The following is a 106,075-nucleotide window of genomic DNA, read 5'->3' on the forward strand; positions in this document are numbered from 1 at the left end:
CGATCAACCCCTAAACTTCAATGGTGCCGCTGAAATGCCTCGATAGCGAGGCATTCAACGACATTGAAAACCCACCCCAGGACACGCTGTGACTGCTCTGGAGAGCGGTCATAACCGCCACTGCGAGATTTTGCTACTCGCAGGATGGCGCATCCTTTCAAAAAATAATGGAGTTGAAAAGAGAGAACTCTGGCTTTATTTGCAGGTTGAATACAGGTACTGCATTCAACCATGCAAGTCAATGGAGCCTAGCTTTCTAATCACAATGTGATTAGTAAAATAAATGTAAAAAAAAATGTACGTTTACATATTTTTTTAAAAAATGGTAACGTAAAAATAATCACCCATCAGGGGAACCTTCCAGTTCCAAAAAATGTTTTAAAAAAATAAAAAATATATATATAAATATTTTTATGTGCAAGTCCTAAAATTAGCATTTTATTTTTTTACAGGGAAAGAGTTAAAATACTGGCATATTAAATTCCCATGGGGTGGCTACTTTTAAAAAAAAAAATGGATGATTTGATGGGGTAAATTGAATTGACCGGGTTCAAGAATGTCTCAATTAACACACAGGGAAGGATGACCACATGTCTAATTTTCCATTTGAAAAATGTGCACATCCCAAATATGGCCTTTTAGCCCCCAAACAACCTGACAAACCCATGCATGTGGGGTATCACAGTACTCACGAGATGTTGCTGAACACATATCAGGACCTGTAAATTTATACCCAAAGTACAAAGTGTGTGGGAAAAATACCACTGCAAACTTTGACAAAGGCTGGTGGTAGAATTAGTGCATGGAAAGAGTTAAAATAACAGCATCTGAAATACCCTGGGGTGTCTAGATTTCAAAAATATATGGTTTTATTGGGCACACTGAATTGGCCAGGCTCAAAGATGTACCAAATAAGGCATGTGCAGTGGATCACCAAATAAAGTTCAACATTGAAAAATGTGTGTGCCCCAAATATGTCCTTTTTGCCCCAAAACAGCCAGACAAACCCATGCATGGGTGGTATCACTGTACTCAGGAGATGTTACTGAACACATATAGGGGTGTTGTGTGACAGTGAAATATACCAGGACTTGTTCATACAATGCAATGTAAATGTAAAATGTGTGTGAAAAAAAACACAAAAAAAGACTACCACAAAGTTTGACAAAGACTGCTTGTAGAATTAGTGCAAGGAAACAGTTAAAATACTAGCATTTGAAATACCCTGGGGTGTCTAGTCTTTAAAAATATATGATTTGTTTAATTTTTTATGATTTTTTTTGAGCTCTGATACTGCCTTCTCCATTCTTTCCTTTTTCTGCAGGAATTTTATCCCAGAATATTTACACATTCTTTGATATACTTAATTACGCAGTATTTTTAGTTAGTCATCAATGCTGTATTAGTTAGATGTGTTTATTCGTGACTTAGTATTTTATTGTGATAAAACGAGGAGCAAAGTTTTATGCTGCTATGTGTATGCAGGTGATGTGTATAAACAGACAGATTTTGAAGCAGTTTGCACTTTAAATTAACCATTGCAACACCAGTATTCTGCTATAATTAACCTTTTGCATGTTATGCAGCACTTTATGAACATATGTAATTATTTGCGTCAAAAGATCTGTATGATATATTTGTGGCTATTTCATATGTGATTACCTCATTTAGAACATTGGTATTTTTTTATGTGTTTTTATGTGTTTTATCTATTAACTATATTTTTATGGTAATTGAGTGATTTTGTAAAGAAGGGGTTAATGGACTCAATCAAGTGATTGGTAGAGAAGAGGTTAATGGCTCTATAAATGGGAAGACTGGAGGTGGAGAGACTATGCACCTGAGGAAGCCGATTGGTGAAACGCGTTGTGCTGAATACGCCCATTGAGGAAGTGGACACAGAGGAATCCTGAGAGAACCAAGCTGTTCCTGCTATAACACAGCATTATTCCGGTCCTTCCCACGGGAGCGTTAAAGTGTTCTTATATGTAAGATACTATATTTTTTCATTTATATTAAAGCTACTACTTTTTTAACTCTTTCTCCTCCGGTCTTTTCTGGTACACCGGTACAAAGAAGAAACTCTATTCCCCAGAAGGGGCTCTATGGGCTTCTCAACAGAGGAACCTATTGAAGAATCCACTTTAATGAATTTAAGTATTATTTAATTTCCGCACATATTGTGGTGTCGTTTGTAAATTTTGCGCAGCACTTTATTTCTTTGTTTTGTGTATTATCCTTTACACACTTGTGGTCAGTGTGTTGGTTCTGCAGCACCAAGGTATTATACTTGTTTAAGTTGTGTCATTACACCAGATATCTGGCATTTTCATTTTAAGCGCTGAGTATCACTCTTTCCTTTTCATTTTAAAAATATATGGTTTGATGGGGTAAATTGCATTGGCCGGCTTCAAAGATACCTGAAATAGCACATGGGGGAATAATTACCAGATTTGGAAAGAATGGTTTTGAAATAGCAAAACGCTACTTGTACTTATTGCCCCATAACGTGCAGAAAAAAAAACATAAAAACATTGGGTAATAAACTCAGGACAAACAGTAGAATCTATTTAGCAGTTTTTCTCATTAGCTTTTAAGGATGCGTAAAAGATTTTTCAAGTAAAAGAAAAAGTCCTTTTTTTCTAAATTTTTCGCAGTATCTTGTACTTTTTTTATAGTAAATTATATGATACAATCAAAATAATGACATCTACGGATCGAGGCTGGGTGGAGGACTCCAAGGAGGGCAAGTTCATGTATTGGAAGTGCAAGGTCAATGGTGGCTTTTAGCGGAGACTCAACCAGCAGAGCCGGATCTGACGATGTTTTTGTTTTTGTCATAGCAAATCATAAGCACAAATGTATGATCAAACGTAACGAAAGATAACAAAAGAAACAGAAAATAAAACAAATGTCGAGTGATGTACCAGGATGCCGTGTCAATGGATGATCAGACTGGCATAGATTGGGAGGAGGTAGATGCACAATAGTAGTAAATCAGTATCATCGCAAGCCGATGGCTCAGTTGCCTTGTAAATGGGTGCTGGTCGTGTGCGTCAGGTCCGACAAAGAATAATATAAACAATGGTGTGGGGTGCAGAATCAGCAGTATTCAGGAAGGATCTGGTTATGTAGCCACTGAGATCAAGTTTTCAGGTATATGTGAGTGGTGCAAGAAAAGTCATGGGACATTTTCTCTAAGATTCTGTCTTTTTCAGAGAGCCGTTTTCCATTGTTTGGCTATGCACAGTTTAGTGGCCAAGAAAATGTGTATGAGGAGTTTTCGAGTTGGGTGGGGCACAGGGTCGGGAAACATGTGAAGTAAGGCTAATTCAGGTAGAAAATCAAATGGGCAATGAAAAATGCGACGAGTAAACACTTCCGTCCAGAGGGGCTTCAGCACTGGACAGCTCCACCACACGTGACGCATGGAACCTGTTTGACCACATCCCCTCCAGCAGAGCTTAGAGTGGTTGTCCCACATGTGTGAGAGACGGACCGGGGTAAGGTACCAGTGGCAGCTGAGCTTTTTTTGGAGTAGAACTAAGGTGCAAGAAAGGTGCACGTAAAGGTCGCCCAGCGTGCGGAAACCAGGTCTGATCCAGTGGGAGATCTGTAAATTAGGAATGAGTAATTCCAACGTCCGGAGGGGAGTGATTTGAGTAAGTCGGTTCAGGGAGGGGAATCGTTTGGCCACCCTGTCCCGTGTGTCTATGGTGTGTCTAGTCGTTGGGGGTAAGGGAGGTAAGGGCGGTCGTCTGTTCCGACGCACCCATAGAATTTGGTCTATCGTGTGCGGGGAGATAATGCCAATTTCCTGGGTCGCCCAGGTTGGAGGTTGAGTGTGAGATATGAACGGGAGTGTCTGCGAAAGGATGCAAGCTTCGTGGTAGGACTCAATATGAGGGAGTCCCAGGCCGCCATGTAGATGAGGGATGAAATGGGTGCGGTTAGCTATTCTAGATCTGCTTTTAACATAGGTGAAAGAAACAAAAAACCTCTGGATAGAGTGTAGGAGACTCGGGGGGGGGGGTTAACCGGAATCGTCCGGAGCACATAGAGTAATTTGGGAAGAGCTGTCATTTTCAAAGCTTTCACCCTACCTAGCCACGATAATTCGAAACTACGCCATCTGATAATGTCACGCCTAACAGTGCCCTAGACGTCCACTATGTTAAGATCTTTAGGAAATGTAAAGATTTGGGCAATTTGATGCCCAGATATTATAGATAGGAGGTCCTCCATTCAAATTGGCAGAAAGATGTGCCTTGCGACCGGGGTCCAGATGGAGACACATTGCCTGCGTTTTTGAGATATTTATCGCATGATATGTGACCTTGGAGTAGAGAGATAATTGGGAAAAAAGAGCAGGTAGGGAGCGCTCCGGGGAGGTAACTGAGGCCAGAATGTCGTCTGCGAATAGTTCCAGAACGCTAGTGTTGCCGTTGGGGAAAGGGAATCCCGATATTAGAGGGTCAGAACGGATGTTAGCGGCCAGCGGTTCGAGCACTAGTGTATACAGCAAAGGCGTGTACCATTGGTGATGGGGAACGGAGAGGACAGGAAACCCATCAACGAGATGCAGGCCGAGGGGGACGTGTAAAGTGCCATGATTGCCTGAATAAATGAGGGAGGAAAATTACATTTACGTAGTGTGTGTGTCAAAAAATTCCAGTGTAGCCTATCGAATACCTTTTCGGTGTCGAATGAGATGAATAGGCTAGGGCTGAACAGTTTTTTATATGCCTCCAGTTCCCACTCCTGTGTAATTAAAAAGTCTAAATCACCTCTCAGTCCTAGTGCATCTGGGAAGTCCCACTCCCTGAAATCCCGAATGTCCTCAATCCGTCACTCCACTGTACTGCCGAAGTCCGGATCCTCCTGAAGACTATCCCATAATAATCCCGGGCCACCGAAGTCGTAGCCCTCTGGAGTACATTCTTTTGCAGTTCCCCAATATGCTTGCTCTGCATGCCACTGCAGAGCCCGATACCGATTTTCCAGCTCTACCTCCTGTTGGACCAGCTTGACCAATTTGAATACCCATTGCTCCTGGGGTTGCTGTCCCAAGAATGACATCCGTAGTTCCCGCTGGTCTCTAATCCTTTGTTTGGAGCTTGGAAGACACTGACCCCGCAGTGACACTTCGAACCAGTTGCCTCAGTTTCTGGTATTGTTCTGTAGGCAGAGCAGTGGTGTAGCAGGAGAGGATGACCTGCAGTAGCCCCTGGCATTCTGATGTCACATCCATGTCTTTGTCCAGGTGACGGAAGTCTGCCATCCTGTCAGTCAATCCCGGTACAAAGGAAGTGTCCCTCAGACTAAGAAGCAATCCCGCCGCTTGCCACCAATGTCATGGAGGTGGATAGTCCAACCGACTACCTCCGCTGACTTGTGCTCCCTTAGCCTGGGACAAAACACTCTTTACCCGGTTTCCTAGTCACTAGCCGAGACTCAGTGTAGGGTAAAACCAAAAAGAAGACTGATTTATTTCTCACACACAGGGCTGGATATATCCAGCAAAACACACATTAACATAAAACAAGATGTTGGGATAAAAACCGCCCCCTTAATCTGCCTCCCAGAGACAACAGGGGCAGTAAAGGGATTAACAATACAATAGGGTCCCAACCTCCACTATCTATCACTGGCCCATGAATGATAGTTTCCGGTCCCAGTTTCCGGTCCCCCCCTCTAAATAACACAAGAGACAATTCTTTATTTCAAAAACTTTATTAATCGTCAACTATGTATTTTATTTTGTCCGCGGTGCGGACCACATATAACACAAAACCGCGACGCTCAACCTTTATTAAATGTTTTACATTATTTATACGTTTTATAACCATTTATTAGCCAAACATATTTTGACACAGTATATAAACATTTACCGTCAAAATAAAAGCAACAATGATAACCAATCATAACCAATGAAGTAAACTGCTGGTATGGGCGTATCCACCTGTATCCCTGCTGGAACTGCCGGCGTCCCCTAGCGCGGCAGTCACACGACCATACGATTCACAGGGGCAGATGCCCCTGGAGTGTCCTGCACTTACACCTCTGTGCACCACAAGTAACCATTCTTATATATGTTAACTCCTGCACCGTACCAGCCTTAAAAACCTGAACCCCCCGGCTAACGCAGAAAATAGGGGAGGGATGGGCAGGAAAATATTCTTTAAAATGATTGCCTCTATAGCACAAGCCCCCCTTATTATATATACCCCTCAGGGAGGGCAATTACCCCCTCCCCTCCGGTCTTGCACGTGCCTCAAAGCATTAACACATTAAGTGCCAAGATTTTGCCTAGTCATCCCTTAACCCTTACAACCAGGCATTCAACGGAGTACCTCGTCCGGCACTTCATTCATGGGACCCCTCCATCCCATTGTTTCCCTACGGGGCTGTTCTAATCAGTTTCAAGGTTTGGCCGGGGTAAATGTCTAGTGGTGGAACTGGGGGAGGGGGGGCTGACTTATATAATGGTGGTCACTCCCTGGTTGCAGATCCTGGCTGTCTGCCGGAGATAATCCCCTCAGCAAGTGATGGGATGATATACTGCTGGGGGTAGCCACAGAAGTATTTGCAAAGTCAAGGCCCATAGTCAATAGGGAGGAGGCTGGCTGTCAGGCCTCTCCAGTGGCCCCAGTGATGGAGGGTTCAGTCACAACCAATGTTCCCTCTAATTTTTCTTGGGTGATGTGCGCAGAAAATTTCTGTTGTGCAAAATTTTTCCCAGAGCCAAAATTTTGTTTGCACAATATGCTTCTACAGTCCATATAAAGTTGGTGGAGCTGAAAAAAAAATCACATTGCAAGAGGGCCTGCTTTATTCAATTATATGCGAGTGCAATTTATGCATATTAACAAGCATAAGGATATTTAGATTACTACACTATATTCTCTTTTTTCTCTTTAGCACATCAACCACTTTTTTGTTTATTCTGAAGGTGTAAGTAAGAGTTACATAGGTTCACATTGCAGCTGGTGAGAGAGTAGAGCGCTATGTTTTTTTTCCTTGAGTGGCTGAGTGACAAACAACAGAGGGTTGTAGTCAATGCAGTATATTCAGAGCAAGGTCTTGTAACACAGTGGGGTACCTCAGAGATCTGTACTTGGTGCATTTTATGCATATTAACAACCATACATCTTTTTTCTTTTTTTAGCTGTTTCAGATAAAGGAGTCTGATGCAGTAACAGGTTTACTAAAGTTACTACTTTTATGATTGGTTTTTTTTTCACAATAGCGCATCAACCATTTTTTTGTTGTTTATTCTGAAGGTGTAAGTAGGGGTTACATAGGTTCACATTGCAGCTGGTGAGAGAGTAGAGCGCTATGTCAGAGTGGCTGAGTGACAGACAACAGAGGGTTGTAGTCAATGGAGTATATTCAGAGCAAGGTCTTGTAACACAATGGGGTACCACAGAGATCTGTACTTGATACTTGGTCTCCTTAATATTTTTATTAGTGATGTTGCAGAAGGTAAGGTATGTCTTTTTGCTGATGACTAACAACAGGGTTGATGTTCCTGGAGGGAGAAGCCAAATGGCAAATGATTTAGGTAAACTGGAAAACGGTATTAGCAGTAGAGGGAACTACTTCTTACTTGGAGTATTGTGTACAGTACTGGAGAACGTACCTCCAGAACAATATAGATATGTTGGAGAAACTTCAGAGAAGGGCTACTAAAATGGTTCATGGATTAGAGGATACAACTTACCAGGAAAGGATCTGTAAGAAAGACATTTAAATATTTAAAGGGAGTCAGCATGATAAAGGAAGAAGGTTGGGCAGTCTGGATGTGCTGAATGGTTCTTATCTGCAATCACTTTCTATGTTTGTAGAATATGACATCACATGTTGGCGCTGGCAGAATCGTAAGACAACGAGACAGAGACGGTTTTATGTAGGGCCCTTAGAGGGCAAACCATCTCCTCAGTGCCAGCCTCCTTCCTACCGACTATGGGCCCTGGTACTAGAGTGCCACGTTACCCAAAGTACAAGAGACTCTAAAGACTGTGGAGCTTGGACAGATTTGGGGTTCCTGCATTTTGGGAGGGGGTTTTATGTGTGTTTTACTCTCCATTGGTTCAGGACTTACAGGCCAGAGACCTCTATGGTCAGTATATGTACCTGGATCTGATATCCAGCAGGTTTCAGCCAGACGTCAGGGAAGTGCCTGTGTTTACCATCTTCCCCAAAGACAACAAAAGACCCCCCTACTGGGCTGAGGTGGGCTGAGTGCAAATACTAAGCCATGTGCAAAGGAGGACTGATGGATAACTTTGTGTGGCTTGTTGTGTCTATTATATGTAAATTACCCCTTGTACTGTTTAAATAAACTAAATCCTGTTTTCACCTCAAGATGAGTTCTGTCTGATGCTTGGGGTGGGCTGCTTTGATCCTTTATTGTCCTTTTCAATGGTGCAAAAAACAGCAAACTATGTAAATTTAACTATTTTTACCAATATCAATCACCCATGTCAACTATACTAGAAAGATCACAGATGCTCAAATAGGTTGAATTAGCCCATGGTCAGTCAATGATGTGTTTAACAGCAACCGTTGTTAATGTACATTTACACACCATTTGTATCATACATATACTGTCATATTTGTGCCAAAACATCTTAACAGTACCTTGTTTGTGCCCAAACAGCGTAACAATGCCATATTTGTGGCAAAGCATATTTACAGTGCCATGTTTCCCCCCAGAAAGCTTAACAGTGCCATCTTGTGCATAAACAGCTTCCCAGTGCCCTCTTTGTCCTCAAAAAGCTTTGCAGTGCCAGCTTGTGCTCTAACAGTCTGTCTCTGCCATGTTTGTCCCCAAACAGCTTAACAGTGCCAACCTTGTTCATGCTCACACACTTATACATACACATTTATGATGACACACACATACATACATACATGCTCATACACAAAACATAGACACTCAAACATACATAGTCATACATAGTACATTATTTTCCCTCTCCCTCCATCACATCCCTTACCTCAACCACAGCTTTACCTTAGGCTTTGAGCAGCCCCTCGTTTAACCGCGGTACCAGGAAAGGATCTTAACATATATAGTTAAAGTGAGTCAGAAACTCAATGGTTAAAGCAAAGAGTGGAGCCAAAGGGCAGCACTGTCTCTTCCCATTTTTTATGCTGCAAAATTCAGAGCTTGGCCTCAGGCCAGTAAGCTAGACTTAAGTAGCTCTCACAGGCAAAAGGCATCTAGAACTTTCATTATAAATCTCCAATCACCCTGTTGAAGGCCTTTTCTGAATCAAGGGCGCCAAAAATGACAATGTCTAGGTTTGCAACAAAGCAAAATATCTTGCTAGTGTTATCACTTCCTGATTGATCTACATGTATCAGATCTGCCATAACCTCTTGTAGCCTATCTGCTAAAGTCTTAGAGAAGGTATACATATCAAGATCAATGAGCAAGATAGACCTGTAGTTGATAACATACTTGGGGTCTTTTCCTATTTTTGGGATGGGACATTTACCCTACTGTTTGTGGTCACTTAGCAGTTTCATGGAAAACAAGGACATTTCTAGCTGTACTAACATAATTGCAAAAGGGGTTTCTAGTGATCAATTAGCCTTTAAATCTAACTCCTTAGTGACAAGAGGGTCTGCTGTGCTGCGGGACAGGATGGCTAGAAGGTTGGAGGGGATTTTAAACTAGTTGGAGGGGGTGGACAGAAATCTAGAAAAGGTAGATAGCACAGAAAGGAGAGGGGCTTTAGATCAGAACAGGGGGTAGAGATGGGGTGAGGGGCAAGATCAGAACAGAGGAGGTATGTAATAATAATAAAATTAACATAAAATACAAGAGACTCATGATAATATTAAATGTATGCTTACTAATTCAAGGGGCCTAAATAACAAAATGGGAAAACTAGAGGCAATAGCAATATGACATAATGGGCAAAACGGAAACATGGTGGGATGGGACACATGACTGGGCAGTTAACTTAAATGGTTACACGTTATTTAGGAAGGATAGAAAAAGCAAGAAGGTTGGTGTAGTATGCTTGTATGTTAACAATGAGCTAAAGTCTAATATTAAGCAACTTGAATGTGACAAGGAAAATGTGGAAGCTTTATGGGTAGATATCAGCTTGGGGCAAAAAAGAAATCAACTACTGGTTGGGATATGATATAAACCACTTAATGTTAATACTGATGAGGAAGAACAGCTGTTAGAGCAAATTGAGAAAGCTGCACATCTGGGTAACACGTTAATTATTGGAGATTTTAATTACCCAGACATAAACTGGGATAGAGGGACTAGTAAGTTCTGCAAGGGGACTCAGGTTTTTGAACCTGTTAAATGACACCTTCATGTGACAACTGGTAAAAGCACGAACTAGAAATGATTCTTGTCTGGATCTTGTTATAACAAACAATGTTGATCTATTGTCAACATTCAAGTGGGGGAGCATATATGCTGTCTTTTGAAATATACTCAAAAAAGGAATTGCACATGGGGAATACTAAAACATATAATTCTAAAAAGGGGATATGAGAGTATTATATAAATATATTCAGGGCCAATACAAACCATTGTGTGGAAATCTATTCATAAACATTACTATGCATAGGACACGTGGTCACGGATTTAGACTAGAAGAAAGGAGTCCAAGGCAAAGGAAAGAGTTTTTTACAGTTAGGACAATAAGGATGTGGAATTCTCTGCCCAGAGAGGTAGTTTTATCAGAGTCTATACAGACATTTAAACAACAATGGGATGTATACTTGCAAAAACATAATATTTAGGGATACAATATTTAAATTATGGAGAAACAGCTTCTTGATCCAAGGAGAGATCTGACTGCCATTCTGGGGTCAAGAAGGATTTTTTGTGCAAAATTGGAAAGAGTCACGACTGGGTTTTTTGCCTTCTTTTGGATCAACAGCAAGAAATAAACAGATATGGGAAAGGCTGAACTTGATGGACTTTCTTTAGATACCGTCTAATTTATTATAAATAAAATGAATTAAAAAAACATTTTTCTGCTTTTATTTGAAATAGTGCTTACTCTACAACAGCTAAAGAAAAAAACTGCTTTATAGATTATAAAAATTGCCCTGAGTTTTGAAATATCTAATGTTTTTTTGTTTTTTTTTTATAGGGGACTAAGTGTAAGTAGTGTATTGCTATTTCAAAATGATTTTGAAAACTGTCAACCATCCCCCATGTCCTATTTGGGACATCTTTGAAGCTGGCCAATCTTATTTATACCATCAAACCATCTATTGAAAATGCTAGTAATTTAGCTCTTTCCATGCAATAATTTTACCACTAGCCATTGTCATGGTTTTCCTACTCCTGCAAAGGGCATATCTTAGATTCTGCCAAAGATGTTCTCCCTTCTGAAGTGTCTGAAGTCTCCAACTCTGTGTCCACATGAAACAAGAACATCAAGCACAGTGTATCCTGTCATTGTAATTCATGCATGAAATTCTCATTAGATAGTTTTAAAATTAAAGGTATTGATTTAGTTACACCTAGGTGGTAATAACGTAGAGAATCTATCCAAAAAAAAGAAACTGAATGGATTTCTAAATTAAAAATGTTTAAGAAAGGAGGTTTAAATACTGATTTAGATATTGTAGCTTTTATATGACACCTTTTAACCAATATTTAGGTGCATCTATAACTTTTTTTAAATACCCTTTATACATTTTTTAATAAATTATTTTATTCATTGTTATCTTTTTAAATGTATATTCATCTAAATGCCAATTTTTATTTGACTCTATTTTGTTTTTATAGCCTTTTTGTGTATTTGAAGACTTTTATTATATACACTTGTGTTGGGAATAGCTCCGCTTGGAAAGGGAGTATAGTCACCTCTTTATCTATTCCTTTTTTTCATGTCTGCCCTATGGTTTTTTTTTATATTTTTATATTCAATATTCTTTATATTTATTTATCATTTGGGAATAACTTGTTTACAGCATATATAGTTACTCCGTTTCTTGTCCCCAATCAGTATTCCATAAAGAGACATTTATGGGGAACAGTATACACACATAAAGGAACTTACGTCTATAATAGGCATCAGCACTTTATTGGACAGTCTTTTTATTTGTGGATTACATCACTGAAAACAAGTCAAGAACCAACACTATCATCCGGTCTCCTTTGGATCACCAGGAAGCCGTGGAGCTTGTTTGACTCACAGCACACTAACACGCATTCTGGTGTGTTCACAAGTTTGTCAGTGCACATTTTATTATTATCCTGCACTAAGGGAAAGATACTACACCATTTGGTTTCTGTTGTTTCTTGTTATCTTAGATTGACAAGAAACCCAGAGGAGCTTAAAAATGACAGATACATTGTGAGTGTGACATAATATACATTTGTGTTTTTTTATACTACAAATTGTTGTTTTGTTTTTATTTTTTATCTCTTTCTGGTCTTGCCGTGAGCCCCCTAAGTGGATATACAGTATCTCACAAAAGTGAGTACACCCCTCACATTTTTGTAAATATTTTATTATATCTTTTCATGTGACAACACTGAAGAAATTACGCTCTGCTACAATCTAAAGTAGTGAGTGTACAGCCTGTATAACAGTGTAAATTTGGTGTTCCCTTACAAATAACTCAACACACAGCCATTAATGTCTTACACTCTCTCATACTGGTCACTGGAAGTTCAACATGGCACCTCATGGCAAAGAACTCTCTGATGATCTGAAAAAAGAATTGTTGCTCTACATAAAGATGGCCTAGGCTATAAGAAGATTGCCAAGACCCTGAAACTGAGCTGCAGCAAGATCATACAGCGGTTTCAGGACAGGTTACACTCAGAACAGGCCTCGCCATGGCCGCCCAAAGAAGTTGGGTGCACGTGCTCAGTGTTATATCCAGAGGTTGTCTTTGGGAAATAGATGTATGAGTGGTGCCAGCATTGCTGCAGAGGTTGAAGGGGTGGGGAGTCAGCCTGTCAGTGCTCCGACCTTATGCAGCACTCTGCATCAAATTGGTCTGCATGGCTGTCATCCCAGAAGGAAGCCTCTTCTAAAGATGATGCACAAGAAAGCTTGCAAACAGTTTGCTGAAGACAAGCAGACTAAGGACATGGATTACTTGAACCATGTCCTGTGGTCCGATGAGACCAAGATAAACTTATTTGGTTCAGATGGTGTCAAGCGTGTGTGGCAGCAACCAGGTGAGGAGCACAAAGAAAAGTGTGTCTTGCCTACAGTCAAGCATGGTGGTGGGAGTGTCATGGTCTGGGCCTGCATGAGTGCTGCCGGCACTGGGGAGCTACAGTTCATTGAGGGAATCATGACATACTGAAGCAGCGTATGATCCCCTCCCTTCAGAGACTGGGCCACAGGGTAGAATTCCAACATGATAACGACCTCAAACACACCCCCAAGACGACTGCTGCCTTGCTAAAGAAGCTGATGGTAAAAGTGATGGACTGGCCAAGCATGTCTCCAGGCCTAAACCCTATTGAGCATCTCTGGGGCATCCTCAAATGGAAGGTGGTGGAGCACAACATCCACCAGCTCTGTGATGTCATCATGGAGGAGTGGAAGAGGACTCCAGTGGCAACCTGTGACGCTCTGGTGAACTCCATGCCCAAGAAGGTTAAGGCAGTACTGGAAAATAATGGTGGCCACACAAAATATTGACACTTTGGGCCCAATTTGGACATTTCCACTTAGGGGTGTACTCACTTTTGTTTGCCATGGCTGTGTGTTGAGTTCATTTTAAGGGAACAGCAAATTTATACTGTTATACAGGCTGTACACTCACTACTTTACATTGTAGCAGAGTGTCATTTCTTCAGTGTTGTCACATGAAAAGATATAATAATATATTTACAAAAACGTACTTTTGTGAGATACTGTATATCTCTCTGTGGAAGGCCAGGTTTAGAAGCGGATAAAAAAAGTCCTCGGACAAAGAAGAAGACAGAAGACAGAGCAAAAAGATACAAGAGAAAAAGAGGAGCCAGGGGCAAAAATTAGGGAGACATTCAGAGAGAGCGTGATATGAGAGTGTGAGATAATGTAAATGAGAGTATGAGAGAGTAAGAACATGAGAGAACATGATTAAGAATAGTGAGTGAGAGTGGAAAATAGGGCTGCAACTAACGATTATTTTAATGATCGATTAGTTGGCCATTTATTTTTTCGATTAATCAGATAAAAATTAATATGAAATTTTTTTATTTATTTAAAATAATTTAATGAACAAACTGGGTGTTGACATTAACATGTGTCATTGTATCAGTGAACAACTTCCTATTTTACTGACATAATAATAAAAGCTATATATATATATATATATATAGGTACAAGAATCCAAACATAATATTTCTCAAACTAGGTTTTCACCTGTAAACTATTTTTTCATATTTAATAAAAACTATGCATTTCTCGTTTTTATTTCCTTTTATTTTCTAACCTGCCCCAGTTATGCACATCTGCCCCCGGGCTTGCCACTCCCCCCCCAGATACGGCTTATACCCCCTGATATGCCACTCCGGCCCCTGAGATATGCCTTATACCCCTGTATATGCCACTGTGCCCCTGATATGCTTTATATCCCCTATATGCCACTGTGCCCCCAGATATGCCACACGCCTCCTATATATGCCACATGCCCTCTCCCCAGACTTGCCCAGACTCCCTGGTGTCTAGTGGGGGCAGCAGGTGAAGGTCTGCGTGATGCGTGTAGACAAACCTTGGCTGCTGCCGACACTTTTGCTGGAGCACCGGAAGGTCATGTCATGCTGGTACTCCATCATAGAAGCCCCAACGGAAGTAAAGGGCAGTAGCGAAGGTTGTCTGCATCGTGCAGACATCCACCAGCTGCCAGAGAGTAGGATCCAGGTCCCATGCAGCACTGCGGGGGATACTCCTCTCTGGCAGCCGGTGAATGTATGCACAATGCGCTCAGACAACCTCCGCTGCTGCTTGCCGGGACTTCCTCCGGGGCTTCTATGACTGAGCACCAGAGATCATGTTAGGCCGGTGCTCCGTCATAGAAGCCCCAGCGAAAGTGGAGGGCAGTAGCGGAGGTTGTCTGCATCGTGCAGATGTCCACCAGCTGCCAGAGAGGAGGATCCAAGTCCCTTGCAGCGCTGCAGGGGATCTGGATCTTAGTCTTGTATTTTTCAGAGCATTTTCTCTGAAAAAAACCTTGTCTTATAATTGAGCAAATACGGTACCTTTGTTTTGTGAGATGGAGGGCCAATGTTTAGGAAAGGAGCACACTAGGGCAACCTCATGTCCCGGATTCCCCAGGACAGTCCAGCAATGGGACTTCATGTCCTGCATCCCAGGCAGCTTCAATCTGGGACAGTGCATTGTCACGGATTGAGAGCTCTCAGTAGACATGGATCTGGGGGCGGCTTCTGAAAATGAAATATTTATCTGAAAGAGAATGGATCCAGCCAGCGCCACTCAATAACGTTTGTGGGCGGCGCCAGCGTGGCTCAATAATTTTCCTGGGTGTCGCAAGCCCCGCTCAATTCTGGATTATATATGTATATATTTATGATTGCTAACAGCAATCACACTCTTATCATGTCCAGGCAGCCAGTACAGGCTAGAACCCGAGCATGATAGAAGTGTGATTACAGGCTCCCTATACCATGCTATTCTTCCGCCCCCACTTACACATCTATGCTATCACACACACACACACTAATTCATTTACTCATTCGCAAACATTCATTCACTCATTCATATACTAATTCATTCACGGATACTCATTCATTCACTTAATCATGCATACTTGCTCATACATCCTCCCCCACCACCTTACCTGAACTGCAGATCTATCACTCGCAGACTTCTGCAGGGGCCCTGCTGCTTCTGTCTGTGTGAAAAACTTCTTTCTTTCAAAAATTTTTGAAACCACAGACACCCCAGGGTATTTAAAATGCTAGTATTTTAACTCTTTCTATGCACTAATTCTACCTCCAGTCTTTGTCAAACTTTGTGGTAGTCATTTTTTTGCGTTTTTTTTTCCACACACATTTACTTCATGTATGAATTATCAGGTCCTAGTATATGTCACTGTCATTAAACACTCCAATATGTGTTTAGCAACATCTCCCGAGTACAGTGATACCACCCGCGTAAATCGGGACAGTCGGGGGGCATGCCATGGCGTCCAATATGCACTTGCTGGGACACAGAAGGAGGGAGTGAAGGGTGAATGGAAGGAAATAATAAAGGAAATAAGAAATAAAAAAGGGGAAGAGAATTTAAGATGAATTGAGAAAGCCAGAAAAGAAGGGACTGAGGCCCAACCTAAGAGGGCCCAACCCCACCAGAACTCAGAAGAGGTGAACTGGATCCAGAGCAACCGGGTTGCCACATATTTCTCATATTATTCTGATGCATGTTTTACCAACTCCTCCATTGCCCTCGTCTCCTCCTGATTCATTGATTGTTGGTCCCATCTACATACTGGAACTCTGCATCTCCAGACAAGATTTCCTGGGATCTTTTCTATGAAACACCGCAACGGAGGCGGTTTATGGTGATACATTTTCTTTCAGGACTCAACAGCTTTGCTTCTCCGTTGGTGTGGATTTTAAAGGGACCATTTTCATTCATACATTTGTTCTGGTAACACATGCAATTACTCTTCACCCATTTGGATCTTACCTTATTACTCATTGTGACCTCATAAAAACGTTAGTGAGCTAATTTTGTGAGTTTATTTCATCTGTATGTTTTCTTCATTTGTTTTTTAGATATACATTTTTTATCAGTATTGTGGATATAATATTGTAAGTTTATAATTTATCACTGGATGTTTTCATGGTGTTTGTTGTGTCATCTGGAGTAGGTGAAGAGTAGAAGGAAAGGACCCAATGCATCACCCCCCCCCAAACCCAATGCGTGACAGAGTCGCTGCCATGATTGCCCTATCCACCCTATCAAAAGGCTTTTCGGCATCCCTAGAGAGCAAGAGGCAAGAGCGTTCTGAGGTTGCCAGGTGCATTAGATTGAGGGCTCTGATGGTGTTGGTGTTTGATCACCCTTGATAAAGCCTTTATCGGCGAAACATTGGGGATCACATTTCAGAAGCGTTGTTGTCCGCCCTCCAGTCTGTAAGCATGTAATAGAATTTCTCAGTAACTTTAGAGGGATAACTTTACAGCAACATAGTACTTTGCCCCCTTTAATCGGACCATTTCGTTACATTGACGTTTTATTAAACATAATAGGCAATAATTGGGGAAAAAAACCTACCCTGAGGTTTGTATTCGATTTTGAATCTAAATGTTTTTTGCCTTGGAGCAAATGACTATTCACTTTTGAACAAGAATATAAGACCTAGATAGCAAATACTTTTTTATGTGTCTGGTAATAACTACAGTCATTAGAAGCTACCTGTGCATGACGAAGCCTTGGTTGCAGCCCTGTCCTGCAGCATTTATTTGGGATGTTTCTGAATCTGACCCCTAAAAGCTGGAATATAAACCCCTTAATTACTGGGCTGTTTTTTTTCTTTTTGCACCCTTCATGACCAAGGCTGTTTTAACACATTTGCAGTGCTCCTGTTTAGTCGTAATTTTCGGCTCTCATTTAGTATACCCACACGAGTTATGTTTTTCTTTTTCAGAACACGAACGACTTTCTTTGGATACCAGTTATGATTTCATGTAAAAAAAAATAATGAAATATTAAGAAAAATGGAAAAAAAGGCACCTTTTCTCTCTTTTTGCTATTCTGAAAAATGTGTCCTTCCCAAATCTTTGCTCATTAGAGCTGCTGTGCTGTACAACCTAGTGTTCCCTGCTGTTGCTCTCTCTGGTATCCTGACCCTAGCTTTGGACCTCGGCTGTTTGCTGGTATCCTGATTTTGGCTCCTCTACTCGCTGACCCGTCTTCCGTAACCCTGACCTCGGCCTTCATTTTGACCACTCTCTATCTTGCATCCCGGACCCCTCACTAGTACATATCCTAACATCTTTGGGACATCTTTGAAGTCGGCCAATTCAATTTACCCCATCAAACCATATATTTTGAAAAAAATACCCCCCAAGGTATTTTAAATGCTGCTATTTTAACCCTGTGCGTACATTCTACCACCAGCCTTTACCAAAATGTGTGGTAGTAATTTTCTTTGTGTTTTTTTCACAGGAATTGTACCTCAGGTATGAATTCTGGTATATGTCAGCGTCAAACAAAACTCCCAGTACAGTGATACCACCCATGCATGGGTTTGTTGGGTTGTTTGGTAAGTAAAAGGTCACTTTTGGGAAGTGTGTATTTTTCAACTTTGACATCTGGTCCTTCTGCCAGATGACCTATCTGGAACATCTTTGAAGCTGTCTAATTAAATTTACCCCATCAAACCATATTTTTTTTTAAAAAAACTAGACACCCCAGTGTATTGTTAAAATTAGTGCATGGAAATAGTACTTTAGGTATGAATTTGCTGTCACTGACAAACACTCCAATATGTGTTCAGCAACATCTCCTGAATAACCCCTAAAGCTGGAATATCTTTATCACTATACCGCCCATGCATGAGTTTGGGAGACTGTAATGCCTCAACATCTAGGCATTACAGCAACACAGTTCTAAGCTTGTTTAATGCCATGACGTACCAGACACGTCTTCTGACCATTTTTCCTTGACGTGTCTGGCACTTCATTGGCTCTTAAGCGATTAAGCAAGGTTTTAACCATTCAAGCATAGTAAGTGTGCATATTAGATTAACATCAACAAATGTTTTAGTATATTATTAGATAGAGCATATATAGTAAGACATTACTGTTATTTCGTTCATAAATTGGAATCAAATATATACATCAAAGGTATATTAAAGCATTACTATGTCCATTTAGAAGGCCCTTTCATGTATTGTCTCCATCCAGAAAATGGAGAGTTTTCAATAACTTAAATAATGTGGAGTTTAAAGGTTTATTTCAAAAACTACATAACTCCCATCATTTAAAAATGTGAAAGAGGGACATTTTAAAAAAAATAAAAAAAAATCTCCCGGAACTCACCAATACAAGCAATTGCACTTTAAAATGTCCCACTTGCATCGCCACTTAAAACACGCTTCGTTCTTATCAGCACAGTCATGCATATTAAAAATAACCAACACATTAAATTGATTTCCCATGAGGCTCAGCCAGACACACTACTTCCATGATGTTGGCTGAGCATCATGGGAAGTGCAGCAACAGTAAAGCTGCAGATGCTAGCTGTGAACTAAAATTCCCATGATTCTCAGCCAGCCAGGTGTCCACCCTAATGCTGGCTGAGCATCATTGGAAGAGTAGTCCACAGCAAAAGAGATTTTTTTTTAAATTAATGTTTTTACTCCCCTGCCCATAAACACACATATACACATACACTGCCTTTACACACACATATACACTGCCCTTACACACACCTGCCCATAAACACACATATACACATACACTGCCCTTACACACACACATACATGTACACTGCCCTTACACACACACACATACACTGCCCTTACACACACATTCACGTACACTGCTCTTACACACACATATACACGTACACTGACCTTACACACACACACATATAAATATACACTGCCCTTACACATATACATGTAGACTGCCCTTACATGCACATATACATGTACACTGCCCTTGCACACACACATATACACTGCCCTTACACACACATATACATGTACACTGCCCTTACACGCACATTTACATGTACACTGCCCTCACATACACACACATATACATGTACACTGCCCTTACACACACACATATACACTGGGGGGCATGTAACTATTTGCTGTCTTGACAACTACAATAGCCAGATTATAAAACTGACTGTGTAACATAAATATGGACACATTGGTACGCTAAAAACTACCATTAGAAAGAAAAGGCCTCTGCTCTTTGCAGCCTCTCCTTTTTTCATGAAATGCTTTTCACAGAACACAACTAGTAGTTAACTCCCATAATGGCACAAATTGCTGAAGTCTCTTGCACAAATGTCAAACTTGACAAAGTATGTGTTTGGAAAACAATAAACTAAAACTAACATTACCATCTTGCAAACTACGTTATATTTGACTTCATTATGCCTTTGAAGAGCCATGACCTTTTAAGTAGTTTTTGAATACAGCAAGAAAGACAATGCTATTATTTCAAATTTAGTCTTAGTGTTGACAGGATCGTGACACATACTATTAGGGGTAACTATTCACTTATGATGTTATGGGCAGCAGGATAGGCAATTTTTAAGCAACACTTGAGAGCAAAATATTAACCGCACACAGTATTAGCAAAGGTAAAGCAAGTTAGAACGCTATATATAGGGTTGGCCTTAGGGGTGTGCGACCTGTGCGGCTGCACAGGTCGTCTCTGCAGCAGGGGCGCCGTGCAGCCGTCCCATCACCAACGCCGAGGCGGCAGGGAGAGGAGGAGGAGAGAAAGGGGCGCCGAGTGGTCGCACATGAAAAAAGTTTTTAGCAACCGCTCAGCCCCCTTTGTCTCCTCAGCGCCCTACCGCTGGCCCTGACTGCAGTGGTGGGAGCTTGAGGCCTCTGTCGTCATATTCAGACGCTCAGCAGTGAAGCTGTGTGCGCCGCGGCAGGACAGAGAGACAGGCCTCACATTCCCATCACAGGACTTCCCCAGGATAAGTGAGCTGCAGGGGGGGGTAGATAGTAAGGAGGGGGAGAGGGGGTGGATAGTAAGAAGGGGAGAGGGGGTTGATAGTAAGAAGGGGGAGAAGGGTAGATAGTAAGAAGGAGGATAGATAGTGAGAAGGGGGAGGAGATTGCGAAAAAGGTAGGTTGTAAGAATCTTGAAAGAAAGAGTGAGAATGAGTAAGAGAATTAATGAATTAATGTGTGGATGAATTGTGTGAATGCGTGAGGATGAATAAATTGGTATGTGGATGAATTTTGCGAAAGCGTGAGATAATTAGGGCTGCAACTAACGATTATTTTAATAATCGATTAGTTGGCTGATTATTTTTTTTGATTAATCGATTACATTTTTTACATTTAAAATAATGTAATTTATCGCAATGGCCTCTCTCTATTCACCTTCTTATTTTACTGACATAATAATAAAAGCTACAAGAACCCAAACACAGTGTTTCTCAAACTAGGTTTTAATACAAAGTTATTAGTAAATATTAATTCATGTTAACTATTTTTCATATTTAATAAAAACTATGAGAAAAAAGCCTTGTTTATATTTTATTTACCAAACTGCCCCCAGTTATGCACAGCTGACCCCCAGCTTGCCACTCTGCCCCCATATATGCCTTATACCTCCTATATACCAGAGATTCCACTGTGCCCCCTGATATGCCACTGTGCCCCCGATATGCCTTATACTACTTATATGCCAGTGATATGCAACTGAGCCCCCTGATATACCTTTTACCCCCAGATATGTCTTATGCCCCCCTGATATGCCTAATATCGATATGCCACTGTGCCCCCTGATATGCCTTATAACTTCCAATATGCCACTCGCCCCCATTTATGCCTTATACCTCCCTATATGCCATTGTGCACCCTGATATGCCACTCCGCCCCCCATAAATGCCCTGCACCACCCTGAAATTCATTATACTATTTTATTTTATTTACCAAACTGCCCCCAGTTATGCACATCTGACCCCCAGCTTGCCACTCTGCCTCCCCTAGATATGCCACTCTGAAATTCATTATACCCCCATCCACCACTCTACCTCCCCCTATACACCACTCTAACTCCCCCAGATATGCCATTCTGCCTTCCTGAAATTCATTACACCCCCATACACCACTCTGCTACCCTGAAATTCATTATACCCCCATACACCACTATAACTCACCCATACACCACTCTGCCTCCCCCCCTCCCATACACCACTCTTCCTTCTTCTCCCCCCATACACCACTCTGCCTCCTCCCCCCTCCCATACACCACTCTGCCTCCTCCCCCTCCCATACACCACTCTGCCTCCTGTCAGCAACGGAGGTTCACAAGACACCAGGGAGCCGGGTAGAGAGGCAGAGTGGTGTATGGGAGGGGGGGGCCAGAGTGGTGTATGGGAGGGTGGTTCCCATACACCCCTCTGACTCCTCCCCCTCCCATACACCACTCTGCCTCTCTCCCGACTCCCTGCTGTTTTGTGAACCTCCGTTGCTGACAGGCACTTTCACTGCAGCTTCATAGAAGCCCCAGCGAAAGTGAAGAGCAGTAACGGAGGCTGTCTGTGCGCATCGGGCAGACCCCCATCAGCTGACAGAGAGGATGATCCTCTGCAGGAGACCTCGATTCTCTGTCAGCCGGTGGGAGTCTGCACGATGTACACAGACAGCCTCGGTTACTCACCTTCACTTCTGCTGTGGCTTCCACATCATGTGATGCTGCCACTGCATCGTAGGATCGGAAGTGGAGGGGAGAGGCAGAAGTTGTCTGTGCGCATCGCACGGACACCCACCGGCTGACAGTGAGGGGAATCCAGGTCCCCTGCAGCGTTGCGTGGGATCTGGATTCTAGTGTTATAATCCGATCTCTGTTTGAGGTCGATTATATAAGGAGAGGAGTTTTTCAGAGCATTTGCTCTGGAAAAAACCTCTTTTTATAATCGATAAAAATCAATTCGACTAATCGATAATGAAAATCGTTGTCAACGATTTTCATTATCGATTATTATTGATTTTATCGATTAGTTGTTTCAGCCCTAGAGATAATAAATGAATTAATATCTCTATGAATTGTGTGAAAGCGTGAGATAATAAATGAATTAATGTCTCTATGAATTGTGTGAATAAGGAAGATAAGGATGATATTAACACATATTAATGAGTGGATAAATTGTGTGAATGAGAGAGAATAAATTAATGTGTCGATGAATTATTAAAGGCAAATCAAAAATAAAGTATATAAACCATTTTAAAACTTAACTTTAAATATTGAATACATTAAATATTAATGCTGTAATCAAATACTATCTTAGTATATGATGTTTATTTATATGCTGTTGGCCCAGCTGCAATTCCCTAAAAATAATAAACTCTGAAATTCTAGAGAGATATTGGATAGTTATTTCTCCATTCCATGTTTATTAATGTGTCTTCATAAATTCTAAATCAAGGATTATACCTAATTTTTGGGTAGTCCCTAATTAATAATAACCATTTTATTGATGCATTATAAACAATAATTGTGTACATCAGAAAAAAAGCTAATTGTTATTCATGAAGAATATTTTTGGACATGCCATTTCAGAAATTAATGTTTTGTTATATACAAATTCATACACATTTTATACAATACAATTTTCTATGAAAATGCCCATCTTTTGTATTATTGTTTTCTAATCAGATTGGCATTCTCTTGTAAACCAGCCATAGTGAAAGTTGAATTTTACACATTGAACCAGGATATTGTTCTTAGCAGCCTGGGGAAAATTAAACCATAGCTTTGCCTTTACATTTAATTACATTAATGAGTTCTTTCCAGCCTTCACATTTCACTTTAAAACAAAACAACAATGTGCAATGTGCATGGCCTCTAGTCTTAGTTGCTTTCATTTTAATGCTGAATCACTGCACTGGTAAAATAATTTTGTTAACTTAATGGGAGTGAAAGTCTACAACTGCATAGGTATCTTGGAAGGCAATAAATAATTCAAAAACAAAAGATGAGATAATACACTACCATCATCATGACTCAAGAAAGCCAATCTTTTCTTAGCTTTATTTCAACAATATCTGATGATAAAAAATATGCAATAAGGAAATATAAGGAAAGCACAAAACAAAAATCAACTACTTCATTTTCTAAGAAGGTAAAATCAAAATGTACTATCTCAAAAGTTAAACAGTGACCTCATTTTTGCTTCCTGTACGCAGATGCTGGCTTGGAAGATGGCCAGGGATAAACTGAAGTTGCTCGACTGTGTCTTGGCGTTTGGTGGCAAAGGCTTGTCGTCTATTTGCTGTATGGTTCCCCATATCCCAAGTGGTTTTAGGTGAGTTGGACGATGTGGGGTGGGAATTCATTTTGATCATGTGGTGACGATCCAGCATTGGAGTACTAGCACAGATATTGGTGTGTGACAAGGCCTTCTGGTGGCCAAGGCGCACTTCCTGGAATGGAGCTGGTCCACGACGATGAATCTTTTCAGGAGACAGCAAGTGCTCCTGCGAATGCAAGACATCGCGGGACAGAAGGTGTTCATGCGAGATGAGACGATCTCTAGGTATGGTATAATCATTGTGAACTGGATAGTGATTGTCTGAGAGGATATGTTCCTGGGACATGACTCGCCTTGGTGTCTGAGATTTTTCTAGGTAGCCATCTTGATCACAGTTCATTTTCATGACATGAAGTGGAAGGGTGCCACGTGTTAACTCTGCCAAGTGTTTTCTTTTAAGGTAAAAGTCATCCATGTCTTTTTCTGTTTCAATAAAAAGTTTAAATACAAAACAAGATAAAATTACTTTTATCCAAAACTAAAGCACTTTTTTTAACTATATGAACAATATAATACATTTATTAATTTCAACTGAATTTTTCATTATTGTGGTGATATGCACAGAGAAGTTGAAGGTTTTCATAAAAAACAACAGAGGCCGTTAAAAAACAGTTAAAGTTAAGTTAATAAAGTCAAGTTAATTTTGCCGGACATGTCCACGGCAAAATAAAAGTAACATTAATGAAAAAAAATCAAGCAGTTGTCCTTTTGACATTTTACACCTAAAACGTTATTTTCAAGTGTTCCTGATGGAGTGCACAAAACCAGTTTTCTCCCCAAAAAATCAGAAGGCGGATATCAGGAGGTTAAAAAGTATAAATATATCTTTAATCTTGAATAAAATCTGGTAGCGTACATTAAAAAGTGGTATAAAACTGTAACTTACGCTTGGTGTTGTGGTAGCTTTGCTACACTCATATTGCATATATTTACTTCTGAGCGTGCGGCTCTTCCCCTCCTGTTTTCGTCAGTACGCACGACGCGTTTCGCTCCAAAAGCTTCTTTGCTTTTTTTTTTTCCCCCCACAACTCTATTTTTTTGAGCGCTGTCACTAATTACCTTTATTTCACATTAGTTTTTGGTTGACTGGGGTTACCCTCAGTGGTTCAGCAGCACTTATTACGTTTGTTCAGCGCTTCACCTAAAGTCACTTATTTTTAAATATAAATCTAAGTTTAGGGAGGCAAAGTGCATTATTAGATTATAAGTACACATCGAGGAGAAAATAGCTAGGTTAACAAATAAGAGTGATACAACCTTTTTAGATCTATAAGTGAGAGAAGAAATTCAGGAATAATGAAACTCAAGACACAAGGGAATAGTATAAATAAGAATAAAGATCTAGCTGACTGCCTAAATAAATACTTCTGTTCTGTTTTTACAGAGGAAAATGAAGGTGAGGGACCCTTGTTAGCCAAGAAAAATAGGGTGACACAGCTGTGTTTACAGAGGAAGAAATTCTACTTGAACTGTCCAAAGTAAAAACAGACAAATCTAAAGGATCTGATGGGATACATTCAAAGTTATTAAAGCACTTCAACGTGTGCTCGCAAAACTGCTACCAGACTTATTTAACCAGTCACAGTAGTTCCAGAAGACTGGAAGTTGGCTACCGTAGTACCGCTGCACAACAAAGGTAGTAGGGAGGTCTCAGCCAACTATAGTACAGTAAGCCTTATGTTGGTAGTTGGTAAATGGTAACCATGCTAAATGGTTATCTGGAAGTAAATGGTTTGCAATATCAAAAACAACATTCATTTACTACAGGAAGATCCTGTCAAACTAAATTCATATATTGACTGGGTAACTAAGATAATATACCAGGGAGAGGCTGTTAATACCTCCTAACTAGATTTTAGTAAAGCATTTGACACTGTCCCTTATAAAAAGGCTTTGAGTTTGGATGCCAGAATAGTTCAATGGTTTAATGAGTCAGAAGGTTGTAGATAGTATAGTAGTATAGTATAGTATAGTATATAAGGTTTAAAAAAGACTTCAGTCCATCAAGTTCAACCTTTCACACATACCTACTGCTAAAGTTCTAAAGTTGATCCAAAAGAAGGCAAAAAAAGAGATCCCCTCTTAGATGTCTCTTTTCAAGTAAAAACAGGTTCAGTTTTTCTAGTGTTTCTTCATAACTAAAATTCTCCATTCCTTTTATTAACTTTGTAGCATGCCTCTGCAGTTTCTCCCGCTCTATAACAACCTTCTTAAAAACAGATGCCCAAAATTGCACTGCATATTCAAGGTAAATTTATATTTTAATACTCCTCTTTATGCCTTACTGCCTTTTGCTTTTCTAAAGTAAAGTGTCTTGGTAACAGTTACAGTGATTCCCCCATCTCCAGAAGGATATTGACACATTGGAGAGAGTTCAGAAGAGAGATACAAAAATGGTAAGTGGTTTGCAATACAGAAATTATCAGGAAAGGTTAAATTATATTAATATGTATAACTTGGAGTAAAGAAGAGACAACATTTCAATACAGTACAGGAGGTACGCTTATTTGAAAGAAGGAGCAATGTTAGAACAAGAGGTCATGGTCTAGAGGGTCAGGGGCTTAGATGCAACCTGACAATGATTACTAAGAGGTTACTAGATAAACTGACCAGTCTCCCAGCAGAAGTAGTGGAGGCTAATACAGTGAAGGAATTTAAACAGGCATGGGATAGACATAAAACTTTCCTCACTATAGGATCTGACCAAAGACTGATAGGGGTTAAACCCCTTAATCACAAGTTTTTTACTTGTAGTACACTTTTGGACAAAGGCTGTATTTTTCTTCTTCCTGATTTAGTGCACCCATACACATTATACATTGTTTCATTCAGGGCAAGCAGGGCTTTCTTTAGATATCTTTATTTTTATATCATCTAATTTACTATAAAAAATATATAAAATATGGTGATTTTGGTAGACTTTTATTTGAAACTCATCTACAATCTACTCATCTCATCTTTTTACTCATCTACAAAATATAATGAAAAAAACTGCTACATTACTATTTAGAAATAGTTTAGAAACACTCAAAGTTTTATGTTTGTTTTTTTTGTGTGCAAATTATAGGGCAATAAGTAAAAGTAGCATTTTCCTATTTCATTTTTTTTAAATGGTCATACTGCACCCATACTGCTGGCCACTTATACCCATCAAACCATATATGTTTGAGAACTAGTTATTTGCTAAATTCCATCCAATAACCTCGTTAGCCTCACTCGTCACGAATGCATTACATCGTGAGCATGTACGGGCTTTGTCCTGAAGGGGTTAAACATGGGCTGACTAAATGGGCCAGTTCTTATCTGCTGTCAAATTCTATGTTTCTATGTTTGCGTTATAACTTAATAATTCATGTGTTTCTGTGCAGCTCTTTTTAGTGTCTAATATGTTTTGGACGCTACTGGGTAGTGTGCATTATCTGGCAAATGTTAGATGGCAGCTGTTACGCAGAAACACCTACTGAAATTGCTTATTTTAAATATAAAACCAATAGTAATCCAAAATTCTGATAAAACAAAAATTAAAAAACAACCATGATTTCTAGGACATTCTTATAGTCTCCCAAATAATTGATTTGTTCATAGCAACCTAAGTTTTAGAAGTAAAGAATTGTATTTCATTTGCTATTTTTATACCTATATGGATAGAGGTTTGTTGCCTGTGTGCAAGCATTCTCCATGATGGTGTTAATTTAATTGTTAGATAAAAATACACAAATCTGCTAATTACCACAAGTTCTCATGTAACTGAATATTATCGTCAATTCATACTTTGCTTTTCATGATAGTTTACTTTATGGAATATTTAATAATATAAAGTCATGTAATGTACTGTCACCTCAACAGTAGTCACGCACAGCGAGGTAGGACACAAAGTACGGAGGTTCAAGCCGAGGTCGGGGTACCAGAGATCACGAAATAAGAATGACAAGCAGAGGTCAGGAATCCAGAAGTCAGAGGAAACGAATAACAAGCCGGGGTCAATAACAGAAAACACGAACCAGAACGCGCACTGAGGAGTAACACTATAGGAACAGGTACGACCATCAGAGGGCAAGGTCTGAATGTCCACTGGGAGGTTATAAAGGAAGAGGAAGTGACTAGGCACCAATTGGAGCAATTGGCGCCAAAATTTGAACAGGCTGATGTCACTTCCTGTTTGGTGGAATCCGGCAGCCATCTTGAGTGTGGCTAGACCGTAGCCTATAAGTATAGGTGCCTGCGGTTCTGAGTCTAACCACCAGAGGGCATGCTGAGGTAGATGGAGGTCTTCCTCTCCTCTGTGGAGGTTCCTGTGGCTGGTAGCTAGCAGAAGGGGGTCTCCCTCTCCTCCTTGGAGGCTGCTGTGGCTGCTGGCTGACAGAGGGAGGTCTCCCTTTCCTCCGTGGAGGCAGCTGTGGCTGCAGGCTGGCAGAGGGCGGTCTCCCTCTCCTCCGTGGAGGCCGCTGTGGCTGGAGACTGGCAGAAGGTGGTCTCCCTCTCCTTCGTACCAGCGGCCGCTGATCCAGGTTGGTGACAGTACGCCCCCTTTAAGGGGCGACCCCAGGGCGACCTTCGCCAAGACATGCTGGCCTCCGTGAGTGGAAGTACCAAATCAAATAAGGTGCAAGGAGCCATGCTGCAGGAACCCAGGAGCATTCTTCAGGCCCATGTCCCCTCCAATGGACAAGATACTGGAGACTCCCTTGTTGTCTCCTGGAGTCAAGGATGGCCTGGGCAACGCGTCCCCCTCCTGCTCCACTGGGGTCGTGGGGAAAGCGGGATGACGCACGGTGTAATCACACACGAGTGGTTTGAGTAGGGAGACGTGGAAGACCCTTGAAAAACACAGGGTCCTGGGCAAGGAGAGTTCATAAGCCACAGCATTGACACGTTGGACAATTGAAAAAGGACGATGAAGCGCGGCGCCAACTTCATGGTAGGAACTCTAAGCCTCAGGTACCTGGTGGATAACCACACCCTGGAGAGTAGGTAGGGTGTGGCGAGCTTCTTCTGTCAGCGTAGCGCTTCTGGCGCAGAGCAGCCCGTTCCAGTGCAGCTTGAACAAATAACCAGGTGGAGTGGAGAGAGGCAATACGTGCATCGAGGGCTGGAACCGAGGACGTAGGGAGAGAGCTAGGAAACACCTGCGGATGCAGACCGTAGAGGTAGTAGAAGGGAGAAACCCCAGTGGACTCCTGTATAGAATCATTACGTGCAAATTCTGCGAATGGCAGGAGATCAACCCAGTCATCCTGATGATCGTTCACGAATAAACGTAGGAACTGTTCGAGGTGCTGATTAGCTCGCTCAGCAGCCCCATTAGTCTGGGGATGATATGCGGAGGAGACAGCAAGGTTGATTCCGAGAGCCCTGGTAAACTCCCGCCAAAAACGTGCCACAGATTGCGTTTCACGGTCAGACACAATCTCTGTAGGTAACCCATGTAAGCGTACCACCTCCCGAATAAAAACCTGGGATAGGACTGCAGCATTAGGGAGTTTCCTCAGTGGTACCATTTGCGCCATCTTGGAGAAGCGGTCCACAATCATAAGGATCACGGTGTGACCCCGGGAACTGGGTAAATCAACAATAAAGTCCATTGCCAGATGAGTCCATGGAGCAGAGGGACGAGGAAGAGGTTGAAGCAGACCGGCAGGTGGTAGTCTGGAAGCCTTATTAGCAGCACAAGCTGTACACGCTTTGACGTATTCTGTGGTGTGCTTGCTCCAATCTGGCCACCAGAAGGTTCGGGAGACCAGCTCTTTCATACAGGCTGTTCCGGGATGACCAGCCATCTTAGAACCATGGCAAAGACTCAGAACCTCCGTTCTCAGCTCTAACGGTACATATAGTTTGCCCGCAGGTAAGGCTGATGGAGCTCCATTCTGCATGCCTGAGAGTTGGTCAATCAGGGGAGTTAGACAGCGGAGTTGTACAGGTGCCATGAGTTTGCCTGATGGAATGATGGATTCTGGAACCCGGTTCTCCTCTTCCTCGGGTATGGTGAACATGCGTGAAAGGGCGTTGGCTTTGACGTTCTTTGTCCCAGGTCTGTAAGTAAGCACAAAAGGGAATCGAGACAGAAAAAGCAACCCTTGACGAGGGTTAAGGCACTTAGTGGACCCAATATATTTTAAGTTCTTATGATCAGTCAATATCGTAGTGGGCACATGAACCCCCTCGAGCAGATGACGCCACTCCTCCAAGGCGAAAATAACTGCTAGTAGTTCCCTGTTACCCACGTCATAGTTCCTTTCAGCTGGTGTGAATCGTTTAGAAAAGTACCCGAAAGGGTGCAACGGGCCACTGTAGGAGGCTCTTTGGGATAGTACTGCTCCTACCCCAATCTCAGATGCGTCAACCTCCAACACGAAGGGTTGCTGTGGGTCGGGATGTCTGAGTACCGGAGCAGTGATGAACTTGTCTTTAAGTCGAGCGAAGACTTGAATCGCCTCAGGTGTCCAAGATTGTGTGTTGGAACCCTTCTTGGTAAGGGCCGTGAGCGGTGCAACGATCTTAGAGTAATCTCGAATGAATTTCCAATAGTAGTTGGCAAACCCCAGGAAGCGTTGAAGAGGTTTCAGCCCTATCGGTTGAGGCCATTCCTTGATCGCTTGGACCTTAGTCGGGTCCATCTCGAACCCCTCTGGGGTTATGACATACCCTAGGAATGTCACTTTGCGTACCTCGAAGGAGCATTTTTCTAACTTAGCGTAAAGTCCATGAAGTCGCAATCGAGCTAAGACACTGCACATGTGTCTCCGATGAGTCTGGAGGTCAGGAGAGTATATCAGGATGTCGTCCAGGTATACCACTACGAACTGTGGAAGGAAATCTCGAAGAAAATCATTAATGAACTCCTGGAAGACTGCCAGGACATTACATAGTCCGAAGGGCATAACGGTATACTCATAATGGCCGGACCGAGTGTTGAAGGCAGTCTTCCACTCATCACCGGGTCAAATCCTGACGAGGTTGTACGGCCCTCGCAGGTTCAACTTGGTATATATTTTGGCATCACGCAGTCTGTCGTTCGGTGATCAGAGGTATCGGGTATGTATTACGTCGAGTGATCTTGTTGAGACCTCGATAATCTATACAGGAGCGAAGGTCCCCATCCTTTTTCCATACAAAGAAGAAGCCTGTCCTTGCGGGTGACATAGATCGCTGAATAAAACCTCTTTTAAGGTTCTCCTTGATATAAGACTCCATAGCTCGTGTCTCAGGAATGGATAGTGGGCAGACACGCCCACGAGGAGGCATAGTCCCGGGTAATAAGTCGATAGGACAATCATATGGCCTGTGTGGTGGTAATCTCTCTGCCTCCTTTTTGTCGAAGACGTCTGCGAACTGTTGGTATGGTTCAAGCAGCAACACTGGAGGTTTTGAAGCTGGGGACAAGGAGGCGAGGCAGCAACACTGGAGGTTTTGAAGCTGGGGACAAGGAGGCGAGGCGGATCGGTCTGTGGCAATTCTTGACACAATCCTTATCCCATGCCGTGATCTGTCATGAAACCAGTCTATGGTGGAGTTATGAGACTGTAACCACGGAAACCCCAGAATGAGTGATATTGTGGGGGTACGGATGACATGGAAAGACAGCTGTTCCTCGTGAAGGAGCCCGACAGTTAGCGTGAGTGGTGACGTAGAATGGGTCACAGTAGACGGTTGAAAGGGTCTCCCATCAATGGCTTCTAGGATGAGGGGAACAGCTCGTGGTTCAGTAGGAATGCTGGCTTGTTGGCAAAAGGTAGCGTCTATGAAGTTACCCGCCGCTCCGGAATCTATAAAGGCCTCAGTAGAGATGTGCCCGGAGGACCAGGATAGACGAACAGGAACTGTCATGCGGGAAACTAGCAAATCAGAGGAAACATCTAATACACCTATGGCAGGTCCCCTGAGCCTGCTTAGGTGCGGGCATTTCCTGGCTTCTTGGGGCAATTTCTCACAAGATGTCCAGTCTGGCCACAATACATACAGAGACCCTCCTGTCTCCTACGGTTTCTTTCTTGCTCAGAAAGTCTGGTAGCCCCCACTTGCATAGGTTCTTCAGGGCTCATAGTTGAAACAGCCGGGGGAATGAAACGTGGAGCTAGATTTATATTGGGTCGCCTGGGTCTCTCTCTGTTCCTCATCTCCTCCCTCTGTGCTTGTCTGTCGCGCAGTCGGAGATCGATTTGGGAAACGTACGCTCCATCACATTCTCCAACTCGACAGGTAAGTCTCTAGCCACAATCTCATCTTTTAGAGTCTCAGAATGTCCATTTATAAATGCGGCGACCAGTGCCTCATTGGTCCAGTTCACCTCTGCCATGAGAGTGCAGCATTCTATGGCATAGTCCAGAAGAGAATGAGACCCCTGGCGGATGATGAAGAGAGATGATGACGCAGTAGTCCACCTCCCAGGAAGATCAAAAACTGAGCGTAGTGAGGCCACAAATTCAGCGTAGGAATGAAGTACCGGATTGTCTCTTTCCCAGAGTGGAGAGGCCCAAGCCAAGAGATAACGTATCCCACCTTGGCCCGGTTGGTAGGGAATGCATAAGGAGACAGTTCGAAGTGGATCTCGCATTGGTTCAAGAACCAACGACAAGCAGCAGGATCACCTCTGTAACGAGCTGGTAGAGGTAGATGTAGAGGTACATGAACCGTCTGCACAGGAGCCGAGGCTGTGGAGGACTGTGTCACTTGGAGAGCTGGATCAGAGCGCTGTAACAGGGTCTGGAGCGCTTGGGCGAACTGATCCAAACGATGGTCCATCTCATCTAGGCGACCCTCGCAGGAACCTTGTTGTCCTACTGATGCCCGTCTCATAATGGCCCTCTGATACTGTCACGCACAGCGAGGTAGGAGACAGTGGTGCAGGTAGGACACAAGGTACGGATAAGTACAAGGTCAGGTTCAAGCCGACGTCGGGGTACCAGAGATCACGAAATACGAATGACAAACCGTGGTCAGGAATCCAGAGGTCAAGAGAAACGAATAACAAGCCGGGGTCAATAACAGAAAACACGAACCAGAACGCACACCGAGGAGTAACACTATAGGAATAGGTACGACCATCAGAGGGCAAGGTCTGAATGTCCACTGGGAGTTTATAAAGGAAGAAGAAGTGACTAGGCACCAATTGGAGCAATTGGCGCCAAGATTTAAACAGGCTGATGTCACTTCCTGTTTGGTGGAATCCGGCAGCCATCTTGAGTGTGGCTAGACCGTAGCCTATAAGTATAGGTGCCTGCGGTTCTGGGTCTAACCACCAGAGGGCATGTGGAGGTAGATGGAGGTCTTCCTCTCCTCTGTGGAGGTTGCTGTGGCTGGTAGCTAGCAGAAGGGGGTCTCCCTCTCCTCCTTGGAGGCTGCTGTGGCTGCTGTCTGACAGAGTGAGGTCTCCCTCTCCTCCATGGAGGCTGCTGTGGCTGCAGGCTGGCAGAGGGCGGTCTCCCTCTCCTCCGTGGAGGCTGCTGTGGCTGCTGGCTGACAGAGGGAGGTCTCCCTCTCCTCCGTGGAGGCCGCTGTGGCTGGAGACTGGCAGAAGGTGGTCTCCCTCTCCTTCGTACCAGCGGCCCCTGATCCAGGTTGGTGAGAGATAGCTTTCCATTTATAGACAACTAAATATACTAAATACTCTGTTCATAAAGCTGCAGATCACAATTTTAAATTTAAATTCTCATAATCAGGCAATTAATTGGTCTTACAGTGTGACAAATGTAGTAATTGTATATAAGAGGATTCTAGCTTAACACAGTTTTTTAAATACCTTGTAAAAATAAAGGAAGTAGAAGTAAAGTAAGTAAAAAACATAATTTGAAATTCTTACCAAGTCTCTTCAGTGAAGAGTACCGGCTGATGTCAGACCTGATGGCAGACTCATAAGAAGGTGGTAGGTGGGAGAGGTTATGGAATGAGCGAGAGAAGGACAAAGTATTGTACTTTGTGGGTGCAGCTGGAAACTGAACATTGTTCATTCTGCAATCTAGTAAAAAAAACAAAACAATGTGTTAATGAATAAGAAAGATAAAATATATATTATTTAAAAGGTATAAATTAGTATTAGAGTGAAAGAAAAAACACTGGATTAGAGCCCTGCGCGGGACGTCTTTTTTAATCCCGCTCCCGCTGTTTTTAATCCCGCTCCCGCAATATGGGTGTTCCGCTCCCGCCACATTTGTGGCCAATCCCGCCCGCTCCCGCCACATTTGTGGCCAATCACGCCCGCCTCCTTACCTGATTTCCCGCGCAGTCCCGCAAGGCTGCCCTCAAGCTGTTCCCTCACAGCGTCTCTTCTCTTGCTCCACCCAGGAACAAGGCGGAGTCACAGGAAGTGACGTCACATCACGTGACTCTGTTTTGTTCCTCGGCAGAGCAAGATAGGAGACACTGTAAGGGAGCAGCGAGAAGGCAGCCTTGCAGGACTGCGCGGGATTACCGGAACCCGCAGGTACAGTGCCTGACCGCCTGCTCCCGCCCGCAGCCCCAGCAAGACCGCCCGCGCCCGCAAGTTTTTTCTACACTGGATTGCTGGAACGTATAGTAGATGGATGTTAGGTAGTTCAAAATGCTAGCTCTGGTATACCTGGGAGAGCCTGCCTTGTACATGGCTTGTACAGCACAGTTAGTTAGTGTATCCAGCTGATGCCTTGAATTTTACAGCATGACAGAAGGCTCATATTTGCATTACTTCCTTTACTCTCACCAATTTAACAGCAAAGAAAAGGTGAACACAAGAACGTAAGAGAACCAGATAACAGTGCAGGAGTATATAACCCCATCAATATCCCCTCCTCTTTCTTTGCTGCTCACTGACTGGTTAGTTGGTTCCTAGTTTTGGGGACCTGACAGGGGTTTTCTCTTCCATTCTAGCCAGTTTTCCCTCCTGTTTATTGTTTTAGTTTTTCTCCGTTTGCTATACTTTGTAGTGTTTTCGACTGTTTTCTTCTCCCTTGCGGTGGCCATCTTGGAGACATTCTCATCTTGCGAGGTCTCACCGCCATCTTTGTGATGTCGGCACCACGGTGGCCATCTTGCTAGGTCTCCGACCTGGCTTCAAGTCAGATTGGCGGTCATCTTACTTATGACCACGAGGTCTCGCTATCGCACAATTTATGCAGCCATCTTGTTTGCGCCTTGTCGGCAGTGTAGCTTACTCCTACCTGCTGTTTTCACTTGTTACAGCTGCACCTAGATGCTCTGTCCACTCCTCCATGAAGGAAGGGCTCTCAGAAGGACCTCTGACTCTTCTGGATGAGTGGCGTGCAGGGGAGTCGAGCGAATCTGCTCTCTCTGACACTCTGGATTCCCCTGGAGGGTGGATGTTGCGCTTTGTGCCGAAAACACGGTGGGTGAGCCCCACCAGTCAATGTTCTCTATGGCCCTCACTACCTCGGGCCAACCAGATGCCTGGGTCTTAGAGCCCTCGGATGCAGTCCTTTTCAACCCTATGGCCATGCGGCATCCAAGGACCACAACATTTGTAAGTATCTACAAAAATGGTTGTGCTGGCCCCTGGAGAGAGAGGTGCACAACAAACTGTGGACTGAATGTAATGGACAAGATTGAGGTCACTCTGGAGTTCAAGCTAAACGCCCTCCAGCTTCTGTCTCACATCAAGTCGTGGAGCAATGCAAAGACTTCCATAAAGGGGGGTATTTCAGGAGAGACCACGTTTCTCGGCCAGGGTGGGCGACCACGGGGCCGGGTCTCCAGCCATTACCAACCAGAAGGCTCCAGAAGCTATGGGCAACCCGCACCCTCCTTTAGCGGTTGGTTACCGTTCGTCCTTTTCACGGGCAAAGGAAGGTGAGCTGCACCTTTTCAGAGAGGAGGATCCCACAATGGTGAGTATGGCTGCTTTCTTTCCTTCTTCTCTGCCGCAGGTTGTCGGCAGGATCTCTCAACTGGGATTGGATTATGTCAGACCTCTGGGTCCTCCAGGCAGTAAGGGGTTTCCAGATAGACTTTGTTTCTTCTCCTTTTGAAGCAGATGCTCCTCACAGAAGCCGTGCAGAGCAGGATCTGGTGGATATGGAACTCCTCAACCTTCTAGAGAAAGGTGCGATTCAGAGGGACTCAGGTCCTCCGGGGTTCCTTAGCTTCCTTAGAAAGCGATCTGGAGAGTTTCGCACAGTTATCAACCTCAGGGCATTGAACACTTTTGTGGTGTACAGCCATTTCAAAATAGAAGGCATCCATCTGCTGCGGGACCTGTTGATGGCAGGAGACTAGACTAGGCCTAAAGGACCCCTACCTAGCAGTTCCCATCCATCGGGACCATAAGAGATTCCTCTGGCAAGGTCACGTCTGGCAATTTAAGACCCTTCCTTTTGGATTCAGTTCTGCCCCATGGTGAAGATCCAATTTCTGGGATTTAAAGTCGACTCTGTGGAGTCTCTGCTGCATCTTCCCATGTCCAAGATTACTGCCATCAAGAAGGAGATTTGGTCATTACTCTGCAACATTATCCTGCAAGCAGAATACCTCCCGGGGGGGGGGGGATAATCAGTTTGTGGATTGGTTTTCCAGGCACTGTAGGGATTTGAGGGACTGTAGAGTCCACAGGGAAGTTTTCTCAGAGCTTCAACACTCCTGGACTAACGCTCAATTGAGCCACTTTTTTATCTGGCATTTCTGCAGGAGTGGCTATAGTTTGGGAGCTTATGCGTTTCCCCCATTCTCCATGATCCCTCGTGTAGTTCAGCATCTCAGGCGCTCTCGGGTAGTTCTGCTTCTGGTCACTCCATTGAGGGCCTCCGTGCTGTGGTTCCCAGCTTGGTTGGAAACCAAGATCCCTTGGCGCTTCCATCTTTTCCCTCCTCTCCCTCACCCACTGGTTCTAGAAGGGCATCTATCCTTGGTTGCCTGGATGATATTGGGTGTCCCCCAAAAGGCTTCGACTTATCAGAGGTGACTCGACTCCTGCTCCAGGAGTTCTGGGCTCCAGGCACGCGCAAGTATTACAAGGTAGCCTGGAGAGTCTGGCACACTTGGTGTGTGGGACAATAAGTGGATCCTCATCCGGCCCCTTTGAATTTCATCCTTCATTTTTTGGAGGATTTCTATGACAAAGGACAATCTTACAGGTTTATCAATCTGTTCAGGTCGGCTATTTCCAGAGTTCTCTATGGAATTTCAGGTGAGTCCACAACTTGAGTCAAAAACAAAATCATCAAAGGCAAACACCAAGAAGAAATTAATCACAGGTCAGAAAAACAATGCTCCAGCAAAGGAAGCTGGGGTCAATTCTGGTCATTAACACCTTTGATTAGCAGATATCTACAAATGTTTAGGAACTAGAACATGGCTGACACAGGAAGGCAGGAATCATAGAACCTCCTGGTGGTGACATGGGCATATAACTTTTACTGGTTGTAATCCCAAGATTTCTAACAGTATGTTATGTGAACCTCTCAAGTTGGATGTCAAGTTAGTGAGTCCTATTGGAGTTCCAAGATCCTGTCTCTGCAAGTCAAGAACAATAAGATGCAACAAGTTGGCAGTCAACCCGAACTACAATCCAGACATGAGTTATTTTATTTCAACAAATTCATTGGAGCTGGCCAGAGCTACAGGACTCAATTCTCGTGCAAGAGACCCCAATAAATCTATTGAGTTTACAATTTGCAATATTAACTGTAATCAAAAATACTTTTTCAAGCTCAAAACGATTCTTTCAAAATTGGGGGGGGGGGATTATACATGGATTGATGGTGGCCATTCTATTAAGTGCGGGTGAACTGGGCGCTACAGCTTCACCTACTAAATGAGTTTAGGGTTTTTCTACCATTCCACTTCATTGCTGCATACATTAGGGTATAAAAAGAGAGAGTTTTTAAAAGGTAATTATTAAGATAGCAATAACATAAGGAAAACTTCCTTTCAATTTAAGTGCAAAATATCAAATCTATTTCCATGAACGTTACATTAATTTTAATCAAGTAACTTTGTAACTGATAACATCCAAAAGTTAGTTTACCGTTGACCTTATGATAGCACTTAAAAAAAAGAATATTTACTTTCAATACATCTTGGTTCAGAGGACCTGGAGTATATGCATACTATACCATCACATCATAATAAACAGTAAACATAAATAATATAACATCCACTCACATGACAATAAGCAATAGTTCATTCAGAAAACAAAAGCCAACCAACAATACACTGATCAGCCATAACATTATGACCGCCTAATATTGCATAGGTCCCTCCTTTGCTGCTAAATAGCCCTGACCTGTCGAGGCATAGTGTTAGGCACGGTAAGGCACCTGTTAGCTAGAGTTGGAAGAGGAGTGATGAGGAAGTCCGAGGCCAAGTAGGCAGTGAGCAAATCAAACGGCAGGGTCAAGAGGGAACCCCCGGGTCGGTAAGCAGGCAGCGAGTAAAAGGCAGGGTCAAAAGTCAATCTGGGTAAATAGGCAGGCAGTGAACAAAAGGCAGGGTCAACAAAGGGACGTGAGCAAAGAGCTGTAGCACACAGAGTGTCTCAGAATATCTGAGCACCGGCATGATGGATCTCAGGCGTCACATCATGTGTTAGGCCTGCAGACATGCCCCCCCCTTGCCTCCCGTGATCGAGCACGCCGAGGAAGGCGGCACTGGAGCTGTATATGGGAGTGGAGACAACGATGGACGCCCCATCTTGCAACTTACAGGACTTGCTGCTAATGTCTTGGTGCCAGATACCACAGCACACACAGCACAGAGACCTAGTGGAGTCTATGTGTCAGGCACGTACCTTGCCACCACAGCCCGACCGTGCTATGCTCCCACGAAAGGGAATGCATCCTGGTGCCATGTGTTCTCCAGGTAAGCGATGCACATGCACCCAACCATCCACGTGACGTAAAAGAAAATGTGATTCATCAGACCAGGTCACCTACTTACACGTGTCCATCATAGGCGCTTTCAGGAGTGGACAGGGGTCAGCATGGGCACCCTAACTGGTCTGCGGCTATGTGGCCCCATACGCAACAAACTGCAATGCAGTGTGTTCTGACACCTTTCTATCAAAACCAGCATTAACTTTTTCAACAATTTGCGCAACAGTAGATTGTCTGTTAGATTTGACCGCATGGACCAGCCTTCGCCTCCCACGTGCATCAATAAGCCTTGGCTGCCCATGACCCTGTCTCTGATTCATCGTTCTTCCTTCTTTACTTTTGATAGCTACTGATCACTGCAGACTGTGAACTTCCCACAAGAGCTTCAGTTTTGAAGTAGCCAACACAATTTGGCCCTTGTCAAAGTCACTCAGATCTTTACGCTTGCTCATTTTTCCTGCTTCTAACACATCAACCTTGAGGACACAATGTTTACTTGCTGCATAATATATACTACCTGCTTACAGGTGCCATGATAACAAGATTATCAGTGTTATTCACTTCATCTGTCATTGTTCATAATGTTATGGCTCATCGGTGTATATCCAGACAACAAAACAAATGCTCACTCTTGAGAAGAAATCATAACACGAAAGGAAAAGTGTGCAGAACATTAAGTAAAATATAAAAACTGTGGAAAAGTCCATTAGCTATCATCAATACACTCTGAGGTCTATTTGCAGCAGCAAAAGACCAACCTACCAATTCACTAATGCAAAATTACCTTTGCACTTGCAAAGAAATCACACAAAACTCACATGCACTCAACTGTAGATTCAAGTTGACGCAAGTTCAAAATAAGCTAGTAGTTCAGAGGTTTATTAACCAACAAATAAGGTGGGGGAGCTGGAGAGGGGCAAAGTCCTAAATAATACCTCCCTCAACCTCTTCCCCTAGTATTTTTTAATTTTATGAGCACATGCAAATTTTCATTCAACTCACATATCAATGCCTGAAAATGACCACGTTTAATTTTGTGAATATTAGCATGCAATCTCAGGGGAGGCTGGTCAGGGCTACATAGTAAACTGACCTTTGTATCTACATCAGGGAGAGATGTTTGAAGGGCCAATACAGCCTTTCTTTCTTGTAGTCACATGAGATTATCAGGAAATAGGACTGACGGCTAGTCATTAATCAGACAAAATTCAGCACACCCTGTCTCACTTGTGTTAGTATACTGTATACTCATTTACTGCATTTATTTTTGTAAATTATGGTTATAACAGGCAATCAATTCTCTTTTTAGTCACCAAAGGAAGGCATGGGGAAGTGTTATTCCAAAAAGGTATTTTAGCCCTGGGGCCTGTGCTGATGCCCACATTTATTGTGGGTACTAAATACACTAGTCAGCTATTGTTGTTCAGCTAGGTGTTTTTCTTCAGCTATCACCTCCTGTCATATTCACTCTTCATATTGTTCATCACCTGACAGCTTCTTTTTTTCTTGTCCCTTTCGGTTTACCAGCTGCATTTGCATCTCTTTACACTCAAGCCATGCACTTGTTGTCTTTGTGCTCAGCTCCCAGTAGAATTGTGTTCTTTTTGCTGCTAACATAGTACATGGGTCTCATGCAAGAAGGAGGCACACCTATAGAAACTTCTATATTTTACATTTGTTCTATAAAATAGTTTATAAAATAGTGTTAAAATCCCATTTTTTTATTTATTTTATTTTAAATTCTGGGAGGCTTGATTTAGGGTGCTTATGTTATACCGATACTTAACATACGCCTATAAAATTGGGCCTAACAGGTGCCTATTATAAACCAGAAGCAGTAGCTCATGTAATGTAAACAGTTCAGACATCACCTATAGGGATTATGTATAAAAAAAGACTTACCTAATGTTGCTGAGTGCTTTGGACTGTTGACTGTCAGAATAAAGTTATGATGTATATTATCTGAAAGAAAAATAATTTAGTTCTGTCTACTGCATTGTTTTAAAGAAACAAGAAATAACAACATCAATAATTTCCATATTTCTAATCTCTAAAATGTTAACACAGTATTAAATCCATTTAATTTCCTGCATGTTTGCACCAATTGTATTTTGCTTATTGTGGCCCTGTGAGAGAAAGAAACAGACTATACATGGTCACTGCACTGATTTTGAGGTGAGTATTAGGCTAGGTTTCCACTTGGGTTTTTGTCCGGCGTTTTTTTCTTGATGAAAAACGCCAGGAAAACTGCCACGAAAACTGCTGCTGCATTTACCTGCGTTTTGGCGTTTTTTCTGCAGTTTTTTCTGGCGTTTTAGCCTTTCTGTGGAAATTGCTTTTTTTGACCTTAGGCAGTTTTTCCAGCCTTTACAAGTTAGAAGTTTCACCCAGCTAAAAGGGATTAGGATAAATGGCAAGTGTCTGCCCTCTCCTGATGTCATTTACTTGGTAGACCCTTTTGTCTCTTTTCTGTGGTTTGTAAGGCATGCTTTATTTCGAATGTCTGCTCCTCTGGGAAGATTGGCCCCAAATGATGGTGCAAATTGTTTGCTGTTGCTTTTGGCACGCAGGATCCGGTCGCGTATGTTTGTTTGTAATGGCATGTTTGTTCCAAATGGTGTAAAATTTAATATGAACCAGTCCAGGACTTTGTTTTGTGTGAAACTGTTTGTTTTCAGCCTATTTCTCGTAGGACACACAGATACTGGGTCCATCCTCTGCATTGTAACTGTGGAAAAAACGCCATAAAAAAACGCCAAGGCAATAAACCCACATGGCTTTTTCATGGCGTTTTTTCTCTCCCATAGACTTCTATTGGAGAAAAAAAGCCAAGATTTCTTGCAAAAAACGCCAGAGTGTCAACATGCTGCGATTTTGAAAAACTGCCACAGAGCCCAAAAAAGCAGAAAAACGCCAAAGAGGACTGAAAAAACGCCAAACAGAAAAACGCCAAGTGGAAATGGCATTTTGCGATTTCCTATTGAATTACAGCTAACATCTGGCTGCAGCCGTTTTTCACAAAAAAACGCCAGGTGGCGCTATTGGCGTTTTTATAGGCGTTTTTAGCAAAAAAAGAACAAATGGAAACCTTGCCTTAAATTAACAACTTTTTAATTGTAATAATAATTGTGAGGAGATGGGTGCATGTTGTAAGGTCAGGATGTGATCTAGATATGCATGAATGGCACATGGACAGCACTAGAGTTCATCTTAGGAAAAACAGAACAGAAGAGATACTAAAATACTCTCTGTTTTTAAAAAAAATGAATCAAAAACCAAACTATAGGATAAAAGTCCAAGAAAATTTATAGCTAATATCAACTAATGTTTGAATTGAGAAAAGTAACCACCATTGTTGATGTTAATTACTACTGGTTTAGAAATCTTACCATCTTGTTAGTACATTGTGGCAATATTTTGGAACATTTTATCTATATTGTTAGGGTGGCATAATTTATTTCTAGTATGCAGTTAGTATAATTAGTAGTGTGATACTTGATTACCCATGACTACCTAGATTAAAGTTGCATATTTTAATTGATTGTGCTCTTTTGTGGTACAATTCTGATTGTAAGTATATTTTAATTGATCTTAAAAGTTATGTTTTCATTTTGATAAATAATTACTTATATTTTGAAAAAGGAGGGACAATGAAATAGCATTCGTCCTGATACGCATACGAAATTTGAAAAGGTAGAGGTAAAACAACTGTAAATGCTGTGATCCTGATTTGTGGCTGCAGTAGTCTACCTGGGTTTGCTTTTAGACAACACATAGTTTATTTGGGTTATTTTGGTGTTTAGAGGTCCCTCCCTCTGAAAAATCAAGCTTCAACTGTAAAAAAAAAAAAAAGAATTAAATCAATTTGCAATCTCATGATTTGGAGGTCTCTTGTGTAATGTTGATTTAGCAGTGTATGTGGTATATATATATATATATATATATATATATATATATATATGCTAAAGTTAGTATATATATATATATATATATATATATATATATATATATATATATATATATGGTATATATAAGCTCAAGAGAGTAGTTCTGGGTGTCCCAGGTGCAGCATCCATCTCCAATGAGCCGGACGTGTGAAAATGTAGAGAAAATCCCCAGTTCCTGTTAGATTTTTGGTTGTAATAGGGTATCTAGAAAGTATCTAGACTTCCTGGTAAACACCTGGTTCCCTTTACAGGGCATACTTTCTAGGAATATATACTCTGCGGGGGATTTGATTTGTTTAAAGGTAGTTATCCTGCTTAAATAAAGAGGTGCACATTTTAGTTTAATCATGAAAATTATATGGCTTGAAACCATTTCAGGTGATTTTAAGGCATGCTGTTATGGTATAATTATGTAATATAACACAAATGTGACAGTGTATTATTCGCAAGACGTCATGAGATTCATGTTAAAAATGTATTTTTTGTTTCATTCAATTAACATTTGAGGTATAAAGAATAATATATCCCAATGCTGTATTAGGAAAAAATAAAAACCATGATAAAAATAACACTTTAGAGTTCTTTGTTACTACATTAATAATAATATTTAATTACCCTTGATTGTGAGTATTCTGGAAAAATGTACTTTGCTTTTTTGTTTTAAAAACTTTGACCATGGAAATTATCATTTGTATATATTTTATGCAAAATCGGAACACAGTTTTATGTTATTTTAAATTTTCACCACATTTTCACATATTCAGTAAAAATGTATTCAAAGGATCTTGTCTTTAAAAAAAAAACATTAATTTGATTTATACTCATTCTTCTTTTTTATTTTTGTTTTGCTCCATGAAATGCTATTCACCTCAAGTAAGCTACCAATTCACAAGCTATTATATTGAATAATAATATTATTTTTACATTTTTAAATATCCTTCTGAGTTGTGCAGGTGTGTTGAATATTGTAACCGCAGCAATAAAATTCATTGTAGTATTCAACCTAATAGCTTAAGTGAAATACTGCAATTTATCAATTGGTAAATACCTAACAAGCAGCCATCCCTATATCAGTAGTGACATTGGAGGCACAAGCCTGTTAGAGGCAGAGGCCACCTTCCATCTATGTGCCACCTTCCACCCCAATGCCAATTTTCCTAAGTGCCACTGTTTTGGAGTTTACCAAGGGAGTTCACCAAGGAGGGCAACAAGGAGGGACAACGAGGAACCTGGAGGCTTTCTGCAATCCATATGCCACTGAACTGTCATCAAGTGCTGCCTACTGCTTATTGTGTTTGCTCCACCACCACTCCATTCCCATCACCATCTGTCTCCAGTTACCATGCTCACAATCCTCTTGTTCCTCTTTTCACTTTCCTCTATAATTAGTAGAACAGTTATCTCTCTCCAGCTACCAGCACCTCCACACTATGTCTGTATTGCACCATCATTACTTTCTTCTCCCCTTCTCTCATCCCAAGCACTTTTCAACTTCACCTCCTCCCTTTTTCCCACCTCCCTTCACTCCCAGCAATCTCTCCACTCACACAAGACCTATTCCCACCTCCTCTCACTCTCTCTTCTACTTCTTTTAGCAGCTGGGGATGTTTCCCCAAATCCTGGCCCTCCTTTGGTTCTCTCTTCCTCATCCTCTCCCAGTCAACATTCCATAAACTTCAATAATCTTGTCCACATACCCTCCTCCTACCCCCTATTTACTTTTGCAATCTGGATGCACATTATGTCGGTAACAAACTAACAGCCTTACATCACCACTGCCTCTAGTTCCCTGCACCTTCTCGCTCTAACTGAAACCTGGCTATCCCATTGTAACACTGCCTCTCCCGCTGCTCTTTCCTATGGTGGCCTCCACCTCACTCACACTCCTCGATCTGATGACAAGGAGGGTGGTGGGGTAGGCTTCCTACTCTCCCCAACTTGCTCTTTTCAACCCATTCCCTCTGCTCCATCACTCTCTTTCTCCTTATTTGAAGTCCATGCTATCTGACTATTTAATCGTAACTCCTTACGCATAGCTGTTATATACCGTCCCCCTGGCCCAGCTAACATCTTTCTTGACCTCTTCTCCTCATGGCTGCCTCTCTTTCTCTCTTCTGATATTCCTTCTGTTATCCTTGGGGACTTCAACATCCCAGTTGACACCCCATTAAGTCCCATGGCTTCAAAATGTATTTCTATTACCTCCTCCTCTGTAAGTGAGATTGTTATGTTACATACTATTTGTTATGTCCTGTCCACCCATTGTACAGCGCTACGGAATTTGATGGCGCTATATAAAACAATAAATAATAATAATAATAGTCAGTAGAAAGGCTTTCAAGCCTCCCCAGGGCCTCAGTGATGGAGGGTTCCGTCACAGTTTGTTCAACTAAAACTGTCAATTTTTGTCAAACATTTGTCAATGGGTGGAGGGTCAATTTTAAGGCAGCCACGTGTGTTGACATGGTCTTGATAGATATACATTAATTGGTTGGCAGGCAAATTTAGGCCCCAACCATAAACTGGAAAAGTATCGGCTTATTGGCTTTTTCATAGAACCCTATAGACCAGATTAATGCCTTATTAACCTCATCCAAGCTTCACTTGATTCTTCATCCTCAGTCCTGTGGTGGGAGCACGAGGTCTATCACTTCAGACCTCGCTTTATTGCTCCCTCATCACTACGCGACGGCTATTGATGCAGAGCGTGGGGGTACAATGTCTCTTCAGGCTCAATCTCCTTGCTATGTGTTTAGTTTAGTTTTGAACAGCAAAGAGCCTTTATGTTGCTGCCGTGGCTGGAAATAATCCAACATCTTGTCCAAGGTTTCCTTGGGTTTTGGAGTAGTAATTAACTCTGTACAGGTAAAGCCACAAGGCAGTTCTTTAGTTGCTTTTGAGTGGTATAGTGCCTTATGCTACCAGAGCTCAGATAATCTGTGAAGGCACTACCTGTAGACTTGGGGACTCTCTTTTCCATGCCTGTTGTCCCCATATAGTTATTTCAAAATCATTGTTTTCAAAATCTAGTCATTCTGCCCCCGTGACCTATTTGGGATACATTTGAAGATGATCAGTTCAATGTATTTACATCAAACCATAAATGTTTGAAAACTAGACAACCCAGGGTATTTCACATGCTAGTATTTTAACTCTTTCCATGCACTAATTCTACTAACAAACAGTGGTAGTAATTTTGCATTTATTTCACACACATTGTACCTCAATTATGACTTTACAGCTCCTGGTATATGCCACTTCCAAACACCCCAATATATGCTCCTGAGTGCAGTGATACCACCCATGCATACGTTTGTTGAGTTGTTTGATGCTAAAAAGGCGACATCTGTGATTTGCACATTTTTCAATTTGAAATGTTGACATCAGGTCATCCTGCCCCCATGTGGGATTTGGGACATTTTTCATGCTGGCCAATTCAATTTACCCTTTTTCAAAATATACAGTTTTGAAAACTAGACAACCTGGAGTATTTAAAATACTAGTATTTTAACCCTTTCCACGTAGTATTTCTACCACCAGCCTTTATCAACATACCAGTATCTATTCAGCAACACCTCCTGTATTCAGTGATACCACCCATGCATAGGTTTGTTGAGTTTTCTGGGGTTAAAAGGACACATTTGTGACATGCACAACTCAGTTTTTCAACTTGGAATTTTGACATCTGGTCACCCTTCCTCCACGGGATATCATTGAAGTTTCCCATTTTCCATTTACCCCATAAAAAACATATATTTTTGAAAACTAGACAACCCAGGGTATTTCTAATGATGGTATTTTAACACTGTCCATGGACAATCCGACCACTAGCCTTTGTCAAAGTCTGCAGTAGTCATTTTTAGTATAAGTAAGTATAACTGGACATCTGGTAAGTATAACTACCAGTCCACTTAGCTTGGGGCTCAATTCCTTGCTAGGTGATTCAGGGCTGAAGAACGTCTGCGGTAAGTGCTCATTTAGTGACAGCGGACGTGACATAGTGCCTATTGTAAAGTTTGGTAGAGGAGGGATAATGGTCTGTTTTTCATGTTTGAGTTAAGCCCCTTTGTTACAGCATACAAAGATATTTTAGATAATTTTATGCTTCCAACTTTGTAGCACCAGTTTTGGAAATATCGTATCCTGCTGTAGCATGACTGTGTCCCAGTGCATAAAGCCCATTGAACACTTTCTGGGATGAATCGGAACAGCGATTGTGACCTTGGCCTTATTTTCCAACTTCAGCCTGACCTTACGAAGGCTATGATCAGGATGCATGAAGTCCATCTGGCGATCAAGCACCAAATAAAAATATCAAGGTAATCAATGTACAATTTAAGAATTTCACTATATTATGATTTAATGCATTTTTACAAACTAATGCATTTTTTGTACACTCAGTAAACTCATTGCAAACATGAATATGCCCTCTGTGTCTTTCCTTCTCCTAAAAAGGTCAAGCAAACATTAGCCAACAGCACCCCAACCCCTGTAGCTTTGGCAGTAGGAGAATTGCTAAAATACCCTGTGACAAATCTTTTATCGCTTACTGCTTAAAATAGGTCTCCTGAATCATAGTTATGGAAAAAATCAGATCATCTCAGTTCCTTAAACAAAGAAGATTCCTTCTTCAGGAGAATTCAGGCTAAAAACATTCATTAGAGGGTTTAACCATCCTCTAAGGGAGGAGATTATAAAATGTGGACTATTCTGCACCAGTCTGCAAGAATTCCAACTAAAATCACAACATCATCTGAAAACCTTTGCTGAGACATCATATAACACATTTATTCATTACATATTACACATTGCATATAAAAACCTTTATGAGACTATGCTGTACCATCTCAAAAAAACACCCCTACTAAACTCTCCCTTACCTATTTTCCCCTTATTCTACCTCATCTTTTCCTCATCTTGCATTCTTTTACAACTCACGCCGTACCCTTTAACTCTTCCCCACAACCCAAAATCCATTCAGTCCTCAACTTTTATGTCTTGCATGCTTTCAGTGGTTCAAATGTCTTTTTATATAGCATACAATGAGTGTATTTATAGATTGTTTCACCAGACCAGTAGTCAGTACCATTCATCATTCTGCTACTTATCCTACAAAGAGCTGCAATAGATTATAGCCCACTCTATCCCTAGTCATTTATTATCATTTATTGTTTTATATAGCGCCATCAAATTCCGTAGCACTGTACAATGGGTAGACAGGACATAACAAGTAGTATGTAACATAACAAATTCACTTACAGAGACAATAGGTGAGGAGGGCCCTGCTCAAACAAGCTTACAATCTAGAGGGATTTAGGGTGTATTACACCCTAAAAAAAGGGTAAAAGTTCCATTGTAAGGGATGGACCAGTTACACTAGTGTGAGTATTGCATTAGAGGAATAGGAGAAGTGAGCTCAAGAAGTGGGTCTTCAGGGATTGTTTGAAGGACCGAAGGCAGGAGGAGAAACAGATAGACCAGTGGAGGGCATTCCAGAGGATAGAGGTAGCCCTGGAAAAATCTTGTAAGCATGCATGAGAACTAGAAATCAGAGGAGAGCATAGAAGGAGATCATTGGATGAGCGGAGAGACCAGTTAGGAGTGTATTTAGAGATGAGTGAGGAGATGTAGGGAGGGGAACCGCTGTGAAGGGCTTTGAAAGTAAGATTTTGAAAAGAATCCTGAAGCGCACAGACAGCCAGTGAAGAGACTGACAGAGGGGAGAGACGTTAGTAAAGCGCTGGGAGAGGAAGAGGAGTCTGGCAGCAGCATTCATGGTGGATTGTAGAGAGGTGAGACGGTTAAGAGGGAGACCAGCTAAGACAGAGTTACAGTAATCAAGACGGGAGATAATCAGGGCATGGACAAGAGCTTTAGTGGCATGCTGTGGATACGGGCAATGTTTTTAAGATGGAGACGACAGTTTTTAGAGACAGACTGAATGGGGGTGAACAAAAGGTCAAGTCAAGGGTGACACCGTGCATGTGTAGACGGGGAGATGATGGCACCATTAACAATGAGGGAAATTGATGGGGGAATTAAGATTGGAGGGAGGGGAAGATGAGAAGTTCTGTGGAGAGGTTACGTTTCAAGAAACGTGCAGACATCCAGGTAGAGACAGATGCAAGGCAGTTAGTGGAGGTGGTGGAGATCTATTCCATGGTGGGGTAACCAGTTGAGTCCTATTGATTCCTTGGCTTAATTGCCTTATCTTAAGCTAAGAAAAAATAAGGGTGTTTATTTTTTTCTAATGTTTACCCCAGACACTTCTCTTATTAAAAAGAGCTAGAACTAGATTCCAGCTCAGTTATTATTCATATTTGTTCCTACACCCTTGGTTGTCTAGATCTTCTACATGGCAGACCCCCTTAAACTGCAGATGTTGTTGCTGCTCATCCTTCAAGATTATTTTAATATGTTGTCCTTTCCTCTTCCAGCAAATCAACCCTTTTACCTATCTGTTACATGTCTGCCCGAAGAGTATGCAATTCCTACTGCATGAATCTTTAGTTTGCTAGTGAAGGCAAGGATATGTTCTTCTATTGCTGGTTTTGCCAGCAATGATATGCATTTACCATTTGCTTCAGAGGTATTGTGATGGGCCCCTGGATCACCTGCTGATTCCTCACTCCCTTCAGAGGTGAAAGAGGCCACCAACAAAAGCAATAGGTCCTGAACTGAGGGGTTTGATAAGGTCTGGCAAGTTACTGGTGGTCTGGGGGTACTCTGTCCTTTAGTAGATTCCCCCATTGGGTGTTTTAGAAACATTTTGCTGTGATTAATCGTGGTGATGTGGGAGAGCTTGTCTCCTATTCTGACATCTGTCTTGGTGATTAGCCACATCCCCTAAACATGTTGAAGAATACATATTAAGGTATTTACAAAGCACTTTAATATGTGTTCATTGTTGGTGAGGCCGCATGGGACAGCTAAATATATACACATGAGCTTTAAAGGCTAATATTGTTTTATTATTTTAGTCAAATGAGCTGAGCTTTGCTTATAAACGCTGTCTACTTTCCCTACAGCTGCCTTCCTCCTCCTGACAGCCATTACCACCTGATGTAATGTGTACCTGCAAGGGCACCGGAGGATCATGTTAGTTTGCCTCTTCACGTAACAGTACGATGCAAGGTGGAAACCTGCTTTAACAATGGTGTAGTAACTGTTTAGTAATTCAATTTTTTAGGTTAAAGTACATCAAGTTTAACCTTTTTTTTTTTTTTTTTACATATTCTTCCTGCTTTTGATCCAAAAGAAGACAAATAAACCCAAATTAAGTTTTTTTCTGATTTTTGAAAACATTTCCTTCTTGACTCCAAAATGCAATCAGATTTCTCCGTGGATCAAAATGTTCTGCTTTTCTTAAAAAAAATAATAATAATAAAAAAAACAGATCCTCTTTAAAGACATTCATTGCACCTCTCCTGGCAATGAATTCCATACCTTTATTGTCCTTACTATAAGAATTGTTGTCATTGTAATCTTTGCTCTACTAGTTTTTGTTACATTTCTGTTAATGAACAGGTCACTAGAGAGTGCTTTATAATGGACCTGCACATTTATACAATGTTATGACGCCAGTTTTCTAGATGCAACTTTTTTAGTCTCTCTTCATAACTTAAATTTTGTAGCCCTCCTTTGGACTTTTTCTAGTTCTATAATGTCCTTAACTGCTGCCCAGAATTGCACAGCATATTCAAGGTGAGGTCTTCCCTTTGACTTTTAAAGAGGCAAGATGATATCCTCCTCCCATGAATCAATACCCAATTTTATACATGCCATTATCTTATTGGCCTTTGCAGCTGCTGACTGGCATTCCGCACTGTTGGTAAGTCTGTTGTCAACAATTATTCTTAAATTCTTCTCCTTAGTAGTTTTTCCATGGAGATACCAGTAAATGTTGCATTGTTATTATATTTCCCATAACGCAAGGAATCATTTAGAATCTATCCTAACAGGACCGGGATGTTGATACTAAGGTGTCGCTAAAGGACCAGAGCCGTTTTTGTGTTTTTGCTATGTCTTTTTTCAATTAGTGCACCCACACAAATCATATATCGTTTTTTTCAGCACAAGTAGGGCTTTCATTTGAAACCATATTAACCCCTTCGTGACAAAGGCTGATTTTCCTTTTTGTACCCTTCGTGACAATGGCTGTTTTATCGTTTCTGCGGTGTTTGTGTTTAGCTGTAATTTTCTCTTAACCCATTTACTAAACCCACACAAGTTATATATTGTTTTTTTCAGGACAAGAAGGGCTTTCTTCAGACACCAAAATTTTTTTCATATGATGTAATTTCCTATAATAAAAATATTAAAATATGACGAAAAATTGAAAAAAAAACCACATTTTCTCACTTTTATTTGAAAAATCTTTTATTCATCATAAAAAACTACTGAAAAAACCTGCTAAATAGATTCTACTATTTGTCCCGAGTTTAGAAATACCCAATGTTTTTATGTTTTTTTGCTTTCTTCTACACGTTATGGGGCAATAAGTACAAGTAGCGTTTTGCTAATTCAAAACCATTTTTCTCTGAATCTGGTAATTCTGTCTCTATGTGGTATTTGGGGCATCTTTGAAGCCAGCAAATTAAATTTACCCCACCAAACCATATATTTTTGAAAACTAGACACCCCAGGGTATTTTAGATGCTGATAGTTTAACCCTTTCCATGCACTAATCCTACCACCAACCCTTGTCAAAGTTTGTGATAGTAATTGTTTTTGGTGTTTTTTTCACATACTTTGTACTTCAGGTGTGAAATTACAGCTCCTGGTATATGTTGCTGTCACACAACACCCCGATATGTGTCCAGCAACATCTCCTGAGTACATTGATACCCCACATGCATGGGTTTGTCAGATTGTTTGGGGGCAAAAGGGCCACATTTGGAACATGCCTCCTCAGCCGTATACCGCTGCATGGTAACAATTGCAGCAAAAATAGTGGGGAAGGAAAGGGTTAATGGTCCTAATAAAAATAAAAAAAACCTACAAAAATGTAAAAAAAAAAAGTAAAAAAAAAAAAGTAAAAAAAAAAAAAAAAACCCAAAAACAATTGCCACTATGCAAGATCACTGTTTATGCAGTGATCAATGGCAATGAAGGGGTTAATATTAAATGGGTGGCTCTTATAAGAGCCTTTGGATCAATATATATATATATATATATATATATTTTATTGGGAATACACACTGATCTGTCTCTCTCCCTCACTAGAAGCAAGTGAGGGAGGGAGGCAGATCCAATACTGATCAAAGGCAATGTTTAGAAAACATTGCCTTTGATTTAGCAAATAATGATCACTCTTATGAGTGATCTGACCACTAGGGGTGCTATTCACTGGATGTCCATGACATCCAGCAAACCCCCCCGATGATGTCAGCAGGCTCCGCCCCCCGGCTTGAGGGGCGCCGCCATCTTGAAACACCGCGTGTGTTTCGAAGACACCGGCACCGGGAAGGTAAGTTAAGCATTTAGGAAGCGATCGCGAGTCGCTTCCTTTGCTAAACAGGTGTTGCAAAGATGCCTCGATACTGAGGCATCTTAGCAACACCAGCTAAGCAAAGGAAGCGACTCGCGATCGCCATGTTTGAAAGACGTGCAGTCTTTCAAACATTTTTTTTTTTTGCTCCTAGGAGCGATCGGGGGGGGGCGTGAATGTTTTTTTTGGTGTTGCTCAATGCCTCGATGTCGAGGCATTAGAGCAACACCGTTTGAGTGAAAAAATCGATCACGGATCGATTTTTTCACCCGTTTAAAGACGTGCCGGTCCTGGCACGTCAATTGTCATAATCGTCACGATTTTGAGTGACGTGCCCGGACCGGCAATTGTCATCAAGGGGTTAAGCTGGGTAGTACATTGTTTTGTTTGAAATAAACTGGAAAAAGTGGGGAAAAATGAAAAAAATGCATTTTTTTACAGTTTTGTATCCATACAAATTGTACACACATTGAACCAATGGGAAAAAATTATCCAAAATATATTCATTAACTTGTCCTGATTTGGAAACTACCCAATATGGCCAGGATTTTCATCTATTTTGACCAGTATAGGGCAAATATTTCAAGGCATGCATCATGTTTTTAAAATGTAATTTTTTTTTCAAATTTGGCATGGTAGTCTAATAACTGCAATAGTTGTCACAGATACTGATTATCCCCCCAAAATTATATGTTTATGAAAAGTAGATAAGTCAAGGTGTACAACTAGGGTCATTTTGACACTTTTCAAACAGGGATTTTATCGCCCCTTGCTGCCAATTTTTTTTTGTGCATATGTTGCAATGTTGGTTTAGATTTCATATTATATTTTGTATAGAATATGTGCAACTGCACCAAACACCAAATTGTGTTCACCAACATCCCCCGGTTCCAATAAGACCTCACATGCATGGTTCATGCATTTTTTGAGGAAGCTATGAGGGCAAAACTGGAACATGCGCATTTTAGTTTTCAAATTTGGAATTTTCAGAAATAGACCAGCCATTGCAGGGAGGAGTCTCTTTGATTGCGGCATTGAAGGGGTTAACGCTGCACTGTCGCTCTCATGGAGCGATCAGGCAGCAGGGGGATGTTGTGTCAGGTGTGGGGACCCAATTAACACTCAACCCCCTTTCCTGAAGCTGCCCGTGGCAGCTGAAAACGCGATTGCAGGTTTTTCTGCAATCGCATTTTCAGCCTACAGAATCACTCTGTGGGAGTGATCACAGGCTCGATTGTGGCGATGTGGGGACGGTTTTTGGGGATGACGTACCTGGGATGTCCCGGTCTGGTGGTGACATATGACCAGGAAGTACCAGGTACGTCACGGTCCGGAAGGGGTTAATATAACAATCAAATGCCATAGACAACAAAAATATTTAAAAGTCAAAGCAGCATGTTCTGTAGACAATGATGACTTCTGGAAATGGAAGGTTTAGCCACAAATAATTACCAACGAAAACTATAAAGGGATACACCCCACAGATAATGTGAAAATGTCTACTGTTATATAAGCATAAGTATAGCATATTTTACCTGTTTATACATCGTACATAAGATTTTAGTGGCAAAGCAGTGGATATGACCCATGAGCATCGTAATGTCTGATCATGTCTTATGCTAGAATTAGTTAACATTTTCAATTGAAGCAGAGTTCTGTGTCTTTTTGGTGGATATAAGTCTATAATTTGGATATGTTCCAAGTTTATTTTATGTTTGTGAACCCATCCAATATTTTATGATCTACTCAATTCAGTTTTGGCTACTGAAAAAAATAGTAAAATGCCTACTTATATGACTTCAAAAACTTAGAAAACATTTAAAACCTAGGCAGCTGAAAAAAGATGAATAAAAAACTAACAGCAAAACAACTTTTCAGCCATTATAAAATTAATATCTTTTGTTGCTTACTCACCATGATTGTTTTTTAAAGACATCATAGGGTTGTAAAGGTTTTTGGGTGGACGTGATAGCCCATTATCATGTGTTCCTGAATTTAGAGTTGTGCTATTGTTTCTTTCACCGTGACTTCCTTGAACTGACTGATGTCTGAGAATATCCACAAGGGCTCTGAAAGATAATTATAGAAAAATATATATGTAAGTGAAGGGAATAATCTAGTTTACACATAATAAATTATTATTTAATACTGCTATAAGTAGAGAATATAGTGTTATATTTACTAGCGCTATTGGTGAGTCACTAAGTTATCTCAACAGAGAAAAATATTTGCCTTGTGTCTTACCATCAAGATGCAATTAAGTAAATGAGAAAGAATAAGGATATAAACACCACAGAGTCACAAAATTTGCACAAAGTCACAAAGAGTAAGAGGAAGAGGGGTTTTCCAGTCAGGGATACCGCATCTTCTTCTTCCTCTTCTTCTGTCCCCCAGGCTGCAAAAATTCATATTAATAAAGATAAAATCACTCAGGTCTCATGTGCCCGGGTTAGACAACGGATTCCACCTCTGGGGTTCACATCCCTTCTTTTTTGGGGGCTTTACGTCTTAAGGAACAAAGAGAGCGTGACCATTGACAAGGTATTGTCTGAGTTGCCTGTAGTGTCTCACACTCATATTACTCAGGAGACATTGAGAAAAGCCAGAGGCAAATGGCCAGAGATGGGAGCTGGATCTTGAGTTGGAGGTTGATCTGGTACTGGGGTTCCACAAGGGTGTCAAAGAAACATGGTGGGATGATACACATGACTGGTCAGTAAACATACTAGGTTACAGAGGAAATAGCAAAGGAGGAGGGGTTTTGTTTATATGTGAACTCTAAATTAAAGCCCAGTATTAAGGAAGGTGTGTATAATGACTCTAACATGGAAACACTATGGGTGGAGCACAGACATTAAAAAGGTTGCACATTCTTTGTTTGTATATGTTCTACACTGACAAACATTAGGGCATTGATTGGGGGAGATAAACTTTTATTGAAAATTGAAAAGGCTGCAAATCTGGGAAGTTTTAATCATGGGGGATTTTAAATACCCAGATATAGATCGGAATTGTGGAACAACTAGTTCCACTAAGGGCAGCGAGTTTTGTAACCTGTTCAATGAAAAATTATGTCATAATTATTTGACACCCGAACCAGAATGGATGCTTGGCTCGAATTGGTAATAACTTCAAATTAGCTGCGTATCACAAACATCCAAGTAAGAGAACACTTTGAAAATAATGACCGTAACATGGTTTCATTTTCATGGTTTCAGATTTTAAAAAGATAATTAGTAACTACTCCACCAACACACTTAATTTAAGAAGGGCCAACTTTGACACTTGAACATATACACTTGGAAGGATTGTTTTCTGGACAGAACACAGACAAGTGGAATAGCTTTAAGTAAACATTACAACATTAAACACATCAATATATACCTTTGGGAAACAAATCCAAAAAGACAGAAATTAAAACCACTTACCAGTAATGTAAAACAAGAAATTAAATACAAAAAAATGGCATTCAAACATTATGAAGCAAGGGATCAGCAGCATTATCTACAGAGTGCATAGATGCCAAGAAAGCCTGCAAAAAAGCAATTAAAATGGAGCAATTGTAAAATAAGAACCTGTTGGCAAAGTAGAGTCAAACTAATCCCAAATGTTTTTTTTAAGTATGTAAATCTAATTATATAAATAAATACTATCTGAAATGGGACATTTTGTTAGTGAGAACAGAGATAAAGCCAATATTATAAATACATAAAGGCATACATTCAAGAATACATCTTGAATGCGAATATAAAAAGTAGTAATCAGCAGGGTTTCATGAAAGACGGGTCTTGTCAATCCAACCTAATAGCATTCTATGAAGTCAGTAACAATATAGATCTAGGAGTGGCAGTAGATGTGATCTATTTGGATTTTGGTTCCACATAAAATGTTACTGTACAAATCGTTAGAAATAGACTTAGGGGCAAATGTATTTTGAATTTGGCTAAAAAATATAATGCACAGAGTGGCTGTAAATGGAACATTCTCAAACTAGACCAACTTATTAAGTGGAATATTTCAGTGGTCTGTCCTGGGTCTTCTTCTTTTTCATTTATCAATGATCTTCCACATTGCATTGAGAGTCATGTCTCAGTGTTTGCTTATAACACAAAGTTAGTCTAACCTTGATCTTGCATCTCTGCAGGAGGATTTAGATAGAGTGGGGGACCAGGTAGTCAAGTGGCAAATGAAGTTCAATACAGACAAATATAAAGTTATGCATTATGGGAAAATTAATAACAATGACACATATACTTTAAAAGGTATCTCCTTGGGAACAACTACTAAGGAGAAGGATTTAGGAATAACTGTAGTCAACAGATTTAGCAACAGTGCACAATGCCAGTCAACAGCTGCAAAGGCCAATGAGACATTGGCATGCATAAAACGGTGTATTGATTCACAGGTGTAAGATATAATCTTCTCTCTTTATAAGTCACTATTAAGACCTCACCTTGAATATGCAGTGCAATTCTGGGCACCGGTCCTTAAGAAGGTTATTATGGAACTACAAAAACTTCAAGGAATGCTACAAAATTAGTAAGGGGATTGGAAGATCTTAGTTATGAAGAGAGACTAAAAAAGTTCCATTTATATATGCTAGATAAACAGTGTCTTAGAGCAGGGGTCCCCAACCACAGGGCCGTGGACTGGTACCAGGCCATGGTCTATAAGCAACTGGCCACACGGCAGTTCTGGGTGGATCCTCCTCTCTGGCAGCCGTGGACAACTGTGTGATGCAGACAACCCTGCTGCTGCGGGCACTTCCGGCACTTGACGGAGCGCCAACATAGAAGCCCGGCGGATGTGACGAGCAGCAGCAGAGGTTGTCTAGGCGCATCGCGCAGACGTACACCGGCTGCCCCCACTAGGCACCAGGGAGTCTGGGGGTGCATTGGTAAGTCGGGGGGGTCAGAGTGGCATATCTAGTGGGGCATAAAGCATATCAGGGGAGCAGAGTGGCATATCTACGGGGCATAAAGCATATCAGCAGGCATAGTGGCATATCTAGGGGGGTATAGTGGCATATCTAGGGGGCATGGTGGCATAAAGCATATCAGGAGGCAGAGTGGCATATTTGGTGCACAGAGTGGCATATCTAGGGGGGCATAAAGCATTTCAGGGGAGCAGAGTGTCATAACTGGGGGGCATAAAGCATATCTGGCGGGCAGAGTGGCACAATTGTATGTGCTTTTTATGGATGGAAAGACAAGCAGAGAAGTTTCAAATTTATTTCATTATATTTTAAATGTAATAATAATAGAAGTAAAATGCACAATAAATGTAATGCACTCGAATCAGACCCAAAACACCCCGCCCACGGCCTGTGGAAAAATTATCTTCCACAAAACAGGTCCCTGGTGCCAAAAAGGTTGGGGACCGCTGTCTTAGAGGGGATGTTATAACATTTTATTAATACAGCACATGCAGGGCCAATATAAAGACCTCTCCAGTGACCTGTTAATTAACACAAATGTTAATTAAGGGATTATTTCCAGTAATAAAGATATCGCGTTCACAGCCAAGAGAGGTGGTGGTATCAAAAAAAGGGTCTGGGTATTTTTTTAAAAAGCAGAACATACAGGACTGGAGCAGAGTCATGTGATTTCACATACATTCACGTGACTCTGCTGGGTTCCGCTTCGTCTGTGCAGTACAAAAGACCCTCCCACAGGTAAGTAGCAGGGCTCTTGTGATCCCAGTTGCCCTGACTGCCGATCTCACGCGGCAGTCAGGAAGCTCAATGCTATATTTCCCTCTGCAATGGTATTGTTTGAACATACTAAGTTACTGTCTATTTACAATGCAGTTTATACACAAAGAAGCATATATTACTGGAACACAGTGCAGATCCTTACCTTAAAGGGTATATTATTCGTAGCCATTAGTTTTAATTTCTTTGTTAATTAGTGTTAAGTTTTTCTTCATTTTAAGGATTTCCTGAATTTGGCATGCAATGAACTTTTCATATCATTGCCATATGTTTGTTATAAACAAAATTATTTATCACTTAGAGTGTAACCCACTGAATTGTAAGGCGTAGAAGACAAAAGAGCAAAGTAACATAAGCACTTATGTTCTTCAATAATTGTTTGCTCAGTTTTTAGAAAATGGTTTGTAGGGATTGTAACAAGTACAGACTTAATGGGGTGTATTCACAATGAGTGCATGGAAAAATTGGACATTTACATCAACCTTGACGGATAATCCACAAAAATACCCTCTGCTCAGGGGGATTGGGGCCAGGACTGCATACTGACATTTAAAGGGGAAATGGGCGGGGAGTGGAGCGTGTCAAGACCCCACTCCTGCGACCCGTAGGATTCTGGTGTTGACCCTGAGAACCGGAGCTTCTCCCGGAGTTCTCCAGGTCAAACCCAGAGAGTTCCCAGGTATACTTATGAGAGGCACACATCTCATCCTGTTACCAGTGGGTAACTCACATTTATCTGAGAGTATTGTCTAATTTACCAGTCTACTATTTATATATCTATCATTACTGAGCATTTCCCCTTAAAGTTTCACTAAAGGTTCATAATAATATTAAAAGCTGAATAAGTGTAACACATCAATTACAATTCGACCATACTCTAAATAAGCTGATATGGCCCTCCTTTTTAACTTTACCTGATATAGCAAGTTACATATTAACTGGCAAATTATGTTTAATATTAGATTAGAAAGTCACATAATAATAATGCAATATTTTGTAATAATGCAATAGTTTTTGTTTAATTCAACCCTCTCTGCTCACCTGGGTACATTAATCTCTCTCCCCCGTGGGCGCCGAGAGGTCTTGTTGAATACAATCTTTGCTCCGATGCCCACGGCTAGGGTGAAACTAATGACACCACAGATGACATAGACAGTGCTATTGGTTTGGTCTGCATGTCCATTATTGTTCAACTTGCTGTTAGCACTGGTAGTGGTAGGCTGGGTAACACGTGCCCAAAATGGGCTATTGTAGTTACGACAACTGTCCTGGTCCAAGCGCTTGTGATGATGCTCACAACAAAAGCGATAGTGACAGGTGCCGCAACAGTATCGAAAAGTGCCTGTTGTACAGTTAAATGTGGCATCATACTGCCCCATCACATCATAGTATCCATAGCACATGTCTGGGTTGATTTGGATTTTTCCTGAAGAAGTGTTCTGGGCATGTGGGCGCTTAATATGTGCAAGCAGCATTGGCAAAGCCTGTGTTTGGTTAATCTGCCATTCACTTTGCACAACTCCAAAACTGAGAGCTGAGTGTACACGGACAGCATCCATAATAACACTTAGTAACACTGTCAAAAAATGATACATGGCAGGTCAGACAATTACAGTAGCAAATATGTTTTCTTTTAAATGTATGATTGTATCCTTTGATTTTGGTGAGTTGATCACGTTCCAGATGCTGTGGTTGTTCTGTGAAGAATAATGATGTACCTCACACTTGTCTTCTAATGTTTTCTTAAATTTTTATAAAACATCTTCACTAAAAAAAGGGACTCCAAAGAAAACCTAAAAAAGAAAGGAAAGTTTAAAATTATTTTGAGTTGTTATTGCATTTAAATCATGAATCATGTCATATATGTATAACTAAATTCTGTTTCTGAGTCTCATTCATTTCTATCAGTATTTCAACCTATAAAAACAATATACAAAAAATAAAATAAAAACAATATCTATGTATCCTACAATAAACCATATTAAATGGTTAAACCCTCAGCATATGGAAATTCATTGTCTAGAACAGCTACACACCATGCCCACCTGGGACTCTGACCAAGAGTGTCTGTGCTCTTGCATCACATAAATCAGTGCTATATGGAGGCACAGTAGTTCCGGCTTCTGTACAGTCTTCCTTAAGGTGACAGACAGCGTTTGCGGCTGTCGCCTCGTTTAAACCCCTTTGAATAGGAGGGCTGTTTAGACAATCAGAGGACTTCAGTGAACTGCCTGAGTTACTGCCTTATGTATTTTTTGGCTGTGTATGTTGTGCTTGCTCTGTGTTCTTCTGGTTTGACCTTGGCTAATGTTCGGACCATCCTGACCGTCTCCTGACTGATTTTGGCTACGTCTTGACCAAGTATTCTTCTGCTCGTCCGGTTTTTGATCCTGGCTCGTCCCCGACCATTCTGTCCATCTCCTGTTCTGACTTTGGCTATGTCCAGACCAAGTATTTGTTTGCCTTTCAGTGACCCTGGCCTGTTTTTGACAATCCCCTTATCTCCAGTATATGGGTCTTCTCTGCCCCTTGACCCACCTGCTGTCTTATTTCAAGAGGCTGATTCATTTGACCACCTCTAACCTCCTCCAGCGACGAAAGGCCTGTACCCTCCTGACAAGTATCTGTCTACTTTTCTCAAACTACTGGAGCCAATGTAGATTGTCAGTGAGGATTTTGCCCTTCACCCGTGTTCCCAGGAAATGTAAGAACTGACTCTTATACTTGTGTGCAAATCAGGTCCTGGCCTGTCTTAGACTGTGGGCCCCTATTATCAATTGCATTAACATGAAATAGATCAATATATTAACAGAAAAGCAGTTCCAAAACAGCTGCAAATATATCAATACAACAGGACAAAAACTAAATAAATTAAAAATGTAGCAAATTGGACATAAGCAGTTCTGAAAAAGGCAAAATAAACTCCCCAAAATACAATATATAGACACAAAAGCAATTCTGAAAAAACTGCATAAATAATACAAAGTACTGGGATAAAGACTGTGACGGTTCCTAGAGTCACCCTATCCCTTCGCTATTGTTGCCCTGACTCCCAGAGGACTATTCCCAAAAGAGCGACCTGATCGGAGCACGGACAGGCTCCAGGGGCATTCGTGAGTGAGACCGGGACATTTCACTCACGTCGCTTTGCTTTTCTCCTACTAGGATCAGGTCGCCATTTTCACCGTATCATCTTTACATCCCTGGGACTCTATCTTAGATTTAGCGGAGGGCTGAGTACATCGACCACCTAGTAAGTTAACTCCGAAGGCCAGTGGTACCTAGGACTGCTTCCTATGGAACTGTTTGCGGCTACCACCTCGTGTCCGGTCCGCTGGTTCTTCCACTCAGTGGTTCGAGGACTTTGCTGGACTCTAGGACGTCGCTATTTTCACGGATTGTACCCCTCAGTTAATGTTATCCAGTGACATGAAGCTCTTCACTGTGTTAATAATAAAAATTTATTTTATTGCCTTATTCTGTAATAGTTCGCACACGGCACACTAAGGTCTGGGAGATAATCTAATAAAGGTAATGCGTGCTCCTTATCTTAGTAGCGCCTGTGTCCTTTTGTATTGTTCCCCCCTTGTGGTGTCCCTTCCTTTAAAAGGCGACACTTGTCCCATAATAAACAGATTCCTTTTGTTGTACCTAAAGACTAATTTCGCCTGTTTTTTTGGGTACTGGATAGCGATATCTCTTTACTTTGCTAGGGGATATTGCCTACGGATTGCGGTGGACTATCGTCCTGAAGGGAGAAGTCGCTCTTGACTAGAGGACAACCTTAGGTCCCTGGTTGGTCCGTCACAACTGGATGGCAGCGGAGGGATCCGACTTCTCCAGGATCCACACTGAGACCAGCCCCGCTGGGGGAAATATAGCCGTTGGCTTGACCCCGGTCTCAGCAACGCAGCTTGCCAGTGGATCGACTAAAGCGGAGCACCCTCAAAGATCTACTGGAAGCTAGAGGACTGATAGCCAGCCAGCAATAAAAAGCAAGGCGGTCATGAAAGAGCTGATGGAAGGTGACCAGAGGAGCTCACCTTCCGAGTACCCACGCCTCCGGTTCGCGGCTACCGTTCTCCAGAGCACCCGTGTGTAGGGGGTGCTCACAAAGACTCCTCCTCCTGCCTCCTCTTCGAATGCCAGGAGGAGGACAGAGGACGTGTGCGCTCCCCACGCTCCCCTCTTATCCCTTGCCTCCATGGCGACGGAAGGACGCACTGTCCGTGACGTCCCTAGCTGGGGACGGGGTGATTGATCGCAGCAAGTTTAAAACCGAGCACTGGCTTGCATTCCGTGCTCGGTTATCGTGTTTGCTGAGCTCACTGCTGTGAGCAGTATATTCCTAAAACCTCATTGCTATCCTGCTATGCTGCATATTTACCAGAACGTACCTGTTCCTCTGAAGACCTGGTTTCCTAATCGGTGCTCCTCATTTTACAAAGTTTGTTTCTTTGCCTTCTCGTCGCATCTTTACCTGGCGTTCCTGTTCCTCTGAAAAGACCTGGTTACCTAAACGGCGCTAAGCGACCTGTTCATTCTGTTGCTGAATAAATCTGATATTGAACACCATTCTCTGCATCCTAGGTTCCTTCTCCATTACCAGTGTTACAGGGGATCGGACATGTTGCCTGTCCAAAGGGAAGTCCAGTGGCGCCTGGACCTCCTAGGCAAAGACAGCTCACAGGAAATCGTCCAAAGAAAATGATCTCTGAGGCAACACAGCACCGCATGGCAGAGGTGAACAGTGCCGGGAAAAGAACTGAATCCGGACACGGTACCTGCCATAAGTAAATGTTTGAAGACGGGAAGGAGGACATAGACAGCTTCCTGCAAGTCTTCGAGAGGCAGTGTCAACTACAAGGACTGGAAGAAATCTACTGGGTGACCGTCTTGGTAAGCCATCTAACGGGCAGAGCTGCCGAGGTATACCAAGCGGTACGAGAGGAAGAGAGCCGGGACTATGAGCAGGTGAAAGAACGCTTGCTGGCCAGGTATGGCATCAACCCGGAGGCTCACCGGATTAAATTCCGGAATTTGCGTAGAAAAAAAGGTCAGCCGTTTACGGAATAGGCACATCAACTGACCCGGGCAGCGGAAGGCTGGGTGACCGGCTGCCAAGTAGAGACAATTGACCATGTTATGCAGCTGATACTGTAACGGCCAGGAATGGTCAGGATCAGTAGCTTAGGATCCACAGTGCAGAACCCGGGCACGAGCCAGAGGCAGCCACAATGGTACTGGAGTAGCACACCAAAACGAAGCCGGGTAGGGGCTGGAGAAGTCCGGATAATCGTGAGATGAAGCCGAAGTCAAGGGTTGGAGAAGTCAGGATAACCGTGAGACGAAGCCGAAGTCAGAACTTGGAACAACACAAAATCGCAACTGAGCCCAGAGAAACAAAGCAAGAAACTCTTTGACAGGCAGTTAGTGGACCGCTAAGGATCCCACAAATAGCCCCCAGGCAGATAACTCTACCTCAAGGTAATTGCATAAATACACAGAGAAATGGGCTGCACATGGGTCTACTGCCACATGAGTAAATGGTCGGCTATCTTAGGAGAGGCGTGCGCATGCGTGAGGATCCCATCCGGCAGCGTCTGTTACAGATAATCCTGGAACAATTTTACGAACATTTGCCGGTACCCTTTAAAGAATGGGTAAAAGATAAGAAACCCACGTCCCTGGACAAGGTGGCGGTACTGGCAGACCAGTATATTGATGCCAGGCGGTCATCAACTACTGTAAGCAGACCAGCAGCCAGGTGGACACCAGCAGCTCCGCCCGCAACAAGATGGACACCAGCAGCCCCACAGAACCCAGCTCCAAGCCGTCCCACACCGGTAACGTACTCTCGCCCACCACAAAATGTCACTAGGGTGTGATACCACACATGCGACCAAGTGGGCCTCTACCGGTGGGACTGCCCGCAGGAGAAACCATCATCCCGGGAAATGTGGAGGAGACCGGCGGCAGTTCCATGGGCAGCCGCCCACTGCGTGGAATCTGGACCTACTTCCAAAGACTGGTGCGAGGAAGAGCTGGGGATCCTGCACAAAGCAGACCCGGTGCAGGCAGCCGCAGCCGACAACAGGAGCCACCACAGGCAAAGAGTATGGGTCAACGGTCGGCAGGTACAGGGACTTCGGGACACCGGAGCTACCCTGACCTTGGTTCAGCCGACCCTGGTTCATCTCCAGGAACAAACTGGCAGAACAGTGGCTGTGCGAGTAGCCGGGGGAAGGATTATGCGGGTCCCCAGCGCAAGGGTCTTTATTGATTGGGAGGCTGGGTCTAGAGAGATGGAGGTGGGCGTAATTGAGAACCTCTGCGGAGGTACTGTTGGGGAACGATTTGGGGGGCTGAACTCCTCCTTTGTTCTGCCCCAGCCACGGAAGCTTATCCGGTCACCACCAGGCAGCAGGCTAAGCGTGAAACGGCTCTGCTCGATGACGGGACCCAGGTAAGACACAACCCTGACCAATTTACCCCTCCCCCGACCCTACCCCCTGTACAGTGGGCTTCCCCGACTGACTTTGCGCAGGAGACTTTGGCGGACCCGACTCTTGTCTCTTACCGAGCTAAGGACTGGGTGGGGCAACTAGAGTGGGATAAGGGTCTGTTGTATAGGGTGACGGAAGGGAAAAAGTCATTTAATCTGCCCAAAAGACAGCTAGTGGTTCCCTGGAAGTACCGACATGACATGTTGAGGATAGGGACGACATTTCCCTAGCCAGCCACCTCGGGGTGACCATGACTAATCACTGACTGACCCAGACTTTCTTCTGGCACGGAGTGACCAACGACATCAGACAGTACTGCCATAAAAGGAATGGAACACTTTAGTTATAAAGAAAGGTTAACAAATTTAAATATTTTTATACAAACAATTGTCTGGAAATCCATTCATAAAAAGGACTTTGCAAAGGACACGTGGTCACGCATTTAGACAGAAAGAAAGGTGATTTAGTCTAAGGCAAAGGGGTTTTTACAGTAAGAACAATAAGGATATGGAATTATCTGCCTGCAGAGGTACTTTGTACAGACGTTTAAACGGTAACTGGATGAATACTTGCAAAAACATAATATTCAGGGATAAAAAAAATTAAATTATGGGGAAATATCTTCTTGATCCAAGGATTGATCTGCCATTCGGGGGTCACGAAATCATTTTTTTCTCCTAGTTTGTTGCAAAATTGGAAACGGCTACAAACTGGATTTTTTTTGCAACAGCAATTAACAGATGTGGAAAAGGCTGAACTTCATGAATGCATGTCTTTTTTCAGCCTATGTAACTATGTAAAAGAAAAGTCATCATGCACGGGACACCTGAAGTCACAATTTAGTGCCACTAATCTTTTTTCTATTAATATATGCAGATTGAAACACAAAACTGTTACTTTTCCTCTCATTGATTTCTCAGCCTAGAGAGTTTGGTCCTCTGAAGTGACTACAAATTCAGAAGGGAGTTTTATCTCTGGATAAGTAAAAATTAAATAGTTCGATTTATTCCTACAGTAAGTAAAGTGTTAGGAAACAGATGCACACACCAGGACAGGTTCTTCCACACCGACACCCAAACACACACACACATCAGGACAGGCTCTGCCACACCCACACCCAAAAACACACACCAGAACAGACTCTGCCACACCGACAACCAAACACACACACCAGGACTGGCTCTGCCACACTAACACCCAAATACACACAGCAGGACAGGCTCTGTTACACCGACTCCCAAATACACACACACCAGGACAGGCTCTGCCACACCGACACCCAAACACACACCGGGACAGCCTCTGCCACACCAACACCCACACCAGCACAGGCTCTACCACACCAACACCCAAACATACATACCAGGACAGGCCCTGCCACACTGCCACCCAAACACACACATCAGGATAGGCTCTGCCACACCGACAGCCAAACACACACACCAGGACAGGTTCTTCTACACCGACACCCAAAGATACACACCAGGACAGGCTTTGCCACACTGACACCCGAACACACACACACTAAGACAGGCTCTGCAACACTAACACCCACATCTGGATAGGCTAAGCTACAGCAATAAAAAAAGTATTTCCCACACTGCTTTGTCATTGACCCCCCCTTTGGTGTTTTTGCCCCCTTGTGTATCGCCCCCAGCCTGCCCCTCGTGTTAGTATTGATTTATGTAATGGCCCCAGCTGTCCCCCCCTTGGTGTATTGATGCCACCAGCACAGATAAAATGCTGCCCTGCAGGATGAGTGATGTATTTCTGACTAGTTGGTTTCTTCCATGAGTCTGTACATCCTCCATACTGCAGGGCAGCATTTTATCTGGGCTAGTCAGCAATATGTAAAAGTTATATAAAAAACATGACCGATGAGGTCACCCTAATGCCCGCACACCCTTGTGTATTGCCCCTAGCTAGCCTCAAATTGTAAATCTATCCCAAGACCTACCACCCCCCTTTAGTATTGATTTATGCGATGCAACCAGCCAGCACCCCTTGTGAATTAATGCCCTCCCTTTATTATCAATTCAGTCCTGGCACTTTGGTTGCATGCAAAGGATCTGCCCAACACCCAGATTGGAAGTATAGGACTTGCCACTTTTGCCCCCCGCCTCCCTGTTCCATGCTTTCCCCCTACTGACACACCCATGCTATCACCCACATATTCATTTGTTTACTCACATTACTCACAAACAGAGGGCAGGTAGGGGCCTGGAGCTGCTGCTCCATCAGCCCCTACGTTATTCTGGCCCTGTGCAGTGGCCGTTTAGTTTAGATTTAGGACGGACAAATGCCCAGCCCATCCATAGCACTGTATATAGTCGATTTATTATTATTAAGGTGTAAAGTTTATTATATACAATGTAGCTGATTTTCTAAACTTATGTAACTATTTCATAATCCATCCCTGGTGTCTTTATGTGTGGCCTTGTTGCACTGAAGTGTTTCTGATACCCCATCCCTATCTTCACAGGTAGATAAGACTACATCAACTGATAAAAGGTAAGAAGATTAAAGTCCAGTGAGTGAAAGTTTTCATGGTGATGTGCCACTATACTAAGAGATGTGTTGCAACCATGCCTTTCTGGAGCTACATCTTAGACACAGAACACCCAATTAAAATTGGGATAGAGACCTGGGTGCCATGTAAGGAGGTTAGTGTGGTAACAGATGTTTTTAGTAAGCTAGTGTCACGCACAGCTGGATAGGAGATACCAAAGTCAGGTAGGACCCAAGGGTATGATAAGTGGTCAACATGCCGAGGTCAGGATGTCGGAAAACAGTATAAACGACTAAACACACCAAGCTCAGGATGCCGGAGAATGACATAGTCAAGAAACAAGGTCGAGGTCAAACACGAAAGGACTGATATAAGAAAACGAAGGCAAGGATCCTTCAGACCGAGGTGTTTAAATAGGAACTGGAAGTGTAGACTCAAATTTGAAGCCAAAACAGTACAAACGTCACTTCTGGTATCAGGATTTGCCGTCATCTTGAGTGTGGCATAATCTCCCATTATAAAGAGCTGTAGTTTGGGAGATTGCCGAAGCACGGAAGGGGGTCTCCCTCTGCTGCTCGGCTCTTCAGCAGAACACAGCGGTAGACGAGAGGAGGAGGAGGGGGTCTCCCTCTCTTCCGTGACGGCTGCTGTGGCGGTAGTCTTGCGATGGAGGGGGGTCTCCCTCTCCTCTGTGTCGGCAGCTGTTGCGGCTGAGAGGAGGAGTAGGATCTCCCTCTCCTCCGTGCGGCTGCTGTTGCAGCTGAGAGGGTGGGGGTCCTCCCTCTCCTCTGTGGCGGCAGGTGAGTAACAGTTAGGTAAGCATTTGCAGCGTGTTGTATCCTCTCTATTGTTTCGGAGGTTCTGACAAGATAGCTAAATGCTATGAATTGGAGATATTAATATATGGTGTGTTTTGGCTCCAGTGATCATCAATCAATGTGGTTTAATATATGGATATTAAATCTTAGAAAGACTGTTTTTTCCAGAATTCCAGCAAAACACTGCATTATACTTCTCAGTGAGACTAAAAGAAAAACCCAACCAACAGATGTGGCACATATATTGAAGAAGAAGGTAGCACTTAAAGACTAAGCTTCATATATATGAAAATAAGCTTAACCCCTTCAGCAGTTGGGAGGAGTCGGGCAACTACAGGCCAGTAAGTCTTACATCTGTAGTGGGGAAATTAATGGAAACTAAAGGATAGGATTTTCGAACATCTGAAGTTACATGGGTTTCAAGATCAAAAACAACATGGGTTTACCTCAGGAAGATCATGTCAAACTAATATTGATTTTTTTGATTGGGTGACTGAAGTAATTGATCAAGGTGGTGCAGTAGACATTGCGTATCTGGATTTCCCACATAGAAGACTTATCAATAAACTGCAATCATGTGTTTCCATCCCAATATTGTTGAATGGATTAGGCAGTGGCTGAGTGACAGAAAAAAAAGAGGGTTGAAGTCAATGGTATATATTTGTAGCAAGGTCTTGTTACCAGTGGGGTAACTCAGGGATCTGTACTTGGATATTTTAATTAGGGATATTGCAGATATGATGGTATCTTGATGGTAAGGTATGTCTTTTTGCGGACTACACAAAAATTTGTAACAGGGTTATTGTTCCTGGAGGAAGAAGCCAAATGGCAAATGATTTAGGTAAACTCGAAAAATGGTCAGACCTGTGGCAACTGTTATTTAAAGTGGATAAATGCAAAGTAATGCACCTGGGGCATAAAAACCCAAGGGCAGAGTACAGAATATCTGATACTGTCCTAACCTCAATGTGTGAGGAAAGGGATTAAGGGGTGATTATTTCAGAGGATTTAAAGGTAGGTAAACATTACAATAGAGCAACAGGAAAGGCTAGCAAAATGCTTGGTTGTATAGGGAGAGGTATTAGTAATAGAAAGAGGAAAGTGCTTATGCCTTTGTACAGCGCACTAGTGAGACCTCACTTGGAGTATTGTGTACAGTACTGGAGACTGTATTTCCATGTTGGAGAAAATTCAGAAAAGGGCTACTAAAATGGTTCATGGATTACAGGATAAAACTTACCAGGAAAGGTTAAAGGATCTTAACATACATAGCCTGTCAGAAAGTATTGACAGGGAGATAAGATAGAAACATTTAAATACTTAAAGGGAATCAACACGATAAGGGAAGAGCGTTTATTTAAAAGGAGACATACTACCACAACAAGAGGACATAGTCTTAAGCTAGAGGGGCAAAGGTTTAAAAATCACATCAGGAAATATTACTTTACTGAAAGGGTAGTGTATGCATAGAATAGTCTTCCTGCAGAAGCGAGATGTTAATATAGTGAAGACATTTAAGCAAGCATGGGATTGGCATAAGGCTAAGCTAGACATAAGATAAGACCAGGGACTAAGGAAAGTGTTCAGAGGCTGAGCAGACTAGATGGGCCCAATGGGTCTTGTCTGCCATCACTTTCTATGTTTCTATGTGTTTCGCTATTTGGCTTCATCAGAGGGGTAGATGCATGTAGGAACCCTATTTGTTTGTAGTGTTATGTTCACTCGGTAAGTGGCAGTAATATCCTTATTGTGAATGAGAAGTTATTTTTTTTATAATAAAAGGAATTTGCAGTTCACTTTGCTACCCCAGGCTAGTTCTATAGTGATTAGACAAAGAGGAAATGTGCTTCAAAGCCTTGTGCATTACAGCTGAGTAGTAAGTCCTGTAAGCACATTATAAAACAACTATCCAGGGGTTACAAAGAGCTGCTTGGATTATATGTATATATGTATTTATGTGTGTGTTTGATTGTATATATATATATAAATATATATATATATATATATATATACCGTATTTGCCCGAATATAGGCCGCACTTTCCCCCCCCACTTTAAGTCTTTAAAGTGGGGGTGCGGCCTATATTCGGAGTCTAGCGCCCGACGCCCAGGACATGCAGTTCCGGGCACCGGGCAGGCAGCAGGGTTAGGATGCAGATCCCCGCAGTGGCGTAGGGGACCTGCATCCTATTCTCTGATACGCTCAGACAGCCTCCCCTGCCAGCACTTCCCACGGGGGGAGTGCCGTCACGGGAGGTTGTCTAAGCGCATTGCGCAGACATTCACCGGCTGCGGTCATGCGCGCGTGAACAACCTCCGCTGCCGGCACGTCTGCACGATGTGCTTTAACAAGATTGTTAAAGCACATTGTGCAGACTTGCCGGCAGCGGAGGTTGTTTACGTGCATCGCCGCAGCCGGTGAACGTCCGCATGATGTGTTTTACCTCTGCCCCCAAGACTTACCAGAGCAGACTCCAGGGTGTCAGACCCAGCGGAAGTGCCAGCACCGGAAGTTGTATACGCGTATTACGTAGATGTCCCCCGTCGGCCCAGCAAGACAATCGGGAGTCTGCTCTGGTAAGTCGGGAGGGGGGGGACAGAGTGGCAGCATATCTCGATGGGGGGAGGAGAGAGTGGCAGCATATCTCGAGGGGGGGGCAGAGTGGCAGCATATCTCGAGGAGGGGGAGGACAGAGTGGCAGCATATCTCGAGGGGGGGAGTGCAGAGTGGCAGCATATCTTGGGGGTGGGGGGGACAGAGTGGCAGCATATCTATTACAAAACATTTTCTTTAAAAAAGTACCAAACTTTTAGGGTGCGGCCTATATTCGGGTGCGGCCAATATCCAAGCCAATACGGTATATATATATATATATATGTATATACACATATATATACCATTATGGTGGGTAAAAGTGATGGAAAACCCTTCCACTAAAATTAAGGGGGTAGTAGAAATATTATTAAACACTCATCTACAGATGCCAGAAGGCTTGTTTTGCCCTCAGAAATCTCATAGTGCTGCCACAACCACAAGGGATTCTGGGTAGGCACATAGAAGAAACTATAGAGGGTCAAGTACTTAACCGATTGTACTGAATCCGCTCAATATTAAATAGGTGGGTAAGTGATGGACAATTGGAGTGGGAGACATAATTTGCAAGATGTGGTAGAATAGGGCCAATAAGACAGGTTGTTGGGTGAGAGGAAAAAAGAAAAGTTTGTTCATCAATTTTAGGGGGAATCAGTGATGTGGGGTGCAGCAGATGTAGGTCGCACAGAATCCCATCTGACAGTTTCAATCTTGTCTTTGAAGTGGGTAGCAAGATCTTGGGCAGTGACAGGGATATGTAGTGTGGTTGCAGAGGGACAGAGAAGGGAGTTGAAAAGGATATGAGAGTAGAGTTGTTTAATGAGAGAAAGGGGAGAGTTTAAAAAGCATAGTGTGGATTTGTAGTGAATAAAGCATTCGCTAGATTTTGATTATCTGAAGTAGGGTTAAGCAGTACAGCAAGGAAGCATGTGGTTCTAGTATGCCATGGTGAGCATCTAAGTTGTCTGCGGTAGCATTGTGTAACAGGGACAATGCCGTCAAGAGCTAAGAAGAGTGTGTTATAAAAAGAGGCTGCTGTGTCTGGACAAGAAAGGCTTAACATAGGAGGTAGGACATGGAGGTAGGGATGCTGAGAGTTGGGAAAGGGTTTTATCTGGCAGTGGCCTTTGAATATGAGGCAGGGGTTGACAAATTTGGTTTGGATCTAGGAGCCAATCAAAAAAGTTAGAAGCCAGCTTTTTTTTCTTCTCCAATCATTTTGTGATAAAGTATAACCCAACAGTGTTGGGTTTAGTGTCCCACTTAAACACCATACAGTAACAGACACATGCTAACATCTTATGCTCACAAACACAATACAGTAACACACTAACATTGTACACTAATTACAGAAATGCTAACACCATACACAAATACACACATTGAAACACTAATGCTAATGCCCTACTAGTCCCCTACCACCACATACACGCTAGCACATCTTATACAAATACACATATATAAAAATACACACTGACTAGAGCACTATACATATAGCACACAGACACCGATACTGCAGTATACACATACACACACACTGACTCCTACACACTGGGACAAACTCTGTAGCATGAGGGCCATAAGTTAAGGGTCTTAAGCATGGTCCTATAGGGCAATCAGGCTCAGGAACACCAGCTTGTAGCAAAAAGTGCTTTATTTTTAACTGTTCAAACACAAAACCCCAAAACAAAATCATAAAAAGAAACTAACTTGACCTTCCAGCCAGATCCAGCTAAGCCAGGCTCTGGAAAACCTCCCCCAGACAGCCAAAAGGTACAGATAGGTAATGCCTCACTTGGCTCAGGGATGGTCTTCTTCCCCAAACAGTCTCTCTAATTATCAGGCTCCAGGGAGTTTTAATGCCCAGCACCTGTGCCTCATGCAGGCCCCATAGTAATCCCGGACCGGATCCTGCAGACTTCTACCCTCTTGGAAAAGCTGGCATGGATTTTCCACAGACTGTGGGAACGGAGCACTGGTCCACCCTGCTCTCCAATTGCTCCACCCCAAAGACCCATATTTATGATCTGAATAGCACCTGTACCAAAATGCCAAACTAAGCATCTCCCTGGGGTTTACAGTCACAACACATACACACTAGAGATGCACCGATATATCGGTGGCCGAAATATATCAGCCAAAAAGGGCATTATCAGCAAAATGCTGAAATAAAAAAAACAGCCGAAAATAATCGTCCCCATGGGCCAGGCTGCTTACCTCTGTACTGGCCAGGAGAACAGGAACCCAGTCGAGTCATGTGAATGCACGTCACATGACTCTTCTCCCTTCCTTCTTGCCCTGGGGGCGCGACAAGAGAAGTTGCAGAGGGAAGAAGCCAGGCCCCTGCATAAGTGAGAGATCTGCAGTTCAGGTAAGGGGTCGGGGAGGGTTTATGAGCAAGTATGCATGAATGAATGTTTGTGGTGGTTTTAGCATGGCATAGAGAGGCTGTAATCCCACTACTATCATGCTCATGTACTGGCTGCCTGGGCATGATAGGATTGTGTATTGATTTGTTTTGTCCAATTTTGGTGTGTTAACCACTTTTATTAAAAGCAAGTAACACACCGAAATTGGACAGAAAGACAGAAAAATTCAGTCAGTACATGCTGTAATCTGGGTATGCCTGGGCATTTTAGGAGTGTGATTGCTATGTGTATATGTATATATATATATTAATATATATTTCCGCCAAGTGAATGCTGAATTTTCGGTTTCGGTCCAGAATTTTCATTTCGGTGCATCCCTTATACACACTGCAGACCACTCCAGTATACGCAGATACACTGCTTCCAGCACTATACATATACACACTAGTCTGACACACACTCAAATACACTACTCCTCCTCTCACCTGCCACGCCATTGCCTAACTTCTGTCATCGCAAATCTGGCACAATGCTTTCCTGCAGGTGCATGGTGAAGCTAGTGACGTGAGGCATCCAACAGGGTCACATAGCCTGCATTATGTGACCCCACTGGGCGTCTCACTGCAACTGTTACACTGGATTAATGATGGCAGCCTTGCAAAACCCTGGGCTCCAGTAAGTGTTTTCTAGTGGCCATTGCAATCTGGTGCCTAGGGTTTGTCGAGCCCTGAGGTGAGCACTGAAATGTCTTGTAAGGGGTTATTTTGGATTACATTTTAGAAGGTGGTGGTCAGAAGTGGAGAAAGGAGACACAGGGAAATAAGAGTGGAAGCATGAACTTGAGTAAACCAGATCAAGTGAGTGTTAATCAGTGTGTACAGGGGAGATTTGGTCCAATGGGAAAGATAAAAAAAAATGGTAGGGAGAGGAGTTTAAAACTGGGGGTTACATATGTCAGGAGGCATGTTGAAGTCACCAAGAGTGAGTTAGGGGACATCAGAATAGAGGAAGAAGGGAAGCCAGGTAGAAAAGAACTGTGAGTACGACTGGTAGGCAATATGCCACTGCAATGTGAAGAGAATAAAATTATGGGGAGGGAAAATGTGGTATATGTTTTAAGGTGTAGTTAGAGGAGAGAAGGATGCCAACACCACAACCCTTTCTATCACCTGGCCTAAGAGTGTAACTGAAGTGTAGGCTCCTAAAGGAGAGTGCAGCAGAGGAGGTGGTTTAATTGGAGGAGATGCAGCTTCAGTTAGAGCTAGGATGTAAAATGCATAAGATAGAGGCTATGTATAGTAGCAAGTTCGATGCATACAGAGTAAGCATTCCACAAGGTACAACTGAAGACCAGAGGGAGTTTGCACTTAGAAATGATAGGTATGAAATTGTTGTTGTTTGTGGTGGATAGGGTTGGGAGACGGACCAGGATTAGAAGGGCCTTGGGCTTTTGCAAGAATTTAAAGAACATGGTTAATGTTGGGGCTTTACTAAATCTGTTCCAAAACAGAAATTTTGATGAAATTTAATTTTCAGTACGGAAGTAGTATTTCAGGAAGTGTAATCCTCCAAATAGTCTGCCTTTCCACAAAATTAATCTCATTAAATCAGGTAACACCATTCCCTACTTATGCTGATTTCATAAACTAATAACACAATGATTTTACTATTTAAGTAAAACTGTTAAGCTATTGGGTTTGTTGAGACCATCTGTGGCTTGAGTGGTTACATAGTTGGACAGGCTAAAAAGACATGCCTCCATCAAGTTCAGCCTTTACCATGTCTGTTTATTTCTTGCTGTTGATCCAAAAGAAGGCAAAAAAACCCAGGCTATTTCCAATTTTGCACCAACTAGGGGAAAAAAATCCTTCTTGACCCCGGAATTGCAGTCAGATCTCTCCTTGGATCAAAAAGCTGTTTCCCCATAATTTAAAAATTATATCCCTGAATATTATGTTTTTGCAAGTATACATCCAATTGTTGTTTAAATGTCTGTACAGACTCTGATAAAACTACCTCTGCAGGCAGAGAATTCCACATCCTTATTGTCCTAACTGACTATATCTCCTTTCTTCCCGTCTAAATGCGTGACCACGTGTCCTATACATAGTCCTGTTTATGAATAGATTTCCACACAATGATTCATATTGGCCCCAAATATATTTATATAATGCCATCATATACCCTATGAGGCGTCTTTTTCTAAACTAAACATATTTAAATTAATTAACCCTTCTTCATAACTAAAGTGTTCCATTCCTTTTATTAATTTTGTAGCCCGCCTCTGTACCTTTTCCAGTGCAATAATATCCTACTTTAGAATTGGTGCCCAAAATTGCACAGCATATTCAAGGTGTGGTCTTACCATTTTATACGATTACCTTTATACGATTTATAAAGGGTAAAAATTATATTTATCCCACGAATTGATGCCCCTTTTTACACATGACAATACCTTACTGGCCTTAGCAATTGCTGACTGACATTGCACATTGTTTCCTAGTTTGTTGTCTATAACAATTCCTTCTCATTTGTTGTTATCTCTAATTCACTATCATTTAGGGTGTAAATTGGATATTACATTTAAAGAATAGGTTGCATTTTTATTATTTTTACCATAATGCATAACTTTGCATTTCTCTATATTGAACCTCATCTGTCACTTGCACGACCAGTCCCAAACTCTGTCTAAATCTTCCTGCAAAGAAGAAACATCAAGATTAGTCTGAATTCCCCTGCCTAATTTTGTGTCATCAGCAAAAACTGTGACATGGCTCTCAATGCAGCTTGGGAGATCATTTATAAATAAATTAAAAAGAAGAGGACCGAGGACAGACCACTGAGGCACTCCACTTAATACTTGTGTACAGGCTGAGAAACATCCATTCACAACAACCCTCTGCATTCTATCTTTTAGCCAATTTCCAATCCAAATACAAACATTTGCCCCTAAATCTATTTCTGCTAATTTGTAGAGTAGCCTTTTATGTTGAACCGTATCAAATGCCTTAGCAAAGTCCAGATAAATCACATCTACAGCCACACCCAGGTCTATATTTTTACTAACTTCTTCATAGAATGCTAATAGGTTGGTTTGACAAGACCGGTCTTTCACAAATCCATGTTGACCTCGACTAATTAGATTATGGCTCAAGATATGATCTTGAATGTATACCTTTAGCAACCCAAATAATTTCCCCACTACCGATGTTAAGCTTACTTGCCAGGCCCGGTTGAGATTTTGATCCCTTTTTAAATACGGGCACATATTGTTCATCACTTACCAATATTTCCAGCTCACCCATTTTGTTTGCCAAGCTGCTCGCATTTGCTAAAAGACATTTACTACACAGTACTACACAGGTTACTACACATTTCCGGTTTATCAGTTGACAAGTAATCCTTGACTGCAGGTTTTGTACTATGTACCATATTGTCTGTGCTAACCCCACCACTGCTCTCATCCCCTTTTCCCATAGCTAGACCCCCTTCCCAGTCTACTCTAGCTAGCACTCCATTTCTATCTTTATCCTCCCCCCAGAACCTAGTTTAAAAGATCCTCAATTCCTCTAGCCATCCTCTCCCCTATTTGCTGCAGCACCTTGTCCTGAGTCATCCAATCACACATTTTTTGCAGTAGTCATTTCCATTTCCATTGCCATAGGTTCCTCCTTAATATATACTGCTTTTTCCTGGTCCTCGTTAACCAATACTCCCATCTCAGTTTTTAGTGCACCTACACTTTTCTTTTTTGTTTAGAATTTATGTGCGAATTTTTGGGGGTTGGTTTTGCTCTCTTTTGCTATCCCTCTCTCATTTTCTAGTTTAGTCCATCTAATCACCTTTTCGCATGCATTATTGGCTTCCTTATATCTTCCTTATATCCCTCTGATTTGTCTGATTTAAATGCTTTTAAAGCCCTTTTCTTATTTTTAATTTCTTGGTTTACTTCCCCACTAAGCCACATTGGTTTCAATCTGATTCTTTTAGATTTATTACCCAATGGTACATACTGTAAAGTGTACCTTTCTAATGTTTGTTTGAAGATACTCCATTTTGTCTCAGTGTTTTTAATCACTAAAGAGTTTATGCCAGTCAATTTGTTGTAATGCTGCCCTTATCTAATTGAAATTGGCCTTTTTAAAATATGTTTTAGTATTTCCATTGTGCGATTTTTTTTTAGTTTATTTCAAATATATTTCAATATATTAATATTAGACTTTAGCTCATTGTTCACATACAAGCAAACTCCACGACCCTTCCTGCTTTTTCTATCCTTCCTAAATAACGTGTAATCATTTAAGTTAACTGCCCAGTCATGCGTCTCATCCCACCATGTTTCCGTTATGCCTATTATGTCATATTGCTTAGTGTATGCTATTGCCTATAGTTTCCCCATTTTGTTATTTAGACTCCTTGCACTGGTAAGCATACATTTAATATTATCATGAGTCTCTTGTATTTCATGTGAAATTTTTTTATAAGACGCTTAATTTTGGAGGCCGAAATAAAAAAAATATATATATTACATAAAGTTATTGTACTGGCTGCCTGGGCATGATATGAGTGTGGTTGATGTTAGCTGCTAGCAATTGTTAGCAATCGCACTCCAATCATGCTCAGACAGCCAGTACATGCACATCACTATCAGCCTCCCATATATATTCATTCATTTACTCCCCCACCTTACCTGAACTGCAGATCTTCTGGTGCCGCTCGCAGACTTCCGTGGGGGCCGCTGTTTCCCGCTGCGAACAGGAACGGAGCAGAGTCATGTGATGCGATGTGCATTCACGTGACTCCACTGAGTTCCCGTGTCGCCACGACACATCAAGAGATGCTGCTGAGCAACACAGGTAAGCAGCCAAAAAATCTACCACCACTGTATAAGACGCACCCAATTTTTAGACGCCAAATTTTTCTAAAAAAGGTACGTCTTATACATGGGGAAATATGGTACATACTAGAGGACTGCATTGGGAGGCGGGTCCCCCGGGTCCCGCCAAGAAACTTGCGGGCAGGGGCGGTCTTGCTGGGGTTGCAGGCGGGAGCAGGTGGTCAGACACTGCACCTGCGGGTCCCGGTAATCCCGCGCAGTCTCACAAGGCTGCCTTTGCGCTGCTCTCTTACAGTATCTCTTCTCTTGCCCCGCCCAGGAACAAAGCGGAGTCATGTGATGTGATGTCACTTCCCGTGACTCCGCTGTGTTCCTGGGCGGAGCAGGAGAAGAGACGCTGTGAAGGAGCAACTCGAGGACAGCCTTGCGGGACTGCGCGGGAAATCTGCAGTTCAGATGGAGGTGGCTGTGATTGGCCACATTTGTGGCGGGAGCGGGCGGGATTGACCACAAATGTAGCGGGAGCGGGCGGGATTGGGCACATATGTTGCGGGAGCGGGCAGGAGTGGAACGCCCACATTGCGGGAGCCGGCGGGATTGAACAAAAAAATCAGCGGGAGCGGGCAGGAGCGGGTTTAAAAAAGCAGTCCCGCGCAGGGCTCTAGTACATACCTCCTCTGTTTTGATTTTACCCCTCCCCCATCTCTGCCCTCTTGTTCCAATCTAAAGCCCCTCTCCTTTCTGTGCTATCTACCTTTTCTTGATTTCTGTGTCCCTCCCCACCTACAACTAGTTTAAAATCCCCTCCAACCTTCTAGCCATCCTGTCCCCAAGCACAGCAGACCCTCCTCTGTTTAGGTGCAATCCATCACCGCTATAAAGATTGTACCCAAGTGCAAAATCAGCCCAGTGCTCTAAAAAGCCAAAACCCTCCTTCCTACACCATGACCACGCATTAACCTCCCTAATCTTCCACTGCCTTTCTACTATTGCGCGCGGCACAGGTAATATTTCTGACAATAATACCTTGGTGGTCCTTTTCTTCAGTTTACCTCCTAATTGCCTGAAGTAATTCTTTAGGACCTTCCATTTTCCACTGACTTTGTCATTGGTACCAATATGGACCGTGACAGACGGGTCTTCCCCAGCCCCTCCCAATATTCCATCCACTCTGTCAGCAACATGCCAGACCCGAGCACCCAGGAGACAGCAAACTGTCCGGTTGAGCCGATCAGAGCGTCAGAATACCTTATCTACTCCCCTACCACCACAACATTACACTCTCAACGCCACCCGTACTAGAGGGGCTGTTCCCTCGGCTGTAAGAAGGAACAGCTTCCTCCAGTACAGCTACTCCTGAGCTGATGCACCCAACATCTTCACTCAAACGGACAAATCTGTTAGGTTGCAAAAGGTCAGGGCTAGCTAAACCTTTCCTCTTCCCTCTCCTTCTGTTACCACATGTAACTGTCACCCAGCTACTTGCCTGTTTCCCAGCTGACTTATCTCCTCTATCTGCACCCACTACACTCTGCTCAGTGAGCAGTAGACTCCTTTCAAAATTTGCTTCTCCAGATCTCCAATATGAGCTTCCAGAGAAGCCACTTACTCACACCTGCCACAGAGGTATGGACCCTGGATGGATTCATCCAGGCATGCATACATGGAGCAAGATGAGTCAGACCATCAATCTTGCTAACTCCCATAACCACACACAGACTATCTCTATGCAGAAGCAACTCAAGTAGTGAGCAAGCTCTGTGAGTTAGTTGTGGCTTTATATAGGTACTCACAGAGGTGAAAATAGGGAACCACTCCCCTCAATTAACCGAGCTGCAGCACACAGGGAAAAAACCCCAAAATAGTGCCCTCTGCTAATATTGGCACCCTTGGTAAATATGAGCATAGAAGTGTCTTTATTGTTTAACCTTTTGGTCTATTCTTAAAAAAATACACAAAATACTCTGCTCTCATAGATATCAATTTAATTTAATTAGGTAAATATATGTGTAGCACAATTATTGGCACCTCTATGAATTCATATAAGAAATATATATTTCCAGGGGTGACTAGGAAATAGCTCAACCATGTCTTCCTGTTTCACAGGGGTATCATTTTTAGATAACACATAGACCAGGGACGTCCAACATGCAGCCTCAAGGTGCGGCCCTGGTCTATGTGTTATCTAAAAATTATACAGACCCTGCAGGGATATCTGACCGCTCCGATTAAAAAAAACAATAAAGTGAGCTAAGTGATGTCATTGTCCCTAAGAGGACCTCTAACCATTTAAAAAAATATATATAACTATAAAAAGTACATAAAATAAAAAATATATATAAAAAAAGATATTAAAAAAGCCCCTTACATCCCATTGCCCTAACACAACATCTACCCAGTATAACCCTCCTGCCCCCGTTCACAACCCCCAAACCTTTTCAGCTAATCATATAACTATGGTATCAAAAGAAAGCTCTATTTCTCCTTGATAAAACAATATATAGTTTACATGGGTACACTATTCACAAGAAACAGAGAATAATCGATGAACCGCAAAAATGGCAAAATTTTCTGGGATTGAAGGGGTTAAACAGCAAAGATAAGTTTCGAGCATACAGAGCGGTAGCCATATGGAAAAGTACCTCATGCCCACAGTTTAATATGGTGGTGGCTCTTTAATGTTTTGGGGCTGGTTTTCTGCAAGAGGACCTGGAGATTTTGCTAGGATACATGGAGGAGAGTCCACCAATGTCCAACAAATTCCAGCCCTCCAGTCGGTATAAACATCTGACAATCCTTGTATATTACCTTCTTCTTCTTTTACAGACACCTATTACTCTCCGTTAGGTCCTACTGCCTCCCAGGTATAGCACGTGGTAAAGGTAATATTTCAGAAAATATTACTTTGGGGGTCCTTACCCTAAGCTTGCCACCTAGTGCACTAAAATGTTTTACGGACCCTCACTCTCATTATTTTGTCATCATCAGCAAACTGGCATCTGGGGTCTTGGGAGAAGATTCTCCATTCCAAGTGTATTTTCATTCTGCATTGATCTCCAGAGGCAAACATTCTGACTGAGGGTAATGGGAGTGATAGTCCACAAAAAGCTCATCAGCCTATGTTTTCATTTAAAACAATACATTTATATGCATTCACTTTTCCTTTTGTGACAGGATCTGGTCTTGTTACTATGTGTTATTACCATGTAGGTTATTTTGTACCATAGCCCTATTAACATGTGACTTAAACATTTTTGATGCTGGACCTGTTTTGAGAAATGTATAGGGACTGCAATTGTACAGACTTGTAGGGGTTAAATTGTAGTATTTTCTGCTTTCACCTTCTTGCTTCTATGTGTTTTGATGTCTCACTGTCTAGTCTGAATATTATGTGTTACTTTATTGACCCCTCTGCAACCATGTGTATTGTATGTTGTGTATTCAACATTGTTTTTTGTGGGATTAGATTAGCCTTGTGTTAATCTGTTCCTGTTTTCTGTTCTATGATAAGGCCCTTCTCCTGGCAATGTAGCTTTTTAAATCATGGCTAGCCCAAATAAGTATGTGTACTTTTTCATCCTGACTAGTAGTATGGATCATTGGGTGCCTTTTTTCCCGGAGGATTACCTTTACGCAGGCTTTCGATACAAGGAAGGTAGTCAGGGGCCCCCTGGGTAACGTTATTATTTTAGTTTTTAACATTGCTTTTTGGATGGGGGTCACCTGTGTCATCACAATCACGTATCCATGCCAGGCATATTTCTGGCATGCAAGCCAGTTGATTTCTATTGGCTGCTTATAATTATACTCACTTAGGCAACGTATCTACCATTACAATGTTCTCCGTTATACTGTTTTTGACTATAAAACTATGAAAGCAGTGCACCCAACCCATGTAACACATGCCCGGCAGCCTGAACTGTTTCCATGGCAACGAATTCAGTGGAAATGGCACCCATCCCCCTATACCCTCACTACTGCTTTAGAGATGCTGCCTTTACTCTTTGTATACTGATTTCACTCCTCCCAAATGCATACATTCCCATATTCTGTACAGTGCACAATGACATATGTCTCTGTCTTATACCAAACCATGTGTAAATCACATACAGGCTGCAAGCTTATTATTCAAAACGCATACGTATATGCATCTGTGCGCTATGCTTATTCATGCCCTTTGACTTCACTTGAAGGAATCTACAAAAACGTTGTGATGTGAAGTGACAGCTGTATGAAAGGACTTCTAAATCTACAGGATTAAAATAACCAGCCATTTAGTCAGGGAACAGTGCTGTTTGAAAACAGTAAAAAAATAATAGCAATTCAAACGACACACACTCCCCTATTTTGCAAATTTCACAGATGAAAGTGCACGCTTTTAAACTGCGTAAATGAATACATCCCCAATGGAGAAATGCCACTGTTGCCAAGTGATGCTTACAGCCTAACAGTATATACTATATACTGTATGAAAGTGTATACACACACACATATATATATACATATATGAAGATGTATGTATGTGTACACACAGTGAATCGGAAGCTACAGATTGCTCAGAATCAATAAATCTAAAACAAAAATGACAGCGCATTAGTTAGTGAGCTGATCGATGTATTCAAGGCACAAAGGACTGCACACACTGGTAATGCACCTTAATCATACACAAAGAACGATGCTTAGAAGAAGAAACGTATGTTTTCGGTTTGAATATTTAATACTTACTAAACACAATCGTGTGTCTGTATTAGTGATTACACTAACCAAGCTTATCGTCACACTTAAAAAACGGTTATCACGTTAAGAAAAACATTTTTTTAGAAAACATTCTGCGGTATAGTACCAACATATCAACAAAAGGTCGACTCTTACCGTTTTTCTAGTAGAAAATGTATCGGGTATAAAACCGAATAATGTTGTACGTATTGTGATTTTCCAGTTAGCAGTATCCATGCAAAAATACAGAAACAGAAAGAAAAAATGTTGCCTTTTGTGTCGTCTTTTTCTAGCTTTATCAGAATTTGATATAAAAGGTGCTGATACTAAAAATTATGCTCTTGATGTAAAAAAAGAGAAATTCTTCCATGCTTAAAGAAAGAAAAAATAGACCTAACGTCTATTAGATTTCATTGGATAAAATATACCTCCCCTTTACCGTGCTGGTATTGTAATTGGATGCTGTTGTCCAGGGGGCTTTACTATAAACCGACCTTGTTCCCGCCTCATTTCCATCATATCTCCTCCCTGTCAGTGAAGACTGCATCAAGAAAACAGTTAATTATTAGTATCTGTTTAGTCTTGCAGTGAAACCATCTACAGCCAGCAAGATTATCCTTTTCCATGTTTGTTTTTTCTCTACAATGCAGAACAACAAGCACTGCTGAAGCTGTATATGTATATATGTTTTCTGCTGCTTGCGCCTGTTTTCAAATTATTGTCTCTCTGGTGTTACTCTGCATACTTTTGTTCCCCCCCTCTTCTCTCACTTTTTTCTGTATTCCAATTGAATGCCTGAATTGGTTGAACTGGAATATTGATTGCTGGATGGATATATGAAAAGTAAAAACCCCAAAACACCTGTGACAGTACATCATGATATCCATTGAAGAAACTGCATGAGCGGAAAGGCATACTTTAACAATGCAAGGGCAAGTACGGGTCTAGGCGAAACATTGCCCTAAAATCACTTGTCTGGCAGGACTAAAAAGCAAGGTCAAATCCCAAAAGGGAAAAAATAAATAGAATGGAAAGCCCTGTTACCAATTGTACAGGGCTGCATGTTGTTATGGTCAGGTAAAGGTCAGTGATAGACATTAGTTAGGATTCATAAGTTCAACTTTAAGGTTGGTTATGTAATTCAAAAATTCTGTGTTGCGCTCACGCTAGCTCTTTGCCCACTTTTAATTTTCCCTCTTGCGGATGGCTTGCGCTGCGCAAAAGTTAGGAAAAGGCTATATAAATAGGGTTTCAAACATAGTTCTTCATTGCAACAAATGAACTGCCTGCTAGCAGGGACCCACCAGGGCAGAGCAACGCAATCCTGTGCCCAGCACCGCAAAATGCCAGACCGGCAGAAGAACCGGCCACAGGGCAGAGTGCTTCTGGCCTCTGCTCATCCCCCAGCACAGTGTCCCCGCCGGCTAACGAGGACCAACCAGCAGAAGCGCTGGCACCTGTAGAGAGCTTCACTGACATCTGTCCTGCATCAGCAATCCTCGCTCAGGCCGAAGCACCGGCAATAGGGCAGAATGCTGCTGGCGTCTACCCGTCCCACAGTGAAGGGTCCCCACCTGCTAGCAGGGACCCACCATCGGAAGAGCTGGCCACAGGGCAGAGTGACGCTGTCCGCTGCCCAGCACCGTTCCCCACACCAGCAGAAGCTCTGGCAACTGGGCAGAAAGTTGCTGACCTCTGCCCTGCACCGCCTTCATCCCCATCATCTGGATTTCCCCAACAACCGTCACCAATCATGGGAGGAAGGGTAACCGGCGTTCCTCCACAGCGGCTGACAGATATCCAGGGAGATGCGGCAGCCGGCCCATCTCCCCAGCGGCAGAAGGAGCACCAGGGAGGGGGTGCAGACGGCATTCCTCCCCAGCGGCTGAGTGAGGACCCGGGAGATGGCGCAGCTGGTCAGTCTCCCAGCGGCAGCTCACAGACCCGGGAGCGGAAGAACCGGTCTACGCTCCCCAGCGGCTGATCCCAATTATGGGAGCTGAGGGTATCGTCCCTCTTCCTCAGCGGCTGGCAGATATCCCGGGAGATGCGGCAGCCGGCCCATCTCCCCAGCGGCAGAAGGAGCGCCAGGGAAGGGGTGCAGGCGGCATCCCTCCTCAGCAGCTGATTGCATACTCGGGAGATGGCACAGCCAGCCAGCCTCCCCAGCGACAGCCAACTATCCTGGGAGCAGAGGAACCTGTCCTCCCTCCTCAGCGGCAGATGGTAGCAGGGGACACTGTTCCCTCCCCCCAGCTGCAGGCCGGACCCGAAGATCCCTTAGCCCCAGCAGAAGCGCTGGCAACAGGGCAGAGCACCTCTGGCCTCTGCCCAGCACCTACAACAGGGATCCAGGGAGATAAGGCAGTCGGCTCCTCTCCCCAGCGGCAGAATGAGCAACAGGGAGGGGGTGCAGGCGGCATCCCTCCCCAGAGGCTGGGTACCCTCCAGGGAGAAGGGGCAGTCGGCACTTCTCTCCAGCGAATGGTATACGCACCGGGAGAGGCAGACGTTGGCTGGGTAAGCGCTACCTTTGTAGGAGCAATCGAGCTAGGGGACTGTCACAGAGGCCTCCATGCCATGGGTTTCTGGAGGGGCCTGAGTGCCAGCCTTCTCCCTACAGACTATGGGCCCGGGTGCAGAGCGCCACACTCCAACGACTGGGGAGCAGAGACAACCTAATGCCCACCTATCTTTCCCGGACAGCCCCAAGCCGACCCGTTAGGGGTCTAGCCGGGTCTGCCGGACTATGGGGGGGAGATGTGACGGCCCCGGGTTAATCGGTACCGTCTGTAATAGTTATTGTTTGTGATACCTGCATTTCCCAGTATATGTTGTAATTATGGTGTGTGCTTTTGTTCCCCTTGTTTGCTACCCTGTCCAGATGCCACACGTCCTGCCCCCTCCCTCCTTACACAGACTACAGTAGAGACCCCCTACTGGGCTGAGTGCTAATACTCAGTCATATGCAAAGGAGGGCAGTGTCACGTCTACCACAAGCCAGAGCACTCACCGCAGAAGTTCTTCTCCTGGAGGAGTGCGCAGAGACGCAACCCCAGGTATTCGATGATCCCAACAGTGAGGAGGCCCCGGAGTAGGTAGATATGGAGAGGTAGATAGTCTCTGGGTACAGCTGGAGAGATCTCCACCAAAGTAACGTAGGAGGAGGGCAAAACTAACGCAGAGTCAGACGAGCCAGGGGTCATACACAGGACGGGTAGTCAGCCAGAAGGTGGGTCAGATCCAAAGCGGGTAGTCAGACGATCCAGGTCATACACAGGATGGGTGTCACGTCTACCACAAGCCAGAGCACTCACCGCAGAAGTTCTTCTCCTGGAGGAGTGCGCAGAGACGCAACCCCAGGTATTCGATGATCCCAACAGTGAGGAGGCCCCGGAGTAGGTAGATATGGAGAGGTAGATAGTCTCTGGGTACAGCTGGAGAGATCTCCACCAAAGTAACGTAGGAGGAGGGCAAAACTAATGCAGAGTCAGACGAGCCAGGGGTCATACACAGGACGGGTAGTCAGCCAGAAGGTGGGTCAGAACCAAAGCGGGTAGTCAGACGATCCAGGTCATACACGTAGAGACAAACACAGCCAAATCGTAGAGCAAAGGGTAGTCAGGACAAGCCAAAGGGTCAGATAATTCATAGAACGTACAGTAGCAATAACCAGCAAAAAGACCACACCAGGGTACCGGTAACAGGGCTTCTGGGTTTTTAAATTTGGCGCCAGTGGACACCACGCCCCCAACGCTGACGTCACACGCACCCCCTGCCTGCCAAAACGCGGCAGCTGCAGCTAAACCTAGCTGCAGTTACGCGCGTGTCCAGCAGAGGGAGCACGACCGCAACGGCGAGCACCCAGCCGGCGCTTCCTCCTGACCTCGCCACGAGGTAAGTGAAGCGGCGAGCCGGGAGCCGAGCGGACGGACGCAGGACGACGGGGGACAGCGGATCCACGGGAGCGGGTGACAGGCAGGATGTAATTCCCTTGTGTCTATTGGACGCAATTCCCTTGTGTGTCTATTAGACGTAACTCAATCCCTTGTACTGTTTAAATACCCCTGTGTTCCCAAATAAAGAGAGTTCCTGTTTTACCTCACTACGAGTCCTGTCTTGTTATTGAGGTAAGCCTCGGTGCTGCCCTTATTAGGGCGGTAGGGTGCTGTATTGCTACTTCGGTATACTACAGTACAGCCGAGGTTCCTGAAGAGCTGTGTTCTCTGCTATGATCGCGTATTGTCCTTTTCAGGACGATAGCCACCCTGTGTAGCTCAGTTTCGGCTAGCCACAGACAGTGAAGGGGTTAATCTCTGGTGCCCCGGTGGCCATGGGGCGAAGGAAGCAACTTTCGGCGGGCGTACCCAGTCGGGGTACAGGTCGGTCCCGTCACACACTGTATTCCCACGACAGTTCGATGTGATAGCCCGGATATTGCTTCATATGTCTTCCGCTGTCCATGACACATTCTGTCCACTTCTGTTCAATTAGTGCATGTACTGGTACACCGTGAATGTCCAATATGTACCACCTGTTCCTCTTTTGATACATTTGTACACTATGTATTTCTGTACTAGCATACTTTTGTAACTTGTTGAAAGAGAATGTTTGCTTCTTTTAAGTGCCTTCTTCTTGAATCAACAGTTTTTTAAAAAAAATTCGGCTTCGGCTAAGTGAACCCTGAATTTTCGGTTTCGGACCCGAATTTTCATTTCGGAGCATCCCTAGAATAAATAGAACTATTTAATTTTTACTTATCCAGAATCCTGAATTTGTAGTCACTTCAGAGGACAAAACTTTCTAGGCCCAGAAATCAGTGAGAGGAAAAGTAAAGGTTTTGTGACAACAGCGAGATTGGCATCATGCACCATGCCTGGCCCCTCTCCGTGGGCATCAATATCCATACACTGTATGGCGGAGAACACCTGTTTTAAAAGTTTAGGAGGCAATTAACGATCACCTCCTAACGATCACCTCGATTACGAGGCACTCAGCAACACCGAACACTCACCTCAGGACGCGCTGTGACCGCTCCGGAGAGTGGAAAAGTGGAAAAGTTCGCCAGAGGGTCTCCAGACCCTCTAGAGAACTCTGGCTCCACTTTCAGGTTGGATACAGGTACTGCATTCAACCATGCAAAGGGCTAGGCAGTAAGTCCATGGCAAATAGGCAGTACAGGGTAAGCGGCAGAGAAACGTAATCAGGTACTTCCAAGGTCGGGGCAGGCAGCACAGGATCAAAGTCGGGAAACAAAGCCAAGGTCTGGTACACGTATAAGTCAATCAGGAGCAGGAACGAACAATTAAGGAGAACCCAGAGCAACACGCATGTGACTCTTTGAACGGGCACTGAAGGACTGAGGAAGTAGGTTTAAATAAAGCAAAAGGCAGGAAAAACGGACTGGCGGCCGATAGGAAGTGACGTAATCGCGACTGGCGCACACAAAATGGCGTCGGCGTGAAATACAAAAAACGGCAGATGCTGGGGTGGTCGAGCACCGCTAACTCGTCGCGGTGGCTTGCTCATTGACGTTGGTGCATCGTGGGTGCGCATATCGTCATGCGACTGCCGTGAGCGTGCCATGTCGGCACACACGTCCCTCTGTATAGGTGCAGTGCGCATGGCACACTGAGAGGACGTGGCAGTCCGGCGAGGGACTGCGGCAGACGCAGTATCACAGCAAGTCAATGGAGCCCAGCTTAATAAATAATAATAAAAAAAACTGGTAACATTTAACAATAATTATGCATCAGAGGAACCATCCAGTTCCAGCAAAAAATTACGTTTATTATTATTATTATTATTATTATTATTCTTTATTTCTAAAGCGCCGACAGATTCCGCAGTGCTGTACAAGGTGAAAAGGTTACAGATAATGACAGGTGCAATACAACAATTGACATACAGATACAAGAGGAACGAGGGGCCCTGTTCCCGCAGGAACTTACAATCTATTATAAGTGCCGAAATTAGCGCTGTATCTTCCCAAAAATCTTGACATGGAAAGAGTTAAAGTAAAAGCATCTTCCCAAATGTGGCCTTTTAACCCCAAACACCAGACAAACCCATGCATGGGTGATATCACTTCCCTTGACTCAGGAGATGTTGCTGAACACACATCGGGGTGTTGTTTGATAGTGACGTATACCTGGAGCTATAAATTTATACCCGAAGTACAATTTGTGTGAAAAAAAATAAAAAAAAAACACTACCACAAACTTTGGCAAAGGCTGGTGGTAGAATCTCATGCATGGAAAGAGTTAAAATACTAGCATTTGAAATACCTTGGGGTGTCTAGTTTTCAAAAATATATGGTTTGATGGGGTAAATTGAAAGATTACCCTATTAGGACATGGGGCAGTAGGACCAGATATAAAAGTTCCAAGTTAAAAAACACGCACTTCCTAAATGTGGCATTTTTACCTCCAAACAACCCAACAAACCCACGCATGGGGTATCACTGTACTCGGGAGATGTTGCCGAACAATTATTGGGGTCTTGTTTGAAAGTGACGTATAGCAGGGGCTGTAAATCCATACCTGAAGCACAATTTTAGTGATACAAAAACACAAAATAAATTACTACCACAAAGTTTGACAAAGGGTGTTAGTAGAATGAGTGCATTTGATGGGGTAAATTGCATTGGCCAGCTTCAAAGATACCCAAAATAGCACATGGGACAGAATAACCAGCTTTGGAAAAAAACACTACTTGTACTTATTGCCCAATAATTTACAGAAAAAAGCAAAAAACATAAAAACATTGGGTATTTCTAAACTCAGGACAAATAGTAGAATCTATTTAGCAGGTTTTTTTCATACTCTTGAGTAAAAGATTTTTCGGGTAAAAGTCAGAAAATTAGTTTTTTTTATTTTTCATCATTTCTTTTTAATGGGAAATTAGATAATATTATCACTAAATGAGTGAGGAGAAAATGACATCTAAACACGAGCACTGCAAAAGTGTTAAAACAGCCTCGGTCCTTAAGGGGTTAATGTTTTACCTAAAAAAAATAGTTTAATGAGCCTTGTATTAAAAAATCTTTGTCATATGATGTTTCTCCCCTGGGTTTTCACTTGGAAAAGTGAATGATATGGAATGATGAATATGTAGGTATTTTGTCGTTGTTGCCTACCCCTAAAGAGATTTTAGTAAAGCATGAGAAGGATGAGGATAGACACAGGCCAGTAACTAGATCTTTTAATAATTGGTTCCAAGCATTCTGTATACTTGTTAGTGTATATTGTGAAAAGCATAAGGAGAAAAGTTCTGGTTTGTTTCAGCATCTTGTGGCTGTATTAGAAACTTATAACTAATTTGATGGGTTAGCCTGGTTCAATAACGATGAAATGTTCAGGCGAAACTTACAGTTCATAAAAACCTGCAGTGGGGAATGAAGGATGTTGGTACTTGGTGTGTGAGTGTCATCTACGCTTAGAACACAAGGGGTTATGGGTCAACAGGTGAGTAGTAAGGGTATTTGCTGGGCTTTTAATTATTGCTGAAGTGGCCAAATTCTTGCAAATTTAAACATGAATCTACCACTTGTTCAGGAAATCATCTAGCAATGATGTGTTTTCATAAAGGACAGACAAGTAAAGAGCAAGTTCAGAAGAATGCTTCCCTTTTAGACAAATACCCAAACAGACAGAAGGCTGATTTATAAAGTAGTGGTTATATAGACAGTTTACATATTTCTGTCTTTAAGGGCAAAGAGTTTTTTTGGGTTAGTAATTTGAAATCTGTGGAAGGTAAAAAAGATTAGGTTAGAAAAAAGATTAAAAGTAGCTCTGATGTTGCTATGTATTTTAGGGGAATGACCCCCTTTCTCTTGCATGACACATTCTGCCCCAAGTTATCAATCTTCCCTTGTCACTTCACACAGGTTCTCATGTTTTATTGGATTTTGCTACATCTCTCAGGGGTATCCAACTTCCCTTTCACACGACACATGGGTTATACACAAATGTATTTATTTATTTTTTATGCTTACTTTATCATGCTACAGTAGCTCTGATGTTGCTATGTATTTTAGGGGAATGACCCCCTTTCTCTTGTATGACATGTTCCACCCCTTTGAAGGTTATCACTCTTCCCTTGTCACTCCATAGGGGTGATCGTGTTTTATTGATTTTGCTACGTCTCTCAGGGGTATCCCCCTTCCTCTTCACACGACACATGGGTTATACACAACTGTATTTTTGTTTCTTACTTTATCATGCTATAGGGGGTTTTAGGGTAGCTCTGATGTTGCTATGTATTTTTGGGGAATGACCCCCTTTCTCTTCCATGACATGTTCCACCACTTTGAAGGTTATCCCTCTTCCATTGTCACTCTGCAGGGGTTCTCATGTTTTATTGATTTTGCTACATCTCTCAGGGGTATTCCCCTTCCCCTTCACATGACACATGGGTTATACACAAATTTATTTATTTATTGTTTTTTTATGCTTACTTTATCATGCTACGGTAGCTCTGATGTTGCTATGTATTTTTCTCTTGCATGACACGTTCCGCCCCTTTGAAGGTTATCACACTTTCCTTATCACTCAGCAGGGGTGATCGTGTTTTACTGATTTTGCTATGTCCCTTAGGGGTATCCCCTTCCCCTTCACATGACACATGGGTTATACACAAATGTATTTATTTATTTTTTATATGCTTACTTGTTGCTATGTAATATAGGGGAATGACCCCCTTTCTCTTGCACTTGCACATGACACATGGTTTACCTTCTACTACAACTATTGTTTGGGATATTCTGTACTTTATCGGGATGTTTTCTCATATGTCCTAGGATTTAATGTCTGCGAACAAGACATTGGGGGTAGCGATACTTATTAGCAGACATGCTCAGTTTCTCAGACCTGTGATCCTCAGGGCCACTACATCATTCTCTGAGGATGGTACACCGTGGTCCTTGCTTAACCTTTATGCCCCCAATATGGGCCAATTGGCCTTTTTTGATCAAGTTTTCACTAAATTACATCTGTTGAGGCATGGTTGAGTGATTGTGGGGGTTGACTTTAACCTAATTTCCACTCCTTCCATGGATTCCTCGGCACGGCTTTCATCTAGAAGTCTGTGATTGGTCAAAGGAAGAAATTTAACAATTTACTCCATCAATACTCACTTTTTGATGTGTGGCGGGTTTTGCACCCATTGGATAAGGATTTTTCCTTTTACTCAAATGTTCGGTCTAGCTACTCCCAGATTGACATGTTCCTTGTGAACAAGGATGCCTTGCAGCTGGTGAGGAAGGCGGAGATAGTGCAAATATCATGGTCTGATCACGCACCAGTGTGGATTTCCCTCAATAATGGCCCGTCTGTGGCTTCATCGGCCCAGTGGCGCCTTAACGAGAGCTTATTATAGCATACTGATACCTGTATGGACATAGCAGAGGCTCTTACCCAATATTTCCAAACCAATGCTACTCTGGAAATTTCGCCTTCTGCATTGTGGCTCGCTCACGAGGCGGTTGTGCACTTCATCAAAATAGTGTCTGCCCAGAAGAAGCAGAGGCTACGCACACTCACAGATCTCACTGACTGTCTTGTTTTTCTGGAGCTTTCCAACAAGGCTTCTTGGTCCGCTGCCACTCATGGCCAACTACGTGAGGTTAAAACGGAATTGCAGAAACTGCTTCGTCTTTATTATTATTCGAAAGGAAACAAGGCTGACTCTCTCTTGGCACGGAAGCTTAGGCTCCAAGCGTCTTCTTGTTCTACTCTTAACCTACAGACCCCACAAGAACGTAAAATCTTCAACCGCAGAGAGATCATGTACAACTCTCTATTCACAGATGGATTCGTCACAACCACAACCCGCAGACATTGCTGTGTTTTTGTCGTCGCTCTCGATTCCCCAGCTTCTAGTTGATCAACGGGAGACCCTTATTGGACCACCTACGTCAGAGAAGATTGAGTGCACCATTGCTAGCCTTAAGTAAAAAAAAGCCCCGGGTCCGGATGGCTTCTCGAATTTATACTTTATCAAACATTCAAGTCCATTCTGGCTCCCTGCTTAAGTGATTTTTGCTCCTGGTTTCTGGATTCTTCGCCTCTTCCTCGAGAAATGACCGAAGCCTTTGTTGTAACTATCCCTAAACCTGGGAAATCCCATACAGATTGCGCAAATATAGACCTCTCTGTTACATACGGACACTAAACTTTATTTGAAACTAATGGCCTAATTACACTGCTTCCTGCTCTGATCCGCAATGACTAAGTAGGCTTTGTCCTAGGACGTCAACCTTCAGACAACACACGGAGAATTATCAATATTACTCACCTTGCTCAGTCGTTGAATAGACCTTGTCTCCTGCTTTCTTTGGATACAGAGAAGGCTCTCGACCGCCTCCACTGGGGATACCTGATTTCCACGTTGATGGCTTTGTTAACGTGGTCGCTATCCTATACGATCACCCTAGTGCACGAGTCTTCACTTTTGGATTCCTCTCTAAGCCCTTTCTCATTCATAACGGGACTCATCAAGGTTGCTCACTCTCACCACTCCTTTTTGCATTGGCCATGGAACCTCTGGCAATAGCTATCAGAGACCATCCTGACATTAAAGGTTTTAAGGTGCGCTCAGCTGAATCCAAGATTTGTCTGTATGCGGACGAGGTTCTCCTGGCGCTCACTGAACCGACGGTTACTCTTCCTAATTTACATGCACTTCTAGATGCCTTTGGGCGTCTCTCATACTACAAAGTCAATTGGAGCAAAACACGGGCTCTTCACGTTGGTAACAAAGATTCCGAGATTCGTGTTTTATCCAATTCTTTTCAATATTCCTGGTGCACCGATTTTATTGTTTATTTGGAAATTCATGTCACCAAGTCAGCTAACTCTTTATTTAAAACAAACTACTTACCTCTCTGGAATAGGATTTGTGATGATTTGAACAGGTGGTCAAAATTAGAGATTTCATGGATTGCTTGTATAGTCTCCTTCAAGATGAACTAACTCCCGAAGTTGTTATACCTTTTTGGTACTCTACCCATTGCTTTGCCTTCTGTTTTCCTCTGCAAAATGCAGGCATGGCTATCTAAGTTTGTGTGGCTCCACAAGAACGCCGACTCACACTTCAAGTTTTACAGTGTCCTAAAATGCTTGGGTGTCCCTAATCTCAAATTTGGCTGCCAATCTTGCCCAGACCCTTCTCCTTTTTTCAGAGCCGGCTTGTGTGGCTTGGGTGGATCAGGAGTCCTTGTTCTCATCTGCGTGACCTCCTATGGTTTCCTAAGATTTTGTCACGGCTAGGGGACCAGCGATGCAGGAACTTGGTATCAATACTGTACTGAAGACGTAGTCGTTACACAGAGCCGAGGTCAGGAATGTGAGAGAACAGAATAGTCAAATTTGCAAGGCGAGTCAAACGCAGGAGACAGACAGGAACATTAATACAAGCCAGGGTCAAAGCCAAATCACAACAGGCACTGATCTAGCATAACAGCCAGGTTTAAATAGTCATTCTAAATTAAATCTCTGCCCAGCATGGAACGCATAAGTGGGCGGTCCCTTTAAGAGTCTGTACGGTTCTTGGAGGATACGCGATTCTGTACAGCCGAAATTGGCCACACGGGGGCGCGCGTGTGCGCCTGGCAGAGCCAGAGACCATGCAGTCGGCGTCGGAGAATCCTGCCGGCGGCTGCTGGCGTTGAGGGACTTCTGAGGAATGGCAGTTCCGGCGGACGGGAGGTAAGTACCTCGTAGTTACAGATTTGCAGGCCTCCCCTGATGAATATCCTGGCTTCAATGTCTCTTTCACTGGCTGTCTGGGATAAATACCGATCAGCGCTAAAGTGTCCTCCTCAACTTAGTGCCTGTGCCCCGTTGTCCACTTTGAAACCTCTCATTCTACATGTCTCGCTGGAAAAATGGATACATATAGTTATTGTTTATATTTCACAACTCCTCTCACAAGGCCGTTTGCAGTCTTTTCAAGATCTTTTTTCTCTACCTCGATGAGACTTTTTTTAAGTACTTACAGATTCGACATGCCCTTTCGCGACATTTGCATTTGGGGGACCTCACCTCTTCATGTCCTGCTACACCGATTGTTAAGCTTTGTCTGAGAGCTCCCTGGGTCCCGCGGGCTATTTTTTGTATGTTATGTGGCTCTGCTGGGTCACAGGTCTGATGACAAACTCCTGTATATGGTGCAGTGGGAGAGGGAGCTTGGTCGGGAGTTTGATGTTCAGATTTGGTACCGGGACCTCTCTTCATTTCGGGGGGTGTATCAAAACGTTACTCATTATGAAACCAATAGTAAGTTTATCTTTCATTGGTATTACGTGCCCCATAGACTTTCTAGGATGTTCCCTTCCTCCTTCCCCCTGTGCTGGAGACAATGTGGTGAAACTGGTACTATGCTACATATTTGGTGGAGCTACCCTGTGCTCCGTCCATTTTGGAAGGCAGTTTTCCATCTAATTGTTCGCTTGCTGCATATTCCGATTGATGAGGGGGTAGGGGTGGCTTTGCTGGATTTGTTTCCGCAATCCCCCACTTAGAAAGCTTTTGGGGCACGTCTTGGTCACGGCTAAAGTTTGTATTGCGCGAAAAGTGAAAAGATTCACCCCCCCAAGATTCAAGAAATCTTATACTAGATTACTATGACACATACTTATGAACGGATGGCTCATTCAGCCTCCAACACGTTGCATCTTTTTCAAGATACTTTGGGATAAAAACTACGTTACCACGTTCTGCCCTATGCCTAGTGGTTTTGTAAAAGCGATTGGAGGGGTCAGAACGTCCTTCTGCTTTCTCTTCTTTTCTACCTCTTTTTTCTCTATTTGCTCCCCCCCAGGTTAATTTGTTTCTATATTGTTTTATATTATTTTATACCCCCTTTTTTCCCCTCCCTCCATCCCCTCTTCCCCTTTATAGATAAAAAAAACAATTGTGAGATCATTGTGAAATCTAGCACATTTGTCATCCCAGCTAACTATTCATTTCTACATTATGTCCACTGCTCTGTACAGTGTGGTGCCCAGGTATATTTTGTTTTGGTGTTCGATGTCTTCTTTTTTTATGTCATTTGTGTTAATACTGTGTCAGATCTCAATAAACACCAAGTGATAAAAAAAAGAGTTTGGTTTTGGTTCCATAAAAGCCTGGGTCATTTAGATTGATGCATCACTTATCAAATCCTAGAGGTAATTTGTTGAATCATGAGATTAATAAATTAGAATTTCCAATGCATTATGCTTGTTTTGATGACTCTTTGAAATGGGTCAGATTTTGGGGAGAAATGCATTATTAGCAAAAGTGGATATTGAGGCATGGTTTAGGCTCTTACCAATTAATCTGGCTTGTTTTCACTCATTACGTTTTTCAATTTGATGGGGTTTATTATTTTGATAAATGTTTGTCTATGGGTTGTGCTATTTCTTGCTTTGATTTTGAAGCATTTTCATCATTCTTAGAATGGTAAGTTAAACAGGTGTTGGGTTTAGACGAAAATTATTCAACACATTCATTCAGATGAGATTTGGACTGTGGGGTTAATGATATAGGTAAAACACTAAAATAATCAATTTAAATACTATTGTTTTCAAATAACTGATTTTAAACCTGAAAAGATTTTTAATAGTGAGTTTTTAGTTTGATCTAATAGTACCTAGATCTTTCTGGGCATAAAGACCTGAATTCAAAGTGCTAGAAAGAGTTAGGCGTAAGCTGAATAGATCTATGGAGAAGTTTATGTTAATGGAGGGTCTATTCAGTTTTAGACATGTGGATCTTGAGGGAAATGTGAAGGTTTATGTAGAAATGATGTTGTACATCTGTCAGACATTGGATGTGGTATGTTCAATCTAAACCTGTGGAGTATGGTGGAACAGGCTTTGGTTTTTATGGAATAGGGCCACAAATGGTTTATATATAACCATTTGTGGCAGTTGGGGTGAACTGGTAATCAGTTTCTTGGCCTTCCGGCTTAAGGGTGGTTGGCTTTGTTTAAGTTTAAATTATAAAGTTGTTTAAATCTCTGGGTTTGGGTCAAGAGCAGTGTTCCCTCTAAGCTGTGTGCTTGTGTGCGCGCACATAACTTTTAGAAAGAGCGCACACGTCCCAAAATTGTGTGCACAGTACCTAACGGGGAGCTGGGAGGGCGGGCAGTCCGTCCAGGGTGCCGCTCATCAGGGGGGTGACACCACGCAGTAATGTCCGCTGCTGGAGGAGCAAGCTCGGATCTCCCTCCAACCAGCTTAAAATCAATCAAGGGAGCAGGAGGTCTGTTAATGCAGACCTCCGATCCTGCTCCCTTTCGATGCGCGTGGCAACTGATGCTGTGCGTCGGGATTTGACGTCAGATCCTGGCACACAGCACTGAAGCCACGCCCACCGCCTTCACTGCACAGGAAGGACAGGACATAGAAGAAGAAGAGTCAAGAGAAGAGGAAGAGGAAGAACGAAGAGGAGGAGGAAAAGTAACTAACAGAGGAAAGGTAGGAAAACATTAAGTGAGAGTGGATTAGTAAGTGTGTGAGAGTGATGGGTGCTTTGCTGTAGTTTATGCTGAATGTTTGTGAATGAGTGTGTGTGTGATAGCATGGATGTGTAAGTGGGGGGTGGATAGCATGGCATAGGGAGGCTGTAATCACATTCATATGATGCCCAGGTTCCAGCATGTACTGGCTGCCTCAACATGATAGGAGTGTGACTGTTAGCAATTATATATATATATATATATATATATATATATATAATTTAATATTGTTGGGGTTTTTTGTCCAGTTTTGGTGTGTTATTTTTAATAAATTGTTTTTCGGTTTCGGTCAAGTGAATGCTGAATTTTCGGTCCAGAATTTTCATTTCGGTGGTAGGCCTACACCTCATCAATGTTTGGCTTAGTATATAGTGATAGGGGTTATGCTACATTATTGGCAATGTCTGGCTCAATGTATAGTGACAGGTGTTGTGCTGTGCCTCAGTATATAGTGATAGGTGTTATGCTGTACCCCTGTCAATGGTTGCCTAACAACCGAGGCTATGCAGTTTTTCCCAATAAAAAAAAAATAAATATATATATATATATATATATATATATATATATATATATATACCGTATTGGCTCGAATATAGGCCGCACTTTTTCCCCCCACTTTAAGTCTTTAAAGTGGGGGTGCGGCTTATATTCGGGGTCTAGACATGCAGTCCCGGGCAGGCAGCGGGGTTAGGATACAGATCCCCCGCAGCGGTGCAGGGGACCCGTATCCTACTCTCTGATACGCTCAGACAGCCTCCCCTGCCAGCACTTTCCACGGGGGGGTGCCGGCACGGGAGGTTGTCTAAGCGCATTCTTAAGAAATTGTTTAAAATGATTAACATTAAAGACTGCATCATTTTATCAAATAACCAAATAGCAAATTATAACATGAATTTCGATCATGAGATGAATTTAAGAATATGGACAATAGTAAATAATTAATACTTGAATTGATTACGGAAAAACATATTTGATCAATACAATACAATATAGTTACATAGTTACATAGGCTGAAAAAAGACATGCGTCCATCAAGTTCAGCCTTTCCTATATCTGTTAATTTATTGCTGTTTGATCCAAAAGAAGGCAAAAAACCCCGGCTTCGCTCTTTCCAAAATACATAGTAATCCTTTTTAGTCATGATGCAAAACCCTGTTCTCATGAACTAAATTAAGGTTTTGAATCAACCTGAGAAGCAAGAAAGGAAATATCCCTAACTTGTACTTCTGCAAATGATGGACACTATGTAGTTGCAGTTTAACATATACAACATATAACATTAGAGGATCTTAACTTACAGAATAAAACAAAACACAAAACGTTAACATATAACACATCTGATGTTGTTCATATAGTATTTCTTATAAATAAATTAACTTATTCAAAACATCTTCATAGAAGACAGAGTGCAGGGATAAAGTACGAATTAGAGTTAATTGCTATACTAGCTCCCTATATACTGAATCAACAAAGATCTACGTATTATAGCTCTCACGACACTTACAACAAACATATTCTTGTGTAGTTCCTGTATTAGGTAAATCTTCTTTATTAACTTCAATCTCCCTGATTTGCCTAATCATTGGAGTGTAAAGTAAATCTCTTTGAGGTATTACAGCTCTGTTAGTATATACATTTGGATCTGAACTGTAAGCAAATCCATTTGATTTTCTTTGCTCTTTTAATTTTTTATTATAGAGAAATTTGCAACATTGTCTTTTAAAATGTCCCAGTTTCTTGCAATAGAAACAGTGAAAAGACTCTTTATTCCAAAACCTGTGTCCCCTGGGATTCTGCATCTGGGTATGTTTATATTCTTGAGGGGGAGAAGGGGGGTGAATTAAATGTGATCTCTCCTTTCTACCTATATCCTTGCTATTAACCATGTTAACTACAGACACATTCATTTTAACCCCTTCGTGTCTGCATTCTCTCCTGATTTTATCAATAAATGCAGCAGCATCCTCAAGTGTTTGCATATCAGAAGCAATTGCTATGCTAGTAGGATCCAAATATTTAAACTTTTTAACAAACACCTGTATCATAGAAACAGGACATTCATCATCAGAAATGTTAAAAACTAATCTGTAAGCCTGCTCAAATCTTAACAAGAAAGAAAATGGATCCTCTGAAATTGTAGGTTTCAGATTTTCTAGTATATCAATTGTTGGATTGGTATTTCCAGTTGTAAACTTAATCAACTGCTGGAGTCTATCCTTATCTGTTCCATGAATTATTTCATCATTCTCCACTATAGGAGAACTTATTGGAGCTACTAATCTTCTACTCATGTATGTAGGTAACCAAATCTTAAACAAAATATTTTTTTCTTTATTAGACAAATTATGCTTCTCTGTATTCGATTCAAATACATCTGCATTACCAAATGCATCCAAATTAGAATTATACGGCGGTATTTCTTTAAGTAATTTCATTAACTCACTTTGTATTTGTAATTTTAATTTTGCTGCTTTATTTCTAAGCTTCTTCCTTTGCAGTTCCTGTTCTGAACTGACCTCTTGTTCGTCATCTACATTTTCTGGTATTAAGCTGTGTCTTTGTTTATCTTTCCTTGTGTTAACACAAACTTGTTTCAAGTCCTTCTGCAACTTTGTAATTAACAAATTCTTAATTTCTAAGCAATCCGACAAATCAGAAATCTCTTCAGTTAATAAATCACATTTAGGACATTCCTTTTCTATTGCACACACATTGTGCATCTCATTTTTAACCATGTCACTACTCTGTGAATTACTTTGACTAACATCATTATTAGTCAGATTATCACCACCATCAAGTAATGTATTAAAAATCTTAATCATTTTCATTACATTTCTCAACTTTTGTTTCTCCTTATTCCCAGAAAATATATTTTTGTCTATCTTATTATTTGCATCTTCACACTGACGCCATAAATCATGCCACAAAGCTGAATCACTAGCCGTATAAGGAACAAACGTATATTCAAGTTTACTTGCGGAAGACAAAGTATTAATAAAATCCATACTTACCGTAGATCAGTTGCTTGCTCAATTTGCTCTCACCACGATACACGGTTCTGGAATGCTCTTGCTTCTCACCACGTGGTCTGGTAATGGTCTGGTAGAGTCGAATTACACTTTCTTCTGATCACACTGCTAGGTTTTTTGTTTTTAGTCAGAGGATCTCTTTGATCTCTTCAGACAACTGCACACTATCCCCCCTTTGTCGGAAGAGGAAAAGTCAAAAACAAACGTGCAGTAAAGGCTCGCCGTAGAAAACTGACTAAAGACTGGCTGGCTCGCCAATTTGTTAGAATATTCTTTGTCTTGAATATCTAAGCTTCTCCAGTGATCAAACAGCAATCAAGACCACAGCTTCTATGTCTTATTAATCAGGTTTATTCGATAACAAATTATCAATTCATACAATACCAATGCTGGAACAAATGTTGATAAAAAGGTATTGTAGGCTAAGTATCTTGGTGAGATGAAGATGAGAGCGTGGAAAGAGCGTAGAAAGAGACCTTGTCTTTGTAGTCATGCCAATTTATACCCCTTTACATTTGGTTAGGGTATACGTAAAGGAATCGTATTGGAACAGTCATATGATACACCGGCATTCCAAGACCCTCTAAGCTACGTCACTTAATTGATACCATATGTTCCTAGCACTCAAGTTGCATTCAGGCCTAAAATGTGCAGAACAAAATAAAAGTATAAAAATGATTTCTTACAGAAGCCCTCGGGACGGGGCACACGCGGCAGGAAGCCCTCGGGATGGGGCACACGCGGCAGGAAGCCCTCGGGACGGGGCACACGCGGCAGGAAGCCCACTTGCAGGGCACACGGCAGGAAGCCCACTTGCAGGGCACACGGCAGGAAGCCCACTTGCAGGGCACACGGCAGGAAGCCCACTTGCAGGGCACTCATCTTGGGAGTCTGAATGCAGGGCACTCATCTTGGGAGTCCACTAGTGGGGCGCTGGCCGCAACTCAGGAACAACACAGGAACCAAAACAGGAACAGATCAGGAACCAAACCAGGCAGTCCTCTAACGTTAATGTCAAGGCCCAGACTGAAGGGCTGGGCAGGTTTATAAAGCCTGGCTTGATCCGGTGATATGAAGCAGCTGGACCTGATAATCACTTCAGAGTGGTTCAGAGTGACAAGGGTGGCCACTAGTGGTTGGAGATGGACATGAAAGCAAAATAATTATGCATGGTCCGGGCTAGCAGGGTGGACTCATGACACTTTTGCAGTGAGAATTTCACCTTTAAAATAGACCATGGAGTCAAAAGGGTTGGAAATATATAGCTCCATCCCCCTTGCAATGTGATCCACCAACTTCGCTTTATATGGACTGTAGAAGCATATTGTGCACACAAAATTTTGGCTCTGGCAAAATTATTGCACAACAGAAATTTTCTGTGCACACCACCTAAGAAAAATTAGAGGGAACATTGGTCAAGAGTTTTATGGTAAATGTTGTTATGTTTCAAATTGGTTTTGTAATTTTTATGTTTAAAGCTAAATAAAACACCAGGCCTGTTTGTTTCAAACATCCGTATTTGTGTTTTTATTTCAAGGTTGTTGTTTTTACTGTATGCCTTACAATCACATGTAAATTCCTGAAATCACCACAATTATTAATCAAACATAGTTGTTCTTGCATTAACCTCTTTTTGTTTTGTGCCAAAAACCTGAGACAATTTCTTAGCATTTTTACACTATGTTTACTTAACCCTGTTTTTTTCCCATTTTTCGTGCACCAACACAATTTGCAGCAAACTGTATTTCAAAGTGGTGATTCTATCGATGGTCCACGCTGATGAGCCTAATCACCCACTAACTATATATCCCAGCCAGACCCAGCTCATCCAGGCTCCGTAAACTTCCCCCAGACAGCACACACAGGTTCAGGTAGGTAATGCCAAACTTGGCCCAAGAGTAGTTTACATGGCCTCTCCTTGCCTTGGGATCACAGAGGAGTTTCTCAACCTTTCCCCTCCACAGTCTCTCTGATTGTAAGGTTTCAGGGGGTTTTAATTCTCAGCACCTGTGCCTGATGTAGGCTTCATCAAAGCCCTGGTCTGAATCCTGCAAACCCAGCTACAATACTGAAGTTGGAGCATTGGCCCACTCTGCTCTCCAAATGCTCCAATACACCTATGGCAGGTCTCCCCAGCCTGCTTAGGTGCCTCTTGGGACAATTCCTCACAAGGTGTCTTGTTTGACCACTGTACATACAGACTCCCTCCTGTCTCCTTCGATTTCTCTCCTGCTCAGTAAATCTGGTTTCTTCCACTTGCATGGGCACCTTGTAACTTATGGTTGAGGAAGCTGGAAGAACAAATTGCAGAGCTAGGTGTATATTGGGTTGCCTAGCTCTCTCTCAAAGTCGCTGCTCCTCCCTCTGTCTCTGTCTTTCGCGAAGTCATAGATTGATCTAGGAAACGCATATGATGTAGTAGATGCATGGAAGGGTAATCCAGCAGAGGTGGTTTATTCCTTTGTGTTAGCATTCAATGGGTTAATCTGCCACACAGATACCAGGAAAGGCTCTGCCACACGGACACCTAAACACACACACCAGGACAGGCTCTGCCACACCGACACCCAAACACACACACACCAGGACAGGCTCTGCCACACCGACACCCAGACACACACACACCAGGACAGGCTCTGCCACACCAACACCCAAACACACACACCAGGATAGGCCCTGCCACACAGACAGCCAAACACACAGACACCAGGACAGGCTCTGCCACATCAACACCCAAACACACACCAGGACAGGCTCTGTACACCGACACCCAAACACACACACACCAGGACAGGCTCTGCCACACAGACAGCCAGACACACAGAAACCAGGACAGGCTCTGCCACACCGATATCCAAACACACACTCAAAACAGGACAGGCTCTGCCACACCTACTGTAATGGTATGATGAGGCAGGACCCCAGATGGCGGAGGTAGCCAGGCCAAACAGGAACCAGAAAGTCAGAGAACCAACCGGGTCAGACAGGTAATCAGGATAAGCCAAATCAGAATCCAGAGACGAGGTCAACAAGCCGAATCAATACCAGGTGAGCAGGAATCAGGAGCCGAATCAGGAGACAGGAACGAGGTCAACAAGCCAAGTCAAACCGGAGCAGTAGTCACAAGCAATGCACAAGCAAATAGCAAAATACACCAACCAAGGGTGATCCAGAAGAGGAATTCCGGGTTTAAATAGGGAGAGGAGGAGGCGTGTCCTGCATTAAGAGGTCAGCCAAGGTTATAAAAGCATGTTACAAATGTAACGTGCAATATTAACTTTTGACCACACGGTGGCGCTGTGGTACCCGTTTACCGCGTGGTCGGCCATGCGGTGAAGACGCCGACCGGGTAGCGGTGGTACTCGCTGCCCGGGAAGCCGCCTGAGGAAGCGTCGTGGGAGCAGCCATGGAGCGGGGCCGGAGAGGCAGGTAAGTCCTTACACCTACACTCAAACACACACACCAGGACAGGCTCTGCGACACTGACACCCACATCCAAAATGCTTTCCACAATGCTTTGCTGTTTGTTTGTTTTTCCCCCTTGTGTATTGATGCCCCAGCCAGCCCCCCCTTTCGTTTTAATGTATTTCCCCCCACACCCTTGTGTATTGCCCCATGTGGATTTGTGCCCCCAGCTAGCCCCCTTTGTACATTATGCCCCTTGTGTATTGCCCCATGTGGATTTGTGCCCCCAGCCAGCCCCCTTTGTACATTATGTCCCAACTGTAACGTATGCTAGCACCAAAAGCACTCACCGCAGGAGATCTTCAGAATAAGGAATTACCAGGAACTCAGGATGATCCCAACAGTGAGGAAACCGCCGTGATAGCTGAAAATGGTAGATACTGAGCTGAAGCAGCGAGGTGCAGAAGCAGTAGATTATATGAACCGCCCGGGATCAGATACACGATGCCGGAAGTCAGACGAGCCAGGGGTCGGATACACAATGCGGATAGTCAGCGAAGCCAGGGGTCGGATACACGATGCGGATAGTCAGCCAAGCCAGGGGTCGGTAACGATAGTCTCAGGCAGAGGTACAAAATCAGCAGGCAAGAGGGTAGTCAGGAAATCCAATGGTCAACCAAATAGTAACAAAGCAAACTCAAACTTCAATTCAGAGATAAGACCACAACAGGGTACCTGTGGACAGATCTGCAGGGTTTTTGAATCTGGCGCCACTTAAAGCCACGCCCCCAACAGAGCGTCAGGGGCGTGCCCTAAAACGTCCCTCTGACTCACGGCTCCAGCCGTGAGAATTGGCTGCGCCCCCAGTGGAGCCCGTGAACCGGTAAGTAAACCTCTCTGGGGATTCCTAAGGCAGCGAGCGGTTTTCATTCTGATCGCTGCCGAATCCCCAGACCTGCCATCCTGCTTCCTGCACCGGCGATCGGGTTGCGGATCGCCAGTGCAGGGAGATCGGGAACTTATGTCCGGACGTCCGCCCGCCGGAGACGGAGCCCGAGCTCTTCAGCTCGGGTCTCCGTGACCCGCGAGCGGATCGTCGCACACGAGACCCCGGGACCGCGACCGACCCCGGGACCGCGACCGGACCCGGGACCGCGATCGCGTCATTACCCCCTCCTCGAAGGCCGGCCGATGGCCGCAACGTCCCAGGCTTGGTGGGATATTTGAGGTGAAATGACCGGAGTAACGTAGGGGCATATACATCTTTAGATTTAACTCAGGACCTCTCTTCCGGACCATACCCCTTCCAGTGAACCAAATAAAACACAGAATTTCTGACTTTCTTGGAATCCAGGATGGATTGGACCTCGTACTCAACATGAGAATCAATTATAACCGAGCTAGGGCGAGGAATAAATCTGGTAAAACGGTTGCAGGTGAGAGGCTTAAGTAGAGACACATGAAAAACGCGAGGCATTCTAAGGGAGGAAGGAAGATTAAGTTCATAAACTACTGGGTTAATTTTGCACAGAATTCGTAAAGGACCAATGTAATGCGGGGCAAGTTTCATGGAGGGAACTTTAAGTTTAATATTTCTCATGGATAACCACACACGATCGTTAGGCATATAAGACGGACCCAACCGACGACGACGATCAGAATGCCGTTTATATTTGAGGGCCGCTGTGGATAAGGCGTGACGGACTTTGTTCCATACGGAAGGTAATGGTTTGACATAATAATCTACTGCTGGGACCTGGGAATCCTTAAATGAATCGGGCAAAGAGGAGGGATGGTAACTAAAATTACAAAAAAACGGAGTAAGTAGAGTCTGGTTTGTTCTTTTAGAAATGCCATTGGTCTGGGGGTGATATGCTGAGGAATAGGCCAGGGATATCCCTAATGAGGAACAAAAGGTTTTCCAGAACAATGCCGTAAATTGCACCCCCCTATCAGAAACTATTTGCATAGGAATACCATGTAGACGAACCACGTTATCAACAAATATAGGAACCAAATCGGGAGCCGAAGGTAATTTAGGGAGTGGAACAAAGTGCGCCATTTTAGAAAAACGATCAACTACAACCCATATAACAGTATTCCCTTCGGAGGGAGGGAGGTCAACGATAAAATCCATGGCTAAATGGGTCCAAGGACGAGAGGGAACAGGTAAAGGCAGAAGCAACCCGGAAGGCTTAGAATGAGATGCTTTAGCTGTGGCACATGGGTGACAAGAAGCAACATAATCGACACAATCCGACTTTATCTCAGGCCACCAAAACTGTCTTCCTATAATTTCCAGCGTACGCCGAGCACTAGGGTGACCTGCCGGGAGAGCCGAATGTGCCCAGGATAAAACCTTAAGTCGTTCTGAAGCCGGAACAAACAGAGAACCTATAGGCCATTTACTATGGACGGGTACCTTGGTTTGCGCTTTAAGAATACGTGCATACATCGGCGAATACACATGAGTAGAAACTGATGCAATAATCTGAGATGGGGAGATAATAGGTTCAGGTTCAGACGTATTGTCAGTATCGGATGCCAACTGTCTAGACAAGGCATCGGCCTTAATATTCTTAGACCCGGGACGGTAGGAAATGAGAAAATTGAATCTAGAGAGGAACAAGGACCATCTAGCTTGTCTGGGATTAAGTCGTTTGGCGTGACTGAGGTATTCTAGATTTTTATGATCAGTCAAAATAGTGACAGTATTCCTTGCCCCTTCTAAAAGATGCCTCCATTCTTGGAGTGCTAAAACGATACCCAGAAGCTCACAGTTGCCCACATCATAATTCATCTCCGCAGGAGAAAATTTCTTCGAAAAATAAGCACACGGATGAAG

General features: G+C 42.7%; 1 protein-coding gene across 1 annotated transcript; it reads right to left on the minus strand.

The window, feature by feature from the left end:
* Positions 1-23,702: 23,702 nt before the first annotated feature.
* Positions 23,703-82,724, minus strand: SHISA7 (shisa family member 7). Its single transcript, XM_053451467.1, has 6 exons — positions 82,448-82,724; positions 58,986-59,737; positions 54,146-54,300; positions 40,697-40,756; positions 33,796-33,951; positions 23,703-24,419 (listed from the first exon to the last, which is right to left on the minus strand). Exons 2-6 carry the CDS (start codon positions 59,537-59,539, stop codon positions 23,836-23,838), a joined length of 1,509 nt encoding a protein of 502 aa, XP_053307442.1. The 5' UTR covers positions 59,540-59,737; positions 82,448-82,724; the 3' UTR covers positions 23,703-23,835.
* Between the last annotated feature and the right edge of the window lie 23,351 nt (positions 82,725-106,075).

Source organism: Spea bombifrons, chromosome 12, assembly GCF_027358695.1.
Source record: "Spea bombifrons isolate aSpeBom1 chromosome 12, aSpeBom1.2.pri, whole genome shotgun sequence".
Taxonomy (NCBI): Eukaryota; Metazoa; Chordata; class Amphibia; order Anura; family Pelobatidae; genus Spea; species Spea bombifrons.

Bases quoted from the DNA above. Each gene is read 5' to 3' on its own strand.
- SHISA7 (XM_053451467.1), bottom strand. From the start codon at position 59,539: ATGTATCATTTTTTGACAGTGTTACTAAGTGTTATTATGGATGCTGTC. The intron at 40,757-54,145 runs GTGAGTAAGCAA...TTTTTCTTTCAG, and splicing joins GTCTTTAAAAAACAATCATG to ATAATATACATCATAACTTT. The intron at 33,952-40,696 runs GTAAGTCTTTTT...TTTTTTTACTAG, and splicing joins AAAGCACTCAGCAACATTAG to ATTGCAGAATGAACAATGTT.